The sequence below is a fragment of the Seriola aureovittata genome, chromosome 9, assembly GCF_021018895.1.
Source record: "Seriola aureovittata isolate HTS-2021-v1 ecotype China chromosome 9, ASM2101889v1, whole genome shotgun sequence".
Lineage (NCBI taxonomy): Eukaryota > Metazoa > Chordata > Actinopteri > Carangiformes > Carangidae > Seriola > Seriola aureovittata.
Window position 1 is genome coordinate 4,909,588 of NC_079372.1, and position 142,543 is coordinate 5,052,130.

Below are 142,543 nucleotides of genomic sequence, written 5' to 3' on the forward strand. Positions count from 1 at the left end.
TGTAGGTAGACTTCAGATTCCCTTTGTCCACTTTAAGTAGCGGTCACCATTTTGTGTGGATTATTTCACTTTTGTGGTGCTGTATGAGGATGCAAGTGCATTACAAAACGTCCTGTGAAATGGAGCTGAGTGGCACTGTGGTAACAGGGTCATGAAAGGCAGCCTTTCAAACGTAATGGACTTATGGATTTGTTAAGAGCCCTGTGTTAACACCCCCCTCCCAGGCAGAGGACGGACTATAGCCCCATTATTATGCAGTCCATCTGTACTGTGATGCTCCTCTTTGCGGTTCACCATAAAATAAATAGCTCAGAGGTATGATATTACAGTTGTCACCCCCATAACCTCACAGCCTCCTGTGAACAGGGCTGAGATAGCCATGTTGGGAGATATTGATCTGTTTGTGCTGTTTTCCGTTGGGTTCCCTGAGGTGGAGGAGGGTACGAAAGCCTTTCTGGAGAGTAGGTGGAATTGTATGTAAATGATGCGTGGAGTTGTCTTCAGGCAGTGCACACACTGAATATATGGCAAATTCTCCATCCTCTCTCTCTCCTCCCTTCTTTTAATCACATTACAAAATTTTGTCTCCCCGGATACTCCTCTCCCTCAAGTCACATGGTTTATTTTTCAACTCCCAGCATCTCCCTCCCCCTCTGTCCTTCGCCCATCTCCCTGGATTTTTGTATGATTTTTTTTTTCAAATGTATGTGTCGCTATGTTTTCCATAGAATCGGCTACACATGCGGGCAGAGACAACCTGCTCCTCATTCACTATCCACACCTCCTGGCTACACTGAAATGCTCCAGGATAGCTGTGAGAGGGTGTAGTGAGGTGGAGAAGAGAGAGAGAGAGAGAAGGGCCGAGTCAGAAAGGGAGGGGCGAGGTAAGGAAAAGAGAAGGGGAAGGGAGGTGGTGGAGCACTGCAGTGCAGATAAATTAATGCAGCAGTCGAGGCTGAGTCAGCAGCACACTCCCAGTTTGGCCCAGTGCCTCCATCAGCTTGTGCCTGGCTGCCTAAGAGACCGGCTTCCCCTCCCAGAAAAAAAGATCACACCAATATATGGACGTTTCAACCTAAAATGAGGCTCGTTTTCGGCCTGTGAGCGCGGCGAAGCGCCGCCGGCAGCCGGTGCTGCTGCGCCCGCGCTGATGCAGAGGAGCTGTCCTTGGTGCTGCAGATGGTACCGCGAGGACGAACAACCTCTGCCCGTGTCTGAGGCTTTCTGGGTGGGGCAGCATCCGAGGAGGGCAACGCTGGCTCGCGTGGAGCTAAAAACCCAACCATAAAAATGTGTTCAGAGTGCGGAGGAGCTCGACCTAATTCGTAGACAGCCACACCTACACTCCCATCTCCTCATCCTCTTCCTAAGCTCGCTTTCCTCTCACCCCACCTCCTTTCCTCTGAAGTGTGTTGCCACATGGCATGTGGTTTCTCTGTGGGTAGACCTGAACGTGGCTAAATATAACGATTAAACGTGTCACAGTATTTCCTTTGCCATGATTATTTTTTATAACAAGAAGCTTTGGCTTTAATACACGTGTTGGTTACACTGAATATTATAATAGTCCTTTATTCACTAATGAGAGCTATGCGTCATTTACAAAGGCTCTTCATCAACGGCAGTACAATGCTTGGATTATGTGTCCCACTGTTATTTTCTTCTCTGTCCCAGTTTGCTGCAGTCCTGCTGGTAAGTGTCAGGAAGTGCAAACAGCCAGCAGTAGAAGGGGGTTTTCCTACTATCTGATCCCATTTCAACCCTTGACTGAGATCAGAGGGTTGTGTTTGTGCTCTTGTGGTGTTCCCTCCCTTGCTCCTTTCCACCCCACCCCCCTTCTCCCCTCCTCTCCTGGTCTCCCTTTGTCCCCAGTGACTCAGACTGAGGTGGGAGGACAGAGCCCAAAGAGGGAGCACTCCATTATACATATGGCCAGAAGCCAAGAGCCCCCACCACAGCTGCACCCTCATATAACTCTACATTTCTCAATGAGAGACGAGGCAGACACATAACTAACCCCCACCCCTACCCAGCACACACATGCACACAAAAACCACCACCACCACCACTTCCAGTTATAGCTTTCAGTTTCTCTCCACCTACCTAAAATCAACCAGCCCCTCCTTTTTCACGAAACATTAACTCCATTAGCTACTGTATTTTCAGCTTGCCTTATTGCATAACTTTATTGTGCAACAATGTAAATGTGTGTGCTATATACAAAAAGGAACGGCCAGGAAAAAAAGAAACAAAATAGATGCTTTTACACCCACACACAGCCTTTTTTATTTCTTTTTTTTCAAGATTGCCCGAATCAGCCTGAGCTGCTTGGCTGCCTGATCTTTCTGATTTGCTGAACAACAGCACCCACCTCTGGTCAGCCCCATGTATATATGAAATGTGTTGTTTCTTCTTAAATATATCACTAAATACTGCCTGTGTTACTTTGCATTTGATAGCTTTGACCATATCTATCAATATCTGCAATTTCAATCCACAACGCAGCGACTTTTTAAGATTTTATTTTAAAATCTTAAACAGTTTGAAAATACATTTGTGCGCATCACGACATCAAAGGCATACAGGTGAATATACAATGCATTCATAAAGTTTTTTTCATCTTGCATCTTAGTTTATGCATACTGCAGAAAATCAAAATAAGACGCAAAATATAAATCAATCAATCAATCAAGCCTGCCTTCTCTGTAAGGTGCGGGTATTCAAACATGACTGTGAAGTTTCTTCTGAAATTGAAAAAAATGACGTTTGAAATAATAGTGAGTCTGTAGATGAACTTAAGCTTCAAAGGAAATAATTCTGACATTTCCAAATAACAAAAAAGTTGTGATAAGAAGTTGAACATCCTGATTATTTTTCTTCATTTTCTTACTTATAATGGAAACAGCAAAGTGCAAAAATGTACTTTTTATCTGAGAATACCTCAGAATAAATAAACCGAGCAGTATTTTCTATTTTGTTGTGGAGGGCTCATCTTCTTTTATGCTGCTGGCTGATGTAAAGCACAAGCGTACGCGTTATCTGGAGTGTCTTATACGTCTGCGATGTGGGGCATGTCTTCATGACATCTGTAAAAAATAATAGTACAAAAAAAAAAGGGGTTGAAGTCACACAAAAACCAAAATATATCCAATCTAAAAATACTGACAAAACCTGTGAATCATTTTCACTTTGATCCAAAATCAAACGATTTCCAGCACAGTGATCTTGAACAATTAGAAACTGTTGTCATGTCATTTATATGCCACAGTAACACTCGTGCAGTAACGTCTGCATTGCCACTCTCCTCTCACACCATCACCAAAGAAACGTCTTCGGCTTTTCAGCTCACCCTTCTCGTTTGGTGCTGGCCAGCCACTCCACAAAATCCTTAGCCTTAATCTTATCAAGATAGTGGGTGAAGTCGCTGGTGAACGTCCCGTCTGCGTGTCTTTTCAGGTTTCGGATGATGTTTTGTCCTTTCTCCAGCTGATATGAATGCCATCTAAGAAAAGCAGAACTGATGAGTAAATGTTCATTTTAAGTTTCAGTCATTGCCAAACATCATGTTGCATATTTCATACAGGTATTTCACAATAGAGTTAAAATATTTGTAACATCAGTATATTTATTTTATTTATGTTTTTTTTTTCAGCAAAAATGGCTACACTCAATTTACAGAGAAATACTGGAGCTCACATTGTATCAAATATTGTTTTCACAGAATATCTCTATTTTGCTCAATCTTCTAAATTTTAAAAGTGCTGCTAAATGTCTGAACATGCATGTTTCCAATTAAGCAGAAGGACATTGAAAACATACTTAACTGGTCTGGTTTTATCCACAACCATCTCTTTACTGCTCGAACAGAGGAACAAGACCAACATACACCACACGAGCAGGCTCATCTTTAGGTCACCTATAGTTAACACATAACCAAGAACGCAAACACAATGTTTATCCTGCTAGATTATTTAAGAAAAGAAAACATTGCATTTCTTAGGATAGGGTTAGGTCTGAATGAACAAACTCACCTTGGGAAACTCTGGCTTGTCTCCAGTGAAGTGCTGTAGTTGCTTGTCTGGTGCACATGCAGTGTTATATTGATGAAGCCACAGAGAAGCCCCTCTACACCTTGAAACACTGTGAAGATACACTGGGAGTGGACTAAACCGCAAGTACTGATTATCTCTGTCACTGTCTAAAGACAGCAGGTGTCACAGTGTGACATATGGGTCACCTCCCACAGCTGATGACCCCCCTCCTCATTACAGTGGTCCAGATCATAGCTGATCTGAACTAGACTGGCATGTACTCACCACACGGGTCAAAGGTCACAGCCCACTCTGACTTACTCAGACAGTAGCAGGTGTGAAGAAATATTGTTCTGGTGTGTGACACCAAGAACATGACTCCTTTACTGCATTGTTTACTTCTTTAATATTTGATATCTAGGCTGTTGAGTGTAGTCAGTTGCAGTGTTGCAGTCCCCTATGACTTCATATTAATATTTAGATGGAAATTTGAGAATACTATGGTAGATATTTTGTTTTGTCTTCGCAACGTAGTGAAAACTTTTAATGAAAGCTTAAAAACAGCTAGTGATTGATGTACAGTATATTTCAAGAAGTTTTTAGCCATCGTATTTATAATAAACTAGTGTATTGTTGCTATATTGATGGGATGCAACATATTGCTTCTTAAAAGAGTTTGCTTTTACTTCATCATCTGATAATCTATTTCAAAGGACAACACACAAAGCGTCTCAAAGAGTCGGATGCCGATGATGGAAACCACCACAGCTGGTATACACTCACCTCCATCTTGTCCTCCTCAGTCTCATTTCTCATGTAGGTTCCCTCTCCTCTCCTCCACCCTCACTGCCTCACCTGTACATGTATCCATTGAACATCATTTGTTGTTTTGGTCAGAATGAGACAGTTATTCTGCATCTGTAAAGTCAGGGTTTGAGATCATTTGACCCAACATCGACAACAAAGTGAATTCACTATTTAGACTGAACATGAATATAAGTCAGTTAAAGATAATTAAGCAATTCAGAAATAGTATCCAAAGGCACGTGTTTACACACAGGCAAGAAAATCCATCAGCTCCAGTAGCTTAATCGCACAGAAGTAGTTGGTAGTTGGAGTTAATGTTAAGCTAATTCACAAACGGAGGAGTTTATTAAGCCATTTATGACTCCAGTTTATTTGAGATATGGGGAAAATACAGAGCAACTGTTTTGCGGTAGGTATGCGTGATATATTACCCGTATTTAAACGTAAAACACTGTTACTACTTGAAAAATTATGCTAAAGCTAGTCAGCTAGCACTGCTAACTGACCTTGCTGAACTTGCTATAGACTCGGCTAACAGCTGTTAGAGTGGGCACATAGAGAGGACAACAGTCGATTCACTGACCCTGTAGCTTCAATGTTTCAAGGTAAACCTGTAAAAATGTCTGGCTAGAAAATGTTACAGCTAATTCCAGTCAAAAAACGTATTATAAATTGCTTTATTTTCAACCGAGATCACCTTCGGCTAACAAGGCCAGAATTTACCGAGCAGAAAATCACAACATTATAAAACAGTGATTGACATTCATTCATAGCATAAAATGAAACAATGAACTAATAAAATTAAAACAGAAAAATGTATATGTTTTATCCCACTACAGTTTCTTAATCATAGAATATAACTGGATAAAACTAGGGGTTGTTTCAATTTGTCTTTGGTAAGTAAAGCATCAGCTTTTAAAGCTTGATGATGAAAATTCAATTGCAATTGAATCCAAAAGGGGTTGATTTAGTACATTTACATTTATGTATGAAATACTTCACCAATAGAATTATATTGTTTACAAAAAAAAAAATGTTTCTTTTGTCCACCATAATTATCCAATGTTGGATAATATTCAACATTTATTTCTTTAGACTGAAGCCAAACATGAATATCTGACCACATATTCTCAATGCTCTGCCAGAGTGCTGTGGAGAGGATGGTCGGTATTGTCCAAGATGGCTTCATCTTACATTGCATGCGTCTCTCCACAACAATCCTGAGTGAGTCCAGACTCCTGCCAAGCACAGACCCAGCCTTTTTGACCAGCTTGTCCAGTCTCTTTGTGTTCATGTCTGACATGCTGCTGCCCCAGCAGACTGCAGCATGATTGGCTGAAGGGTGGGCCTAGACCTCCCAAAGTCCATGACCATCTCCTTGGTCTTGGAGATGTTCAGAGGGAGGCAGTTCTTGTTGCCCCATTCACTGAAGGCCATCATCAGATCCCTGTACTCCTCTTCCTGCCCGTTCCTGACACTCGCCACAAAAGCTGTGTCATCCGAGTATTTCTGGATGTGGCAGGACTCAGAGTTGTATTGAAAGACCCGAAGATGTAAAATTGTCCAGCAATGTACTACAAAGATTGAAAAAACTGAAGGAACCTGTAGAAAAAACAACTTTGTGTAGCATTCTCTGCTGTTGATTATCTGCAACCCCTTGTGGGAGGTCTCATCTAGTCCATAGACTGTTCATCATAGCATCGCGTAGCATAGCGCAGCATAGCGCAGCATAGCATTGTATTTCTGAAACATGAATACTAGCCAAACTTTGCTGGTTTAATTCCACTGTTCACTGTTATGAAGATATTTTTGGGCTCCTCAAAAGGTTGTCTGTTAACTGGGAACATTTTTTGTGGGATGCGCAAAAAAGATGTTGAACCTGTTGCTGTTGTATTCTTTGTAGGACAGTTTAGGATGTTGTAATTTTTCTAATATTTTGTTTGTCACAAATTCCTTTAGGCCAAGAACTGGACTCCTTCTCAGGTCTGCAGCCTCTCCAGCCTCCAAGAGCTTCACTCAACCCCTGACCCATGTGCCCACGTAAGTACAAACTGCTCACAGCCAAGTTGTTTGTTTCTGTTTCAGTGCTTTATTTCTTACCTGGCACAAAACCACATCCAAATCAAAAGACAAAATCAGGCACCAAATTTTAGTTGCATTCTCATGTAAATGACGAGCTAGCTCTGGCTTCATCCAGTTAAGGTGGAGAATTTCACTTTCATTTGGGCTACACGATAATTTTTATTGATTCTTTTAATTAATTGTAAGTTAAAACTTCAAAGATTCAGTTTACTAATATGTGATAATGAAAAGCATCTAATCCTCACATATGAGAAGGTGAGACCAGCAAACATTTACCTGAAAAAAATTACTGAAACTATTAATCAGTAGTCACTAATAAATTTTCTTTAGATCGACTAATCAGTCAATCAACTAATCGTTTCAGCTCTCATTCTTACACCCTTTTTCGCTAGTGTCATCACATTGTGGTTTGTTAGCCTGTCTATTACGTATCTTAAGGCTACAAGGATGCTATGAAGTTGGCCTCTTATTGAAAAGAGATGTGTTATTTCTGTCGTTTTGACATTTGTCCCTTTTCAGTAAAGTTATGCTGGTTTTGATGTTTGCAAATTAGCTTTCTGGCTTCTGTATCTAACAATTAAGACATATAACTGTGATTGTAAAATGACCTATTTCATATTTTTTGGTCTTGGACTAAATTGATTATGAAATGATATCAGTAAACAGGAGACTAGCCTGGGAGGGTATTTACTACACCTGACTACTCACCTTGAACACTGACATTTCCCATCTCAAGATAAGATTTGTTTTAGTCCACAAAAGCTTAAACCTTGAGCTTGGTCTTGTTAAAATTAAAAGGTAGTTGTTCAGATCCTGGTATGGCACTCTGATGAACAACTCCAACCAACATTAGAAGAAATAAGCTGCAAGCAATAAATAATGCTAGCTGAAGATAGACTCTTCATTGTCTCTTGATTGTATTAATGGACACGACTTTATGGATATTTTTTAAAATCTTGGCAAACATTAACCAGCTTCTGTATGTAGCGTACTTCTAGGCCTTGGCCACTAGGTGTCGGACTTGACCACATGGCAGCAGCGAGGTTTCCTGCGCTCTCATGTTGAGCTCACTGTAACCTCCACTGTAGTTTCTCAGCCTGTTGGATCAGATTCTTAGGTTTTAACAAATTAACACGTCATTGTCAGTCATGTCAGTTATGTGTCTTTTTTCAAGATCATGGAGCGAGCTTAAAGGTCCACAGACTTGCTTAGTATGGACCTTGATTGTAAATTGGACTTTTTGATGCCTGACATAATGAGAAAAAGCAAATATTTGACCACTTTGGTCAGTTGAAGAAGCTCTGGTGCAGGATGGATAGTGCAGTAATATAGTATTCATAAGGAGTGTGCTGGATCCTTGGAGAAATATCCACACACATACCTTACAACTCATACTCACTTTTTTTTCTCCAGCACTACCCCTGGGGAGGGAGGGTATAAATGTTTGAGTCTATATTCGATATATATTATCACTAAGAGAAGATAGGGAGTCGAGTGCAGGGATCGTATAGCCGGGGGTCATGCTTTCAGGGGCTTCAGTTCTGTTCTCCCTGCTGCTGCTTGATAACTTGGTGCTGATTGATACATTAATATTGCATTGATCTGCTCCTTCTCATACACACAGGGGCAATCCTTTACAAAGCATCACGTAAAGGCTATGTAAGGGGGAGACAGCTTCAAGTTTCTCAGTGAGTTTAGTGATATTTTGTGTTTGATCCTATACACTTATGTTTATTATCTGGACGTTTTTTTTTGCTGTACCCACCTTTCAGATTGTAACCATAGTTATGAGACAGAAACAGACAGAAGATTTAAAAAATGGTGCATTTTCTCATTACTTTTTCAATTCAAGGACATAAGCTACATGTGAATGAAAAGAAAAAGAAGGTAGGGTGGATGTTACATAAGGTGTAAGACTGGTTTACATCGAAGAGAATCCCCCACGCAGTGCTCTAATATGGATCGTGCCTCACTTGGGGTTTGAGGGCAATGTCTGTGAATCACAGTGGACGCTACACATTTGACAATTTATCTGCAACAACAAACACCCTCTCTGGCGAAGCGTAACAGGTCTTTCAAAGGCCACAAGACACAAAACAATAAGGCTATCACCTTTAAACATCACGACTGAGGGCAGTGGTTTAGCCTGGAATTTTTCCTTCAATTTATTTGGGCTGTTAATGATAGGATATCAGATTCCTATCTCCCTTTCCTGCTCTTTCCCCTCTTGTGCTCCCCGCTGTAGCCTGGAGGACTGTTTTGGCAAGCATCTGGAGGAAGGCTGTTGAATAGGCTCCATTCTTACAGGCCCCTGTGCTCCAGCGAGCGCACTCAGGGCATGGATGCTCGGCCATGGTTCACAAAGGAGGCAGAGCCCGTAGTGGGGGCGGGGAGGTGGGAGAAATGAAAGGAAGCCTGCAAAAAAAAAAAAAAAAAACACACAGCAGCTTACGTTAGTTGTGAATTTTCTCTCCACAAAACAAAATGTTCTTTTCTCCTTTTCTCTTCCTCCGCCTCTTTTGCATTTTCCTGCAGATGGAATGGAGGAGAGGCCTGGTGGTCCCGTGCCTTCTCAGACCAGAACAGGAGGAGTTTGATTTCTTTCTGCCTCATAACAGGATCTTAAATAGTGAACAATGCTCTGCAGCACGGGGCTCAGGCCTCGTCTCCACAGGGGGAATAGGTGGAGGGGGGTGGTGTAGCAATCGGCTTGGGTGAATGTGGTTGTAGAGCAGCTGTGGAAGTCTATTTTCAGCAGGTTTTGGAGGATGCTTGAGGGCAACTGTGGTCTGAAAGCTCAACCACCAAGTGATTGCCTCGTACCCTTTCACAGCCTCATGTCATTTCCTTGGGGTAAAGAAAGAGTAAGAGAGATGTATATCAGAACAGTTTTGTGTTTATAGTGTTTACAGTGAATTTAAAAGAGGATTCTTTTATGGATTCTGTCTTTATAATTTGAGGATTTTGAAACATCTGCTGGGGGAGATTTAGTTAGATGGTTGATTCTGTGTCATTAGTCCTCATGCAACAACGCACCAAAAATATTTCAATAATCTTATCTGTCTTTTGAAAGCGGTCAATCATAAGTAAAATCCTCTTGTAATCTGCAATGGCAAAATTTGACTGATATAACTCGTCCAGATTTGCTTTCAACACTTTCACACTTCCTTACCTATTGATTGTGTGGTTGTGAATCTGGGACTGCTTGTCTCTGCCCTTGCTGTTTGCTGGTTCAGATTTTGGATCAATGTGTTTGTGTCTGTGCAGGGAAGCACTGGCTCAGGCCGGAGCTGATCTGTAGAAGGTAATGGGATTGTAAGTGTCTGGCAGAGAGGAGGAGTGGTAATGAAATGAGGGGCCAGGGCTGTCAGAGCGAGAGATTTTAACTGACAGCCACCCGCATCAGAGGATACACAACATCTAGCCTGTCGTTTGTGTGTGTTTCTTCCTACGTGCATATGATTACGCGTGTTTATGCCCATTAAGTCACGGTGCTTTGCTGACAGTCAGGCAGCCAGACAGGATCACATGAGTTAGTGTTTGCTAACTGTCATTAGCTCTGTTGGTTTGCAACTTTGCCACTGTGGTAGACATAAACCTCAGGATGACAACATAACTACAGCATGTTACAGCAGGGAAGGCGTGACCAGGTCTTACATTTCCTACTCTGCTGATAGTTCTTATCTCAGAAGGCAGAGAAATAGGCTAATGCTGTCCCTGCAGCTGTCAAAACACCCATTCTCTGTCTGTTTACTTGATGCATGTTCCTGGGAGATAGAGCTCAGCTAAGCTGCAAGAAAGAGGTTATGGATTGTCATAGTACAATTTGTACTATTTGGACTCTTGTAGGAGGTGGTGACCATTTGGACTATCTAAACCAAACCAAAATAAAGCATTTCATTTTGTTGTTGTTATATCATGTTCCTGCCAAATCCATGCAAATACTCCCCTGGCCATTCTGTGAATCGCCCTCCTTCTGTTCATGCTTTGAAATCATCATATCAGTGCATAAGCCCTATATGTATCCCATTGTGATTTGATTTGGAGAGCAGAAATGGCAGATTAGTCTTAAATCCGCCCAACTAGATTATCCACTCATCTCTAAAGCTCATGCATTGAGGGTTCCTCATAACTGCCGCTTGCGGTTGAAGGGGCAGGAGTGCCCAGCTTACCCACGGTTGAACAGGGCCGATCTGCTTCCTCATTGCCATCAGTGTCTGCTTATTAAAAGTGCAGCTGACCCTGGCTTTTCCCCCGTGTGCTTCTTCCTATTGTGTTTTGTCTGATTGATGTTGACTGGGGTCACCTAAGCCTATGCGGGGGATCATGGAACGGTGCACAGGGGGCTAAATGTTTACATGCATTCATTTGACTTTACCCAGGGGTCTGCTGGCCCAATCCGGGGTCGTCCCGTGGATGGGCAGAATAGGCCATATGTCATGCTTTTCTCCACCACTGGATTGAAGGTCAGACCCACCAGGTTATGGAGGCTAGTTAGGAAGAATAAATATTCTTTGTGGGTGGATCCTCACCTTGTGTTTTGGCTCTGAGCTTTCAGCTGTGACACTAGACATGGCTCTTAACATGAGTGGGTTGAGGAACATGCATGACACTAATGTTGCTTCACTGTTGACATTAACCTGCCAGACATGACAGAGAAATAGGCCTGTTTTGTTCAGCGTTTCAGTCATGCACTGATCTGGAGCCAAGACTGACAGTAATAAATGAGAAATAGCTGAGCCTCAGAAAGACAATGCAAAGAGCTCCAGGGATAAAAAGTTAGACTACAAAACAACAGCACTGACACAAACAGTTCTGTTTTCAGCAGTGAGGGGCAGAGGTGAAAAGTCAGTAGATGATCCTGCTGAAATCAATAACACACAAAAATATGCAACACAATGTAATGTAATATTATAATTAAATAAAGATAATGTATAAAATAATATCAATCAAATAATTTAAGAAAAAGTGATTCTTTTGAAGTACGCTCAGCCTAAAAGTGGGATTTTGACCAGATGTAGTTCTATGTCCTACATGTGTGTGTGTGTGTGTGTGTGTGTGTGTGTGTGTGTGTGTGTGTGTGTGTGTGTGTGTGTGTGTGGAAGGGGGGGGGGGGGGGGGCAACATTGTTTAAAGATGGGATTAATGGCACACAGTCTCTCCTGGTCAGTCTCGTCTTGTGTTTTTAAGAAAACACTCCAAATGTACAAAACATAAGCAAATGAATGTAATGAATGTTTATCAAAGTGGTGTTGTTTTTTTTAATTTATCATTTGTGTGTTTTCCTGTCTAGTCTTGTGACTAAGTTTTTTGTATGGAAACACCCTCATCAAAGATTTCCCTGAGAATGAAAAGTTATTTAAAACGAAAAGAATTGTACAACTGTGATTGATTCTTGCTTTTCGTAAAGTAGTTGTAGTAGGGCGCTGTAGCGCTGAAATGACATTGAGATTGTTGGGCATCTTGGGTCTTGGTGGCCTGGGGGTTTGAGGTACTGACTATGTGCAGAGTGAATGAATGAACAGTTTTATTTTCATGTCTGACTCATCCCATATGGAATGATTCAGGCACGTTAAGCACCTTCAAAGCAAACATTCCCATCTGTATGACCACCTCCATCTTAACAGTTGTATGCATTTGAAGTGTCTCCTGTTCAAATCCATCCTCTGGCATCATCTCCCCTCACAAAGTTGCATTAGTATTGTTCGTAATGACCTGCAAGTGTCTCCCACTAGTGGCATGTAGCTGGCGGTTTTGTGCTGATGCAGTGTTTAGTTTGGGGTCAGGGCAGCAGGGCTTCAGACAGTACAGCAGAGAGTTCTCGGGTGTTACAGCAGCAGCTGAGATACTCAGTTATAATTCACCAAATGATTGAACATCCAGCCATTGATCCACCTGGTAAACATTCATAGCTTTCAAACAGATTTTCCACTCCATTTAGATATCTTTCTTTCCCTCTCGCTCTCTCTTGGTCACTCTCTCATGCTTATGCATAGGAATGTGAGTGTGTGTGGTGTGTGTGTGTTTGAAATGAATGTTAACAGGCAGGCGGGGGTGGGGTAACTGCTGGAGTCTGAGCGAGCGAGTGTTGGCAGAATGTGGTTAAGACTAAGAGAAGAATGGGACAGAGAACAGACAGTGTGGTGGTAAGGCATAGAAATGAAGGATTGTCTGCTATTTCTCTCACCCATTAACCAGACAGGGCTATTGTTGCGCTCATTTCCCACTGGCACACTGTTGCCGTGACTGACAGCCCGACAAGCCGCCTCTGTAGGTCTGCCACATGGTGGGCCGCTGAATGGGGAAGGCAAAATGTCACTGCTTTGTAAAAACAGCTTACCTCAACTCTTTATGTTGCAAAAAGCTTTCACCTGCGCTTCACTTAACACTTTAGTAATTGCTTTTGCCTCATTGCCCTGAGGCTAAAATAAAACGTGAGTGCTGTTTTTTTTTGAAGCCATTCAGATAATTACAAATGCATTTGATCTTATTTTGATTGATTTCTAAGTTGGTGAATGTCAGGTTTCATGTAGTGGTCTCTGTGACTTATGTACTACCAGTGTATTTCTTTTTTCTGCGTACATACAGCTGCCGTGTCTCCAGTAACGAGTATATGTTTATACACTCGCATGCACATGTCTTGGCGAGTGCAGTACCATGAACGAAGGGCCGGTGGGAACAGCAGTGTCTAGTAAGTGTAACTTCTGGCACCCCACTAAGAGCCCCTCTGAGAAGCGTAGCCCCAGCCCCACCTTGAGGGGGTCTCCGTACACACCCACTGTCCCGGCATAGCCAGGGCGGCGGCGGGGGAACGCTCGGCAAGAGACGAGGCGCGTTGAACGACTCTCACAGGCGGAGGCCATCTCATGGAATTCCAGAGCCGGAGCAGGAGGCAGAGAGGAGGCTGCTGGGGAAACAATGGCCAGGGACATCTGTCATGCGTGGCTGCACTCCCCTTCGCTTACAATGGGTCCGGGGGACCAGCCAGTGGTGGCTTTCTTTTCTCTCCCCTCCTTTCCGGGGACACTTCTGGCCCTTACAATGGGCCTTTTGTCCCCTCCCCGCTTTTTGCCAACGTTTAACCCTTCGAGCCTGCTCCTTTTTCTGCCTCTTTTTTCTGTCTCCACTAGAAAACAAAACATAGTTGAAACCGCGACTATTCATTCACCTCCCTCTGCTTCTGTTTTTCATTATGACTTTTGGCTCCGTCTCTGGCTGTGCACTGCACTCTTTGCATAAATGTGTCGAGACCCTTTTTATTTCCTGCATGTGTTTGTGAGAGCGAGTGAGAGATAGGCAGAGGATGGACGCACTCATCACCCTGATTCCCCGCAGGTAGAGGAATAAAATAAAAGCCTTGCAGTCCATCGCTCCCCTAGCACCTCCACAGATCTGATTTCACCAAGTGAGTCCATTGGCTGCAATACAACGTGGCTAGCCTCTGGCACCTGAGACACCCAATCGGCTCAATATGCTCCTTAACCTCAATGGTGTCCTCTTCCAATCAGCCCCATTGTGTTTCAGCCAGGTAGCCATGTTTCCAGGAAGCTAGGCCACTAAGAGGTTGTCATCACACACTCACTGCCCGCTGAAGCGACACAAATCATCTCCCCTGAGTGATACCTGGCAGTGTGCTGAGCAGTCTGTGCACGTGAGTGACAGAAGTTTAGGTACTGTGAGTCCTGCTCAGTGCCATTGATTATCAAACCCATGATGATGTTAGGGCCACAGCTCTGCACTGGCTGGGATGTAATTATACTTGGATCCTCGGAGCTGTCTCTTTCTTAGTGTTTTCAACACTCATCAGCCTGATGTAAATTGCAAATTGATTTTTTCCCCAGCCTCTCATTCTTAAGGACTTAAGGGGTTCAAGCTGGTCTACAATTGATTGGTCAGATTGCTATTTATTATTGCTGTCAGCAACAAGACTTTTCAAGGGGAAACTTGGCAGTCCACGGGGTAAACTGAACTCATCAGCTCTGTTGTGCCAACTTGGCAAAGCAAAAAGCAGCTGAGTATGAAGACTAACATCTCAATAATTGTACACACAGTATCCCCTGTAGCGTAATGTGGGTTTAATAAACATGTGTGTTGCTCTGCTGTGGATATGACCAGCCTTGAGAAGTTGCAGAGTTAGGTCTGCATTGGTTTAGGAGCAGAGATTCCACATCTATCACAGATCTAATTTACAGCCCCTCAGTGCTCGTGATTCCACTCCCATGTTTCACCCGTCCCTGCACAGTAATGGACTGACTGGCAAGCTGGACTGCTGTGTCCTGTCCTGGCAGCTAATTGCTGCCAGCTGCCGGAGGTCGGGGAACAAAGGGCTGTTTGAAAAAGGTGATCTGTTGATTGGAGAAGCTGTCCACCCTCCTTCAGTGGGATGTGCATCACATGAGATGGGGCATCTGTGTACAGCACTGCCTCGTTCTCACACACATGTCCCCGGGGCCCAGCGCACTGTAACAACACCAGCCCATCTGTGTTTTGGAAATGGAGAGCCAAATGTACTCAGAGAGTGAAGAACAGCACAGAACGTTTGGTGAGGTTGGAGAGAGAGGCTTGAACGTGTCTTCTATTAGTGCCACGATTCCTGCCTTGAATTTTTTTTTGCACTCCCTTTATCACATAGGTGGATTCTATTAATATTCACAACACCTGATGAAAGCAACTACATACCTCTGGGGTCATCTTATCTGGGTTTTCAATCTTCGCTGGCGCACATGCCTTTTTAACTAGCTCTAAGAGGAGGTGGAGAGGTTTTAGGGAGCAAATATTTCATGTGAGTCCGAGGACGTGTTGATACGGAAGCACGTTTTGTTGGAGATAACATTCTTGTCTTTTCTCTGTCAGCATAAATATTTAAGTAAACCTGTCAGTGGTGCTCCCTCCCTCCTGGTGCTTCCTCGTGGAGGAAGGCATAAGCAAGAGAGAGAAAGAGGGGTAAAGAGACACAGAGAGAGAAAGATAAAGGCCCCTGAATGATGGCTGTCTGTCAGCGGGGCTGTACTGGCTATAACCAGGACCACTCACATGCAGACAGGTCCTGTGTGTGTGCCTAACACCTCTCAGAGCTGTCCGTCTGATCGAGCGGCCCTCCAGGCGTCCTGTTATGACAGCTCTCTCCCTGCCTTGAGAGACCTCATCTGGGGCGTGTTCTGACAGGGCGGCCGCTTGGAATAGCTCTGATGAGGGGCCTCAGACCTCTATCATTCTGCTGCTGCTCCCTGTCACTCCTGCTGTCTCTCTTTGTTTCTCTATGTATATGCTGTTTGTTAGTGTGTACTGGTCTATTACAGCAATAAAAAAAACTGTACAGTAACATTGTTTACTTGCACAAAAATACGTATGTGTATATATCAATACAGTTGTGATAATGTGGCAATTCAAATATAAATCATTTATACAGCTGAGACAAATCCTGGTGGGTGAACTGCAGTTGAGCCATGTGATTAACTTTTATATTTACTCGTATATTAGAGTGAAGCATAAGGATGATTTGTCAAAACCATAACAATAAAACATTCACCATAACATGTAGGACATGTCTTCTCATGTTTCCCTGCTATTCTGCTCTTATTATTTGCCTGAAATTGGTGTAAATGTGTTAGTGTTGCATCGAACAAGTCACAACATGCATTCAATTTAGTGGTTACAGTTCTGTATATTTTCACCTTTTGTTGTGACTGAATTACTTTCAGCCTTTGGGCATTTTGGACTCTCTCGCTCTCTGTGTGGCAAGTTGCAGCTTTGAAAACTAATAATAAAATGACTGTGGTTTATGGTCAGTAAATCGGAGTATTCAAAATATGAGTAGGATGAAGGGCAAACAGATTACCGTGCACTCTTAAGGATGTTTTTTAAAGTGTGGCTGTTACAATAATTGTTTTTAAAGAAGATGGCATCTGCTTTCACCAGATTTGAATATCAGCCATTTCATAATAGACATTTGTGTTGTGCTGCCGTGACACAATAACTACTCAGCAAAGAAAAATAATACAGAAAATGGAATGGACTACATATAAAGTCATACCTCTGCAGGACTAGTTCTGATTGACATTGTGAGGGCGAGATAAGGAGATCAGAGCAGTAAAAATGTCCTTGACAGAGCTCTGGCCTGGCTGTAGTTAACAGATCAACCAGCACCATCTGTGACAACCCTAGAAGCAATTATCCCCTATCACATCCTCGCTGACCATCTATATTAAAACCTGCTCACAACACCTGAGATTAACCCATGCTCACTCCTCTCCTGCCATAATCTTGCTTGTCCACAGCCCTTGTTGTTCTGCTGTGTGGCTGAGCCAATAGTGTGGGGGCTGGTTCAGGGTCAGCCTTGCACCTTGTCCTACGTTATTCAGCCATTGCTGCTGCTGCCACTGGCCTGGACCACAATCATAGCTATGGCTGTCATAAAATGTCCTATAGCTGAAAATGACTATAAGCCATGCTATTACAGGCAGGGATAGAGGGAGGAAGGGGGGCTTTGGCTGTAAAAGCAGCATCATGGACTTGCCCCTCAAATGGCACCTGAAGGTCAGTGGCCGGCAACAGTGCTCCAGCTGTGCTCCAACACTCTCTCAGAAACACCTGGCAATTGTCTTTGCTTCGCTTTCCCCATTTATGCTCGATGAATCCCCTTGTTTATATGGTATGCGACGCCTTGGCACACCGGCAGGAGTCCCAGGACATGCTGGAGAGACTACATTTCCCAGTTGGCCCAGGAGCACACAAAGACCCTTTTGGAAATACCTGTAGGATGTTGCAAAAGGAGCTGATCATCCAGTACATTGGTTCTCAAAACATTCACTAAGCAAACCAAGTGTAAATCAGTCTTTGATTATATGGTAAGAAAGAAAACGAGCAGAACTGTGGTATTTCTGGCCAAGGATTGAGAGCCACTGGTCTTGAAAACAGTTGGATGGATGGACAGTTGGGCAAAGGCAAAGAGCAATGTATAAATCAGTGAATCAGTATATCATTACTTTATGTGTAGAACATTTCAAAGGCATGTTGTCATGTCGTTCAGCACAAAATCTTACAGAAAGAGAGCTTTTCATTCCTCTCCTCATCCTTGCTGTCAGATGGATCAGTGTGTGCGTGGCGGCTCTCTGTGTGCTGTGCCTTCATCCTAGAAAATGAACAGACCTTCAAAGTGCAGAGGGCCACATAGACGGCATGCACACTTGTGATGATGTCAAAGTGAAAGGTAGTGAAATGGCACTGATAAAGAGCAGAGCTACCATGGCTCAATGTGAATCAGAGGTGAATAGGGAGAGGGAATTGAATCCTGGCTCATGCACATTGTGTGAAATGTTTGTTCCTCACTGCTGGACAATGCTCAAGGCCGGCCCTCACCTCGTGCACTGTCCTTGTGTTCCTAGGTGCAGCCCTGTGAAAGTAACATTTAGCTGATATCATTGAATAACACGGACTCAGGTGGAAAGGGAGTCAACACACTCCTTCAACAGACAGAATGTGCTCTGCCACATTGTTTCATTGCAACAAACAGGCCCACACATGAGTCCTGAAACGTATAATCTGAATGACTGGAATATGAGTGATATGACTTAAAAGCTGCCTGTCTCTCAGTGCATGTTGTCCTTTTTGTGGGGGCCATTAAGCTATCAAAGACGTGGCCTGTGAAGAAATGAAACATTGTCCAGAGCTGGAGAATTCCTCTGAGCTGGGGGAGGATAGGGAGAGAGAGTGGTAGTGGTGTGTGTATGTGTGTGTGTGTATGGTGGGGGGATTAGAGGAGGTCTGGAGGTGGAGGAGAGGGGAGACGATGATGATGGACAGACACGGGGGAGCCCCCCCAGTATCAAAGCAGCAGGAATGTCGAGCGGGCTGGTAGGACCTGGAACGCTCTTCTAACCCTCTGATCTGATGTGATGTGTGAAGTGGAGGGGTGAGCCTTAGCAGTGCACACAGCAGCCGAGATACAGAGCAGGGCCACAGACGTACAGCTGGTTACCAGACATGATCCAGCATTAGGCAAGGAGGAGAAGAAGAAGACGAAGAAGGAGGAGGAGGAGAAAAAGTGGGCATTTGTTTTGCTATGTGGACGTATTTTGTTACATGAGCATTTGTTATGCTTTGATGAATGCCTTCTTTTTTGTGTTTTTGCAACAAAAGCACAATACGCCTCTGAACGTCAATAAATCTTTTAACCTTATGGTACCTCCAGCAAAATCCAAATCCCATATCTATTTAGCCCGAAAAAAACACCCGTTGGTCAATGATATTTTCTATTTAACCTGGTGTGATGATCTATGGGCACTTCCTTCTGTGTCTCACTGGCGTTTGGTGGTTAATATGTATGGAGGAATCAGAGCTCTGCTGCTTAATTGACCGGGGCACCTCTCCATCGCTGCACGGGGTCACGGTCTGGCTGGAGACTCGGTGCCTCCACACCATTTTATTTCCCACTAATAGACAAAGCCCAGCTCTTTCTCCGAGTGTTCAATCACTATGCGAGAGATACACATGGAGTGTCTCTCTTTGACCTGACTCATATCCCTGTGAGCACATGGACAGAGACAGACGGAGAGAGGGAGTACAGTGCTGTCTGTGGTCAGCCATTACAGAGATGCCTAGAGCTTTTACAGTATCAGTCCAATTATGGCTGTGCATCCGCCTCTGCTTAAGTCCATTTGCTTTTACTTAATGCCCCAACTATTCCCTGATGCTTTGTTCTTTACTCTAAATACAAATCTCTTTCTCCATCTCTTTTCTCTCTCTTTCATGTCCAGGCTGAGTGGCTCCTTGCCCTCTCTCTCCACCTCTGCTGAATGTGTAAGCTGCTTCTCTCCACTGGCCACAGGGTCATTAACTCACCGGAAATTTTGGCTTTGTTTCTCTTGGTTTTTTTTTTTAGGTTTTTTTTATTTTTTTATTTTTTTACTTCGCCTGGAACAAAGGGAGAAACATTCAATAGTTATTGATTTGGAGACATACAACTTTTACTGGAGATCCCATTTAATCACAAAAGCTGATTTATTGTAGGTCCTCTGACAATCCCATTAAATTGCTGTCTAGCTAATCAAGTCCATTCTTTCTCCTCGAGGACTAATCTTTTATAGGGCCGGCAGAACAAATCCCAGCAGTAACAGGATTGGCGGGGAAGTGGAAGGTTCAGGGCTGCCTCACCTTACCGTAAATGTACAAAAAAAAAAAAAAATCACAAAAAGATGAAAAATATTCACCCTGAGTTTGGCATTGTTTAACTACTCTGTTCAATGATTTGGCTTCACTAGTAAAACAAACTGAATACTAGTGATTCTCCTCAGGTGGTTCTGTGTAGAGAACGATATTGTTTTGGGTGAAACAAAGTTTATTACATGTCTTAAAAAAACATCTGTTAAGATATTTGTTTTTCAACCTGATAACCTGGGATTCATTATCCCAGAGACTAATGTGAAGAACTGCCAATAGTTTGATGAACCTGACAGTTTGACATGTTTGTGCAAACATTGTTGATCTTGTTCTTCATTTTAGACTTTAGGATAATCCCTGCTGGGGTTCAGTACATTCAGGCTGAGCCCACCACTGTGTATTTGTGCTTTTTAAATCTGAATTAACTGTATTTTGGGAAATTCATATTATGTATTTATGTGCATGTGTTAGCTTACACATACATTTTATGTTTTTTATGCATCATGTGCATCTTCCCAGACACAGCAAGCCTCTCATAATGAAATTGTTCTAGTAAACCTTTATGTTTTTGCCCCATGCATGTTTGTGTGTTTCCATCCCTTTATGAGTCACTCAGTCATTGGGCTCCGGCCCATCCACTAAATGAAGTGGAAACCCAAAAGAAATGATGATGGAAACCTGGAGACACATGACTGCATTTTATGACGCGCTGATAAAATTTCACTGGCTCTTCTCTCATTGGAGAACTCCAGGAAAGATACAGCTGACGATGTTATTGCTTTATTTTCTTTCATTTCATTTTGAGATATTTTTTTTCTTTGTTGATTTTAGATCAATCTCTAAACTTTGCGTATTTCACCTTTGCATAAAATCAACATTACGCTAAGTACGATACTTTTCTTGTTGTGCAGTGCAGCAGTCCATTGTGTCATTTTATCTGTGAAGGAAAATGTCATAACATTTCCATTAGACCAAAATGATGTTATTTCAAATAGCTTGTGATAGAGAGCTGTAATTGCTTGCTGTTGCTGTACCTTTAGGAATTCAATACTGTCAATAGTGCAATTCCATGTCAGTCACTATTACTCTGGTGAACATGTTCTATTTGATTATCATCTGCAGTGGAACGCTAACTGGGCTGCAGGGTATCCAGCGGTTCGCTGTTTTCAGTAATGCTGCTGTGCCTTCAATATGATGAATTCCTGTGTAGCCCCTTCCTTGTGTATGAGGACAAGAAAACAGAGACATCTATGCTTCTCTCAGCCACTCATCGATCCCAATGTTAGAAGGACAATGTGGCTTTCTTACAGTAATAATACGATGGCCACAGTCCTGTTTGAGCCCATGGATATTGTTTCTGTTAGCAGGGTCGGGTGTTTTCATACATGGGGGCATATTGTCACATAAGACCCTTGGCCCCAATAATAAGATATCCTGTGTAGATCCAGGCCTGACACACCCAAGACACACACAGGACAGAGTGCTGCCTCTGCAGGCCACTCCAAACGTCCACCTCAGCACCTCTGGACCTCAGTGGAGCGACCATTGATTTGATCTCCTCACTTATTCCTTCATTGACATAGATACACTGTGTCGGAGCTCCTTGACAGAATAAATCTTAGTCAGTCTAAACAGGCTTATTGTCAGCGGACATTTTAAGGTTTTTCCTTTGGTGTTTATGGAGATTTTCAGCTCCTAATTCAATAGGAGCATTGCTTAGCTTTAGATGGCGATTGCATTTCTCCCCTCTCATTTGCATACTAAGAGTGGGTTCCCACTGAAAAGATCAAGGCAATCTATGTGTGGCCAATGCTGGGCTGCTGCCAGGAAGACTCTGTCGATTCCATTAAAGGTGGGGCCAGATGTTTGTCATTACCTTTATTGATAACCACAGGGTCAATACTGTGATTTATTCTGCTGGGATAGGACTAAGCTTTAGTCACAAGTTTCACCAGGGCCTGATCAATAGTACACAATGGACAAGTACAACATGACTACACATGAACTGAGAGCATCAGCAAAGCTGTAAATCTATCACAAAGTTTAGTGGTCAGGTGCACATACTAACTGCAGAGACACTGTAAACACAGCTGGGTGTCCGCAGCCCTTGACTTACAGCACCGTCACTGCTCATTGTGGAATAATTCAACACAGTGTAAAAAAGACGAGCGTTTACATGAGTTGTGTTATATGGGTCCTCCCCATGTGCCACATCATCACTGGAAAGTCAACACCACAACATCACTTCCTGCTACGAGGCAGATCAGTTGCACAACTTGTGGCTGTTAATTGCTGAGGAGCTGCCGTAAAGGCTCAGATGTGTGTTCCAGCCAGTTTGAAAGATAAGCTGAGGCTCTAGGATTTTCATGAAATAGAAAAATAGTCTTGAATATGGATCTGGATGATTGTAATGTAATTGTTCATTTGTTTGTTGTCAGATGAACCTCAGAGCGTTGTATTTTTTTTCCCAGTAGTTAATTATTTGAAGTAAGCTGTTAAATCTTTGATCTCTATCGTGTAACATTGAAACATTTTGATACAGGGAAGTTTTTTGTTGAAACTTGAGAGTCCACTGCTGTAGCCTGCAAAGTGTAGTGGTGCATTGAATAGAGCAGTTTGTCTACAGCAGTGTATCCAGGGCTGGACATTCCTCTGGTGGTTGTGGTCTATAGGAGGAGGGCACTGATAGCACCCTCTGTATAGACGCTGAGTCGCCGGACTGGACCAAAATGTAATTACCTCTCCCTCACAATGTCACACTGCAGACCTGAGCCTGACAGCAGCCTCAAAGTGGAACGCGCTGGGATTGAATTAACCTCCAGCTGGGAATGGTGTTGTTGTGCGAGTTGGTGTGTGGTGTGAGCCACACCTACGCCTTTTCCATGCCTGCAACTCACAGAAAACTCACATGGTCACACTCTTATGCAGTGCAGAATCAGTTTTCTAAAATTGCTTGGGCAAGCAGTGCTGTTTTGTGGCATTTGATGACTTTTGGCCCAACCAGCCAACCACAGGAATCGGTTCAGACCACTGACTAGTGTAATACAATCTCACACTGACATACTTGGCTTTCTGGTTGTGAAATTTGGTAGCAGTAACACCAAGAATATTCTCCCTGCCTGAGACTTCAGACTCATTGCTATGATAAGCCAATAGCTTCAATATCTCCAGAGCTATTAGAGTCAGTCTATCCCTGTGAGTGACAGTAATTTGCTGCTCCCAGTATAAACCTTTGTCATAGTCTTTATCATCAAACAGATTATGTGCAGTCACTTATTGAGATTGATTAATATTTTCATGATGTGATTTATTTGCTGGGGAGTGTACAGCGTGCACTGGCTGAATGGGCTAATGTAATGTAATGGGGACTTAAATGAGCCATTAATCTGGCAGACCCAAGGGTAAAGGGACAGCACTACAGGGATTCAGAGAGCATGATGTAACCAAGATGTGGGGGGCTGCAGGTGATCACATATTATTTGTGGTTACCTACTTTAAAAAGAATAACTGACTGAATAACTGATGTAAAATATATATAAGTGGGTGTTTATATGCAACTAAATCTTCCTTTGAAGCATTACATCAAAAAGTCTAACAGCACATATACTGTGTGTCTCTACTGGGCAGAGGTTTTCTTTTTTTTTTTTTCCATCAAAAGCAGTTTATTCATAACACAAGGGTAAGGGCAAACTGAGGCTTTTAAAAGGGGACACCAGGTGCTTCAGGATCGGAAATTGAAAATGGAGATAACACTACGGAGGAAAGGGAAGCGAGGTGGTGATACACAATTATCTGTGGGAGGCGTTGGGTATTATAAATGACCCTGTGAGACCAGAGAGGGAGGTGGGAGCCAGTGAGCTGTCGGGGGCTTCCTGGCTGTATAATTGAAAATCATTCAGACAGCTGTACAGTTTAACCTTGCTGGACCATGGTCTTAGTCACTAATTGATGGGTTGGCATGCACTGGCAATTGAAAAGTGAGGTGTATGTGGGTAGACGTCAAACCTGTGTGTGTGTGTGTGTCTTTATGGACATGCTGTGCTTCAAGAAAGCTTTATAAAACACTGTCAGAGATGCTTCATAAATATCTCTCTGATGCCCCTTGACATTTTCCTTGAATCTTTTCCATCACACAACCACACAACACATTGCAACATCGATACGTGGGCAGATATCTGAACATCTCTGTTTGTCTTGAGCAACGTTTTCAGCTCTGCAAACCACCCACCATCACGATACTGTCTGATATAACATAATATTCCCATTTTTAAAGTAGCTTGTGTTTGGGAGTGAGACAAGCCAGAGAGGCCAGTGAGTGATCCCCAGGAAGTAATAGATCTCTCCGGCCAGTCGGAGCAGAATCCTGTCTCCTTCCTCCATGCAGAAGCTGCGGCAGTGTGTTCTCCTCCCTCATGGAACCAGATGCATTATTGATGGATGGCTGATTGGGAACTCAATTACACAGAGATTACTGGGCTGGCAGACACTGGGACACCGCTACACTGTCAGAACGATTGAATTAGAGTGCAGGAGAGGAGGGAAAGTGTCCTTCAGAGACGCCTCTCCTCTCTCTGTAGACCTCCTGGGGATGCCAAATGGCCACAGCCTAGTTCATTCTCTGACAGATGACCTTCCCAACAGCTGTAGCTGTAGCTGGACAGCCTGCTGGCTGGATAGTGCTGCACAGAGCAGCAGGGAGAAGCGTATTACAGGTTAACCAGTGTCCGGACATTGTGGTGCAGTTGTACATTTCATGCCTGCGATTTAGTGTTTGTGTGCGTGCACGCACACGCAGGTGTTTGCATGTTCCTCAGTATAATTTGATGTATCAAATGACAGCTGCTCTTCCTTTAGTACGGCGGTGGATGCTATGATGAGAAAGGCTCAGAATGCGAATGTATGTGCATAAATATTGGCATTTCACCAAATCTCATTCATATAACATGGCCCACCTGAATGAGAATCGTGCCTTGCAGGGTCGCATGCTATTACAAGTTTAATGTGAAATCTGGATCGAAGAAGATGAGAGAAGGGGGCCTCGGCATCTGAAATGGAAGCATTCATCTTCCTTTTCTGTTGGTCAGCAAATGTGCTCAAAGGAAAGGAAAAAGAGTGGCGAGAAAAGCTGATCTGGAAGAAGGGAAATCATTTTATACCAGACCACACAGTGAAGCCTATTTCACCCTTTGGTCTGGCACAACTGGCTATCCGAGGCTGCTGTTATTGCATTCATCAGTGAAGATATGGAAGACTGCTCTCAAGTGTCCGTGGCTTCACATTTCTGCCCCAAGAGCTTTTTCTTAGAGGAAAACTCTATTTATTCGAGACAATCATGTACAGATGCAGTTTTCTTCCTGTATCATTTGTGAAAGAAGCACATGTGTGATCATGGACAAGGTTTTCCATTGCTGTGTCTTCCTCTATTGTTGCTGTGTCAGTGTGTCAGTGAAGAGAACGACTCTTGAAAGAGACCATTGTTCCAGTTCGCGTTGTCAATGGAGACGGGGCCAGAGCTAGGATTAGGTGGACAACAGGCAGCTTTCACCAGGCTCCTGCTTTGTCCAGGTCTTCTCCAACAGGGTGGACTCTTTAGAAAGGACACCCCGGTGAGCCGTGCCCCGCTCTGTTGCCCCTGTTTCTCTGAACACTGGGCACGAGTTAGACCCTGGAGAAAAGGTTTAATAAGGAGAGGAGAATAGCCATTAGCTCCCTACCAACCTCTGTTGATGGAGGAGAAAATAGAGAGCCAATAGACCAACAAGAACTATTGGAGTCTGTGACAATCACAAAAAGGGGAAACTAATTCCCTTTCCTAAGTGTGAGCCTGACTGGTCCACAAATATACTACATCAAAGACTCGACCTCTCTCCATTACAAAATGTATGAAGCCAGAGTTTAAAGAAAACTGGAGTGGTTACACATTACCTCATTTATCCGGTCTAATTCAGCAGATGGATCTCCACTTATTTAGAGATGTGTAAGTGTATGTGTATATGTGTGTGTGAGCTTACTCTACCCTTTGCTCATGTCTCTGCCAGGCTGTGTACATGCACACACACACACACACACACACACACACACACACACGGATGCACACGCTCATACACAAATAACCACCGTCTTATTTATAAAACTCATATTTCCTATATTTCATCCCAGTGAAGCCACTGCACTCATTCACACTCTTCTGATTTGCATGCAGATGGCAAACATTGATTTCCCTCAGGCCTGTCCTGCATATATGAATTGTCTTTTCAAAATCAAATCAATTTTCTATCAATTCTCTGGAAGTATTTTCTACCACAAACACATCTATCAATGGCGACGGGTTTGAGAGGATGGTGATTGAGTCATCATTAGGTGAGATTTTATTCACACATACCTGTAGCACTCTACTTGCCTGATAAAGCTAGTCTGATCAATATCCCATAAATTATTCCATAGAAAACAAGCCAGAGGTTTATCTCAGTTAACTGTGATAATTGACACATATGAAATACATGACTGAAATCTAATGAAAGACAATTTAAAAGAAGTTCTTATTGTGTTTGAAAGCTGTATATATGTACACTACCTCTGTGGTGGGAACTAAGTCAAACTGCATGGTCCTCTTATCATGTACATTGATAATAACATGTCATATTTAAAAACTTTTATACAAGTGGTTTTATAGAGTAACCTTCTGAATTACTTGAAGTGCGCCAGCATTGAGTAACATTGAGTTTAATCACGTTTATGTCACTTTGACACAGTGGATAACATTATGCTGATATTTGATATTTAGCTCCTCGTATACTTTATATTCACTTAATATTTGTACTGCATGAGCAGCTCTGCAAACAGAAACTCTGACAGGAATAAATAAGACTGTACCAAAGTATGATAACAGCAAGTTGACAAAATTGTTATTTTTTGTCATTAAAGCCAGTATGGGCGCCAATTTTCAGTATCAGCTTGCCATTGTAATATATGGCTATTCCTTGCAACACCTCTGTGACTGTGAATAAACCCCAAGGATAAAGTTTCTTTCAACCAGCTCAGTATGCTGAAAGTGCACAGTGTGAGTCATTGCTCCGTCTTATCTTAAAAGAGAAAATCCACTGGAAGATATTTAAAATAATGAATATGTTGATGCAATTTGCAGATGACATATTCATAGTGAATAAATGCATGCCATTATTTAAGGAAATCATCTTCATTAAGTAAGCATTTTGCTAATTAATGTCAGTGACTTGAAGCATCAAGTTACAACTTCTCACGCAGTAAGCAAGGTTCTTATTTGCATCAGTTATTTTTGATTAACGTGCCCTCAGCTGTAGGACACAAGAACAAGTGGGCTTCTAGTACATGTCAAGAGATATATCAATTATCTTTTATTTGATTAGAAGCATGTCTCTGTAGATTCAAGGGGAAATGGTAGAAATACATCACACACACACACACACATACTGAGGGAACTCTGAGGTTAAATCATGTTTAGAGTCGTATTGATAGTAACTCGTGTGAGGCTGCAGCTAGTGGATTAGCTAACTGTCTTTAATTACAGCTTAAAGTTGGCAGTCTAAAGGATGTACAGGCACAGACACACACACACACACACACACACACACTTTAAGTTTAAATCAATGTTAACATTAAGGGCTAATCCCATGAGCAGCACTCACTATCTTCGCTCTATAATTGTTTTTCTTTGCCTGTTATTTCAGCTCTTTTCATTGTAAATCGACATGATAGGCATTAGGAGCTAAATGCCAGCGAATACCATAACTGCTCCACAGAGCCGATGTAATAGTGAAGATCTCCACATCTGGAGTTAATGTTTGACTGCATCAGGTCTGGGTCTTGTCAGCAGCTTCTCTCCTGGTTTGATTGGCTTGTTTTCTCTTAGCCACGGAAAAAAAAAAGCCGAAGATGCCTAAACAACACAAAACACCCGTGCAGATTGTAATTTGAAACAACTATAGAAGCCCATTTAAAATCTAAATTCAATTCTCTGACCTCCATATGTCCAAAGCCCTGTTCCCATGCCCTCAGACTGCGTGTCTACATGGCGTGGAAAGTTCAGGTTTCCCAGTTTGCAGTGTCACATGTCCCTCTTCAGATTAACAACATGCATGGACGTGACCAGAGACCCTCTGACACTACAGGCTCATACCACCAGTGAACGTCCATGTGTAGATAGGATGCATTGAGAGGTAGCTGGTGTTCAAAGACATTGTTTGGCTGGCTTTCTCTGTAGTTCCTCTCTAGTCATAGGTCATGATTAGCAGCATAAAGGTGACAAAGAATCTCTCTTTAAATACGACAAATAGAAGACACACAAGCAAACACACAATATACCCCCCCCCCCCCCCCCCCCCCCCCCCCAACCCTGGCGGAAAATTAATCGTATTACAATTGGCCTTAGATCAATATGGGAAAGAAAATAACAAAAAAAAAAACAGAAACCAAACAAAAAAGATTACATGACAGTTATGTTGAGTTGCAAGGGTAGCTGCATGATATCACCCACATGCCAATGGTCATATAAGGTCTATGAACACAGAAGATCTATCAGTTCATCAGTGAAGGATGCCCAGGCACTTATAGTTGATTGTTTGGCATTTTGCATTCTTGCTAGTGATAACTCCATAAATGCTATATCCAAAAGAGACTGTAGCCAGTGATTGTGGGACAGAATGAGGAGGTTTCCAGATTTTTAGCTAAATTTCTAATTATTAGCAGCCGACTAACATAGTCTTATGATTTTCAAACGCTCACTGACCTTTGAAGTGTGAAGCTATTCATCGACCTGAGAAGCGTGTGAGTGTCTTATCACTTCAGAGCGGTAAATCTGATGTGTCTGTTAAGTTTTGTGAATGACCTCTGTGATGTGTGTGTGTATGTGCTGCGTCAGTATCCGTGAGCACTGTCAGTGCCACAGGGTTTAACCCCTCTGCATTGATCCCCAAGTTACCCAGGGCTGCTGCCTAATTCTCCAATTTTCAGCTGTTAGAGATAGAATTGGAATAATAAACAGCTGAACCTCCCACTAATAATCCTCCAGCACCCCCCTCCACACACTCCTGTCCGTCTCCTTTTCTTACACACACACACACACACACACACACACACACACACACACACTCCCTTCCTCCACTGCTCGGCCGGGGTAGAGTTTCTCTCTCTGCCCTAATCTCAGCCAAAGCCCAAGCGCTCGCTCCTCTGCTCTAATGAAATGATATCGGCCAGCCTGGAACTGATTATCACTATCAACACACACACACACCCCCACACACACACACACACACACACACACACGCATTTGTGGATTTTTTGTGGACACATCAAAGCACAAATAATCCTCGTCCACACTCCTCAGCGTCGGCAAAGTGTGAACTCTCAACTCTCAGCTGTGTCATTGGATAGCCTTTCTACACTGTTTCCTCAAACACTAAATTATGCCTCATTGGGCTTTAAGATGATGTCACAGGAGGGGAACACCGGAAATTACATGTAATATCTGTTTTGAAATACAAAATGTGCAAAATTTGTCTCGCATCTTTCTCTGCTTGCAGGCCTGCATGTTTGAATTTGGGTGTTTAGTTCCCGTTAAGTAGTGCCTTGGTCCAGGGCCGTCTGCACAGTCCTGGAAGCAATTAGTCTCCTGAGGTCAGACCTAAGGTCTGGTCCACTCAGTCCATTTAGCTGCTCAGACTCTGGATTCCCAAGTCTTCACCCTCAGTGGCGATCTACACTGTCAGTTACGGTGCCTGTGGTCTTTAGAGTAACACACCTGCATTAGTTTTTTTCTGTCTACTGGTAAAATATTTGCCATTTTATCTTGATAATCTTGCTCTTTCTAGACATCTACAAACATTTTTTAACATTTTCAACCATTTAGTCTTTTTTGGTGTTTGATAATTGTCAACTAAAAGACCTTTCCTCATTAAAGCAGGCAGCTCGGACGCCTCGGTGGCTCACCTGGTAGAGGGCGTACCACATGGGCTTAGTCCCCACTGCAGCAGCCATGGGTTCGAATGCGACTCATGGCCTTTTGCTGCATGTCATCCCCTCTCTCTCTCCCTGACTTTCTTGTCTGTCTCTCACTATCTAAATAAAGGCAAAAATGCCAACAAAAAAGAAAAAGCAAGCAGCTCTTGAAAATTGTTTCAGAATCATATAAACCAGACTTCATGTTAACTAATACTGTTACTGATTACTGCTACGCACTATTTAACTATTATTTTAGCTACTTGATTTTTCATATTTTTCATATTTATTAACTTATTCTAATGTAAGACGCCACCAACAGAAAGTGTCACTGGTTGAAGTATTTACATACATAACGGCCGTGTATTTCCAGTTCGTACATTTGTACGTTGAATATTTTCCAGATATTTTACTGAATGAGAAAACTTTTTTATTGTATTTTCTTTATGTTTTTGTCATTCTTCCAAAGTTCTGATTATTTTATGATGAGGAAAGACACTGCCCAAATTTCCACAACAATGGACGATGATTTTGATTTTTTTTTTAAATTGACATGTTTGTTCTGTCGTTGTTGTCTTTTGTTGAAGTTTGTTGTCTGAAATATACAAAGCTTAAATAATTCCAGGTCCCAGAAGAATTTGTTGTTTAAAATGTTTAAAATCACTTAAACTGTGGCTTTTCGTTAAACGCTCTCGTCTTCCCGTCTCTGATCCCCTCCATCACCCGTCCTTTCCACTTCTTGAGGTTGTGCACTATTTTCAGACCTGACAAATTTACTGCATCTCAGAGTTGTTACTTTTGGGGTATGTTATGTCGTTATTTGACAGGAGAGTGTACAGGGACAGGAAATTGGGGGACAGAGAGAAGGACATTGTAGCAAAGAGTCGGGCCAGTCGGGAGTCAAACGGGGGACTTGGTTAATCAGAGCATCTGTGCTCACGTGGTATGCGCCCTAACCACGAGTCACCCAATGATTTATCACTTTTTAATTGCCTTTGATAATCAGGTGATGTCTGCACTGTTTCACCTGCCCTTAATGTAAAATGGTGGTCTCACCTCGACTAGATACCTAGAGAGCCTGGGACAAAATCCAGACTGAAACGCAGCATGAAATGGCGCACTGATCAACGGGCTGCTTAGCTCCGTTGTTTACCACTGTACCAGCACAGATGGATGACGCACAGTGATTATTGTTTTATTCTTGTATAGTGTGCTCTTGTGTTGTAGCATACAATTTAGCAGGTGCCATCCTCATACAGTCTCTACTTACATCAAACCTTTTTTGTGTGGGGCATTTTTGCCTTTATTCGGACAGTGAGAGATAGACAGGAAGGTCAGGGAGAGAGAGAGAGAGAGGGAATGACATGAACCCATGGGTCGGATTCAGACCCACGGCCACTGCGGTTAGGACGAAGCCTATGTGGTATGCGCTCTACCAGTTGAGCCACCGTGGCGCCCCTACATACATCACACCTGATGTTGTCCCCAGGTTTATTAAGGTCCATGTTGCACAGTGTGGCTTGCAATAAACTAAAGATTGCTGAAATCGTTTATGCGTGTGAGTGCAGGAGGTCGTCTTTCACTGTAGAAACTGCAGCGCTGACTCCATCTCTCCATGTACATATAGTTGTTAAGCGTGGTATCTTGCTTAGCTAATCACCCTGTGGGCCTTTTCACATGCAGGTTTTCATTTAACCAAATTAAATACACGCCTGATTCATCAGTTTGGCTCGATGAAACCAGCTGACACACTAACACAGTTCATCGTTGGGCGAACAACCTGCTGAATGGAGGTGTTGAGCTGACATGCCCCGGAGTATGAGGTCAAACACTAGCGCATTGACCTGTGGCCTCTGTCCATTCAGGAGTCATTTTCAGCCTGCCATGGCTCTTTTGTCTGCTTCTCATATCTCTCCATTAACCTCCAACTACCGGGCACCTACGCAACCTCCCGCTCCTGACAGTAACCCATGTCCCCCAGTGTCCACTGGACTGAATGTGTCCTCTGAGCGTTTGGGGAGCCTGAGCTGTCACACGTGTGCAGAAATATCTTAATGCGAGTCAGAGAAGGGGGCGGGATCTTCAAGACTGACACCTGTCAAACTCGCTCATGTTGCACAGGATCCATCTGCTCTGTCTCACTCAAACTCTCTTATTTTTCTCAGTTTTTGGCTCATCTCATGTCCTGGGGCCCTGAAGTCTTTGTGCTTCAGTAGTGCTGGGCTCAGCATGCTGCCTGTGTCCACACACTGCTGCCTCAGCACTAATAAGGCAATAGAGTGATAGAGAGAGCGCCGGAGTTGTCTGCTTTCAACATCCCTACTCAACCGTACCCTCACCTAACCCCCCACAGAGACACCATTAGCAAATCTATTGAGGATCCCATATTAGGGAAAACATTAAGGAGTCTAATTGTGGTTCTGAACTGGGACTCACTGCGTGTGTTAAGTTTTGTAACCACTCTAATGAGTTGCAGTGTTTCCTCCAATGGGTTTATTGCCCTACATTCCAATTTGAGCCATGTCACTGACCACTGGGGCATCTCCTAAAATAGCTCAACCCACATGTCTTACAAAAGAGGATTCTCAGAGGCCATGTGTTTAAAGGGTAATTACGCTCTGTTACAACTTGTTTTGTGAAGTTTGGGTCATTACTTATATCTGTTGTAAGAGAAAGGCATCGATACAAGAAAGTCAGACAGGGCAAGAGACATGAGCGGTCAGGTGATCAGATGGGTTAAAAAGGAGCCAGCATCAAACTGTGCGTGTGCACCCACACACCAAGGCACCTCAAAGCTGAACCAGGAAATCAGTCGGTAAATGGATGATGTTTATAATGCCTTAATTTTCTCTTCCATATAAGTCTGGCTGACATGGGGTTTATTTGTCTGTCTGATCATCTGTTTGCTCATATTTCTCAGCTCTCAGCAAAAAACAAAACATAAACCTGTGGGAAAGTGATGTTACTGGACAGTATTATGAACTAGCTACAGTACAGGATGATTTATTTGTATGTCCGTAGGCCTTCGGACCACTCAGAGAGCACTACACTCTCCATAATACTGTCACATGACGAAGAGCATGGGATGCTCTGGACACCAAACATATGATCACAATGTCCTCCCTATTTTCAGCTGGTCCGCTCAGTCTGTGTGCTCACTTGTAACAGACTGTGGTGTGTGTGTGTGTGTGTGTGTGTGTGTGTGTGTGTGTGTGTGTGTGTGTGTGTGTGTGTGTGTCTGTGTGTGTGTGTGTGTCTGTGTGTGGTATCCTGTAGCTTGTGCGGAGGACGCTCGACTGGAGCACCGGCTCTGTGTAACAGGAGGAGATGACTGGAACATGTGGCCCTCAGTGTGGCGCTAAAAACAGCCTGACAGCTGAGTGTGAAGAGCGAGTAAATGAAACTGGGACAGCACCCGACCACGGGATAGATGGAGCTCAGAAACATTTCTGAGTGACACAAATATTGGATCATAAAAATGCCAAATATACTTGACACTATTTATTACAAAGTTTACTAGAACTATTCCATGTTTGGTTTTTGGATGTTTCATGTGAATGACAGAATTAGGAAACGTATAAGGTATTACAACTTGAAGTTAATAACATAAGAGCTACTAATTCCAGTCTTTCCTTCAACCATTTTGGGGGATCAGCTTGTTTGCTGTTTTGCCAGAAGTTGGATGGGAGGTTGATGTGTCTTCTTAACTGACTTGATCGCCACTGGCAAACCCACATTCAGGAAACACTGGCTTTTGTTTTTGGGAAAGTGTTAACCCAGTGTCTTTAAGTAGGAAAAAACAAATGTGAGGCCATGTGAAGTAGAAAAACACAGATTAATCAAGAGGAATCTCATCCATGAAAGGCAATTCAAACCATTTCAAATGATATTACAACAATACCACTGAATAAAAAGGTCTCCCTCCACCAGTGGTAGCACTGAGCACACTGCAGAGATGACTTATGTCATGACTTTTGTTGTGACGTTGCACCAGGCTGCTGCTGCTGCTGCTGCTGCTGCTGTTACTGAATACTTATGAAGATTGCCTATTCTTGTTCAGTTTGTATTTGAGCATCCTTTCTGTGAACGTAATGATCCGCTGTGTGACTTAAATGTCTGGGGCCTGGGAGAAGACCGTCCTGGACTGTTGGTGTGACAGACCTGGATCAGGCCTGTGTGAGGACAGGACTTCTGCAGTGCTGGTGACCGGATTGCAGTTGTCAGGGGCGGAGCCAGCTGTTAATCAGTAAATACCTCCAAACTGTGGGCTGGCTGCTTGCTGAACACATTGTCTTGTTTTCGCTTTCTAAACGTGTTACCTATAGAGGATGTGACGTGTGGGTGTGGCGGCTCCGAAAGCATCTTTGATAGATCTGAGAAACAAAAAGGTTATTTAACAAGTAATGCCACATTGTTTCTGCCTTTGAGTGATTAGTTGAGTGACATGCTTACTTTTAAATGAGTAATTCATTACATTTTTCAAGTCACTTGGTCATCATCTTTTTTAGTCAGTCAGAGGAGAAATAAGAGATTGTTCCTCTGTGTGTTTTCACCACAATCTGACCACTGTTCCTTCAGCTCTTTCTTAATCCTCAGGGGGCAAACCAAACTTACCCTGGTCATTTCCCTCCAACTAAAAACTCTCTCTCTCCCTCTCTCTCTCTCTCTCTCTCTCCCTCTCCCTCCCCCTCCCTCCCTCTCTCTCTCCCCACTGTCCGCTGTGTCCAGGCCTCTCTGTGTGATCACCCTCTCTCTCCTTCAGAGCAGGATTGGTCAGTCCCCCACCCTCCCTGCTGCCCTCCCCTCATTCTCTCTCTCTCTCTCCCCACTTAAATACTTTTAGCATAAAGAGAGAGAAGGAGGGGAGGGAGAGGGGGATGGGAGATCCATGGGGGAGGGGAGCTGAGTGCTCACTCTGTTGTCACTGGCCAGAGAGAGAGAGAGAGAGAGAGAGAGAGGGAGGTAGAGAGAGGGAGGGAGGGAGAGAGAGTGTGTGGAGTTGTGTCCCATATGTTGAAAAAAAGCATAGCAGTGCACACACACGGGTCTACTCCAGGGATTATCCTAGCGCTTTCAGATCTGATGGAGGACATGTAGGCATGAATAGGTAAGGCTGCCTGTCTTTCTCTGCATCTCTGTGTTGATCTGCTGTCATCGCCCGCCGCTCTCCCCGCTGTTTGACTTGGCTCCGCCGAAGTTGGAAGAGCTGAGCGTGTTGTAGCAGCTCTCCTCTTTGGCCGCTGACCATGAGACATTTCCCTGAGCAAACCAAGCCTCCTGCCTCTGCCTTGTCCTTTCAGCCTCTCTCTGAACTGTGCAAGTACAGAGCTGTGTTTGCTTTAAGTGGAAGCTGTGGTTTGCCGCCGTAGTGTAGTTAGTTATTCTGGGCTGAGTGTTAAAAGTTGACTGTCAGTCAGAGCAGAGGGGGTCGTAGTCGGAGGCGGTGTTGTATGTGAAGCCTGTTGGTGTCCAGGGACAGCCGTGTGGTCATTGCGTAATTTCACTTCTCTATGAACGGTACATTGCTAACTGCCTTGCAGTTTGTTTTTACACATGCTAAGACAGATGTCTCTGTGACGACTCCAACAATATGCAAAAACACTAAAGGTCACAATGTTGCATGAGGTAAGATACTGGTGTCAAAAAGCTATTTGAGATTTTGTGATGTTTTGTTACATTGTTTTTTAAAGCCTCCTCTTGACTTATAGATGGATTATATATTTACAGAAGCATTTGTATGTATGTGTGTATTTGTGGATAAAAAGTTTTCAGATTTTAAAAACTGGAAGACAATTTCAGTTATTTGTCTACTGCTTTTACACAAAGCAGCTTAGCAACAGTGCGGATAAAAACTGCTTTGGTGTCCACGGAATTGAGAAATAACACAAATGGCTGCGATGAAACAACAAAATTTTCAGACAGTTGTTTTTAATCTCACGGGTTTGCTCAGAGAGGTGCTTTGTATCAGAATAAAACAATAAAACCTGGAAGATTAAACTGCTTTTAATCTGTGCATGATTAAAATGTGACATTTACAACCTTAACCTAGAATACAGATTATTTATCCTCATTTTTGAAAATGGAGAAACACAGTAAGTTGAATTCATTTATTTCATCCATTTTTTGAAAAGTATGATTTCATATTTTTACAGTCACACAGTATAATTTTTTTAGATAGCTTGAGAAGTGACATTTTTTTTCCTCTGCACTTTGCGTATGCAGCTTCAAAAGTGTTTGGTGTCCTAAGAATGCAGTCTTTATTGCCCCAGTGCACAGAGCAGTGGTATGCATGAGTCTTTTTGTGAGGCAGATTTAGAAAGCCCTCTTTAGAGGCTGAACGCAGCTTCACAATCAGCTTAATGCCTGCCTATAATGAATACCCTTGTGTGCGTCAATTTGGCAGAGTGTGTGTATTTGTGAGACTGTGTGAACTCTGTTTTTGTTACACCGATAGCGTTCTCAGGTTGGTCAGTAATTCTATCATACTCTGAGTGAATTGTGTTCTGTGTGTTTAGGTTTGTGTTGCCGTGTGAGCTTGTGTGATTGGTCGGTTGACCTGTGAGTGTTTGTCCAGACATTGTGCAGCAGCGTGTAACTGCCTCACCTCTCTCTTCCTCTCTCTCTCCCCCCCCCCCCTCTCTCAGGGTTGTTCTGTTGTCAGTGCGAGCTCATGCCAGTGATGGACTACAGCCGGACGGATGCTAACCTTAACTGGCATTCACAAAACAGCATTCGTCCTTACTGAGACCAGCTCCACAGAATGCTGAGTCCTATTGTCCCCTATAGTGAGTACACTGCACCCTTCTTTCTGTCCACACAGCTGCATGTCACACCAAGTCCAAACAGCCTCACTTGACTCAGTTGGACTTTGCCTGAATCAATGAGCCTCTACTCAAAAAATAAGCAGGAGTGGACACTGTGTTCTGTGGTTTGCAAACAGCAAGGTAACGGTGGACATGCCTCAGTGCAGAAACTTTTTCCTTGACGTGCGCTGTGGAAATGCTAAACCCTGCGCACTGGCCCTGTCTGAATGTTTCATCATCAGGCGGAAGACACCGATGGGGGGAGGAAGAGGGACAGAGGGAGGCTGGAGGGCTGATGGTCTAAGCAGCAGAAACCCCTACGTTCTGCCAGTGTCGTTTTACCAGTACAGCTCAGGACCCACCACCATGCTGCCTCCTGCTCTCCCTCCTTTTTGCCCCGCTCTCTGTTTTCTCCCCTCAGTGCTGACCTAATAACTGACGTGTCCAGTTTTGCCCCCCCCCCGCCTTCGCACCCTCCCACCAGGTTTCATTTGAGTCCAGTGCTCTGGCTCTCCAAAACAGCATTGTTTGCTGGTCAGCATGGGGCTGCCTCCGTGGCCTCGGCTTCAAGAGCCCCTTTTCCCAGCTCTTTAACTCGCCTCACAGGAGCATTATTGGCATGACTGTTACAAGAAAAGAGGGAAATCACACAGAAGGGTTAATTTAAAAAGTATTACTTCATAATTGGTGGTAAAAACTTCAAAAATGGGTTGCAGAGGCAGTGTAAGACAAGTGTGTGGGTGTGTGAATTCAAACGGGACAAAAAAGCTTGGAAAAAGCATCTTGAGAAGATGTTTGACAGTAAACACTAAACTTTGTTTGCATTTTGTGAATTTCACCCTGGAAATAGCCGATGTTATAATATGAACACTCATCAGATGAATGGAATTCAGAATTGTTGCCAGCTGAATAAGTAGTTGACCCTGTGTGTTGTTTTGAAACATGTCCTCTCACAAGTGGCTCTTAATGTCAGCTCTCCCAGAACATGTTTTTTTCCCATTAAATTATGTTTATAGCTACAAATCCAATTAGGTTGAGTTGCTCAAATAACACTCATAGACCGTTTGTTCTCAAGGGCATGCATGCATGCTTGTGTTGTTTCTCACAAATGCTTGTTTAACTGCTCGTTCCATCAGCTCCCTGCACCCTGCTAGTCCATACTGACTGAACACGCTCGCTGCTGCTGCAGTGGACAGCACGTTCAAGAATGTCACAAACTGCTGGTGGAATTGTTAGCATGTCTTCAGAGTTGGCAAACTGCTGGTGCTTCATGGGAATCTTCTGTACGTACCAGCCTTTGTGTGTGATCGGGTTTTATGATCAGGACGCACAAAGCTGGTTTTCATCTGCTCTGTCCAACAGCTTGATGGTTTCTCGTGCACAGAGTGGCTCTGTTCTGCAGCGCTTCAGCGTCTCAGAACAGCCTGCCTAGTGTGAGTGTGTGCAGACAGAGGGATTGTATGGGCGCACACAGCAGTGTTAGGTAGTCATGCTGTTTACTCTCAGACCAGTGACACACAAACACACGCCGGTGACACTGCAGCTCACTGTCTTTCAGTAAAAGACTGTAGTCATGATTCTGCTGAGCAAAAATCTGACTGTGAGGGACTTTGCATATGTGCAGGACATGTGAAGACTCTCACCTCCGTGTTGAAATTCCCTTTGTGGGAATGTCGAGCATTCCGACATCCCAACCCTATTTCTGATTCCTGCTGTAGGCATTACTGCCTCTGCACATGGGCCGGTCACAGTGTATGAATGCATGACACAGTTAGGACAGGTACGCCCATCAACACACTTCACTCTTAGGTTATCAGGACTGCTCTAACATATCCAGTCTCAATTATTTAAATCCCACATGCAGCCAGTGTGTGTGTGTGTGTGTTTGTGTGTGTCTCATTCTTCCTTGGTGTGTCCGGCCTTGGTCCTCGTCTCCGGCCAGTCCAGAGGACTTCAAGCTGGGGCGAGCAGCCACGGCTGGACCTGAGAAGAAACCCGAGAGAGATTCCAGGGGCCATGGATACTCCTGGAGGGATTTGGTGCAAAGAATCTGTAATCTGCACTTCAAACACACTCTTAAATCAGTCCCAGGCCGCCAACCCAGGAGTGCCCTAACTCTTGTTGCTGGGGCCCCTGCTGGTGTAGCGATACCTTTTCTTTTAAAACAGCACACATACACACACACACACACACACACACACACACACACACACACACACACACACACAGGGCAACTACACACAGGAGTCCAGATCTGGCAGTTTTTATAGCTCTCCTCTGACTGACCCCTCTCCCTCTCCTTTCTCTTTCTGGTTCTGTTTTTATGTTTTGCACGAGTGTCTTTGTGAATGACTCGGCTAAGTCATGGAATAGTTTGTATAGAAAAAAGAAGGAGTAGATCTCATCCTGGCCCCTGAATGAGCAGGGTGGAGGGCCATGCAAGCATCTACCCCTATTGTAGGCAGAGTGGTATGAGTGGTGCAGTGGAGGGGCCTGTGAGGCCCTTGAGTAAACACACAGCCTGCTAAAGTGTGTGTGAATAAGAGCCGGGATCATTAGTGTAGGGTGTGAATGGGCTCTAATTAGCCCCCAGTATGCGTGTGTGTGTGTGTGTGGTTGTGGGTATGTGTGTGTATGTGTATGTTTGCATGCCTCTGTGTCCACAAGAAAAGAAGGTTAGGGACCCAGGGCCCCGTGAGTCCACTGGCCCCCTGCTCTGTCTCTCTGAGGGTTCATCAGCTCATTAAGGAGACCTCCGCTCCCGTTAAGGGCCCAATTAAGAAGCAGGGTGGTGAGGCTCATTTGGATGGCAACACTTCACTGGATTCCTGAGGCAGCAGAATTCAGAGCTCGACAATGAGACACAGCGTCTTTCACACCAGCACGGCTAATTAGTAAATGACTACACTTGAGAAATAACATACTTAAATCGTTATGCCATTAGGGTGTTTGTAGTGCAGTGATCATAAAACGCGCTGCCATAGCGGGGACCGCGGCTGTTGAATTTATTGAGCTTTCTGTAATTTGTGTGTGTACTAACAGAAAACAACAAATCCCATCGCTGTCCATGTGCTGAGAGTATAAGCTGGGAGCACAGAGGGGACAGGGGATTTGGACAGACAGAAGGGAATGCGACATGGTCGCTGGGAATGGGGGGAATGAGGGAGGTGGAGAAGCAGAGAAACAGGGAAAGAAGGAGATTGCAAGGAATAACGGCAAGGAAGGATAGAGCTGAATAGGGTGAGATAGAGCAGAGATTGGGCGAGTGAGACAGATGGAAGGGGTGATTGGTCATCACAGAGCCTTAGGACAGCTGTTCTTTGATATATTAGTGGACACAATGACCTAAAGCCAGCCCGCAGTCACAGAAAATAGGAACCCTGTTTTTCTTGAAGGGGTGGGGGGGATGAGCGGGTGGAGTGGGGTGGGGTGGGATTGGGTGGGGGGGGGCTTTCTACCATTTGTGGACGTGCGTTAGCAGGCACGGGGGATGGGGGAGTTGTTTCTAAAATTACGAGCATGAAGTGACGCATCCAGCAATTATTCCGGAGGCTTTCTAGTTTTGGAGCGTGCTGAGAGCAGGGCTGTAAAATGAGCACGCACTCAGATGGGAACTTGCTTTTTTGCGTTTCCTTCGGCTCTAAACACGTTTGCAAATGAATCAATGTTTAACAAATGCCATCAAGTAGTTCGGCTGCTGCTCCGCTCCATCCACTCTGCAAAACAGCAACTTTTAATGACAATGTGGATATTTGTTCCCTGCCGATGAATTGGAGATGTACCACACAGAGGCTTGTTTCATTATGTTTATTAATTGGTTTTGAAAAATAATTGTCATTTATGCTAAGTATATTTTATTAGACAAGGGCAGTATGATTTTATTATTCTTCAAAATGCAGTACAGTGTTGTCATATTGTCCTTCTCTTATAATAAAACCATATTAGCTGTACATGCTGACAAAAACTGTTCTGACAGCTGGCCTGAAACATTCCCAAAGGGGCATGAAACAAAAAATAGAGCAAGTCAAACTGTCATTCTGATACATGGAGTACAGATAGCTCCATCCACAGAAAGAGGAAGGTACAGAGATAGGGACAGAGAGAGAAACACACACACACACATAGGACATCCCTCAATGCCACTGCAGGAGATGGGCTCCTTCCTCCTGGGATCGGACTGGTGAGGCGTGTTTGAAAAGAGCTGCGTCTGCTCGTGCTCTGGGCAGCAGGTGTGAAAACTCCCCACCAGAGCTCCTGCACTCTTCTGTTATTACATCTTTTTAGGGCCATGAAAGAGGGAGCAGATGAGCCGGAGGGAGCGACAGGCAGAGTGGGAGTGTGGGATTGTGTTTCTTTTGATTGATAGCAGCCCTGTGACTAACGCATAGATTTATAATAATTTTCCCTAGCAATGCCCAATTATGCATGGCTGATAAATTATGATCCCTGTTGTCTGGTGTGTGCATTATCCCTGTCTTAAGGCAGGTTTGGAAAGGGTCTCAAGGACTGACCTCTCACTTCCTTCAACAGCCTTTTGGCAATACCCCACACGATAGCAGAGGCCATCCGTGGGTTAACATTGTACGTGGTAACTTGACATTGTGTGACATGAGCATAGTACAACAGACATAATCCACAATATATGTGAGGAATTCATCATCAGCTTTCACTATGTTCGTACAAACTGTGCAAGAGCTGATAAAATGTGTATTTCATACCAACGTGAGAGAACGTCCAGAGACAATTTTCCTGTGTCTGTACCTGCCAGCCTGTGAAATGTGGCCGGCCTCTCAGATTGGTGTTTTTATGACAGGCCAGGTAGTGTGCAGCGGGAGGACGGCCACAGCCTAGTGAGAATGTCCTGCTTGATATTAGTGCCATAAATCACAGTGAACTTGAGAACAGAGGACTTAAGGGGGCTTCAAGAGCGAACGACAAATCAAGATAACAAACTCTGATAAATAATCCCTCGGTTGCTTCTTGCTTTGCACATCAAACTCAACTCTTCATCATTCATAACGATTCTCGTGTAAAACAGTTAACTGGATATGTTCGACCAAACTGTGTTTAACTGAAGAAAGAGATAATTTCCTCTGCATATTAATGTCCAGCAGGCAGCAGTTTCATCCAGCTTCTCATTGATCAGCTTGCGCTTGCTGAATACATAACAACTGAAGCAATCATCAAAGCCTCAAGTTTGTGATTTATCAGCACAAATATAGTGTCTGTCACACTCTGCCCTTCTCTCCACTTTCTGCCTGTCATTCCCCTTAGGTACGGCCGTGTGCTTTGTATTGTAAGTGCATTCATTCCAAGCTTTTTTCTTCTTTTTTTTTTTTTTTGAAGTGTCTGTTTCTGAGACGTTGTCTAAATTGAATCCCTGACATACTGCCACAACAGCCGGAGCAGCATTCTCAAAACAGTTCGACTCTGCCCTCTGTGCAGCTTTTTGCTTCGAGTCATTGAAAGAATTTTGTAACTGTTTATGTTGATATCTTTTTCAATACATTTCACCTCCTTGTTGAACAGACAGAATGGCTGTTGCGCTGTGGAAGCCATTGGGGTCAACAGTTTCATTTAGAGCAGAGGGAAAGTTTTAGCTTTAACTTGTTTAACTTGTTATTTTCCAGCTAAAATTCTTGACTTGAATTCTGATACCTATGTATATATATATATATATATGTGTGTGTGTGTGTGTGTGTGTGTGTGTGTGTGTGTGTGTGTGTGTGTGTGTGTGTGTATATTGTAAATTTGAAGTTGACCAGCTGAGCAACCATCTGCAGGCCTGCATCATGCTAGCTCTTGATATTAATGTTTTATGATAAATTATGACCAAAGTATGAGGTAGGTTTTAGAGACACGTTCCTCTACCTAATTTGTGCCTCTGTGTGGAGGTGTGCGATGGAGCGGTGGTGTTTTCTCCGGTCAGTGTTTGGGGGTAGAGCTCAGCCCTGAATAGAGTCCTGATTGGATTGATCCACAGCGCTCTTGTTTACAAGCGGCCCCTTCACAGTCGCCACAGTTTAATAGCACACTGTCCCAGAAGGCTTGTTGCATCCGTGTCCGTTTTGTTCCTCGGGGCAGGGAAAACAAAAGTGCCGGGAAGGGAGAAGGGGAAAGCAACCTCAGGGGAGCTGTGAAACGGCACTGGAGCCTCTGGGCCTCCTGCCAAGATAACGTTTCACCTCACCCACTGATACTTCTTTTATAGGAAACCACAACACAGTCTAGAGTACTACCAGCCTTTATTGGCCAGAAGCTACTTCGGTTTCACCCAGTCAACATGAGATTCAGTGACTTTGTAGAAACTAAATTAGAGCATTCGAGGGCAGAAATCACAGATGAACCTAACACACTCCCCCTGAGCCATAAGTGGTCTAATTTTAATTTTAGGGTCGCCTCAAAGTAAAGCAGGTTTCTGCTGAAGAGGGCCGTGCCACTGTCTTCATCACGCACTCCTACAATAGGATGCAGCTCACACAGGTCCCTCAATAAATCCCAGGCTAACACAAAAGCTGTCAGTGGACTGCTGCTGAATAGATTAATAAGATTTCCATAATTAGACAGGCCCCTGACAATAGGATCCTTCAGTCTTTGTCTCAGGGCCAACTGGATTGTCCGAGCTGTGCACGTCTGCTGGACGGCCGTCCATCACAATGGCCGCACAGACAGTAAGGCGGTCAGCAGAAGAACATCTGTCTCTCCTGGGGCCAAGAACACACACACACACACACCCACACACACACACACACACAAACAGTGGGAAGTTTCATGTGCACAAAACAAGGTTCTTATCAACCTCCTTGCAGCCGAGTGAAACCAACAATAGAAACAACCTAAGCAGCCTCTGCACATATTTAAGTATACTGAACTTGGTCACTGCAACCAATTCCTGTAATTTTGTTTAATATGAATTTAAAAATGCTACTAATGAATGATTAAAGATATTAAATACTTGTTCCCCGACCTTGTGACCGGAGCAGAGCAGCTTTACTTTTGCTAACAGTGGCTTCAAAAGCTTCCAGATCAATCGGATGAGGACACGATTCCCAGTTTCAAACATCACGATGTCCTGGTCCGTGCTTAAACAATGTGTTTTTCATCCGTAATCCTCCTCTAATGTGATTGAGAGAGTGTTGATGGGGGTGAAGCAGGAAAGGGAAATGTCACAATGTTGGAGCTGGAAATGAAAATTCACAAATTATATTAGCAGTGTATTGTCTTGATTCAGTGTTTTATAGGATAATTTACAGTCTAGCATTGCACTGAAACATATACTAGAGTCAATCTAATGATTGCACTGCTACCCACAGTCTGCTCACATTGTCCTGATTTCCTACTTCTAATCTTAGCTTTCTTCCTCGCCCTCCAGTGAATTAATCTACATGATGGCTCTGATTTAAGTAGAAGTGTAGATTAGAGCTTGCTCAGTTTATTGTGGAGCGCTACTGCTCTGAAAACCACAATCCAGCAGAAGGCAAGATCTAATTACATGGAAAGGGCTGAACTGCACTGCAACCCTGCTGTGTTCATCAGGGGTGAGTGGCGGCCGGTCACTCATCAAACTCACCGTGCGCCGACAGAGAGAATTACACAGAATAATGCACTTTTTTAAAAAGACTTGTAGAAATGAAAACAGTGAACTGGTTCCTCAGGTATTGGCAGCTGGTCATTAGATTGGTCAGGGGGTGGGGTAGTGTGAGAGAAGTCCATTCTGTGCTGGTGCTACTCTGATGATGGAGTGGACAGCAGTTAGCCCGCCTCACTGAGTCCTCTAATGTCCGCTCCAGTCCGCTTAGAGAGGACGAAGCGCCTGCTGTCCACTCTTTCCCCTCCCTCTATCCCTCCCTCCTTCCATCCATCCCTCCATCCCTCCCTCCCTCCCCGCTGCAGGTTTTATGAGCTCCCCTGGGCTCTCATCCATCTCTGTCACACACAGGCCCCATTATTGGGGCTGCTCACAAACTGGTTGGGCTGCAGATGGGAAGGGCCTGCAGGACATATATGGTTTCTGCAGGCTGGACAAAGACCTGCAAGTCAGACCACAAAAATATGTGGTTATCTGGGTGTGGACAAGCCGATGTCTTCAGCATGTTTGTAAAAATACAAGAGTGTGAGAATGTTCTTGTACAGCTTGCTGTGGTGGGTGTGTGGCTGTGTGGGTTGGCTGAAGCTTAGGGAAGTACTTGAACTGGTTTGGCCATTGGGAACTTAAGGCAGTGGATTTGAATATGAAGGACATGATAATCCAACGGCCATCTGGTCTGCTGGTCTCATTTGACTGAATAAATAACAGGCATAATCTGAAAATACACATGGGGAGGTTTGGAAAGCGGGGGAAAAGAAAGAGGCCAAAGTTTAGGAGTGAGCTTGAGAGAGGGAGAGCAGCAGCAAAATCACAGGCTGTGGATATTGAGATTTGATTTAAATGGCAATAAGAAGCCTGGCTCCACACACACAGACAGCCATGAATAATGAATCATCAGGCGTCCACTGAAGGGAAGGCAGAGAGGCCAGTAATGACAGCTTTCGCCATATTCCTTTTTACCTCCCTGTTCTAGCTGGAGTAGTCGTCACCTCAGGGTAAATCGTAGCAGTTCAATAATGCCAAGCTATGTGTGGAATGTCAAGCTAATGCCTCAGCAAGAGGTGGTGCTAGTCTCCATGAAATAGATGAATCTATAACTATGATATTGTGATGTATTTGGTTCATACACATGTAAAATGGGCTTGACAGGGCAAAGAGAATAGCACGTGAACACTGAAAATTAGCAGATGCATTTCACATGCGGGCATCACATGTGATGATTTTTTCTTTGTCGTACATGATGGTAAAGAGAATATCTTTGGGTTTTAGACATTAGAGGACCTTACCTTGCTCTGTGGGGAATTACTACGGCCATTTTTCACAGTTTTCTGGCTTTTTATAGACAAAACAATTAATTGATTAATCAAGAAAAAAAGAATCGATAATGAAAATGATTGTTAGTTGCAACCCTAAAGGAGCTTGGTATGTGCATGTTCCACACATTTCAAATGCAATGCCAGATTAATATTTTAGAGGAAGATAAGATGTTTTCATGAGGGGACATGGAGGGAAAAACAATTAATGGATCAAAATACCTTTTTTTTTTTGCCCGGCTGCCTTCTCTCCTGTTAGCCTGCCAATGCGCTCAGTGCGGAGCAGCCATGATCAATCAGACCTCGGCCTGTGCTGAAGTCAGCCAGAGGAACAGACATTCCACTTTCCCAATGTTCCATGGGAGACTGTGCTGATGAATAGCACACTATGCTGCAATTCCAACCCCAACCCCCCTCTTTCTTTTTTCCTCCTTTCTTTCTCACTCTCTCTACACCACTGTCCACACACACACACACACACACACACGCACACACACCCTCCTTCCCCTCTCCTCCCTCCCTCCCTCCCTCCCTCCCTCCCTCCCTCTGTCCAGCCGGCCACTGGGCCTTTGGAGCTCTGGTGTACGGTGGGTGGGTGGATTGGTGGGTGGTAGGTGGGGGTGCAGGGCGGAGAGCAGGCATTCAGAGCAACATGCACAGGGAGATAACAATAGCTCCTCTGGGAGACCTGCAGATGCTAGCAGTATGGGGAATAGTAGTGGGATCTTATCGCTACTCCCACATAAGCTGGGAAAACTGCAAAACAACACATCCAGCTTCTACCGATCTGCTTTCACTCTTTCTGTTTCTGCAGCATTCTCTGTCTCCATCCGCCCCCCCCCTTTACCTTCCTCTCCCTCTCTGGGAAATTTGAGCCCCCCGCCACCAAGCATGAATGAAAAAAGATTCATTTCCAAACAGAAGAAAGGACATTTCTTGTCACTGCAGCTTAGACCATGTGTCACTGTCACATGATAGTGAACAGTCATGGAAGAGAGTCTAAACTTCTGTTTGTTTACTAATCTATATCAAGCTGAATGTAGGCTAATATTTTTGGTTGAAGGTCATGTTCATAATAATCATAAATTCCTGGTCGTGACAAATGCTGTCAGGCCAGATGTGCTGAGGCACATGTCGTGGTAAACAAAGCATTTTGATTGCATACTGCGTCTCCGGTTTGTCAAGTTCAAAATGTAATACATATGTGTGTGTTTCCTTTGTCAGGTCTGTTGAAGATGCACTGGAACCCAGAGCATGCCCAGCCTCTCAGCCAGTGGCCTGAGCAGCACCTGGACGTCTCCTCCACCACCTCCTCTCCGGCCCACAAGTCGGAGTTTTACTCTGGCCGCAGCCGCGGCTCCTACAACTACGCCTGGGCCAATGACGACATCTCCGCCTTGACAGCCTCCAACCTGTTGAAGCGCTATGCTGAGAAGTACGCTGGTGTGCTGGACTCGCCGTATGACCGGCCACCTACCGTCGGCACCTATCCAGAGCCAGGAACCTTTGGGAGCCTCAATGGCCACAAGACTGAGCTGGAGCCCTGGCCACTGACGCACAGCACTGATGCCTCCTATTCCCTGGTGCCCCCGGGAGGACATGACAGCCTCTCAGGCTCCAAGGTTGTAGCCACGTCCGCAGGCCCTCCAGGGGTTAGCAGTGTGTCTGTGGTGAACAGTAACCTCTCAGACTCCGGCTACAGCGGCAGCAGCTCCTGCAGTGGCTCCAGCGAGTACCCCTCCAGCTACAATGGCACCTATCTCTCCTCAGGGTACTGTCCCCAACCCAGCGCAGCACTTCCCCCTGCCTCCCTGCACACTCTCCAGTCCACCCCCACTCTGGTGCCCAGCTATAGCCCCACCACACCTGTCTATAACTATCCCCCCAGCACGTACCCTCCCCAGACCAGCCTTGCCCCCAGCTACAGCCACCCCTCTGCAACCTACCTGCCCTCGGGTCTGTCAGCCCCTACTCCAGTACCCTCCAGGCCCACAGTGGTAGGAGGCAGCTATGGTTACCAGAGCACCAACCTTGGGACATCTGAGTCTGGAGGGACATTAAAAAGAAAAGCATTCGAGATGACAGTAGAAAAGGATGAGGGAGGGGATGGCTCTCGTTACAGGAAATATAGCTACGATCCGTTGAAGGCCGGAGGAAACTCACCCTACAGTGTGAATGACAAAACAGAGTGCCGAGGAAACGGCTTCAGCAGTTCAGGCAGCACAGACCCTCAAACCTTCAAGCCCAGTAAGCCCTCCTCCCAGCCCCTGGTGTCTCCTCAGTATGGGGCAGCAGGAGAGTACAGCCCTCCAGCGGGTATGACGGGGGAGAATGGCGTGGCAGAGCAGGGCTTCACCCAACAGCAGCAGCAGCATCGCTCCCAGGCCCACAAACGACCTCCACTGTGTGGGCCAACCGTTGAGACTATGAAGAGTCCAGATCCCCGACTGCTGGACCTTGTTAATGGGGAGTTATTAGACTGCAGCCCAGCCCTGGGCTGGGGTGAGCTAGCCGGGCTCACCCATGTCAAGACTGCCCTGGAGGAGGACCTGCTGTGGCCTGTGTTAAGGCCCAGTCCAGTGTTGCGGCCACCAAGAACCGTCCTGCTGTTTGGACCCCGGGGAGGGGGCAAGACGACGTTGACTCGGTCTTTGGCTTCACAGCTGGGGGCTTCCTTCTACCGGCTGAGTGGAGCCATGCTGGCCTCTAAAGGGAAGGCTGAGGCAGAGCACATTCTGGGGTCTCTGCTGCAGGTGGCAGGGGCGCGGCAGCCCTCAGTGGTGCTGCTCAGCCAGGTGGAGGCCATGGAAGAGGAGGGGCTGAGGCAGACATTGTTGACCACCCTGGAGAAAGCCCAGGTGGGGACCACAGGTCTGGTGATTCTTGTGTGTGCCACTGGCAGGCCAGATCTGCTGCAAGAAGCAGTTCATCGGAGCTTTGCCAAGCGATATCACGTCGGCCTGCCAGATGTGGGCATGCGTAGGCAAGTGCTGCTGCAGGCGCTGTCGCCCCAGGGCTGCAGCCTGAGCGAGCGGGAGCTGAGCGCTGTGCTTCAGCGCTCTGAGGGCTTCTCAGTGTGGGAGCTGCTGCAGCTCAGCCAGCAGGCGCTCTCTTCTGCGGCCTCCCCCAATGGAGCCATGCATGGTCTCCCCACATCCTCCAAACCCCCAGCCTTCACAGACTTTGAGAATGCCTTCTGCAAGGTGTGCCCACACACCACCGCAAAAGAACTGGACACTTGTACAGAGTGGAGCAAGATGTATAGCCACTGAGAAAGCAGCCAGTCACTGAACTCGGACTGCACTACGAACGTGTCTTTGTTCTGACATGGCAAGCCTTGGGAATGTTTTGTTGTTGTTTTGTAATTACAGATTATGAAGCCAAAAGAGCCAGAGAAGCTCAACGATACAGGAGAGCTGACAGAGTTGTTTTACTGGCAGAAGCATGCCATGGTGTACTGTTTTTGTTTTGCTATGAATATCCGCAATATTTTATTTTTCCCAAAGAAAAGAAAGATGAACAAGCCTTGCTGAGTGGGGTAGTGTATTAGTCATTTGGCCAATGGGAGAATCAGATAGCTATTTGGATACTCTCAGAGATCCTGATTAGCCTTGGTCCAGGACAAAATCAATTATTTGTTGCTAGGTGACGTGGTCCAAGATTATGGATAATCAGGGTTTGGAAAATACCCCCCTTGACTGCTACTCTCAGGATCGTATTTATTGCCAGTCCACTTCCATGTTATCCTAATGTTGATTTAGTCATTGGATTGTCACTAATCATTAAGTACGAAGGGCTCGGGATCAGCAACATTTCAGCAAACCAGTCTTTGACCAAAAACATGTCAAACCAAATGAATAATCAGCAGTACTGTTCTATTTCTCAAAACAGACTGGTCCTCAAAATCACAATATATTAATATTCTCGATAGCTTGTTACCAAATCATGACGCAGCAGTTAGTCCTCACTCTTCTGGGAAAGGAAAGAAAATGTAATCACATTTATTAAATCCGACCACGTGGCTGTCCCTCGCCAGGAGTTCAGTTGTCCGAGTGAAACCTCGCAGTTACGCTCGACATGTTTGGATGTAGAAATACTTTTACGTGTATCTTCGTATAAATATACTCACACTTCGAATGACTTAACTTTTGGATTGTCGTTGTGGACTTCCACGAGTTTGTTCTCGATCTCACATTCCTCATCGAGTGCAGTTTTCCTGAGAATCACACTCACAGAGCAACACTTAACCTGCACACCCAGCTTCTCCTACAGCGTGTCTGTTTTCTATTTCACTTACTCCTTTTGTTTTCTTAGTATGTAGTCTTGTTTGAAATGCTCAGGAAGAATTTCTTTACCTCAGAAATATGAAATAAAGAATGTATGTAATCTTAGGGTCTTAGTAGGGAGTGTCGCGGAGCGAGATAAAGGAGCGAGGAGAAACCTGACAGTCTTGTAACACCCTCTGCAGCTGGGCTTTTACCTCGGGAGAGAAACTTGAATATGCTACAAAGAGTAACATTGAATGTAATTCAGGTATTTCAAAGGATATTTGATGCCATAAATCCATGTATTATTATATATGAATATATAAATACATTTTCTTTTCTGTTCTTTTACCTTTGATTTTTATTGTAGTTTATGGTGGAGTGATGATTGTCTTCAAGAAATGCTAGAATACAGAAAATATTCCTTTTTTTGTTGGACAAACTGCTTGCAGATCGCTGTTATGTAGTGTTTACATATTCTGTATATGCATGTGCGCTGTCTATAGTTTTACAGCTGAAAATGTAAATATAACACACACAATCCTACACGCGCACTCACACGGAACCTCTGAGCACAAAATACCTTCTAAAAAAACGACATACAAAAACACAGATGCAAAAAAAAACCCCAAAAACAAAAAAAAACAAAAAAAAAAGCAGTTGTTGTGTGTAGCTTTCAGCAAATCCCAAAGTCCAGAGCTTCAGTTCATGTGTACATATTGTGGATGAACCCAACATGTAAACAATCCAGACAAGTCGCTCCTTTTGCAGCAGCGCTACAGTTCTGTTTTAACAAGCTGGAAAAAGCTGGTCACTGGACGGCAGGTACAGAGGTCGCTCGTGTTAGACTGTTGCCATGGTCCTGAGGAGGTATACACAGAATGATGTAATATTTCCTCCCGCCCTTTCCTCCTCCTCTGTCCCTCCCTCCCTCCCGTCCTCCCTCCCCTCCTTCCCTCATCATCATTCTTTTTCTCTTTTTCTCTCTCTCCCCAGTGCAGTCTCATTAGATTGGATTGCCCCCTGGCCACGAGCCCCGGTGGCCATGTGGCGTTGTGTCCTCTCCCCCCACCCCCCTCCCCTTACACCGATTCCTCGGGAGTGGAAGTGGTCTGATTGATGTCCAGCAACCCTATATCACACTGCAGCCTTCTCTCCCCAGCTGGTGGCTTCAGTCATGCCATACAGCCAGATCAATCAGAGTGACCCCCGCTGTGCATACTGATCACTGTCTCAGAAACTGAAAACACATTTATAAATTAAAGAGCAACCCCTGCCTCAAGCGGCAGCGTCTCCATAATATGAGCAATTATTCACATGTAATTACAGGAATTGAATAATAACGATAACTGAGAGGTACAAGTAGCTACAATATTTTGATTCATTGTTGTTCCCACCACTCCCCACAGTTTGTCCAACAAAACAAGCTTTTATTTTTTACATGTTTTGATCTGTTATTGCGGTAACTTTGTCCTTGGTTATTGTACATTTTCTGTAACCATTTCTACCTCATTTTTGCGGCATATTGTACATGAAAGTATTTATTTCATGTCTTTTTTGATGTCTGTTTTAAAAATGATAATAATGTTCTTGAACTGTAATGGTCTACCTCAGAAAAGACTGTATTTTAAGAGAAGAGTATCACACAATATTAAACAGAATTTGTCAATACTGCACTGCGGTTATGTCTCTTTGTTTATTTTTTTTTTTTCAAGGTACTGCAATTGACCAGAGTGCAGAAACTACACGATGCTGGTGCTTACCACCGTCTCAGTGTCGGTAGCCTGGCTTGACCCCGGTGTTGAGGTCAGCACGGTTACTTAAACTGATTGCTAAATCGTTTTAACGTATCAACACACTAGAATACATCATGAGGTTTTGGTCTTGTTCTAACATCAGCTTGGATTGACTTCACACTGTAAGCTTGTGTAGCCAGCAGGTAAAGGCAATATGAAAAAATCAACCGGCGACATAATGGTTCAGATGAAGGTGCGCTGCTGTTAGAGTTAAAACAAGTGTGTGTCGTAAGAAGACCAGAAATAATATGTGTGTGTCTGTGTGAAACAGAATCACAAAGATGTACTGTATGTATTTTGTGTGTCCACGTGCACATCAGTTAGTCGGCCTGCATGTTTGCGTGTTTTTGTGTGTGCGGTGTGTTGCAGTGTCCAGAGCGGCAGCAGAAGCAGCGCTAGTACACCCCTGAGGCTTCGGGCCCAGCACCAGAGCACAGAGGTCCTTCATCCCTGTCACTGTCTGTAAACAACAGCCCGTCCCAGCGGCCTGCCCCATGCTATTTCTGGCCTTTCCTGACATCTTTCAAAGACTCAAAACTAACTGAGAGAAGAAGAAGTAAATCTGACCAACTCTGTGCGAAGAAGCCAAAGTTTAGCCGAAGCCTGAAACGGGATTCATCGCAGCCCAGTTATGGATAGTGGTGTCAAAGCAGAGTTCGAAAAACATCTGTGTCTGAATCCCAGTAGAGCAGTGTTGCTGGTGGTGTTGATGACAGAGTAATTAATTGTCTAATAATGATGCATAGCTCTGTTATAAGCGCAACCTTGTGCAGTGGCTGCCCTTCATCCTCTGATGAAGGATAATCGTTTCTGCAGCTGTTTGAAAATTATATCCTATCTTTTCCTGTCACAAACTCAATAACATAATCCACAGAACAACATAACCTTGTGTAAGTAGAATAGACCATGTGGAAATGTCACATTGGAATATGAGGGGAGACTTATTTCACCTACTTTCACACCACAGTAATCAAACCTTTTCACGAGTAAAACACCTAGTACTGATAATGCCCCAGCTGGAGTCTGAAAGGTGTTTTCATACTAGCATCAGGTTGTTACACTGCCATGGTATATGCGATCATTCATTTCTGAAACATCCGAACAGTAGCTGCCTCCTACGTCCATTTACTCCCATAGACTGACTTTGGGTGAGTCACTTCCAGTAAGAGACTGAAAACCCATTTGTCCTTTTTGTCCTGAGCGATGTCTTTCCTCCAGGAAGTCAATCATTTTCTTCTCCCTGCTGATTGGAGGTAATTAGGCGAGCAGAGTTTGTAATTGGATAATAAAAGATGCTAATGAGCTGCTGTCCTATTTACTCATGCTGTGGCAGTGAGTAGGAGGACACAGCTCTGTCACACTTTCCTCACCGCAATACAGCTCTAATAAAAAGTGATACTGAAAGTACATTTCACAATAATTGGAATAATTGAAAGATATACATGTTAATTATCAGAATATTACCTGTATATAGTTGGGTTTATAAACTAGTTAAGGTTATATAGGATTAATTTACCTTATTACACATTTTACATAACATGATAATGTCACGTCTGCAGCTATAATGTAAACCACAGTTTGTAGATGGTGAATTGATGCATTCATGAAGAATTCGTTCAGTCTTTGTATATTTGTTTTGTGCTGATGTCAGCTGTGATTGCAGGCTATTCGTTCAGCATGCACTCAACTTGAATATCAGATTTTCATGGTGGTCTTCAGTGTGTGCTGCAAAAACTTGAAAGTTATTTATAGTAACAACCTTCATATATATATATATATATATAAAAAAAGGGGCCACTCTCTGAATCTCATTTCACAGGGACACAGTCCACCTCTCTACCTTTGCCGTGCTGCTGGCCCTCCGTTGTCCGGGCCTTGATACTGACAAGGTTGACATCAGAGGAGAGCTCTGACACTGGGTGAGTTAGGACTACCAGCTGTTAGCAATCAAGTCTATTTTGAAGTCAGGGACACATGGACCCCCAGGGCCAAAGCAGCAACTAGCCCAACCCCTCGCCTCCCCCCTGAACCCAGCCTACAACCTCCAAGCCCCCTGGTCCCACAGATAGCCAGCACAACTGTATTGGTTCCAGGTGTTGCAAGACTGTGGTGAGGGCCCTTTACCTAAGAGGACCCCAAAAATGATGAGAGCCCTGCACACAGAAAAGGTAATGCAACAAACAACAATAAAAAATGTCATTCACAACCAAACCTGCAACAAACACAAGCACTAAAATATAACAATTACATTTCTTTAATTAAAAGATTTTCTATAATTTTCTCAAACTCTTGTCCTTGACCGAGGAGCAGCTGCACGCTGGGATAGAGAAAGCACCACCACTGCAGACTGCTTTTACAGAATAAGATCAATGCTGTTTAACATTGGATATCGGCTCCCTCTTTCCTGGAAGGTGTAGCTGTCATCACAAATATTGGCTTGAATAGTAAAGAGTGTAATCTCTGTGGTCTGAGTCCATCAGGCTGGCTACATTTCAGAAGAGACCTAAGGAGAGAATCATGGAGAAAATGAACCACATGCCAGACTAATAAGCTGATCTAACATCTCCATCAAGTGAGGAAAAAAGAGGGAACAATGGAAACTCCTCAGGTTCTTTGGAAGGAAATGATCAAATCTTTGCAGCTGCATTGTTTCTGTGTTGGAGAGGTCAATCAAAACTTTCAGGAAATTGGATCTGACTGGTGGAATGTCTTGGCCTGCCCCCTCTCACATGACTGAAAGGTCATCACGAAATAAATAAAAGATAAATAGCTTCATGGGAGAATAAACAGATTTCTGTTTACGAGCAACTGAAACTGAAGTGTCACTGTGAGAGCAGCAGAATCCGATAATGACGGAAGAAGAACATGAAATCCTTCTGCAAAGCCAGACTTACTTCAAGTGGGGTCGGCTGCAGATGATCATGTGTGCTCTTGTTATGCTGGCATGGCACCTAATTTCAAACAGACCCCCAAACAAGCTGAAGACAGGCAGGTTTTATGCAGGTCTATACCTCCCTCATGTGGCCAATCCAAGCAGATGTAAAACCAGACGAATCCACTCTGATTAGACCCTGACAGGCAAAGATACATTCTGCTGAAATTTTGTTGTAAAAACTTCATCAAAACATATGGATTTAGTCAAAGTCCTGTTCATTTTACTGAAGCACTCTCAGAGGAGATGCAGCTTCCACTCCAGTGGGCCATTGGATTCAAAGTGACAATATGACAACGAAACATGGTTAGGAACATTCACACTGTTATAAAACACAGTCATAAAATACGCACAAAAATAAACTTCTACAACTTCACACCCTCAGGCAACAAAGCAGCAGCTGAACTGTCACATTTTAAACACACTAACGCCCCCTAGTGGCTCCGCTTGGGAAACACTGAAGACTTGAAAAGGAAATACACAGTAAGACACAGAGACAGCATAAAACAAGCCACGCTGCTTCACCGTAAGGAATGAACCTGTATTATCATTACGTCAACTTGAGTCCTATATGTAATGAGCATATGATTATTCGTAATACATGTCAACATGTGAATTCATACTAAGTAATAAACATATATACTTCATGTGTCAATGTATATGAAGTAACATTTTGCAACTACATATAAGGTCATATGTGGAAAAAAACCTTTATACATATAAGGTTATTATATTATATATCATATAATTATACGATGCATTTTAATGTGCAAGCAGCATTTTGATATTGAGACACACTGGAGCAAATATAAACAACTTAAAATACTGTTGGATTGTTTCCTCTTTAACATTAAATTGTATTTAATTAATAAGCTCATCATTGTTTTTTTTATTTTATTTAAAACGTCCATTTGTAACCGGCAATTGATCCTCATATATTTACATTTCTATTAAATTCTATCTCTATTTCTTTAAAGTACAATAATTGTCAATGAATAGAAAAGTAAAGTCGAAGAATAAAAAAAACATAAAATGGAAAAACTCAGATACAAGTATCAGATAAATTTATTTAGTTGCAAACTTCGACAGTGAGAGTCATGCAGCGATCACAGGATCACAAGCTACATTCATGAGGTAATAATGTGCACGGGAGGCGTTGAAGGAGAAGCTGGAGATGACGGAGACGACACACAACTGCACGCAGGCCAGTGGAAAAAAATTCAAATGTAATAAGCTCATATGTAGACACAAAAAACAAAAACCAAACAAACATACAAACAATAGAGTCCAAAATAATAATAATAAATAAAAAAACCCGACAATCCACAAAAAGGTAAAACACTGAGCATTATAACCGAGTCTAGGCCTTGATATAAACCGTCAGTACGTGAGTGAACGCCGTTGGGAAGATGTCCGACTTGAAGGCACTGCCATCTGCAGATATGGTATCATGTGTCTTAGTAGACTTACTGGAAGTCACTGCCTCTGGTGAAATGACTCAACATTACTCCGCCTACGTCCTCTGCTCTCTCTGCTGGAAGTTTACCTTACCCACTGTAGACTCGGCTGTACTTTCTCTTTTAAATGCCGTAGATAAATGATAGATGAACACATTTGTGCTCTATTTCAGCTTCTTGTTTCGGCCTGGAGATATACACAGGCTGCAGAGTGCACGTTTCTCGCGCTCTTTAAATTATCTATAAAGTGTATCTGACAAGACAGACCGCTCTATATACAAGTGTGTGAGCTGAAGACCGGGCTAGTTATCAGTTTTCGTTGTGCTTTTGAGGAATACCCCACATGCAAAGTCTCCATGTATGACCACATCGCTGAACATCAGCCCTGGTGTTAACTACATGCAGTATCTCGGTCATGTGTGAACTTGAACGTGAGGGCAGGAAATAAAGCGCGCACCTCAGTCTGGTGGCACATCGTGCGTAACAGGGAAGTGAAATGAGCTTAACCCGCTTTCTAGGCTGTTAAAAGTTGTCCTCGCCCTGTGTGAACTACTCCGCGCTCTAAACTCACTTCTCCTCGGTCGAAACGACGGTAAATCTCCGGCTTTTCTGGGACAACATCAGCGTTAAAGTGAGAGATGGAAGGAGGAATATGTTGAGTAGGATACTCGGACAGGCGGAGTACTTATGAGACAGAAGAGGAGGAAGAGGCGTCGGACCAGAGCATTTTTCAATGTTATGAAATCTCCTCTCAACTGAAGGTAAGAGTTCATATGTTTGTTTTACGGCTCAGGTATTTATTTGTTAAACACTGGGGCCTGCGGTTGTTGAGGCCTTGTTTAGTTCTGCATTATAGATTGTCTGCGTCCCTGTCATGTTTTGGTTACAGAGAGTGAAAAAAAAAAACAGGCTGTTGCAGGCCCGTGTGTCGACCTGAAATGGCCTTATATCCTCCTACCGTTTGGCAAACCATTAAAGGGATCATGTCAATTTTTTCACTATCACCAAAACCCCCTGTTTTTATCAAAGCTCTGGTTTTGCTTTTTAATAACTGTCTTGACTTTTCAGGAAACAATAATGTACATTATGTAACGATCAAAACAGCAGCAATATTGCCTTTATCAACTTGGTTCCTCCCTCCATGTCCTTTGCCCAACTTCACAATACTGTACTGCAATATCTGTCTTGCATGTGCATGTTAATGTGTGTATGTGGCATTAAACCAGCGCTGATTGAGCTAATTTTAAGATAATTTTAATATGATCTGAAATACAACTCATTCCATGTCATAGTATTTGCAGCCCAGATAGCATATAATGCATATTATATCCCAGACAAACACAAACACTTTATACAATGTGTGGCTGCATTCAGGTCCAGCTCTGTGCCCTATAGGCCACATTAGAATTTGGTGACGACAAGAAGACATACCTCCGTATTACTGAGTTTTCTCCTCCTCCTCATCATTTGTCTGTTTTCGTCCTCGTGCACCTGAAGGCTCCGACATTTTCATTACGAAATAATATGAGCTCATGATAATTGAATCATCCCTCTGGCTGATCCAATGTAGCAGCTGCCATCAGTCAGCCAGCGTTACATCCTGGACTTGGGCTGAGTGAGGCACAATACATATGAAACTGTACCCATCATCCCCCACTTTCAGTGTGCAGTGTGCACAGTACAGGTGCACTGCAGGGCAGGTGAAAATTTGAGAGAGGCAGCAGTGTTTGTTATGTTTATTATTGTCATGTAAAAAAGGCTGCCTTTGTCGATAATGTTGTTACTGTAACCATGATTAATAAAATTATGTAAGAGGCATTCTCGCAGCATCTCCCCACCCCTGACTGTAAGTGCCCTAGGCAAATGCCTATTTTTCCTATGAGCTGGCCCCTGACTTCTAGCAGTGCTGTATTTAATGTGGGTATTATGCATCCTGATTGTACAAGTGAGGTGTTGATACTAACAACAAGTTAACAAATAAGGGCAGCTGTGATATTCCCTGACATGCACAACTCCGACTGGCAACGATCCAGTTTTCACAGAGCCAACGCGGAGAAAACATCCGCTACATGTGCGACTTGATGTCCTGGTCACTAGAGGCAGTGGCTGTGAGACAGGTGAACAGAACCTGTATATCAAATGCTTCCTGATCATAAAATTATAGCTCACACTGAGCAGCCACAGCTGGTTCCCAAGCAACCAGTAATCTTAGAGGGATCCATTTTCCTCGCCAACAACTGCACCGTAGCTCCCACACACCATGACACAGCAGTGGGGAAGTCTTTTGCTTTCTCTTTGAATCATATCAAATCAAAAAGTTTGTTCAATTATTTTCAGTTCAATGTTAATCGTCCATATATTCATAAAAAAATGTGCAGTATATATGTTTACACTTAAAGAAAATAAGGAAAGAACCATGTTGTTGATTGTGTTCTCGGAGGTCTTCCCATTTGTTTAGTTTATTTAACTAACATTGTCATTGTCCGTACTACTGTTAATCCTGTCTAAACTCTTTATTCAACATGTTTGTATTGGAAGAGGAATATGTCTGATTTTGGATTTTGGATTATGTAAATAGAGTTGACTTGAGGCACGTACACTGCCAAGGGAGCATGATGTGGTGATCTCACCCAAAATTTAGGAAAGTGTCAGGACATGAAGAGATCAAAGTGAGTGCACAGCCCTTATGTCCAAAGGCTTAGTGTTAGCTATAGATAGAGGCAAATATCAATTAGGTCGGTGTTGTGTAACAGTCCTCTTCGGTCTTCCTTGATTTTCCTTGGTAATGGGAGGTTTTAAAGACGGGCTTCTGAAAGGTGAATATTAGTAATTGCCACGCTGGCAGCTTACTGTACTTTCCTCTGTTCCCCTAAAGCAATTCTACAGAACTCTACATTTACTTCATCTGCTTTCATATTGTGTTGACATAATTAATCATTGTGGCTATAACAGCAAGTAGGGGAAAAGCTGACCAAGCTGACATCGTCAGATATCTTTTGTCTTTTACTGTTAGGTGTGATAAAGAAACGCATCAAATCTTCATATCTGAGAAGCAAGAAAATGCTTGATGGCAGCAGACTCCCTCTCTCTCTCCCTCTCTCTCTCCCTCTCTCTCTCTCTCAGCAATAAAATGACCGCTGCGCTGATCTCTTTGTTGGGGATTCCTCCACCTTCTTTTCTGGGAGTAGCGTTGGAAAATGACCAGCTTTGGTTTGTGCAGTGACTTCAACTGCACAACCTGACATGTGATTTGCCTCACTTGGTCCTATTTATTTAGCAACAGTGATGTGAACATCTGTTTCTTCCCACTTTGCTCTGTTTAGTGAGAGTCTGTTGAGGATGTAACATCACTCTTTTTATCACTCTCTGAAACAAATTTATGATTTTTGAGCTACATAAACAAAACTGCTGTTTGTTAGTGACAGCGTCCCTTGACGTGGTGCCACATCTGGATGCCAACAACTAGATGTAATTGATTTTCCTCTTGAAATTGAATGCACCAGTTGTGTCACAGTTGCATCTGTTGTGCCTGAATGAAATATTAGACATTTGTTTTATACTTCTCTTTTTGTTTCGATTGAACAAGGAAACGTACAAATAACATTGTCATTGTAAGAAAACATAGAAGCCTGACTGCCCATGCTTTTTTACAATGACAGTTATAAAACACATAAAGGTGTAACATACAAGATACAAGTTTTCTATCTTTTCAAAATCGCGTCTTGTTACAGTCTGATCATGGAAAAAGCTATGGGAAGTAAATGATGTCAAGCCAGGAGTTATTTCTTTCCAGTAATGGCTTTGCTGCCTGCAGCACTTCATATCCAAAATAGGTGTTGACGCATATTGTCAAGACAATGCGTGCCAAAAGATGTCCACTGGGTCACGTAGTTTATGCACCTCCAGTTTGAAAGGACCAGAATATATGATAATGATTTCCTTTGTAAAGCTGAGCATGAAGTGACCCAATGTAAAAATACTCAAATACAAATTACTTCTGAAGTGTTTATTTTCCTTCAGTAACTGCTCAGTAAAATGGGGATTTGCTATGATCTAATGTCTTGGCAACAAAATCAAGGCCAAAACTCTCCCAGCCTCATCTTAATCAGTAACATTGCTTTATATTGACAGAAAGATGGATGTGGATATCCAAAACAAAAACAAATTGTAGCTTGACCTGGAAACTCTGGTCTGCCAATAAATTACATAAATATTTCACATGGCATTTTGCATTGGGAGGGGGAGAGGAACGATGTTGCATGATTTGAAATGGAGTTGCTGCAGACGTTTGTGAGGCCCAACATTGGAAAACTTGGAAACTGTTGTCAATGATTTCGTCAGTGGCCAGATAAAAGGTGGTGCTGTGACAAGAGGTAACCCAAAAGACATTCATTATTTGAATAAACATAAGTAAAACACAACATATGATAGAAGCTCATTTTGAATATTATACCATTGGCATTGATTGGCTTGTCCATTGGTTGGGAGGGCAGCCTTTGTGTACCCACCAAGGCCAGGCGAATATATACCAGGAACTGTTGTTGTATTTTGCAGAGGCAGTGGTGCATTTTCTTTTATGATTGCAGGAAACTACCAGATGTTTTTGGAAAGCCTGCAGGACCGATAGGCCAAATACGTGCGACTCACACTGGGTCGTCGGCCAACACACTAAACTCCAACGTAGCGAGCACAGCTATAAAAACCACCGGCTCCAGGGAAGTCTACAGTTATAAATTGTTGGATAAAACACAACTTACTGTGAGAGGGAATGGTGGCAGCAGCAGGAGGATGACAGAGTTCATATTTGGTGTATTCTTATAAATCTGAATGCACATGTTGATACATGTTTTTGGAACCAATCCAAACCACACAATCAATCATTTCAAAAAGACAGATCTACATTTCTGTCCGTGGTAGTTTTGCACCTCCGGTTGTTTAGTGCTGATGCTTCTCTCTGAGCACTTTATTTGAAACACCTGCACAACTGCTTATTCATGCAATTATCCAATCAGCAGAAGGCCAGTCCTGTGTAGCCCAGATTAGAAATCTGCATCGAATTCTGTCAGTGTCGTGTCGCTAGTGGCTACCAACTGACTTGTACAGCGCGGCCATTATGACACTTCACTTTTATAACCTTGTCATTATAACACCACTGATGTGCTATTGTCTATATTGTTGGTATTGTCGACGTAGCTAAACCTTAATGTAGGAGCCAAAATATGTTTTGCTTATGTTTATATTTGCTTGGGCTGCATGTATTGCGTCACTTCCGTAGATTGACACATGGGTGTGGTTTTCCCTTCTTTTACCTGTTCACTTGGGTGGCGGCGGGAGAGTTAGACAAAGGGAGTTGGTAGCGCTCCCTTTGGGAAACCACACTCAATCTATGGAACTGACACAATACATGCAGCCCAAGCAAATATAAAAAAACATATTTTGGCTCCTACACTTAACAAAGTAGAACCACCATCTATTCCATCATCCTCTCTAAACCGAACCAAAGAGTTTTACACTCCTATGGGTTGTATTATTGTTGCCATGACAACGAAGGTCCGGTGTGCCTGCTGCTGGTATGTTCTAATGGGTCATATCCGAGGGTAGGGACAATCAACCTACATGGTCAGTTAGGTTGGAGGACTTGTTGGGCTCGCTGTATTGAATTTATCAAGTTTTCAGGTTGCATTACCTGGGAAAATAAAGGCAGGTCTCCTACAGGAAGGCAACTCCTTTTTTTTACACTTCAGTTTTTGTATAGATTAAACAAGATATAATGTTTTAATCAGTCCGTTTTAAGAGTTTTAGGTGGATTTGTTACAGTTGGACCTGGCTCTAGCTTCATGTTTTTAGCGACATGTGAGTGGTCGATCTTCGTAACTTCCAGCAATGAAGCCAATAAGCGTATCTCCCAAAAATGTCAGACCGCTCCTTTAAGGGGGATTTCTTCTCAGCAGTTTCCTTATTACTGATTGGATCCTTAGACAGTGAAAGACCCAAGCTATAAACTACACATGTGCTGCAAATACTCAAACAATCTTTACTGAGCTTGAGCAGGGTCGTTTATTACTCTGTATTCCTGGCAGACAAACAGGGTTTAGTTTATCCTCAAAGTTTAAATGTTAGCTGGATCCCCACATTCCTTGTTTAGTCTAACAGGTGTGATGCAATACTGAGTTCCTTCAATATGACTCAACAGTTACAAAGAGTTGCTCAATGTTACAGAAAGATATCGTGACTTACTATGAGGATTTTCTTAGCTCAGGGCTTTTTACTTTCTTTTTTCTTTTTCTTTTTTTTGGCACTTTTCAAAAGCACATTGCTTGAACTGAAGGAACAATGTTATCTGTTGTGTAATGAAGTCCAACTCCGATCAGGAAACCACTTTCAAGTTACATAATGACAACCACTCAGACAACACAGAGATATCCAAGCTTTCAGATACAATGAAGGTCAAAAGGATCTTCAACACAAGTGATACCAGTGGAATACTCGACACATTCACAAGTAGAGGGATTAATGGTCTCACCTTCACGTTACCACAACACAGCAGTGAAGTGGTGAAGTTTAAGAAAAAGTTCCTGGACCGAATCTTTGTGGTTCTCTCCACAAATGGGAAGCCAATAAAGCCCACCCAACATACTTGCTTGTTGTGATCTTATGTAAGACATCTTGTCTTTCCACAGCTGTGGCAAACATGTTTTCCAAATTTGTACTTTGATTTCGGTTCTGTTTCATTTCAGTGCATTACATGTTCCTTCACTAGGATGAACATGGGGGCTGTAGTTGATTTTTTATTTTGAAATAATCCCACATTGGCCGTCTGACTGCTGTACTCACATACCAATTGTATCTTAATTGGTGGTTAAAAATAGTCCCAAACAACTGAACTATTTTCTCCTGTTTGGATCCCTGGCTGATTTAGGAAATTGCTGAGGCTTTTTTTCCCCACTCCTCAAAATACAGTTTTGTTTCAGTTCCCCTTTAAGTTGCTTTAAGGTTAGAAAACCCATCTTATTCTACACTCTCACTATCACATACAGTATATTCTATATCAGCTTGTTCCAGCTTGAAGCTTTGAGGTTTACACTGAATGGCACATTTAAACCCAACACTCCATGTTTTTTTTATGGCTACATCATTCATCAAATATAGAATAAATACTCTTAATTATTCTTGTTCATCACTTTATACTCATTTCTTCTAAATTCAAATTGACATATTTGGTATTTTTGGAAGCTATTACAAAGTGATGTTTGTACTGGATGTCCTGCCAGCGTGACAATGGGGTAGCAGTGGTTAAAAATGAAACTATATATTTTGAAGCCATTTTTTAAAGATAGTTTGAAGGAATCTGCTTGGGGCTGAGTAGGAAGCGGGAAAGTGAAAAGGAAGTGGGAAAGTAGGAACATATAGAGAGACAGACTAATGCATTATTGCGTTTGTTCTTTTTATGGGATTTGCCTATAATAAGAAAAATATAACACCGGTTTATTCTTTAATGCCAATGTGTTGTTTGATCAAAAAGATGTCCTGTTTGGTTCCTCAGCACTTGAAAAATGTCGTAAAAATGAATAGTCGTGCATAATGTCATTTCACTCTGACCTTTGCAGCCCTGCTTGATCATGGCCCAGTGGCTACACATGTCCCAGCTGATCCAGTGCCTGTCTGATGAGACTGTCAACAACCTTTATCCCCCGTCCGCCTTCCCCATCGAAGTCAGACATTTTTTAGCTGAATGGATTGAGTCCCAACGATGGTAAACACAAACACATGCACGCACAGTGTACAGTAAGCATTTTGTGTGCTGGCTCATATGTGGCCTTGTGTGTGTGGGTCTGTATGTGATGTGTGTGTACATTTACATGCACATATTGCGTGTGCATGTGTGTGTGTGTGTGTGTGTGTGTGTGTGTGTGTGTATGTGTGTATGTGTGCGCTTACAGGGACGACTTTGTGCTGGAAAAGGTGGAGCAGGAGAGCCAGTCTCGAGCTCTGTTGGACCAGATCATCAACATGCTGCAGTCTATTGCTCAGCAGAATGCCAACGTGGTGGACAGGATGAAGCTGATGCAGATCAGCAGGAACATGGTAGGGGGACTCGGAATAGGGTTTAGGTTCCTCCCTGATAACACAGTGCACTATACCTGCAGTTTGCATTTGCAGTTTAAGACAGGACGATGAACAAGAAAATATTCTCGAGTAATGCGAGGCGTTTGTGGGCTGTAGGAAAGGTGAGAAGTGCCCACAACTTACCTTAAGTCTTAAGTTCATGTTGATAAATACCAAAAAAAACAAAAAAGAATGTCTTTGTCTATTAGAAAGTGACAATAACAGTACAAACTTCCTTAAATATGTTTGTGCCAACCGGCTCCAATATAGATGCAGACAAGTTGCTGCTAGAAATGTATTGTCTATGACATCAACTGAATAAATCACTGCATACTAGTTGCTGCATGGTGGTATCAAAGACTGTTTTCTGATTTAATGATACATGTGCTTTGTTATTACAGACTATGTTTCAACAGCAGCCTCTACAGTTTGGAGTGATGGTCAGGGACATCCTCAGGAAGGAAAGGGTTCTTCTTGGCACGGTACGAACCTTATCAAAAAATACTGCAGATTTCATTACAAACCACAGACACACGGGAGAAAGGTGAAACCAGTCCTATAACGAAGGACTATAACAGTGGTTTGATTACATGCTTGGTGGACAGAAAACTTTACATATATAGACTGATTTCCTAACTCCTCAGTATCCTTTGGTTTTGGTTCATTTCAGTGGTCGGTGAAAATGAGTTGAAATTTGCCAGCTTACACATCACATGTTACATTTTAAATGAAGCTTTTCAGACCCAAAGGTAGGACTCAGACACAGAGACAAGTGAATGGTGTAACAAAGGCTGTTTATTGGAGAATTTAGGAAGAACAGTTTAAGGCCTGGCCTGGGATCAGTGGAGAGCGGGACGGGCTCCAGAGTAGAGGACTGGGCCGGACCGGAGGAAGAACACAGAGCCAGCTGGGTAATGGATCTCAGGCCGGGGCGAAGATGAACCTGAAGCACAGGAAAACAGTAGTTAGGCCGGAGACACAAGCAACACAACGAAACATGCAAAAAGTAGAGCTTTGCCGTAGCGTGGGACGACATGTGTGAACGGACAATCTGGTGAACAATGGTGGTGTGAGGACAACTGTTTAGGTACCGCAGGGGGCTTGTTGAGTAGATGAGCTGATCTGAAGCAGATGAGCAGGATGTTTGTTGGGAGCAGGAGTCCAGAAGTCCACGCTGAACAAACACACACACCCACGCACGCACACACACACACACACCCACGCACGCACACACACACACACACACACACACACACGCACACACACACACACACACTGACAAAGACAAACTGGAGAATGAACAAGAAACATTCCCCTTCTTTGTGGTATATGTGTACAGAGTAGTTAAATGTATTCCTTTATTAACTCTTGTAGTTGGCTTTATTTTTCAACAGTTCAACAGAGAGTCAAACTCTCTCAGTGCTTTTGATTACTGACTCACGGCTTTAATTCCTGCAGTGAGATTGTTTCTTCCTTTCTGATATTGTTTGGTGGAGAAGATTCTTTCATGACAACGCAGTAACATCTGGCTATATACAAAGAAGCACAAATTGATTCACTTATAAATTGAATGAATTAATTGTTTCATTATGGTCGAAAATCAAAACCAGGGGACAGACAAGAAGCAAACAGATGTTATCAAAAGGCAATTTCTCAAATCCAGACTGTCAGAGGATCCTTGAACGTGAGCAAGGACAAAGAACTGTGTACTGTGATAGATTACCTAAATTACATAAAGCAAGTCTGATTTGATTTTCATCCTTCAGTGAAATTACCTCCCTGAAAATGTCTGAGTTTCAGAAATGTTTGGGAATAAGATTTATACAATTTGTAGTAAATCAAAAAAAACATCAATATGGCCATTTTAGTAAAAGAAATACCTTCATTATATGCATTTGTACTCCTTCATATCTGAGTCAGAGCTCTGAGTCATATTTTCTTAGATTCAGTGTGTCTTACGTTTCTTGTCCCTTGAGAGTAAAAGCCCATTAATCCACATAGAAATCATAGAAAAAGAAGACGCTCCTTTGTCCAGAACTTGCCTGGGAACAGTCACGTTTTGAAGCTTTCTTCAGTATCAAAGTAATCCAGTGATAGCTGTCTGGACATCTGTGGGTACCTTAGAAACAGGAACTGCTAATAGTTAATTCAGCATACTTTTATTGGTGCCATTTTGTCAAGTTGTAGCCCACAGCTTCCTGTTTACATCCCCCAAAGCCCCCAAACTATGGGTCAGGGTCAGACAAAGTTGAAGTTGCCTCATTGTTGTCTGGAGGGAAGCCCACTGTATCAGGGCCTTTGGGAATCCCTGATGTAGTTGTCTATTTTGTTTTTGTTATACTTCTTCTTCTGAAAGTATGTAAATAGATTCGGTCTCGGTTCTCGGGGAGAAATAGATCTTACTACCATACTATAGCAGCTGGGACTCCAGCACTAACAATGTAAGTTTGTTAAGTACTGTTTTCATGTTTGCAGCCCACTCAGATCCCCAACCCTCCACAGTACCAACAGTACCCGAGTACAGAGTCCTCGTTCCCCAACATGCAGGATGTAGACCACCTGGTTCTGAAAGTGCTGGAGGTCCAGGACATACGACAAAAGATGCACCAGCTGCAGGAAGAGCTCAACTGGGAGAGACAGAACTATGAGGGTTTACAAGGTGAGACACACACACTATATACTATGAGCTTACATCAGCACCAACCCACAGAAGAACTGGACTACAGTTATTTTTGTTCCTCTTTTTCATACACATAATCTTTCATTCATGATTTCAGTTTTATTTTCTAAGCTTTAGCAGCCTTTTTTTTTTTTTAGAAGTAGGCCTGTATTTTATGACTAACGGGGTGTGGTAGGACCCAATTGCAGCACAACCAAACATGTGAATAGTTGGTAATGACTTTTATTAATGAACCAGCAGAGATATTGCACACAGGTGGGTATTGGGGATAGAGGAAAGGGTCTGGGGCCGGGGCAGAAGGATTGGAACCAGGTAGGAGCAGGCAGGCGGGTAATCAGAGTCAGACGAAGGATCGGGAAACCAGCAGGGAAGCACTCACGTTGCGACGTCGGAGCTGGAGAACGCCAAACAGCCACAGGGACAGGGACAGGGACAGGCAGACGGGGACCAGGAAGCGGCCAGGCAGAACTCGTGGTCGATGACAGAAGGCTGAGGCGTTTACCGGGGCACAGACGGGGCAGGATGGAGAGGGACGAGCAGAGTCGATACAGGGAAGTCAGTCTGGAGATGAGCGCTGGAAAGTCTAGCATGATACTAAGAACACTCTGGCAAAGAGCGAGTGAACCGGGGATGCAGATATACTGGCCTGTTTGGAGATGGAGTGCAGGTGAGGACAGTGAGGCTGATAGGAGGTGTGGCAGAGTGGAGAGTGGGACAGAGGCATAGCAGGCTGTGATAATGACCTCTTCAGTTTCTCTTCAGAAACCTATTTAAGTGAAGATTTAGTTTAGTTTGGGGAACAAAAGTGTACTCATAAACAACACTGGACAGCTCAGTCCTAGAGCTGAAATGATTGATTGATTATTCCATCTGCATATAATATTAGTCATTCACCATTTTTCAGAGGCTGCCTGGGAAACTGCAATGTGAAGTTTCTGCAATATTGAAAATAAGCTTTAGTTGCAGCCTTATTTCTTTTTATTATATTATTGTATTATTATTTTACCATGACTTCTGATTGGCTGCATTCTATTTAGGGGAGGGGCTTCCAGAGTCTTGGTATTGTGCATGCTCACTCACTGACATGGCTTATGTGTCTTCTTCAACTCTTCAACAGGAGGACAGGAAATTCAGAATCACAGAATTTTAATTCTTTGGATAAAAGAGAGTACAAAGTACAAATCTCAGTGTTTTCCCTACCATTGTGTTGGGGACAAAATATTTTATTTAGCCTATGTTTTTCCAAAAAATTATTCCCTCTAAAACCAGTGTTGATTACATGAACTTCACAGTTTCACACTTGCTGAGAGATTTTTGTGTAGCAGAGCCATTGTTATTCTTTTATATTATATGTTTGTTCTTTTCCTGCTCTGACAAGGGTCAGTGGCCTAACGTCCTGTTTTGCATATAGTATTATAAAGTCACATGTATAATCAGAACATGAGGTGCCCACTCAGTACTGTCAAAAGAGAGTAGAGTACTACTACTACTCCCACAGCCATTTTTGCATTCTTCATTCTGCTATGACATTTCCTACATAAAACTTTAAAAGTGACTTACACTGAAAACGGCTCACATGGAAATCCCCTGCTCCGCCTACATACTATTTAAGGATAAACAGTGTCCTCCAATTTGCAAACAAAATAAAAGGATGTGTGTATAAGAAAATCAACAGAGAGAATTTGACTTTGCATTTCAGTCTGTTTCAATCTGACATACATGAACTATTTTCTCTTTTTTTTTAATCTTTAAAAATCTTTTAAATCAATGTACAGTGCAAGTACTGAAATACTATATCAGCTGTAGATATGTTATGTATGTTTTTGGGCTTGTATTGTCTGGGACATCTGGATTGTTCACCTGTTGTTCAGTCAAACCTGTTTTATCCATCATGGTTTAGTAAGAGGTTTGTATTTCCCGTCTTCTGTTTCTTAATTGTCAGTCTCAATAATGACAGGAAGGTGGCATTTACGTCACAATGTCAATGTCCACATGCAGCAGAGAAATTATACTTTATCTTTCTTTTTAAGGTCATACAGTAGTATCCTGTAGCACACAAAGGACTCAACATATATGATTTTATTTGTTGTTTGAACAGGGCCAATCCAGCCGAACGGACTGGATCCCGCAAAGTCAGAAATCCAGAAACTCCAGAGCCACATCCAGCAGCTGGAGTACAATGTTAAAGCCATGGCCACGGTGAGCTCGGCGATGGCTTCTGCTGCCAGAGCCGACATTACTGGCACCTTTAAGGAAACGTGTTTGTTTTTTTAACATACATTTCTGAATTAAAGTTGTGCTGTATTCAAACAGTGTCGAAAAATTTGCTCTAAGGCCAGAGCCTGATGTTTTTACTAGTCTGATGCTAATCGTCACACTTGTAATGGCAAATATCTGTAGATTCTTCCCCCAGTACAAGATTTTTTTTTCTTTATCTGTCTGACATTATAAACTTAATCCCTCTGGATTTTTTAAATGTTGCCCAGGCAAAATGAACAAATGGTAGACAATATCTTAGCTTTTTTTAACTTTCATACGATTCGTTTCATCAAACTAAAAAACTTTATAAACTAAAACAACCCATACATAAATCACACAGTCTAATGTCAATTTGAAACGACTTGAAAATATTTTTGTATTGGTTGTTGTAGAAGCGTTTCCAGCTGCTGCAGGAGTGTGTGGACTGTTTGGACCAGTGTCAGACTCGACTGGTCACCAGGCTGAAGGCGTGGAGGTGGGAGCAGCACAAGGCCACCATCGGGCATCCCTTTGACGAAAACCTCAACCCCCTGCAGACCTGGTGAGGTGCACCCCACGCCACTTGTTCCCTTTTGGACTGACTGCCTCTGTGTCGCATAAAAGCACACACTTAGTTAAATATTATTATTATTATTCTTCCCTAACGTCCAGAGCCTGCTTGGCGATCAAGAGAGAGTTCAGGAGACAGAACCATTCTTCACATCTTGTTCAGGTCTTCCTGCAGCTGGATCAAGGCTGCTTTTAGCCTGGAGGTTGCCTGAATTAGCTCAAGTTATTTTTGGACTGGGCCAGTGAAGTTTGGACTTTGGAGCTTTCTTTTAATCCGTCTGTCTTCTTCTTCTCTGATCCAACTTTGAGTTATTTGATGTTTCAACTTCCCTAGCTCATTGATGAAGGAAAGCTTTTCTTTCTAAGTTGGTAGCCTTTACAGACTTTGTATTGGTTTCTACCACAGGCTTTGCTTCCATTTGCATAGCAGACTGTCCTTTTGTTTTCACTGCAAACTGTTGTGTGATTGTCGCTGTCAATCTGAGTTTACTCGACGACTTGATGATATCATCTGAGGCAGAGTCCTCTGTTTATTGTCTTCTTTCCTCTCTTGTTTGCTCTTTTAATTGGCCTTCTCTGGAATGGATGACCATCTGTTCCATGGATTTTTAGCTAGGACTTTAGGTCAACCACCTCTTTAAGAGCTGTTGTTCTCCAGGGGTTGATGAATTGAGGTCTGTGGTTTGGCTCACATGCTGCTTTTTTTTTTTTTTAAGTATATTTTTTGGGGCTTTTATGCCTTTAATGGACAGCACAGTGGAGAGTGACAGGAAACAGGGAGGCAGAGAGAGGGGGAATGACATGCAGTGAAAGGCCGTCCGATGCGGGATTCGAACCGGGGCCGACTGCAGCGAGGACTGTAGCCTCTACACATGGGGCGCCTGCTTAAACCACTACGCTACACGACGCCCCACATGCTGCTTTTTTAGTACATCAGGGATTTTCCCTCTCTCCTTCTCCCATGGACGGAAGTTGTGGATCAGTCCCCTCTTTCAGTGACGAGCTCTAAAGACTTGTGCTCTGTGTTGAGGACTTCACTGTGCTTTACCAGGAATGCAGGATGAGATTATTTCAGCCTACACCTCCCTGTTACACTGTTGTTGTAACATTTATATTTAAGTGTAGTATCCTGCTACATTGTGTTTGCATATTGTTTTTTTGACATGCATTTCAGTGAACAAAGATACAGTACATCTTGAAATACGGGCTGGTTGTGTTATCGCTGGTGTGAAGTAACTTTTGCATTAACATGGAGAAGTTTACAGTTTGGTAAGGTGTGGAAATGGTTTGAGTAGTCCTTTCCTTGAACCTCTCAGGTCTGCTGGTGTTTAGTGAGTAGCCAGGTGGCAATATGTTATTAGCCAATCGGAGATGAGTAGTGTTGGCAGTGTTGGGCATGAACACGCTAAACAAACGCGTTCATTGAACATGCTCATGTTTTTGGTGAATGGTGAACTGAACCTTTCTGTTTGCAACTAATAAGAAAAGAGAACATGAGCACCGTTAACTCTCACGAACCAGACGGTGGCGGTAATGCACCAAAAAGCTGTTTGCCAACCGCCAAAAAATATCAGAAGAAGAATAAATGTGTTTTACAGCGGCACCCGAAGACTTACGGCACCCGGTGTGTCTGGTGGTATTTTTTTTCCCACTGGAGGTGGGCAAAGACTTAACTCCTACCCTTCTTCTGGTTGGCTGATAGGCCCTGATTTTCTTACCCTAACCTTAATCATCACTCTTCATGCCTAAACCTAACCAACCCAAGGTAATGAGAGGCAGGGTAGGAGCAGATCTTTAATTTAGGTAGGAGCAGAATTACATTTTTAAGCAAGATTTTTAAACACATTCTTTAACATATACTCATAACATATATAATATATATCCACTTGGTTTTCTTGGCTTTTGAAAGTGTCTCTGTCTGTGACTCTGTACACATTAATTAATTTACAGAAATTAAACATATAAATTACACAGTCTACGACGACTTAAGACTAAAATGAAAACTGTTATTAGCTTATCAACATCATGGGAGGAAGCCATATTGGAGGTCAGATTATTACTGTTAATGCAACACAAAATCATATGCTTTACTGGTTCAGGTAATTGACTTTCCATCTCCCTCCCTCATTGTCTTTGTTTATTTTTTCCATTAGGTGTGAGCAGCTGCTTGGGGTGAACGGGAAGCTGAGACAGGAATTGATGCTAATAGTGGAAACAATTCCAGAGCTCCAGGAAAGGCTGGGGCAACTTCTGCAGGTTCTGATTCAAAGGTAGGACAGGCGCACTGATTCTGCCCCATGTGTTTTCATATGGAGAACTGTGAAAGAAAGCCAATTCATTTAATATACAAACAGCAACAAAGACGTTTCATGCATCTTTTCCTCACTTGTGTCACTGATGTCTCCTTCAGCTCTCTTGTGGTGGACAAGCAGCCACCTCAGGTCATTAAAACTCAGTCAAAGTTCTCCACCACCGTGCGATATCTGCTGGGGGAGAAAGTAGCTCCCGGGAAGCCTGTGGTGCTGAAGGCACAAATCATTAATGAATTGCAGGCCAGGAACCTGGCCAGTGTACCCGGGTGAGTCATATATACAGTACAGCATCTTAATTGGTTTTCATGGTATTCAGTACTTTTTTTTACCCGTAGTATCCTTTATACTTAGCATGAGTGTTTGTGGATTTGTTCTGTTAATTACTCCAGTTGTTCCTTAATTGAACTAAATTTTGTCGGTAAAACTCTTAATTAAACCATTAGCTAAGCACAAAGTCAAAGTAAGATTAACTAGTCCAGACCATTAAAGCTCCATTATCCTACTTTATAATTAAAGTCTGCTGTGTATTGCTCGATGTGGAGGGACCTCAGAATCTGCTATTTAAGACTAAGGACACTACAGTAGTTGGTTTTGGTCTTCCAAAGGTACATGTTTTTGTTTTGGCAGGTGTTATAGAAATAAAGTGGCGGCTAAGACTCAGTGCCGTGTATTTCTAATTACACATATACATATATAGATGGAGGAATAAATTATTGCCATTGAAACTCTCTGCTATGTTGCCTGCAGTGATAATGTCGGGGAACTGATCAACAACACCGCCATCCTAGAACACAACACGGCCAGCAAGAGCACGTGTGCCACCTTTAGGAATATGGTATGTACTTGTCTTGATTTACCAGCCTAGATTGAATTATTGTTCCGTTTTATCATCGTATGTAAACTCTTATTTCGGTTCAATAGTCCATCAAGAAGATCAAGCGAGCCGACAGAAAGGGATCAGAGTCTGTGACAGAAGAGAAATTTGCTCTCCTGTTCTCCACAGAGATCACCATCACAGGCTGTGACACTCCGTACAGGATACAGGTTTGGTCCTTCACATGTTTCAACCCTACATCCTGTTACTGTGTTATATTGCGCTGTACATAGTTGCGTCTGATTTTCTCTCATATCATTTGTCGGCACACAAGCTTTGTTAAATGGCTTCAGCAGCGATAGGCTACACTGAGCTTAAAGCTAAAATATATGTTTCACTTTTTGTAACAAAACAAAACGCAAAACATTTTTAAGATTTTATGTTTAGTGTATATCTTCAGTGGGAACATGACTAAGAATAAATTATTATGTCATTGATTACAGACGATCTCACTGCCCGTGGTCGTCATTGTCCACGGAAGTCAAGACAACAACGCTCTGGCCACCATCATATGGGACTGTGCTTTTTCTGAACCAGTAAGTGATTTCTTTTCACTTCACTTCACTTTTTTTTTTTTAACTTCCTATTATGTTCTGCCGCTTTTTATGACCTATTATCAGTGACAACGTTTGTCTCTCTGTGCTGTTGTGAATACAGTAACTCTATTTTAGTCAGACATCTCAAGCTCAGCACAGCAGGGAGGGTGGAGGAATGATAATAGCACCACGCCCGACTCCCCACACGGGAGCATAGGCTACAAAACCCACAGGTGGCTGCTGGGGTTGAGGTGGGCCTTAGGAGATGCAATATATGAAAGTGACTATGCTCGATTCATGATATGAATGCAATACACAGGTTCAGCTTGTGGAGAAGTTGGTCCTCAAGTTGTTTTCGATAATAATTTGAATTGAAATAAGCAAATGTCCTGCACCCAGTTAAGAAGCTGAAACTGAAAAGGGACTTGCACAACAATGAACTACTCCAAGAAACACAAGCTGAAGCCTTGGGCCCTCACAGTCCCCTGACTTGAACTTGCGGCTAGATCTTAAACAATGCTGTGTGTGCAACCCAAACTAAAAATGTCTCAGATGGTGATCTGCAGGAAGAGTGGGTGAAAACTCCTAAATCAACAGCAGAAAGACTCTTAGCTGCTACAAAATGTGTTTGCAAGCTGATATCAGACTTCTTTTTAAACATAACAATATTGAATGCAAAAAGGAAAATACAAGGATGAGAGAATGACAGAAGCAAAAACAGAGATTAGATTCTATCAATGTGAATCATCTTTATGAAGCATAGATAGGAGGTAGGTCCTGGTCCCCCTGAGTCTAGACGCTGGTGTCAGTGGCGTTAAGCCAGCAGACTGTTGATGGAAACTTTCAGCTGAGCCTCCGTGAACATCAAGTGGTAGCAGGGAGGTGATGGGTTGTCTAATGGTCGGTCTGAAAGACAGAATGACTGAATTGCAATGATATTTAAAGAACATGGAGGGACTGACTAACTCTGAATAAAGGCAGAAAATGAGGGAAAAGATTTTCGTTATTGAACTGTAGCCAAAGAAACGTGGTGTGTTTACAGATGGGGATACATTTGATCATTGCAGTGTCTATAGTAGTAGCGTAGTGTTAGTATAATTCAGAAAGCTCTGTTGTGAGAGTGGCTGTAGACTAAACTGTTGAACAGGAGCTCAGAGGTTCCGATGTTAATATGATAGATAGTCAAACAAGCTGACACTTAAATCCAGTGTTTTGAGTTGAAATATTAAGACATTTTGGGAAATATGCAAACAGTCTTTCTGGTGGAGATTTAGGTGACAAGATCCATACTTCTCTCTAACTGTCTCAAATATGAAGCTACAGCAGGGATATCAGTGACGGCTGCGATACATTTAGCTGCTTCAAATTTCAGTAACAATGGCTCTGTTCCATCAAGTTTCCCTGTAATCTGTGACAGTGTGGCAGTGAGTCGACATGCACAATATCAGGACCCTGAAAGCAGCTAAATGGTATGCAGTTGTTTGTAATGTTATCAGTTACACTTGTGCTTTTCCTACCATGACAAATGTCTGTAACTGAGTTTCCATAAAGGCGGAAATACTTCTGCCGGATAATCACAGTCAGAGACGACGGCCATGTTTACATCCCTTTATATAATTTAAACCTCTACTGGAAACCTACTCAGCACTTAACTCTCATAATACTCAAACATGCAAACTCATAAACATCTTATCCATAAAATATGGTTTAGAGCTTGACCAATCTAGATTATTGAGCTGAAAGTGAACCACAGACTCTCATTAATGTCCACACAAGCTCTGTTTGTTTCCTGTTTGTTTCCTGTTTGTTGTTCTCTTTGCTTCATCAAGTCCAAGTGTTGACTGGAAATAGTCTGATGTGAGCTGCAAGACATCAATCGATTTTTTTTAAATGCCTTACCACTCAAAACAAAATGTACAATGTCTGCAGTAAACTTTTCTTCTCTCTTTTCAGTTCCTGCCACTGACATTGTACTTGCAAATCAGTGTTCTCGCTCATGTCAGCCTGTTTGTTGTTGTCATCAGGACAGAGTGCCGTTCGTGGTGCCCGAGCGCGTGCCCTGGAGGATGATGTACAGCACTCTCAACAGTAAATTCACCTCCGAGGTTCAGACGCAGCACAATCTGGACCACTACAACCAGCACTTCTTGGCCCAGAAGATATTTGACAAGCCTGACTTTGCCGATGACTTCAGCAACATGATGGTTTCCTGGGCCCAGTTTAATAAGGTACGCTCGGGTGTGTGTCGTTTTGCGCAGACATACAGAGACTGACATACGCTCGTATCTCACTGTGGCTTTCAACCTTACAGGAGGTTCTCCCGGGTCGACCGTTCACATTCTGGCAGTGGTTCGAGGGAGTGATGGATCTGACCAAGAGGCACCTGAAAACCTACTGGAGCGAAGGGTGGGGAGGCTCTACTGCTATTTCAGTAGTTAATATTAGCAATCTACTACAGGGGACAATGATAACAGGTGTTTACAATGTTTTGCTCCATTAGGCTGATATTTGGTTTCATTGGGAAGCAACATCTACACCTGATTCTCAAAGACAGGCCCAACGGGACATTCTTGCTTCGCTTCAGTGACTCTGAGATTGGAGGCATCACCATCGCTTATGTGTCTGCTTCTGAGAGTAAGTGTTGGTGTGGCGCCAGTTTGGATTTGATTATGTTTAGTTTAGAATTCTTCCCTCAAATTCTTCTGTTTCAAGTTTGTTACACTCAGTAAATGAAGCAACATCAGCACGGCTGTGATTCAGTCGTAGGTACAAGGTCGCAGGCCGCAGCGCCACGAGTTTAATAAGCAACCACAGATTATGATTTGTTTGTCTATTTCATAATTCATTTAGCTACGCCAACAGAAATTGTTCCGCCACATGACTGATACTGGATTGTTGCTAAACAACACATGAACATTGTCCTGACCTGCACAGTGCACACTAGCTTGCTGCTTTGTCTGAACGTTACCTCAGGTGTGCGCTGAAATATCCAGGTTTCCTCCCTTCATCCTCTTCTGACGACCAGACGACATTTAATTCAAATGTTATTTCTGGAAAAATATTCATCTTTGCAAAGTTTGTTACAATCTAAGATACATATTGACCGTTAATGTAACGCTAATTAACGATTAATAGAACACCTGAAAAGCCTAGTTCAAAGTCCCAATACAAAGTTTACAGACTTTGTATTGGTTTCTACCACATTTTCACTGCAGACTGTCGTGTGATTGTCGCTGTCAATCTCAGTTTACTCGACGACTTGAAGATATCATCTGAGGCAGAGTCCTCTGTTTTGTTGTCCTCATCTTCTTTCCTCTTTTGTTTGCTCTTTTAATCTGCCTTTTCTGAAATGGATGACCATCTGTTCCATGTATTTTTAGCTAAGACTTCAGGTCAACCACCTCTTTAAGAGTTGTGGTTCTCCAGGGGTTAATAAGTTGTGGTCTGTGGTTTGGCTCACATGCTGCTTCTTTAGTAGATAAGGGATTTTCCCTCTCTCCTACTCCCATAGATGGAAGTTGTCGATCAGTCCCCTCTCTCACTGACGAGCGGAGTGATACACTCTATATCAAATGACTTGGTCGGAACTAACTGTTGTATGATTCAGTGTTAACATGGTTCATGAGGGAAATCATACAGTATATTTTTTATGTTATTTTTATTTGAGGGAATTTGTAACCTTATTTTCACAGTCCCTGATCTTGCGCCTAAATTAAAACAGTTAGCATTTTTTATTTTTTTCATCTTTAGACCCTTCCAATACATTTGGACATCATTTTTAGTGGTATACATTACATTGTTGGACAGCCAGACATTTTTTAGAAGAAGAGGGAGAATATATTTTTAAGGTTTCTGTAGTGTACGCTGTCATGCATTGTACCTGGATTGGTTTTTACAACAGAGCATTGTTCTTAGAAATGGCCAATCAAGAGATACTTATGTTACATGCTGACATTATTGTAACGGTTTATAGATATAACAGTCTGCTATAGTTCTACATGGTGCTGGTGTCCCACAGGTGGAGCAGTGGAGGGTAGAGGGATAAAGTATGAATAAGTCTATGATTTCTCTCCCTCTCTCCCTCCGTATATCCACTGATACATCAAACATTTTTTTCTCCTAGATGGGGGCCTGAAAATCCAGAATATCCAGCCCTTCACCAAGAGGGATCTTGAGATCCGTAGCCTTGGTGACCGCATCCGTGACATCAATCACATAACACACCTGTATCCTGAATTTCCTAAACATGAAGTTTTCAAAAAATTCTACTCAGGTAATGGTCTTCATGCACAGAGTCAGTTTTATGATCTGAAGTCAATGTGAGAACGGGTGACTAACAGAGTTCTTCTTTTTTCCTCTGCTGCTGTGTGAAACAGAGCCTCAACCATCACCTGCCGGAGGTTACATCCCTGTGTCACTGCGCACTAAAGTGGGCATGTAAGGAAGTATTTATTACTAATAGACATTAGCGCCACATGATGCACTTGAAGTCATTTTGAGTTAAATGGAAAACATGACATGTTCATGTTTGTGTGTGTGTGTGTGTGTGTGTGTGTGTGTGTGTGTGTGCAGGGAAGCTGGATCAGCCACACCCCCACCTCCCATTATGGCCCCTATGGCTGAAAACCCTCACAGTTCTGTTACCTTCCCTGTGTAAGTGACACGTCTACACATTTTTCTCTTTCCCTTTATTTTTATTCCATTATTCCCTGGTGATGTGTTTCCACCAGCTAGGGACCAATCATCTATCACCGGCAACATTTATATTGTGTTTATGTCTGCAGTATCACTGTAAAAATTAAAGACATTTGTTCTTAATCATTTAGAGCCACTGTCTTACACATTCTCCTGAAGCAGTATCATCATCTGTGAAAACTTTGGCCTTAAATGATAATATATACTGCATATAATAATAAAGTTCTGGGTTGTTTCAGAGGTTAAAAGTCTTTAAAGATTACGCTGCAATAGTTGTAGTTGTAGTTTACAGTTTATTGGCTTGGACTTTGGTCCTTTGTGTTATATTGTGTACTTACCTAACATTTTACATGCAATATCCTGTTGTGACATCATCTTCCAAGGTCTCATAAAAAAGAATTTTAGTAAGGTAACTCAAATATCTTCTTACTGTCATAAGAGCAAAATTATGTTTAATAACAGCACGTCAACTGTGTTGAACTACTCTCCACTGCTGTTTACTATTTTTTTTCTCATAGGTTGAGAAAAAGCAAGTGTTATACATATTTATGCTGATATTTCAGACACTTTGAAATTATTTCACAGTGATTTCTTGACATCAAAAAGTCATGAGTAAAAAAAATGAAGCCTTAAATTTTTTACCAATGTCAGTCTTTTTACTCCAGAACATGCCACTTTTGAGTTCTTTGATCACGTGACTGAAGGAAGCTTGTATCTCGCACTGTTACTGGTTATTAATGAATCACCTGAAAGGTTCCTGTTCCTGCCGTTGCTTTCAGGCGTCAGTTCCAGCAGCCCTTCAGCCCACAAGAGTCCATCCCTCAAGACATCATGGAAACTGCAACTAACTCTGATGAGTTCAGCTCACCCTCTCCTGTTGTCTTCACTGAACTGTAGGTGTTTATCTTCATATCAGTGCATAAAAGCCATGCTGTTTGCTTTTTCCAGAAATAGTTTTACATAGTGTGTGTGTGTGTGTGTGTGTGTGTGTGTGTGTGTGTGTGTGTTGTCTAGTCCCGCAGGTAACAATATGGACCTAGATTTGGACAGTATTCTCCAGACTCTGAATAATTAGGAAGACTTTCCATCAAAGCTGTGTCTGGAGTACAAAGCAGGCGTCGAACAGAGACCAGAGTCAAACTCATCTGTCTTACCATCATGTGAGAGACAGTGCCATTGTTTGTGCAGACATTCTTCCTTCGCTTTCATCATCCCCATCCATCTACAGCTTCTGTTGCTTTTGATTAAAAACTTTGTGGAGACAAAATTTGATCTTTCTGGGACTCAGTGTGTTGAGCTGGTGAAAGGAGGAAATTCTTTTAAGGGCAAAGTAAGACTGTGAACAAACCAGACCGAAAAGTGCTATCATCGCTGTCCGCTGAGGATTTCTTTGTTTGGATTGCTTTCATTCGGGAACACAAGTGGATTACTGTACAGGTTACAGTGCTTTTCCAACCACAGCCAAACATGTGGAACATCTGCCAGCGTGCCGCTCATGGAAAGGTAAAGGTAACGGGACATCGCCGCTCAGTGGACAGTGAGCTAATGGAGATTCTTTTTTTAGGCTGTGAAGCATATCGCATGTTATACTTTGTGCTTGTTACATATTTTTTTAGTCATGATGAGGCAAGCGACATACACTCAGCCTCACAGTATTGAACAGTATGCATGGTTAATGTCAGTCAGTGTTTGTGGCCCTAACCTGTTCTGTGCTATAGTGAGGATTAGGAACATGAAAGGAACAAAAAGCTTTTACATCACTGTTGAGTGGGAAACTATTCCACATTGATTGACATTTACAAAGGAAGTGGTGATTATAATGGTGGTGGGAAATGCTCATATTATATATTACATTAGATGTATGTATGTATCCCAGTAATGGAGTGCAAATGTTACATATTACATGCTTCAGATATTTTATTTCTCATTTTCGATGCCCTAATGCACAAACAATAATTTTTTTGTGATGGAATCTGTCTTCAGTCTTCAGTGATAAAACTGGTAATGACCAAAAGATTATCCCCAAACCATCTGTCCTTTATTCTATTCAAGGTTCAGACTAGATGTTGCTTTATGTAACTAAATGAAGGTAATGCTGTTCGGAGTCTCATGTCAATGCGCCATTTCGATGTGTTGTAATGTTAGAGCTGTGTAATCTTAAGTATTGAAGTAGCTGTTCGGAATTAAATGAAAAGCAAAGAAGTCATTAGAACTGCAGTTGATAGGAAACATTGTGACTGAGGATACATTAACTTTGCTCTGTGTTTGATTTTCCTCTGATTTTAGCAGCTTTTATTTGCACCTGAATTTATATCAAAACCGGTCTTTCCCATAAACTAAGTTTTTGGTTTTATAAGAAGCTTTGCACTACCTACCATCACTGTCAATGTCGTGCATGTGATAATATAATAGCGTGTTAGAAGTAACATGCAGTATGTATAATAATCTTTTATATCATGTGGATCGCATTTGGGTAAATCACTCTGAGGCTACTACTACAATCCAAATAATCTGACAACTATGGTGGCAAGTAAAATCGCAATTTTTCTCAAAATATCAAAAAATATTTTTGTGAATTTATTTGCAAGAAATGAGAAATTATGTTATCTCCCTTAAGTCAACCTTGACGTCACACAGAGGGGTATGTCCTGCACAAACACCTGCAGACAGATGAACCGGAATAACCTCATCTGATTGGCAAATGTTTATGTAAATGGTTACTGGGTTTTTTTCTCAGAAGTGAAGATGTCATATATAATAATTGTTGCATATAGCTACGGTTAGCTTCTTTGGTGTTTGCAAGTGTAGGTCTCTCCTGTATGGAACCATCTATTTACATTTTTCTACAGTGAGTCTAAAAGAAAAACACACAAAAAAGGATTGAAAACATAAGAATTTTTGGATTTTTTTGACATATAAAAATAATAAATCAGTGGCATCGAGATTGGGAAGGTATGCCTGGTATCATAAAGGCTGTCCATTGAATGAAAGCATATTGGTGTAAAACATAATTGGCATCACTTCCATAACCCATCAGCCAAAGAGGAGACATTGCATAACTAGGATATTATATTTCCTATCCATCCAGTTTCAACAATCATGAAATGTTTTTTTAAAAAAAGAAAACTTTACACTGTACATCACAAAGCTTTTCCATTAGAACACAAATTCTAATTTCAACATGCCACTAAAATGTAAATTCTACTCAACCACTGCCAGGGAAATCACACTGAAAAAAAAAAGGTTATGTAGAGGAAGCAGAAAGAATCAGCTTACATGTCTGGTTCAATAACTGCTCTGGTGAAATTTGTCAAAATGCTAACTTATCTCAGTGCCCCGTCCCCTTCCCTCCATCCCAGCAGCTTTAGATGTCCCCTCATTAGAGCAGAACAAGATGGCTGCCTCATAAACAAAGGGAGGAGGTAGGGTGAATGAAGGAGGGATGGAAGAGAGAGGGGACACCAGGCCAATGCAGAGCTTCAACTTCAAAGTTCCCGTAGACTGTATGAAAATAGAGGTGTACATTTATCACCCTGTACAAACACACTAAAGATTTCAGTCGCCTCGCGGTGACCTTCTCTCTTCTCCCAAACATCAGAGAAAAGGGGGCTTGACCAATGAAACTACTTCACTCCTAAAGAGCCACCCAGCTCAGCGTAGAAAAGAGAAGGCACCAGGTGTTTGCCAACACCAGCAAGAAGCCACCACACCTCATGCACTCTTTCATTTCTAACCTCGCGTTGATGTCACAAAGACCCTTCAGTCGTGTCAAACAACACAATTCAACTAAAAAAACACTTGTTCCTTATGACAGCTTGTCAGGTTTGCTCTCTTTGTTTTTCCATGGCAGACACGCAAAAGTAAAAGCAAACCAACTATCACACACCTGTACATGAATCAGTGAAAAGCGCTGCTCTAAAGCTTCAAGGACAAAATCATGTCAGAAAGTCATTTAAAATGTAACCCAACACAAATACTGTATAAGTTCTAAATGTGGTAGAAACCTGTAGATTTCCCACGTATAAAGCAATGGGTAACAGATTCAGAGGCAGTTGTACCATTAAAATATTTCTAATTGTGACGTCGTTGAAGACGGAGCTCAGAAAAGACCAGATGGTTTAATGTTTTGCGTTTATTTTAATATAAATGTGAATGGGTGTGTGCTCCACTAGATGAGACACAAATGCTAAACTGAATGAATTTGGCTTCAGGATTTGACTCAAAGGCATTTATGATTTGCATCTGATATAAAAAAGGGGAATCACTCTAAACATGGAATCTGTTGAACTTGTGAATCAAACTTTTGCAGTATCAGTGAGGGTGTGGAAAAGGCAGCAGCTTTCCCTAAAATAAGTTTGCATGATAAATCAAACTAATAAAGATAATGATAATAATAATAATAATAATAATAATAATAATAATAATAATGATAATTTGATACAGACAAAGGATTGTGGCAATGAAAAATGAAAAATAAATGATCAAATAAAACAAGCACACAAGCATACACATGCACACGGACATGCATGCACACTCACTCTGTCTCTCTCACACACACACACACACGCACACACACACACACACACACACACACACACACACACACACACACACACACACACACACACACACACACACACACACACACACACACACACACACACATACAACTAAAAAAAAAAAAAGAATGTGAGGCAAATAAATATTGGTAAAGTACAATACGTACATGTAATTTACCCAAAGTTCGTGGAACAAAACAAAACGAAGGGTGAGATCACACTGGATCAAAATGGAAAAGCATGCAGAAGTCCACTGCTCTACTGTAGCTTCACTCCTAGCAGACTACAAAATAGGGAGAAAAACAGAAAAAGAGAGAAAGGGGAGGAAAGATAGAGAGAGAGAGAGGCCCCTGTCCTGAGCAGTTATAGCCACCTGGTCAGCCAGGAGTGACTGACTCCCCACACCACGGGGCACAGGGAGCTTCCTTCAGTGGCAAGTCTTCTTCTAACCCTCCATCTTTGTCCTGCAGTCCAAGGGGAAGGAGGAGGAGGAGGAGGAGGAGAAGGAGGAGGAAGGATGGGTAGATGTGAAATCAGGAGAGATGGTCAGGGCTGTGGGTGCCCCTTCACTGTGATTCAGTAGGTCCAGTTCTGGATGCACAACAACAAGGAGTTCGGGAACATTTGTGGAGGCGGGGAGGAGGTATGTGTGCAGAAACGCTGAGTGGGCTGAGGATGGACCGGGAACTGAGGGTGCAGAGTGAGGCGTGACGGGTGAGGGATGGGGGTCAAAAAGCCAATCTTCTACTCCAGGCTTATAGGGCCTGTGTCTTGAGCTCGATGGGCTCTCCCCTGGTCTCCTGCTGGCCCTCAGCCTCTGGGGGCCGGGTGCCCTTCAGTGTGGCGAGCCTCTCGGACAGGCCGCGCATACGGGGGAACAGCATAAAGTCATACAGCAGAGCACCCATAGCGCCACCGATCATGGGACCCACCCAGTACACCTGTCATTGACAAAAAAAAAAAAAAAAAGACAAAGTGCAGGATGCGTGAGTCTGAAGATGTCACATTACTGTTTGGAAGAGTTTGTCAAAAGATTTACAGATGTGATCATCTTACCCAGTGGTTGACAAAATTCCTGACCAGGACAGCGGGGGCAAAGGACCTTGCGGGGTTCATTCCTGCTCCAGTGTAGTACATCTAAGTCAAAGACGGAGAGAATACACATGAGCGAATGTATATGTGATATGATACAATGCTCTGGTCCTTGTGTGAACCTAGCAAGCTGTTCCAAACCTCTAGGCCCTGGGTTGGTTCTTACCCCAAGAAGATGCCCCATGAGCACAGAAAAGCCGATGGCAAGGGCAGCAGAGCCCAGGCGTCCGTTGCGCCTCTCATCAGTCACAGCAAAGATGCAGACAACAAGCTGCAGGGTGAGGAAGACCTCCATGGTGGTGGCCATGCCCAGACTGACGCCTGGCTGAAGCTGAAAGATGGAAGGAAGATGGAGTCAATGAAACAACATGATGTAAACTGTTGTATATAATGCAATGCAGTTTTCTTATATGTACACACACATTGAGATTTTTTCTTCTGAATGACCTTATGCCAGACTTATCTTGTATGTGAAAAATGTCATGAAATATTTGTAATACAGGGGTCGGAACCACCCTGCTTACTTTTAGTTATGGACATAGAGAATTCCATCAGCTGGCAGGTAATCTTACCGTGTTGAGTGCCAGGTTTCCCCTCATGTTGCCAGGTGTTACCCCATAGAGCACGGCAGCACCAGCCAGTGCTCCCAGACACTGGGCTATGATGTAGAAGAAAGCACGGAACAGGGACATCTGGGAGCCAATCAGGTAGGCAAAAGTAACGGCTGGGTTAATGTGACCTCCACTGATGTGGCCGATGGACTGGATGAGGGTGGCAGCCGCCAGCCCAAAGCAAAAGGCAACATGGAGGACATTATGGGGCCCAGTGGTCCAGCGGAGGGCTGCCCCCAGCCCAAAGAATACAAAGAACATGGTGCCATAGAACTCGGCAAACACCGCCCGCCAGAAGGACATAGATCTGAATTCCCACATGGTGTCAAAAGGTCAAAAAACAACCTCTAAGCAATGGAGGGATGAAAAGTCAAAAGAAAAAACAAACTAATCAACTAAAGGGAGATTCTGCTTCTCCACAATAATGACTGTTTGAGACCAAAAAACACAAAGCAGATGACAAAAATTTGCCCTCAAACAGAAATTGCCTCTCTAAAGCTAAATGCAACAACACGTAAACATGTAACTGTGAATAATCTGCTGCTCTGCCTACTGAATTCTGATTTCTGTCATAGAGAGCTCCTGAGTGGAGCAACACGCCAGTCTCTGTGCATCTATGTGCCAACCCTGCTGGTTGTTAGTAGAAGAACATGGATAGACAAACGTTAAGCATGTCCTGCAGACATTCAGCCTCTTTACCAGAGCAGGGGGAGCTCAGAGGCCTTTTTATAACACCCCAGGGCCACAGTAGCCCCGCTGATCCCAGGGGAGGGGCCAGTGCACAATACTACGAATCAAAACAAAATCATTTAACCCTTCTCCTGCCCCGACCTCCCTCTGTCTGTTCAATGTGTAAATCACTCTGAATCTGGCCTAAAAGGCTGCAATCTCAAAAGGCTCAGAGAATAATCCGAGTGGAGCTGGACAGACCTCACTCACGTAAGAAAGCTCTCAGAAGGCAGCTAGTTAGTTAGTAAAGGGTGCTTTTGAAAGGGGGACTTGTGGTTGGCCCTTGGTGGTAAGAGCCAGCAGGGAGGTAAACAAAAATGTGGTTGGTGTAGCAATACTGTTCTGTCGAAAAAAAACTAACAAAAACAAAATGGTTTGCAGCATCTTACATTTACACAGGGGGGTTTTCCAGCCTTTCAGGGGTTCAGCTGGACCCCTGGTGTTACTGGAGGAGGTGGAGATCTAGCCCCTGAACGCCACCCACAGCCTGGTTGAAGCACTACTACCAAGAAAGTGGAAGAAAACTCCATTCATAACATGACTGACTCAAAACCTCCCTTGAGAAGCTACGCTGACTGTCAAACCTGAAAACAGAACAGCAGTGGGCATGTGGTGGGCTGCACCTGTGGTGCAGCGAGAGGTGGAGTGCAGTGGTAGTTTTGCTTCTTTTCTAATATATTTTTAAAAATATTTTTGCATGCGCAGTATAAATGTAATTACAATCTCAAGCATTCACTCGATTTCCATCTTGCTCTCACTGTCTCTGCTGAAATGTGCAATCAACAGTTCACATTCACTACAGTCAAAGCTGCGATCGCCAAAGCACGAGCAATTTCTCAATTTCTCCACTTGTGCTGTGGATTGATACAAATTAGGTTTGTGGCAGCAGAACTGATTAGGCTAGAGTTTTACATTGTGTGTGCTCTTTGGGTTTGGAGGCTCAGGTCAGATAAAGCGGTGGAAAATCCACGGTTGGAGAGGAAGAGGGGAGAGCAGGGCCTGGCATTGAGCTTCTGCACTGGAGCATCATGCTGACCAGGGCAGCCAGAGGGACGGCCGCAGCCCTCTGAAAGGATTATGCTGAACTCACAGCTTTTCTCCTTTATGCATGGAAACAAAATGCTGGCAGTAACAGTTTCTGCTGGTTTCTATGATCTGTTTGTCTAGCTACCACTGTTGAACCTGTGAGTTCCCTTTTGGGCAGTCAGTCTATACATATATAAATAGATATATATTTTGCCTCTACGCCATAGACACTCCAGAGATGCGTTGGAACAGCATCAGGGGAATTCACAAATCAAATCAGCATACATTTTCATGCCTCAAAGGATGTAGTTTGCTTTGGAAGTTGTCGACAAATATTCAGTGTGATTTCTTGTATTAATCTCACAGCAGCCCGATGTTTTATTTTGTACTTCGCGTTGAGGGGAAACATGGTGAACCGACTCTACCACCACCAAACGAAGGACAGTGGACAGTCGATGTCGCTGGAGAGAATATCACTTTTTCCTCGAAAGACAGTGTTTATCTCGTTGTTCTGATGGTGAAAGTTTATTAGTTTGCCAGTTTGTGCATCTCTATTGTCATGAGTATTATGTCCTTCTCATGACTCCCTCCATCAGTGGTAAGCCACCTTTTGTGGGTTTAAGCCCACAGTTTAGTTTTACAGGGGAGGGTGTTGAAAAGGTGCTTGCATTGTATTTTTCTGTTCCCTGGGTCCAGACTGCTGACACATACACAACATGATGCAGCCCCTAAACATCTCACAGCGGAGTAGAAACTCTGGCCTGCACCCACCACACTGTGGTGAGAACATGTATTACAGAACACAGGGGATGTGTGACTACAACATACAGATCAAGCACATTTGTTATCTTATATGACTGACGATAATCAATGGTTCTTATGGCCATGAATGATCAGATTGGCATCAGAGAATCATATCATATCTTTGCTACAACTTCTGTGATTGTACTAAGTACAGTATCTACAGAAGTCGTCATGTTTTGAAAAATTACACACAGCAACATCTTGAATAATTTACACTGGAAATTTACAGCAGAGAGGAATTTCAGGTCTCCAGTTCCCTTTTTAGTCTCAGTGTAAAAGTACAGAGGAGATGGGAAGCCCCTAAAATACCCTGCATAGTAATAGAGAAGTGAGAATACAGTGCAGTGAAGCATTAGCACTACACAGTGGTTACAGAGTGACATTTCATTCTTCCAAGACTTAATCTATGGTCTTAATGCAATAGTCACATGCCCATTTGTAAATTGAAAGTGATATTAGTCATTGTAATTGTTCCTCCTTTCCATACTGGCCCTGAGCACATCATGTCCTAACACAATTCCAAGGTAAGAGACAAAGTACACAGTCCTCACTCTAAAGTTCACCTGAACAATTGACAAATCAAGAGATCTCCCAGTCTTCCAGTCTGTTGATACAAAATTTCCTTTGTGTTACAATCACTCTACTGCAGGTCAGTGAGGAAACAGTGTGCAGGGAAAAACAGAAGGGATCTTAGTTTAAAATGGCTTATGTAATTCAGAGTGAAGCACCTTATTAGCTTGGTTTAAGAAAACCTTTTCTGACAGGTGGTTGGTGATTGTCTCTCATCTCTTATGTTGGAAATGTTAGAAAAGAGTCTCTTTGCGGCCAGTATTGACGAGGAGCAATTAAAATGACCAATATTTTTATTGAATGTACACATAGGCATGTTAATGGTGTATAAAGACAGAGTAGTCTTTTAAACATTGTTTGATACTGAGAGCACATTCCCACAATAGTGAATATTCATCCCTTCCAGAGTTAATCTTATCTCTAAACTTCATTAATGAGTTAAACTTTATTGAAAGCGATGTTTCAATAGTAAGGCCTTGTATTGAACAGTCTTAAACAGTTTATTAGAAATTTATACCCAAACTCCCACAGCATAAGACAAACGCAAATGTGTTCAACACATACTGAATCAAACACACAAGCCTCCAAAGCATAGTTCTATTGTATGTGATTAACAAACCATGTACCGTTTTACACTAGTCGGGAAACTCTTGGTAGACTACATAGGATTTCTGCTTTCACCGCAGTATGCATATGGAAGAAAATTAACTTGTGTACCCTGCTACAATGTGCAATGTTTTGTACTGGCATAGAGACACAAACTCACCTTTGCAAGGTGTAACTATATGCAAAGATTAGTACCACTCTACTACCATAATCTCAACACAAGCTGTAAGTTGCACAAGCATATCCGTTTATTTTAAATGCTGAAATGTTTAAAAATTGAAATTATTGTTAAATATTTGCAGATGTTGGCATAGATTGGAAAACCCATTTCAAGCGGAACTCCTGCTTTTTAAATTAACAAACATAAGTGCAATTTACAATACAAACATTAAAGGGGAAAAATCTGCCATTAAAAAAATCTACTTTTTTGGAAAATAGGCATTTCTGAGTTTGTTTTTTCATTAGAAATCACAATGTTGAATACACAACCTGACATCGCAAAAAAAAAAGAAAAAAGAAAAAAAAAAAAACAGAGAGAGAAGGTGTAAGACATCAGCACATCCCATTAGTCAATGAACAGTAACATTTTCATTTGAACAGAATTGTCCATGCAGAACAGAACAGCAAAGCACAGCACTGTATGTCGCTATGGATCTCTGTGCATGTCTGTATCCAACAGTCACTCCCTGTCACTCCCTTGAGGGGTTTCGCTTTGGAAACTGCGTAGAGAGATGAGGTTTCTTCTCCAACATGGCTGCCAACTCATGCCCAGTCTCTCTCTTCAACCGACTTATAACTCGCTTTGTTTACTACTGGGGTGGCTTCTGGATTCATCTATTCAAGGTCGGGCATTTCTGGAACAGAGACAAAATTGAAAATATGATGTATGTGAGCCGCATTAGATTTGAATCTAATCATTCACCTCTTATAATTAAATGAAAACTAACACACAAAAAACAAACAAAAAATGAATTTAAAGGTAATTAAAAATAATTTGATAAAACTGATTTTCCTACTACAAAGTTAGGTCTCAGAAGCTTTTTGGATGGTTTGCAGCCATATCCAATCTAATACCCAACAAACCCATTTATGCTTTTATGTCAAAAGTTAACAATCTCTTATGTAGCTCTTAATCGTAGCCATTTTTGATTTAACAAACTCAATTCACCTTCAAGGACAGAAATAAACAATCAAGCCCTTTCTAACATTACATCAACATTACCATACTACAATGGATGATATCATCTTTTCCACAGGCATTTTATCGGTTAGTAACAGATCCTGATTCATCTGCTTGTACGCACTTGGCACCGCCTACCATTATGGCTGTTGTCTTCTCACACCATGGGATGTAGTGACTGCTGATTATACTAATTATAAAGACAGCTCTTTCGAAATGGTACTTACTTTCATCGTCACTGTCTGCAGAATCATGCTGCAAAACAAAGTAAAAACAACAATTACAATTCTTCCTACACCTTTTAAATTTCACTTGATTAAAATTTCTTCAAACTAAATATATGGCATAATATATGGACCACATAAAAAAGTACTATATATATATGTAAAAAAATACCTCATCGTCTGCACCATCTAAATCAGGTAGATCATCCCCTCCCATGCTGTTCATCATCTGGAGAAATGCACGAGACAATTGACTTGTCAGCACTACAGTACATCTGGTTAGCTCACATTTCAGGCACTGTGCATGTTCAATATACTTACCTCTGAGAATTTGTCAAAACTTGACAAGTCCTCATCTGAGTCATCTTCCCAGTCTTTCCAATTGTTGAAATCCACACTCAGCCAGTTGCACTAAGAGATGATAGATTCAAGTGTTTAAGTCTATATTTGACATGTAATCACTTTATTCCAGCTGTTTTTTTTCAATGCTAATGTTTACTTAACTGCTCAGCTAAGTGGCATACTATTCTTGGAACAAAGAATTTTTAATGCTTTTAATCATACTGCCAGGACATGGCAGTCAGATGCTAATTATACCCATATGTAAAGTAATGACGTTAAATAAATGGTCTGACAGTTCCCCAAGATTTATTTTCAGATTGATCGCAATTAAAGTGGCAGAATCTGGTTTGCAACAAACGATAAGTATCTGTTGTTTTTTATAACAAAAGAAAATGACCTTTGTCTTGTCTTTGGTGAGTCGTGGCCATGACTTTCCAGTTTCTGCTTTTCGTAAACAACACAACACAGACCTGTCAGTGCGTCTGTGTTTGGATTCCTGCATGGAAAAGAAATAATGATGAAGGCTTTACATGAATAAAACATATGGTAGAACTACAACTTTGACTATAGGTGACAAACATACTTTGGGGTCGATCTCCCCAAAAAGTTCCACTGTATTCTGCTGCTTGATATTATCTGTTCCACTGATACAGCTGTAAGAGGAAATGAAAAGAGGTTATGATTTTTTGGTTACAGATGACAATAATAACTGAAAATTATGACATTATTTGTGTTTTCATCATTCCTCTAATACACTATACCACAGATCAGGGCCCTGTTTCCAAAATGCATCTTAAGGCTCATGTTAAATGGGTTTTGATTATTGTTCCTTAACTTGGTTGTTTGAGCTTTACGGTGCAGGATGATCTATGTGCAGAGTTTGACACCTGAGGGACTGTATTCACATTCATCTGCTAAAGGGGAAAAGGTTCTCTGTACACATCTTAAATCTCTGCTTAAGAAATGTTTGAATTAGATGATTTTGTGACATAACTACTTTGGGACCCAATCATGGTCCAATATGTAATTCACATTAGTGTGAGGTGGAAACTTGAAACCTCCAGTGCACACACACGGAGAACAGACTTTCAGTGAAGGAGGAGACATCTTGTGTCCAGCAGTTAAATCTTTAAAAACATTAAATATTTTCATATTTATATAGTCTGGATTTATTAACTCAGGGAGGAGGAGTGAATATAACTTTAAGAATATTTGGAATTAATTGCTTTTTTGTGGAAAAAAACAGATGAGAACCAAATTATTGAAAGCAGAATTTATTTCTACATGTCTAAAAACATGTCTGGGGGGGGATCTTTAAGATGCTTCTGAGAAACTGGGCCTTCATCAGTTTCCTCTGAGAATAGAAAAATTCTCAAGAATATTGCAATATAATGTGCTATTAATGCATCTTACCTGAAATCCATTTTGGACCGGTCGAAATTTACGTGCACATCTTTACTGTCCTCCACGCAGAACTCTACAAAAACAGAGTCCCTCCTGTCATACCACTTAGCTGTTGCAGGCTGCCTAATGACAGAAGATAAAGTGATATTAAGGCAATACAACATAATCCATGCTTCAGTCTAATATGTCATGGTAATTGCTCAAACACTAAGAGTGACACGTTTGTTAATATTAGTTGGGTATATCATTTCACAGCCAGGGGTGCTCATTCTGCTCTGGTGGTACACGTGAGCAGGGTGCAGTACATCTCAAATCACGTTTGAATCACGTTGACGAAAGCTTCACTCATTCATTCCAGATTAGCACGAGAGCCTCTGAATTATCCTTCACCCTTTTATCTAAAAACAATAGCTGATGTTTCGAAACACTTGATGATAATAAACATTAATGAACATCTGCTAACATTACATTACAGACATCACACATAAAACATAGCAACAATTACATTGTCATACTGAGAGGGAGTCGGGAAAAGCTACATTAACAGTAAAATGAGTCGTCATTGGGATGTGAACCACACTTAGGAGAAAAATATTTATCTGGGATAATGACAGCTTGTGGTATGAGAAACGTTGTCACTGTCGAGCGTGTCTAAGTTGGCGTTAGCCTACGTTAGCTAAAGTGAAATCTTCCGAGCTAATCATGACACCATGCTTTTTCAGTGCTAACATTATCTTCGTCCTGTTGGTTGACATTAGCCTGCTAGCTGACTATAACTGAGCTGATATAAGGCACGTAAAGAAATCTAGCGAGGTGCTTGTCAGTTTGTGGGACATGCTGGTGCCGAATTTTGTTAGGCTGAAGCAAAGTTAGCTGTGGGTGGATTTAACGACGTGCTGTGCCTTTTACTCTTGACAACCCTACAACCGCTGAGGCTAACTCGTGTGCTAGCTTATTTAGCTAATGCTGGCTGTCTGAGCCACAGTATACCACACTACCGCTAAGACTTGTAGCTAGTTAGCTACCACCATTACCGATTGCATAGTAACTCCAAGACTTACATCTTCACTGTTTTAGCAAATAAAATCCCACGTTGGACCAGGATATAGGTAACAATGTTATCTAGCTGTAGCGCCCAGCAAAAGAAGACCACTGAAAACTAAACAGTTTGCTAACTCTAACGTTTACAACAGATGCATTGGTGTCTTTCCAAACATCGCGTGTTTTCGCCGCTCTCTCGTGACGTACCGTTTCAACCGCCTGCATGGAGCGTGGGCACGAGCCAAAACCGTTGGAGACAATTCTAGAATGCGTGTGCTCGGCGTTCCAGAGCAGCGCAAGAGCTCCACCAGCAGTGTCATTCCATAACTGACAGTATGAAAAATATTATGTCTGATAATGAGGGAAGAGACTACCTCATTGCAAGGCTGGATTACCAACTAGTAGGCTAATATATGAATTAACAAGTCCAGGGAACCCACAACCCCAGGTGTACCTGCTCCACATCATTTGAGTTACGTGATTTAAATAATCACAAATTTGTACAAATGTGTACCACTGTAGTACAAGTAGGCAACAAAATAAACTAGGTCCCCATCTTGTGGCCTTTGTCTTGTGTGAAAATCTAGTTTTAAGACTTTAACTAGTTGTAGAATATAATATAATATAGTAATAAAGTGCATTTATATAGCAGTATTGTTTATTCTATAGTTGTTTATTTTTCTGCTGTGGTAAATGAATTTCCCAGTTGTTGGATAAATAAAGTTAATCTAATCTAATCTAATTTATTCTGAAGTTACAAAGTACAGAAAGAACTGCAGATATAACAAGAGCAAATAAAAACAAACTAAATAGATCATAGATCATAAAATACCAAGGGATAAAATTATGTTAAAACTATAAGATTTTGGTGATGCAACCCAGAGACATATTAAATAGCCTATTAAATATTAAGACTTGTAAGGAAAACATGAATAAGACAACAGAATCATTTGGTTAGTTACAGGAGGTCACCAATTAAAAAAAAAATCTGCTGCTGATTTAGAAAATGTACTTTGACAGAATCATTGACATTTCTGCATGTGGAGATGATGAAAAAGACACAGGACTCTGGCTTGTGGTTATTTTCTCAACAGAGATGAGCACAGATGTAGTGGTGGAAGCCAAAGCATCGTCACAGCTTGCTTCTCAGTCGGGTTATTAACAGATGCCTCTTAAGCATTGCTATCAGTCATTGCAGCAGATTGAAGCTCTGCTTATCGGTTTAGGTCCTTATAGGGCTGGTAGCTGTCAGATGCACTTGCTAGTGCAGGTGTGGTGGTTTTCTAAGTGGACCAAAGCATTCAAGCAACAGAAAATGATATAGATAAAAAAAAACAGATCACTTTAAAGGCAAACAGTGAGGCTCTAGGTGATTTCACTTTGGGAGAAGTTTCAAGTTGTTTGACCTAGACAGGAGATTGGCGATATAGGCTGAGAGGCAGTGTCACCACTATGAGGTTTGGCAGCTGCTGATAGAGCAAGTGGAACAATAACAAAAGGAGGGATGAGAGAGCAGAAGCATAAGATAAGTTGGAAATGTTCACTGTGGACTGAGCCACAGATGACACAGAGGATAGCTTTGATAGAATAACAATGTTGAGCTGCTTCTGCATGTGTGGGGCACGAGTTGTGAAGTTAGAGAGGACATTAGAAATGCCTGGTGCAGAGGAGAGTTCAGTAGGTTGATGAAGACTGGTGGCAAATTATCCTTCTTTGTCTCTAACTTCAATCACCTTCTGCTGGACATTTGCCTTTCTAAGACCAAGAGGGGGACCAAAAGCATGACAGGCCTTATGGGAGATAGTGGGAACAAGGAGAGACGGGCGACACACCGCAGATTTGGGGCTTGAAGAAGTTGATAAAGGGGAATTCCTCTTAGCCACATGAAGGGCTGTATTTAAAGTGCACTGTATAAATGCTCAGTCTCAATATTTGGTCCGTTTTTTGAGGAGGGGACAATAGCAAGAGCAAAATACAAGTTTATAAGTTGAGAGGCCTGAGCCGTATTTGAAGGATAACATTATAAGGGTCATTTGGCAGCGAGGTCTGTGCATTTATTCAATTCCCTTATAGTTAGAGTCAGCTGTGGCTATTACCTGCTGGAGATCAAAGCAAACTAGCAGCTTAAGTCTCTAAAGTTGAGTAAATCAACCTACATTTACATTACACATATCTCCAAATATAATTGTGTTAGTGTCCTTGAAAGATTCCACCTGCACCTTAAAGCCAATGAAGACAGAAGCTTTACAATGAACTAGTCTCATGAATTAGTCATCATTAGAGAGAAGAAAGACATCAGTGAAATCTGAATTACCTTCAGGAGCTTTCTGCAGCTGAGTGTGATTTGAATTGGCAATTAACAATAGCTTGCTGTGCTGCTGGGACTTTTTTCTGCCAGTCTCATTGGCAGATAATAAGCCATAATTTGGATGCATTATTGTGATATTAGAACCTAATTTCCTTCTTCAGTGTGGTCCAGTTGACAAAAGTTTCCCCACTTGCCTGATTGTAATGATGCCATTTATAGAGTTGGTCAAGCATACTGCTGAAGCTCTGGCTGTGGTATATGATCGGTTTGACAAAGCTTACAAAATAAATGATTGGATTACATTAATTCCAAAAACATTGTAGTACTGTAGGGCAATACACCTCTAGGTGTATTTATCAAAGAGTTTCATCATTTTTATTGCTTACAATGTTGTAAATTTTGCAACATCTCCTCCAACGTAAACAACCATATAGGTCGTTTTTTCAACAACCACAAAGGTCTTTTTTCAGTGTCTCCTGAAATAGCGCCCCTACAGCGGCATGCGTACAGAACCGCGGTTGTCATGGCTACCATAATAAACACCTGACTGTACCGAGAGCGGCGTACTAACCGTTGCCATGGTTACCATAATAACGGCCATGGGTTGGTCAGGTTTACGCACAAACTTGGTTAGGTTTAGGCATTAAATCCTACTTGTTAGGTTTAGGAAAAGATCATGATTTGGGTTGAAATAAGTAATTCCTCAACATCAGATCTTGTTATCATGGCTGGAATGACAACGAATGGTCATGAATAATAGAAATGGTAAAAACTATTGGTTTCACATGGAAATCGAACACCATTCTTCTGTGTCATATTCCTGTGTTTTTTTGACCCATCCATCCACCCCAACCTCCATCCTGACACGGACGTTGTTGCTCTTTATACTACATCACCACACTTTTCTTTTTGCTCTTGTGATAATTACTACGACCACTAGATATCGCCTAACAACAAAGCATAACTTTGGGTCATAATAAGCTGCTGCACAAACGACCTGTGGGCTCGTTTTTCACAGGAGGACAGTTGTAATCTGAAATGTATATCACAAACCTTAGTAGAAAAGTTACTAATTTACTCATTACAACAAATGACAAGTTGTTTAGAAGTTGTTTAGAAATAATTTAGAAGGAAAACTGCTTTGGTTTTGCTACACCCTCCATGTTTCAAAAAGACAATCCACCCCAACAAAGAATTTACATTATTTCTATAATACTTTGAAACTCTTTACTTGTCAAAATTTGTGACATCTTTCCTTTAGGGAAACAAGGCTGCGATGATGTCAGCCAGACACAGATCCAGGAGCAGCTCCATGTGCAATAGATAGTGGAACCCCTATGGCTGCAGCCACGGGAGCTTCACTTAAATATAACTTAATTTTCTGATTCATTGCTGGATGTCCTACATTCATGTAAAACCAGTTTGATGCAATATCTGGAAAAAAAAAAATCAAGCAGTGAGCCCACAGCTTCAGTCTCAATAAGTTTCAAATGATGACATACTCTGATCTCCAGTTTAGGGAGGAGTTCTCTGTGTATGAAGATTTTGGCTTTATTGTCCTACATCCGTAGAATAGCAATGTAGAATTTGTCTTAGGTTGGATTTTCCCTTTGTGTATGGCTACAATGAAATAAATGAGTGTTAGAAGTTTGATTTTGTAGTGCTGTCAGAAAAAATATGATCAAAGATATAATAATCTCAAATTAATTTATAATTGTTACCTTGTATGGAATAAAAACCCACTCCCACTGAAGGCCAGCGATTCAGTGAAGGGTTCAATTAACTAATCAACATAAACAGAAATAATTTTGTTTTGCAACTATAAAAGCAACTGAAAATGACAGAACACCTCAGCAGTCTTACAGTAATCCAAATATAATGCTGTGATGAGTAAGACCACCAGATATTAGATATCAACAGATGTTAGCTGAGGAGGTTTAGACAAAGAAGGAAGCAGCTGAAATATCAATTACTACATGACAGGTGTAAAGAAATAAAGAAACTCTTTGTGAAATGTATTGCATGATGTTGCTGGCCTAAGCTCTTCAAGCAGGGTGATCCAAAGTCTATGGGCTCTGACAGCCAGGGCCAACTGTCACATCAGCAAATCCTAACTCTAACCAAAAACCAAAATAGAAAGGGAAAGAGATTATACCATGGTTTCAGTGAAAGCCTTGCTGGTGCGTTTCTGCAGATTACAGAGTGACTTCTAACTTTTCTGATGTCCTTGAGTCAGCAATGTTTTTAGAGGAAAGAGGAAAAAGTGATCAACCCTCTCCACTTCTTTTTCTATTGAAACTTCAAAACACAATCACAAGGAATGAATGATTTTTACAGGCTTAATAATGGCTCACCTCTTACGGAGTGAAAACTCTTGTTCGTATTAATTCATAGGTGTTGAAGGTATAAATATAGCTAGTTATTTGAAGGTATAGTATATTGCACCAAAGAATCTGTGAATCAGTTTTAGACCAAGAAAATGTGTCCTGTCATATGAAATCACTTTGATACAGAAACTATCTCATGTTTAAGTGAAATTCAGGTTTACAGCAGTGCACTAAGTGAAAAGCAGATGGGTGGAGACTGTGTTAATAGAAGGAAAATCCCTGCGTTTCCAATATTTTATTTGGTGAGCCCAAACAAATGGATTTGCTCCAACCCTAATATATGTTAGTATTGTCGATATTATTTGCTCCTTTCTAAAGTCTGTGTGAAAATGGAATAGACATACTGGTTGATTGAAAGACCTAAAAGCTGCATTACTGTCATGTTGGAGAAGCTTTCCAAATCAGAAGCTGTACTTGTAAAAGCAGTTCTGTTATGTGGTCAGCTCTCAATCATCAGATTTTGGAGCTGAGAGATCCACAACAATAACATGGATTGCAAAAAATTGCGTGAAAAAAAAAGTGAAAATTCAGCATATTTGTTGGTTACAGCAGCTTAAATACACTAATGTCCTGTTTGTCTGAGAATTCATTCATAAACTAAACGTTTTTCGGGTATCCTTTTTTTGGGGCCTGGGGATTGACATTTTATAGCCTGGATGATCAGTTAATTGATTCATCAGTAATGAAAATATCATCAGCCAGCTGAGGTTTAGTAAAATAACTATAGTCAGACACACAAATGCACAAATGATGATCAACTAGAATAAAATACCTTTTTAGAACAGAAACTGAACTAAAAACCAGGACCAACCAGTGTTGTAGGACTCAAGTCAGGACTCCAGTCCTGATTTTCAGCTCTAGTGGCTCAACATGGACTCGAGCATTGACTATATTAGAACTTGGAAGAGCTAGACGAGGATTCGGACTTTTTTTCATTAGTTGTTTGTAATGGGCCATAATAGGCATAGGAAAATGAAAGCTGTATAAATGCTGTAACATCTTGGACTCAGACTCTGGTAATGGGGACTTGACTAGGACTCGACTTAGACTCTTCTTTGGTGATTTAGTCTTGGACTCAACCACTGGGGACTCAAGATTTGTCTCGGATGCGAGGTTTAGTGAAAATTAAGTGTTTAGTGTAAATTGTTGTATAAACTGTAAAAACTGAAAATGGTTGTGTTTGTAATTATAATAATAATAATAATAATGTTATTATTATTATTGTAGCATTTCACCAATAGCTTCATCTCTCTAGGCAATATTTTTTAAAACTGTGCTACTGAATTAAAAAAGGAAACTGTATAACAACTGTTACCCAATTCCTGTCGATAAGTCAGTGTTCCCTGACAGACAGCTTCATTTGCATCATAACTGAATGAGTGGGTATTCCCTCGCTGGTGTGTAGGATGGACTCATATGTGCACTTATGTGTGTTGAGCACTGCGTGATCATTAAAGCTGTTAATCACGACAAAAAAGTGTGATTCACTCACAGCATAATACACACACACACACACACACACACACACACACACACACACACACACACACACACACACACACACACACACACACACACACACACACACACAAACCACCATTTGTCAGCCAATCATGTCAGCTCAGTGACGAACTTCCTGGTCACATTTTCTCTTAGGTCCCAGTCCCCTTATTGATGATGGGTATGTTTGTTCCTGCACAGCAGCAGTCAACAGGGAGGACACGGTTCGAAAGAAAAGACATAGACTCTAAGTGAGAGGAGAGAGCAAATGATCTGCCCGGAGAAAGCTGCCACATAGCTGGCGTGGTCGGAGCTAGATAAGAAGAGGAACTACAAATGCTTTTGACTCTGTGTTACGCTGCTTAGCCCAAGGACGTACGAGGAAAGCAAACACAGGCGAGACTGGGGACGAGGTGCAGGATTTGGATGGCATTCACCCGGGCCAGGGAAGGGCTGCTGAAAACCTAAAGCGATATGAGCTTGGAATATGTTTGGACATCATGTCTTGACTACAGAAGAGTAATTATCCGCGGGTAAACTGCAGCAACACGTCAGAAATAAAGGCCTCCTCCGATGGAGCACGGTGCTCTTTAATCCAGCCAGATACCTCCCTGACAGGCAGCGACGAGCTACGGCAAAGGGTGAGGTATCCAAGTGATCCAGAGGGGTGGAGGGAGAGGAAAGGAGGGAGGGGGCTACTTAGCTTAATGTTGACATCAAATGTATCAAAGACAAAGCTAATATGGCGAAATCGCAGAATTTCTCTTCGCTGCTGCGGAGCATGGCTCAGTCTAATTATCGCCGAGCAGCTGTGATAACGTTTTTTCCAGTCCTTCAGCTTTTCTTCCTCTTCCTCTCTTTTTCTGTTCAACAGGACGCTTCATTCGCAATTGAAGGGATTTATGGGATCGCAAGGTAACCTTTCCACCTCAAGAAGTGTCACTCTTGTGTTTGCATGTGCCTGTCAGTGGGCTTTCATGTTTTCCGCGTGTGACGGGGCTTAGTTTCCTTTGTTTACAGTCTGAATCTCTGAACAGCTGATACGTCCTCAGCAATGCCGCGTTACTGCCTGTTGTGTGTGTTTCTTTGACGCGCCGCAGCCACTGCAAATAGTTGGACGTGTAAAGATAGATAGATTAGATTTCCACAGATGCACTGCAAACTGTTATTTTTTATTTGCACTGTCTGAGAAAAGAAAGTCGAGCCATCATAGGCACTCTTGTGGCCATGTCTGGGCAAAAGATAGCATCATTTCCCATAATGCATTTGAAAGTAGCAATACTGGCTAGGGCATCTGCCTTGGGGGGCAACTTCTGTAACTGTATTTATGTTCACACAAGTGTAAATTGTGCTGTTTTGAGTGCCTATGTGAAAGCCTTAACATGCTGATGACTTTTGTGCGTCTCTCTGTGCAGTTTCCTCTGATGAGATGAGTGTGCGTGCTGGCCAGGGCAGTGATGAGGTGCTGGTTTCACAGGCAGTGTGGGATTACCTGGCTGCAGCTGGGCGGCCCTGGCTCATTGACTTCCAGCGCAAGCAGGGGATGAGTGCTGGTATCATTAGGCGAGGAGAGAGGGGGGGCTGCTGTGCTGTGAGGCTGCAGCCGGTGGAAGGCTTCAGGACCGCTGGAGCTGGGGTGATGGATGGACCCATCTCCAGTGAGACACGAAAAGCCTTCATTGACTTATGCCGCTGTGCCCGCAAAGAAATGAGCAAACAGGAGGGGGGAAACAAGAGGAAGAGGGTTCTGCTGCCCTGTGTGGGAGTCTTGGAGCCGAACGGTGAGGGGAGCCTGCTTCCGCCTCCACCTCCTCAGCCCCGGCGCTCCCAGAGACAGCAGCAGAGGTTCAGGAAGCCTGCCGATGAGGAGGCCTGCGCCATGCTCCACGAGGAGGCACAGAGGAAGGACATGGACCCCAGCTTGGCTTCCCACAGTGAGGCGGAGGACAACAATACATGTTCAATCTGCATGGGGGACATAGTGGCGAAGACCACCCTGGAGAGGTGCGGCCATTCATTCTGTCACTCTTGCCTGGATCAAGCCTTTAAGGTGAAGAAAGCGTGCCCCGTGTGTCGGCTAGTGTATGGACAGCTGATTGGAAACCAGCCTGCCAATGGTACAATGATCGTAGAGAGAGATCCTGATCTGGAGATTCCTGGTCACGAAGGCTATGGGTGTATCTGCATCATCTACAGCTTCCCTCCTGGCCTACAGGCGGTGAGTTGACCAAGAGCATGTGAAATATGGCATAAAATCTAAGTGATTGGACTTCTTTAGTGCAATTGTGCTTGTAGGTAATACTACATACATGATCAGATCTTTTGTAAATAATCACAGTTCTCTGACCATGCAAGTCTTCTTTTCTGTCCCTGACTGATATCTAGTTGTTTCACACTTTAATAATCTTTACCTGCCCCTGTGTTACATCTAACCCCTAATATCCAGTTTAAGAAGGAAATACATGAAATTAAAGGGACACGCTCAGATTCAAAACAGGATAAGAACCTGCTGTTACTCACAAATTAATTGACAGACCCTCCAATGCATGGCAGAACAAAAACAGCAACAAAATGATTTGCTCTTTTCTGATCATGGCAAAGGTTTATATCAGGAATCCTTTGTAAAACAGTCATAAAACAGGCGTCTGTTTGCAATTATGAGCTGGCAAAAACAAAATCCATCCCCTATGTCATTTGTATGAAAATCTCCTCAACTATTTGGTGAATTTAGCTCAGATTTATATGGTAGAAAATTAAAGATTGGGCCTTTAAGGAAGCAAGGCGATATCCCAGTGCTGTTTCATTGGGTCTTTAAAGGGTACTACAGTGAGTTAATACTTCACTTTCCCGTAATGAAACCCATCGTATATTTTCTTTAGATGCTGCCTGGTAAATGCAAACATCCTTCAAACTCATTGTGTGTGGTTTGCCTGCAAGCTTTCTGTTGTAAATGTGTAGTTTCCAAACTTGGGGGTTTAAGTTTCTAAGACTTGTGAAATTTCTGTGTTACATGCTGAGTAGTACTTCCTCTGACAAGAAAACCGATCAACATGTGTAAAATCAGTGGAATTCCCCCTAATAGTTTGCGAGTGCATTCACCTCATAGACGTCAGAAGTAGCTCATATCTGTTCTTAACTTCAAGGTTCAAAGTTTTTTCTTCTTGTTTCCCAAAAGAGAAACATGTCTTTGATTGAAGAGCCTGTCAGATAAAAACACTTGATGAATTAATATAAAACACACTACTCACAAAATCAAGTAGCAAACACAGTTAAAACTACATACTTTAAAATGACCCTGTTCTGATCCTGATCCTGCTCTTTATTGCCCACAGCCAGAACACCCAAACCCGGGTGTTCGGTACCCAGGAACAGACCGCGTGGCCTACCTCCCTGACAGCCCTGAGGGGAACCGTGTGCTGGGCCTGCTGCGCCGGGCCTTCGAACAGCGCCTTATCTTCACCATCGGTACCTCCATGACTACGGGCATGCAAAATGTCATCACCTGGAATGACATTCACCACAAGACCTCAATATGGGGCGGGCCCCGCTGGTATGTATGGGCTTTTAGTTGGAGGCGATTGCCCATGGAGATTTGATTTGCCAATGGTCTCAACAACTTTTCTAAGAGGTGCGGTAGCTGAAAAAATGGTTCAGTAATGACTGACAGATGTAATTGAAGTTCCTGACAAGGGAATGCTATCAGTTGATGTCCTTGGCTAGATGGCACTATTGCTGCCTGAGCTCATACAGATGCAGTGATGGCTGTTTTATTTCTCCTGACAGTTTTGGCTACCCAGACCCCACCTACCTGGTACGAGTGACAGAGGAGCTCAGAGAGAAAGGCATCACAGCGGACTGACAGCACGAAAGTGACAGACTCTTCCAGGACTTTGTGAGACTTTCCGAGTGTCTTTGTCCTTGCGGTGGACATGACTCGGCTCCAGGTTGTGCTCTGAGACTGCCCGTCCCTAGCTGAAGAGGATAGCTGAAGACAAGGCCCTCAGCAGACGAGCGTCTAATGCTGCAGCAGAGCCCACATCAATCCACTAGCTGTTCCTCTGTTTGTTCATGTTCCTCCGGAGTCAAGCTTAACCCAGTGCTACATGTGGAAAAAAAATACTTTGAGTGCAGTGCATTCTTGTATTACACAATCCTCTACCTGTCACATTTGGCAATAGGACCAATATCTGATGCACTTATTTAAGAGCATTGTGGGGTGTTGGAATTCATGGTACTTATATATTATTTAGGAGATCTAAGTTTAATGTTATAAAGACAGATTATGTTATATTAATGTTTATTTCTACTCTGGGGATTTCTTTATTTCTTACAAGCACACATTCTTGGTTTTATTTCCCCAGAAATGTTTGTTGAGTAAGTCTCTAATTTGATTGTTACTAATTACTTGTCGTGGGGATTTTATGGCAGAATAGCACTGTTTGAGTAGAGAGAATTCATTTTCTGAAGTAACTGCAATCTAAAGCACTCACAGGCACTTTGGTAAGGCAGTCTGTTTTTCAGTGAAGAAGGAGTCATGGTTTTTGCTTCCTCTGTGTGGAAGAGTGCTCGGAGCGAGAAGGTTCATGCAGCCATCGGCTCTTAGCTTGGTGACTACAAGTTGATGTCAGTTGCTTGGAACTCTTCGTTTGCGTGTGATTCTTCATTTTTCCCCCCCTGCGTTTTTACTTAAATGGGAAGAATGTTAAACGATGCCTCATTGCAGCAGCTTTTATTACATGCGTCAGGACTTCCGCCTGGGTTTTTTTTGTTTTTGTTTTTGCCATTGGTCACTCCTGTTATATCAAGATGTCTCCCAGGTGTTGAGCCCATTACCTCGGTTGTTAGTAATGTGCTCATCTAATTACCAGATTTAAGACGATGTCAAATGTAAAGGGCATATAGACCACTTAAACCAAATCAAAGGCACAAAAGCTCTTTAAATATCTATGCCTCTGTCCCTGTCAAACTGGGAGATTGCCTGCTAATGTTCTCGTTCAAAATGAGGTAACTGTTGTAAATTTGTTTATCTGAATAGATAATCTACAATACACAGTGAAACTATAACAAAAAGAAAATGTGGGAACAATTGATCTGATTTAGGGTGGGTGGGATACTGATTTTGTTGTGCCTTTCTTATATTCACTTTTGATAAAAAAAAAAAAATCAAAAAAAAAAATCAAGCATGATGTTGCTAATGAACGGTAAGCAGTTTGGGCGTATTTTGTTTGTAGCTATACTATCTGGCTTTAAGTACAAATACTACACAGTTCATGAAAATATGTATACTAATGTGTATTAAATTAGCGTCTCCTTCATAAACATTCTTGTAGTCCAAATGCTGAAAAAACCCTCAGACAGATAAAGCTGTATGTGTGAAAGTGCTTTATTAAGTACAGTAACCTGCTTGGCTAATGGCTAAATTTGTCATAAAATTTACTGGTCAGATCCATAAATCAAATACCCTTTTATTATGTTTTCATCCCCTTTGTATTTAAGTTAAGGGACCAACTGAAATATTTCTGGGACACAGGATTGTAGTTTACTAAAGCTACTGTGCAAACATTTCTATGCATAACATGATTGAGGAGGAGCCAGGAGAATGGACAGTAGAGAGATTACACATATTACAAATTGATTGTTGAAGAAAAGTTGGAGTTTTGATTTTCTAATTGTGTTGATTCGTACTTTGTTGATATTCAGAATAATGTGCTTTACATTTTAATACTTGAATAAAAAGTTATGTTTGGGTTTGTGTTGGATATTCAGTGTAGGCCCCAAATAAACTAGGTGCATTGTAAGCAACTATCAAAGTTGTGTCCATCTGGAAAGTGTCCATTTGGAATGGGTGCAAGGTTGTTGCCTTGCATCAAGATTTGATCTACACTGTTACACTGTAGCAACAAAGATTCTTGTCACACCAAGACACTGAAGTCTGCTAATACACTCTGTGCCATCTAGTGGACGTCATAATGACTGAGGAGTGAACAGACCTTCAAAATACTGCACCTGATATACCCAATTTTACCACTACTACCTTTACAAATTGGTCATAATGTGGCCTATGTTGTAAGGGACCTTTGTTGCATTTAATCCCCCTCTTACACTCCCAACCTTTCCTGTCCCTCCTAATATCAGTTAAAGGAAAAAATGTCTGAAAATAATGTATCGTACGCAGCCATAAATCTCTGTTTGGAGGTGCACACTACTGAAGATGCACTATAACTTATAAAGGAACGAATTACTCAGAGACACACTGATACATCACCACTGGTACCTGTGCATTTCAGCTTTAAGAAGTAGTATCAGTTGTGGGCCAATACTTTCACTGTTGGCACTTGGCTGATTCTAGAATTAGAGTATACCACTTACTTTTTCGGGTGTATTTTGTAATTAGTCATTCCTTCATTTTTTTTGGCAAAGAATTACTTTTGTAAATAAATTAATTACACAGTGGCCTTCAGTTATGAAACATCAATAGGCTTCTGATTACAGTTTGCTATGAGCCTCTTTTCTTCATAAAGCAATCTCTCAGAAAGATTTCTTGGATAGAAGAGATGTTGCTCAAAGGAGCATCACATAGTTGGTATAGACACCTTGTTTGTCCTTTCAAACATCATAACTGTAAGTACTTGTCTTGAAAAACCTACTTCAGAACATTTGCATGAGCAGTTTTATAAAGGCTGCAGATGGTAGCAGATACTGCCAGTCTTCCTGATTTTCTTTCTCTTGCTCATTGCTTCAAAAAATACCTTAATGGCTAATGATCACAGATCGTCAAAACAGACACTAAAATTCTGCTGAGTAATGGCAGAATAATTATTCTACCGTTTACAAAATTTCCAATGTATGCAAAACATTAGCAGTAGTAGTAAATATGAGATGAGATTAACTGTCTGGTATAAGTCAGTGTATTAAAAGAACTGTGAGCCAACAGGTGGTAGATTGTCATATCACATGGGTTTGAGTTTAAAAATGGGTCAACAAGTGGCGGGAGAAGTTTGCAGTTTAACAGCGTATGTGCATAATAGTATTGTGATGGAAATCTGAAAGTGAACAGTTGACAAAATGATCAAGTTGTCTTTATATATTTTAATAAGAGCTTTGTAAAGGATCAGTGTACAGTCACATAGTGCAATTGCAGACTGATATCAAATGGAGTGTACATTAACTTTATAGAAAAAAGAAAGAAAGAAGGAGGCAGGGTCAGGATGTGTGTGTGTGTGTGTGTGTGTGTGTGTGTGTGTGTGTGTGTGTGTGTGTGTGTGTGAACAATTCTGGGTGCCATCCTGACTGTCTAACTGTCAAAAAGAAGCAGGTGTGTGTTCAAGGACAAACTACTCCCTAGTTTGTACCGGACAGTACCAGATAAGGAGCATACATGTGGGAACAGATTCACATTCAAGAATATACAAAGCCAGGTCACACAAAGTTCAAACCAGGTTAAACAAAGTGCAGAATATAATTTTTCTATTACAGTATGCATGTATGTGCAATTTCTTAGTACCAGTATGTGTAAGTGAAGTATTCAGTTTTGGCCTCGGCGGCTTCTCATAGTTAATGTACTTCAGATATTCACCACTCTTTTGTTCAACCCTTTTGTTTCTTTTGGTTCATGAACTGTGACCTCAATGTCGGTGACAGGGAAACTTTTCAGTATCAAAATCAAACCAATCACCGGTGAGTGCTCTTCGCACCACTTCCTCGCACATTGACGTGTGGTGACACCCACAGGAAATGAACAGACCTCTCGTGACGAATAAAGTCACTTCTTCCTTTAGACAGACTCCCTCCCGTCTCCCGGTAGTGCCACCCCCCCTCCCCCTGGTTGGGGTTAGGGTTTAGGGTAAGTTATGATAGAGCGCGGCAGAGATAATTAGCTAGGTTAGGAATAATGTTGGGGGTTAGTTAAGGAGGGTAAAGGAAACGCATGTCGACGGGGAAACAGACTTCGACACAACACCGGTACTCCTCTTTCCTTCCTTATCTTTTTATTTACGTCACAACTCGTTTGCGTCCATTCACGCAGCCAGGCAGCATACCGGAAAAATGGAAAACACGAGAAACAGCCACTCTAATGTGGTCCTTAAAAGTACAGAGGACTGCGCCATTTGCTTGGACAAAATCCAACAGAGGAAGATGTTAAAGTGCCTTCACTCTTTTTGCTCTCAGTGTATCGACTCGGTTTTCAGGTTTAAACCCGCTTGTCCGATATGCAACACCTACCACGGAGTGTACACGGGGACCCAGCCGGAGGGGACGATGACGGTGACGCGCAGCTGGCAGCGCCTGCCCGGCTTCGAGCACTGCGGATGTATTGTCATACAGTACAGCTTCCCAGCAGGGATACAAGGGGTGAGGCTGACTGTGTACATGGAAGCTGTAGAGGCCACATGTAGGCTGCATATTCACAGAGCAACATCTTTCAGCTGCGTTTAAAACCACATCTGTCCACCAGAGAGCGCTGTCTGCTTCTAAATACAGTTCGACAGCCCTGCACGGACACATAAAAACATCTGGATTAGGTATCATAACAGTTCAGCGCCACTTAACCATCATGCACCTTATTTCTCCTGTAGCTTCAGCCTGATGAAGTAAAGCAGCCTCTGTTGTTAAACGGTATAGCCTATGTTTAATATAGTTATGTTGAAGTGGGAATCCTATGGAGAGGTGATTTAAGAGGTGCATCCCTCTGTTGTCATAGAAGCACATGTAGTGGTGGAGGAGGACAGCTGTGCTTTATTTCTAGATTATTTGCCCACAACCCAGTATAAACTTCCCCCTCAAAGTGATAGCAATATGCTTTGAAAAAGTTATGTCAAAGCTATGTATGTTCTTCTTTATTATTAACACTCACAATTAGGCTCAACAACTTCTAATGCTTGTGGGCACCTTTTGAAAGTGAAAAGAAATAAATATAACCCCTGCTGACAGACATCAAAATGAGCCTCTCTTCCTGTCTCTTTGCCAACAAGCATGGGGCAAGAAATGTGCTGCAGTCAGTAGTTAACAAACTGAAACTGAAAGAGGCGAGCTTCCTGGACAATGATCCAAAGCAGACCTCAAAATTCAACATGGACTACTTCACTACAAACAAATTCAAGTTTAAGCTTCTGGATCGGCCCTCGCAGTCCCCTGACTTGAACATCATTGAAAAGTCTGTGGGTAGATCTTAAACATGCTGTGTGTGCAACACAACCTAAAAATATCACAGAAGGTGATCTGCAGGAAGAGTGGGTGAAAATACATTAAAGAAACTCTTAGCTGCTACAAAAAGCATTTGCAAGCTGTGCTATCTTCCAAAGTGCAGGTGACTAAGTTCTGAAGCTGGGAGAGTACCCAAACCTTTGCACATGCTCCAATATACTCACCCCCCCCCCCCCCCCCCCCCCCCAGTTTTTTAAGTCCCTGAAATTAAAAGAAACTGTACATTAACATTTTAAGAGAGAATTATTGTAAAGTTTGTTTGCTGCAAAGGAGATATTTACTTCTTTTCATATAAAAATTCAACAAATTCAACAAAATATGTAATTTGCAGAGGGCTGCTCAAACTATTGCATAGAACTGTAGCTTCCAAATACTGACAAAAAGATCAACAGCTGGACACTTTGCTAAGAGATGGGCTCTTCATTAGAGCAGCAATTATAATGACTATTGTGTGTGTGTGTGTGTGTGTGTGTGCAAGTGTGAAAGAGCACAAACAAGTGAGGTAATTCCCAATGTAACTGCAAATGTCTGCAGAAGTAACAATGGGAGTGGGAGAGTTATCTGTATATAGTTCAGAAAATGGCAAAGAGAAACAATGTGTGTGTAGGAGAGGGGCAGTGTGAGAGAGGACATATTTTTGGATGTTGTGCAACAGTGAAAGCATCTTTAAGAGTTGGTTTTGTGAGCATGATACCTAAAAGGAGGATTGTCATTAACTGAGTATATTACAAACAGTATATTTTGTTGTTTACCATATTACAGCCTGAGCACCCAAACCCTGGAGTGAGGTACAGCAGCACCTCTCGTACTGCCTACCTGCCAGCCTGCGAGGAGGGGGAGAAAGTCCTGAAGCTGCTCAGGAAAGCCTTCGACAGGAGACTTGTCTTCACTATCGGACAATCCGCAACCACAGGCCTCAACAACGTCATCACCTGGAACGACATTCACCACAAGACCAACGTTGGAGGTGGTCCACAATGGTATGCACATTATCGCTGTAGGAGAATCACTGATCTCACCCATGAGTGTACAGGAAATTGCCTTGAAGGCTTTAACGCAGGATTGAGGAACTCATCGGGTGAAAAAGATCAAATTCAGTTTCATGTTGTGCTCCTCCGATGAAATGTTGTTCGTGTGTGTCTGAGCCAAAAGTTGTGCTAACCCATCTGTTGATGTTGAGATATCTCACCGGACAGGAGCAAACTTTGGCCTGCTGGTGGCGCTAGAGGAAAAGTCAAGGGGTCACCAAATTAAATGGGAGTCATTCCTCGGTCACTATGGATACCTGCAAAAAATGTTGTGACAATTGATCTAGTAGTTGTTGAGATACTAGCACTTGATGGCCGCTTGAGTAGAATACTGTTGCTGTACAGCAAAAAAAGTTTTTAAGATCCAGTTTTATACAGTTAGTTGTCCTCTTTGGGATTAAGAAATTCTATAACCTTCCATGTAGCGACACTCTTTTCAAAACTAATTTAGCTGGATACATTTCAAATAGCAGTTGCTACATTTTCTGATTGCTTGTGTTTCTTCATTCCAGCTTTGGATATCCAGATCCAGCATATTTGTTCAGGGTTCAAGAGGAGCTTCGTCTTAAAGGAGTGACAGAGGAAGACTAATGGGTGAAGTCATCCTTCAAGTAGATTTAATACTGTGTATTGTGACAAATTTCCGTATTTCAAGTCTGCACTTTTTTTAGACCTCAAACAGGGATCTTCACGGCTGACACTTTAAGATGTTTTTTTTTTGTGTTGAAATTGATTTATTAGATATAAGACATGGAGGTTTGTGGCTTTTCCCAAAGATTTCCAATTGTTCATTTCAACTGACTATGCAAAGAATTACTTTAATCACAGGCCATACAGTAAGCAGTACAGTAGGCTATACTACTGATCATCAGATATTTCAATCTTGTAAATATGCCATTTTCTTCTGTTTTTAACATGGCGTCACATGGGATCATAAATCTGGTGCCTAGTGGTGGTAAAAGCAGTCTTCTCTTGATCAGGCTCACAGTCGGCATCAAGAATGTAGCCAAAACAGGTAAAATAATCCTGAGGGCTACGGCAGGCAGAGCAGAAGAAAGACAAAGAGTGACTGCTAGCTGTGTCATATATAGACTGTGGTGAAATAGACTGATGACGATTTGACCACAACTGTGCAGTTTTGCATCCTGTAGCACATTTCTAAATGTAACTGCATGTACCAACATATCATTACCGTATACTTCTAACTAACACTGTTATGGACTGTCTAATTTACTATTGCTGATGTCTGGTGGCTGCTTTGACATAAACTGAGGCTCTGTCCACTCATTCAACCAGTGAAGTCCATGTAGGAAACCACTGCGTACATGTGATAGAGATGACATTTGTTAAATTTATAGGTAAAGTGTGAGATGTATGTGTCATTATGTTTAAAGTCTGGTGATAATCTACATTTCTCTTACTGTCAACAAATCCCATGAAAAGACCAAAACCAACAATCAGTCAGTCCTACTAGCAAGTATAGCTTACGTAACCAAAGCCTTTACATTACACTGTACTGTATACATTCAGATGAACAAGGGCATTGCGTTTTATTTTGAGTTGATCCCACATGTTCCATATTTCCCAACAAATGCACTTTACTCCCATTTGAGTAACCTTTGTTAAAAGCTGGTTTAGGAAATTATTTAGCATTTAAAAAAAAAGAAAATATATATTTGTTACACTTTTTTTTTTTTTTTTTTTAAATTGACACCTTCAATTAAGATAAACAGTTTTGGGGCTGCGACACGAACAAGCCGGAGAGTGCTAAGCGTTATTCTTTTCCATGGTAAAACATCAGGTGTACAAAAAGCACATTCATTAGGTAACATACTGTGTTCACGCAAGTGTCAAATAAAATGAGCGTCAAACAAAGTGTCAGCAGTGCTCTGAATTCATCAGCTCTTCCTACTTTTGTATCTTGCCTTTTACCCCTCTGGTCCACTAGAGGGTGATGCTCCCCTCAAAGAAAACTGTGTGATGGCGTCTGCTTGGTATGCAGCTGTAACATCATCACAAACCCACAGTCCCGCAGCACCTCCCAAACCTCATTGCCCAAAGTCAGTGAGAGGAGCAGAGCATCTGCTGTAGATGATGAGTCATGTGTTTCTATGGTGCCCGGGGCAGCTTTAGCAGCAGCAGCATTTACTGTATCTGTATGATGGAGAAAAAGGACGTCGCCCTGTGTTTGAGCACATTGAACTGATCATCTGTGGATTTCTGATGGCAAATACTGTAAGCAGAGGAGATGACATGCGCATACAGACACAGATTCGATTTAAAAGATTAATAAAGGCGAAAGAATTAGTGGCTCATCTGCTATTCTTTTTAATTGAGGTCATTTGCATGTCTACTCATGTTAAATGTGTAACAAGTGTCTTACAGTAGCCATCACTAAATACAAAATGTTGCAAACAGAGTTGCTAAGAGTAATTAAAAGCATTGTATTGTCTTGTGTATTTAGATGCAGCAGAGCCTGACACACATGCTCTGTTTTTGGTTTTCTGGGCTCTGAGGTATCACATCCAGCTGATCGCTTTCTCAGCCACAGCACAGAGCTATGGGATGAAAAAATACCTTTAACCTATATTTTCTATCAGGGAACGTGCACATGTGACTGGGTGGAGTTATTGGGCTCGTTCTCTTCAGTGCTCTGGTGTTAAGCAGCTCGGGGCATTTCTATGGCCTAGGATCTCAGGGCATCTGCTGCTCTCACAAAGCAGACCAGGACCCATCTGGTCAAATGTACCACTGCCCCCACCTCCCCCATCTTGCCTTTTCTCCCGTAATTCATCAGTCTAGTCCAACCATTTCCCATCATCATCATCCATTTTCTTCTCTTGAGCCTTAATCATTCAGTATTAGCGCTGTTTTTATCTGCCACTTCTTCTCCTTTCTGCTGTGTTGTGTAAATGGAAAGCATCCCCTGTTGTAACTTCATGAACATATTACACGTTTGCACACTTTTTTTTTGTCATTTCATCACTATCTATTTGTTATTTTAACATAAGTGGAAAATTGGCAGTTGAGCAGATTGTGAGACAGGCAAAGAAACACGGAGCATGCATAATATACAGATAATTACTGAGGAAACACGACAAATAAATCCGCTTTTCAAAATTCACTTTCAGTTCAGTGGATGTAACCTACATTTGAACATCAAATATTCCATGTGAAAGGCTGAGGAATGTCTCTATAAGAAGACATCCTCCCAACTGACAATCTCTTCAGGCTTTATTGTTTAAACCCAAATTATATTCCTAGTTAAATTGAAATGAAATGACAAACACTATTAAAATTCGATGACTTTTTGTCCCTCTCTGCAGGTATTTCCCTTCTCTGTCAGTGTCCATCTGGACATCTGGGAAAAAGGGCAAAGAATTACAGAAATTTAAAAGAGCTATAAATATGTATTAATGATTATGCACATTAATATCGTGACAAACCTCCTTCTAAAATGGATTGATGACAGAGTGAAAATAAGCTCTCAGTGTATGGATTAAAATGGATACATTTGCAGCTGCTTACATTCATTTCCATCAAACGCGGCTCTACAGTGTTGTGGCAGGACGGCGTGAATACTCCCCTGCCAGCCACTGAAAATAGCAACAAGACTTGGTTGATTTCATGTTTCTGGGTGTGACTAGACGGCCGCTCAGGAGGGGCTCCCGAGAAACACACAGACACACGTACCCATCGGGCGGGAGATGTGCGTTTGTTTCCTGTACTAGAGATGATAAGAAAATCATTATGTGACAATGCAGAGCTGTTGTTCTCGCCCCCTCTCCCCACTGTGCTCCTTAATTAGAGTGTCTCTGGCTGTGGGGAAAACCCTGGCACATCGCCTGCCTGCCTCCTCATCCTCTCATCCTCTCCCAATCACAGATATACCTGCCTATCTGGGTGCAGGGCACGCTACTCTTCTCCTTCCACTGTAATGGAAATCAACTCCTCCAGACGTAGCCTACTTTTGCATACCCTTTGAAGGTATGTTTTTTTTATTTCTTTTTTTTATATCTTCACCCAGTTTCCTCTTTTAACGCCAAAGTTGACAGAAATAAAGATTCTCTGCCTTCCCTGAATTAAAAATCTCTATATTTAAATCATAAAGGCCAAACAAGGACATATGAGGCCGTGTTTGTGTGTTAGGTAAATGGACAGGAGGAGGCCGAGGAGGCATCTGTCTCCATACACACTCTTTGTGTGACAGAATGTCAACCCACACCGTTGACATGCTCATTCACTGCGCCTGAGGCTGTTTGCTTAAGAACAGCAAAATAGAAGGTGGGTGTGTGGGTGCTTGTGCTTCTGTGGCTTTTGTCTGTGTGCCCTTGACTGCATCTGTGTGTACAGTATGTACGAATACGCACTAGTGAATACATGAACGTGTGTGTTTGTGTTTGTGTGTGTGTGTGTGTGTGTGTGTGTGTGTGTGTGTGTGTGTGTGAGAGTGAGTGTGTTTGTTGAGGCAGTTTCTCACATTCTGTTCTCTGTTTCATAGCTGGGGCTACATGGCTTTTTGTCTGCCTGATTTAGCAGAACAGACCCTCTGCTTTTCTTAGTAATGCTGACAGATTTACTGACTTACTTCGCCGACAGGACACAACAGCAATGCTGGCAACTATTGGGGTCTTTGGCTGGGTTGTCAGCGTCACAGATTGAAGGCTCTGCTCAAGCTGTTCTTCATTAGCGAGCGCCTACTTTCTCCACGATATGAGGATAGTAGTTCCATCATCTGCCCTCTGTGGACGGAGATTAAAACAATGTCCAGTAATTACCTCTCCAAACTTAAATTAGGAACAGTGTTGTTTATCATGCTCATATGATAAGTATTTTTGGTCATATCGAACATAATACCCAGCCATCTCATTCATCCGACAGTGTAAATGGATGTGCAGCAACATGAAAATATTCAAAAGGACCCGAACAAAAACCCCTGCAAATACAGTCTGGATGGAAAATATTTTCTGGGTGCTCTGAGGGATACCAAACTCCTTTGTTATCCTTCCTGTCTGCATCCTCAGCCTTGGCCATCCACTCTCAGACTGTCTCATAGAAGAGCAATTAGCTGTGGCTGTCATGGCAACTAGCATGACCTTTCTATCATTTTACAAACAAGAATCTCAACCAAGGCCCGTCTTTCTTTTGAACGACTGGAACAGCTGGAGCTTTTTTTTTTCACATTAGCGGTAAAAATGTTTCTTTTCATTATAAAAATCTGACGGAGGCCGGCAGAAATATGTGGTGGTGAAGATTCTGGACACGTCGCACAGAGCCATTTGTTTAGTGAGTTTTAATGCAGCCTGTTCTATTTTACACAGGAAGGTCGTAACCTGTGGCGCCTCGACTGTATGTGAGCAACACTCAGACACCAGTTGTCGTACTGCTCGAATAGCAATGAGCCCTTTTATCTCTTCAGTCATATAGATCAGTTTGGAATACCACAAGTTTAGGTGAATGGAAAATATTGTTGTTGGGACATATTGTTATCGAGGACAAATTATACATCTAATAGAAATGTAGTGGATCTCCTCATTTCACCCCCATTTATTTACACTGATAGACTGAAGTAGAAAGATGAAAGTAATTAGTGTTAACCAGTTGTTTTCCGTTAAATTACCAAATTGCTGCTGTCACAGAGGAAGCATCGTGATTAGAAAAAGAATCGAGCTCAGGCACAATCCTGTGCAAAAGCTTTTATGGCTTCATAAACTGAATATACAGTGTAAATATAAATATGGATCTGCTCAGAGAAAAACGTTGTGCTTGCACAACTGTATATTTTATATTGCTGTGCCAAAGTGTAGGCTGCTGCAGCTGAGTGCACTTGCTGGCAGAGACTGTGAGCCACACAAAGATTTTATTTAACAATATGTGATGTAACTACTTCGTGTACTATAAGGCAGGGTGAGCATCCATGCAGAGACATGGTTCAGATTCAAAGAAGATCAGGCTAAATCTGTCGAATTATCACTAGATGCTAACCAGTGTTTTTTTTTTTTTTTAATACATCAAGATGAAGTGTGTGAAGGTGGGGAAATCCTTGCACTTATGAAGTGGGCCCCTTGCTTCACCCGTGGTTTGTTGATGTGGAGATGTCACACTTGCAGATTGCTCAGCAGGAGTTCTTACAATTAGCAAATGGAACAGCTGCACCTTATGGCAACAAACAGCTCACTAAGCAGTTTAGACGCTGAATCATAAAAGCAAACAGAAAGCTTAATCATATCAGATATAGGATGTTGTGTGAGTAACTATTCCTGCTTCAGTTTGTCCTTGTACAACACAAATCAGTGTGAGTCATGAGTTACATCTTCATATTCATAGCTCCACTGGTGTCCCTTTTTTTCAGCCAGGAGAAGAGGGCAACGTTAAGAATCAGATTATACCAACAATCCAGTGAAGTAACAGATGTGCCCCTCACAATCCAACAGAATAAGGAAATTCCAGCAGAAGCATAGAGTTCATCCTTGAGGAAAATACGTTTCACATTCAAACCTGAGTTAGTTTCCTGGCACACACACTGTACATGTCTAAATCAACAGCAAACGCAATCTAAGGCCAAGTCCTTCATTTCATGACTGAAAATATTTGTTTTGTATTTAAACCGAATATTACAAATCATTTGAAAACGAGGATATCATGTAATACGATGTAACACATTAGTTAAACACAGTGTGGATCTATGAATATTTTGTCTCTACTCAAGAGCCCCTTTGAATATCAAAAGCCATCTCAGCAATTAGAGCTGGAGAGGAGGGAGAGAGTGAGCATTTAAATATCGCCACAGTCATTCCTGTCGCAGAGGAGCCTCTACGGTCAGTGTGCAGGCAGAAAGGATAGCAGCTCGCAGAAAATGCATATTTACTTATCAAAGACTCCCTCCAACCAGCTGTGGATCAAACAGCCCCAGGAATATGCAAGTCAAAGAAGAGAGGAAGAGGAAACAGAGAGAGAGAAAAAAAGAAAGAAGAAGAAACAGTTTTGGAAGGGAGGACACAGACAGAGGGCGACGAAAATCCTCCACAGGAATGTCTTTGGAGCTGATGTGTTGCATAGTAACAGACTGCATTCCCGTATGCATTAAAAACTTATTTTATCTTTCTCTTCCGCCTTTTTTTAAAGACATTAATAGTGCGATGGCCACAGCCACACAGGGGAATCTCATTTCAATCCTACTTCACCTCATTAGTTATCAACACACTAGCAGTCAACCACACCCAAATAATATCACTTGTAGTCAATTACACTTAAACATTTAATATCACATTTTTAGTTTGCTTTACTTAATATTTAGCTATAGCTGGCGTCCATTTTGTTTACCCCTTTGTGTGTTAAGCCACTATATGTTTTCCCTCATGTCTCATTGTGTTGGGTCAGTTTGTTCAGTTAACATGTTTTTTAGTTGTTATCTTGAGTATAGTTATATTTGTTGACCTCTTTTATAAGCCTCATTATTATACTCTTGTGTTATAATATTTTTCTAAATAAACCCCAGTTTTTTTCAACAGTTCCTGTGTTCGTGTTGCCTCACTGCTCGGTCCCTAACAGGTACCCAAACAACCAGCGGGTTTATATTTATTATACTGAGATATTCTCCTACCAGATCAAACAGGATCACTGACCTGCACCTTTCTTCTTTAATCTCTGAAATATTTCCATCGATCCCCCCGCCACCCCCCCACCAGAAATTTTTAATCTCACTTTGTCCCAAACAGAATGTTAGGTAGGATATGAGTTAAATATAGAATAGATTTAAAATATGAAACCATCCACCGGACTTTCCAGTCTGCTAGTCTGCTATGAACTTCCCACCTGTTAATCTGCAGGAGGTCAGAGGTCAAAGTATTATGTCTTCAGTAATATGTTTTGGAGAAACAAATGAGAGGTGAATGGAATATTTGCAGATGCTGGTGCAAGTGTGATTGTTGGACAGACAAATAGAAATGTCACAACCTTAAACTCCGGCCAAAAGATGAGCAAGTGCATGGACTAATTGTGTTGGCAGAGGCTGCAAGGATGCTCAGGTTGGCAGCAGGCTAAAGGCCACATCCACCCAGAGTCTGGCATGCAGGACTCATGTTCACTGTATCATCAGGTTGCTTCAGTATTTGTACTGCATGTGCCGGGGGAAGATACTGCTGCGAGTCAGTAAGTGAGGCTCATACAGTCTATCTACACCAGGCTCTTGACACTGCCGTTATACTGTAAGACAACAAACCTACACTGCAGTTGGATGTAAAACAGGACTGATACACTTTCTTTGGAAAGGCATCTCTGCAGCTCCACCGCCTCCTTTCAAAATCCATGCATTGTACGTCATCCCCTTCCTTTCGTCTAAAAAAAAAAAGAAAAAGAAAAAAGGAAGGAAACATGCTTTTATTACAGATGTGCTACCTGTTGTTGTCATGACAACATTTCCATGCACTGAAAGTGTTGCAGATTGCCGCATCAAATGCAAGTTAAATTCCAACATTGATAACAAAGTCGTGTCAGCTTGTGTTCTCTGTAAGAAAGAGTGACCACAGAAGCCTCTCTCATCAGGTTGTCTGTTTCATCTTCACATCTTTGCTCCAGCTTGGCTTGTTTTAGTTTCCTGTGGATGCTTTCCAGCCAGCAAAGACCTCTTCCCAATGCAGTGCTTATGTAATCTGCATTGGCTCTATGCTTCAGTTCCCCCTTTGAGTATGTACATGCAAGAACATCCCTCTAGTGTGTGTATTCTCGGTGCTTTAACAGCTCCCTTGTCACTAAGGATCAATGTCATTGCTTGGCTCAGTGTTTTCTCTTAGATCCACCCCTCCTCTTTTAACACTTCAGCGTCCGTAGCTGCTGCAGCAGGACAAGCATGTAGCATCACTCCACTTCATTTTGAGGTAAAATAGACATGAAGTTTAGTCTAAAAGATATTGAGTGAGTGAGTGAGTGAGTGAGTGAGTGAGAGAGGATGTCCTCCCATCTCCTCTCTCACCCTCCCCCCCAGGCTCTACTCTCTCTCCATCTTCGTATTTCACTTTGCCCAACCCCCCCAGCACGAGAGCAAGAGAGTTATTGCTCAGCAGGAGGGCCCTGTGTGCATCAAGGGCTAAGCTGAACACACACCTCACACTCCCTCAAACCACTAAAGGCACATGCTCCCGCCTGTAGCCATGGTTCCCTAAAGAGGAGTGGCTGAGACAAAAATGAGCAGAGTGCTGCCTGCAGTACCCTCGGCCTCCCTTTTGTCTGTCTCCCATCCTTCCCCCCACTGCTAATACTTCTCTCATAGCTGCAGGGACCTTAAGGATAACAGTTGCACACATGCATGCACACGCATGCAAGCTGATCACTGATGGAGACACACTCTCTTTAGAGGAATGCACTGCTCCTTTTAATGGTTGCTGATGATACAGAGCAGGTTCATCCAGCAATTTAAGCTGCCAGATTTAGATTCAGTGTCTTGATGTGTACAATTAAAGCGGTGCTCATGCACATGACAGCGGAGTAAAGAGTAAAATGATGGTGGTGAAACACAGCAGAGACACAATATGGTGTAATTATGGAGTAATTATCACTGCTGTACACTCAGTCTGCCACAGCTGACCTAATCTAGTATTTTAATCAGCATGAAGGACAAAGCATCGGACCCCGCTATTTCTCCACTGGCGCATCCGAGGGGACGGGGCTAATGGCCGCTGTACCGCTTCTCTCCATGTTATTTTGGCTTGTGCAAACACACGCGGGTCGTTGCCCATAGCCAAATCCACTGTGTGTGTGTGTGTGTGTGTGTGCGTGTGTGTGTGCGCTCCTCCTTCCTTACCCTCTTGTACTCAGACAGTGTCACATTGTGCACAGCAGAGCACGCCTCGGCCTTTGTGTGCGGTTGCCCAGTGATCACAAAGAAAGGCAGAGAGCATGTGCATGTTTGTGTGTGTGTGGTTGTGTGTGTGTGTATGTGTGTGTCTGTGTGTGTCTATGTTTTGCATGTAAGGTTCAGATTGGTGCACTCATTGGGGAACATCTTCTGTGCAACACAGCCCCCAACACGACCTAATAAACAAAGACACTCTAAAAATACATGGGTGACATTTTTTATATCGGCTATCATTTATTTGCAAGGAACTATTTACTAAATAAAACATAAACACTGATGTATTTCACCAGACCTTTCATCTGGCACTAAAAACTTGCTTCAGAGCACTTTATGCTAAGTCACACAAGTAGTGTATTAGGATTAGAACAAACAGGTGATTACTCATCCAGCCTGCACGTCTGGTGCCAGAGACACGTTTCTGCCCCGTCCCGGTTAATGCATAAGGATGTGTCCTAAACACAACACAACACAACAATTTCTCCATTCCTTTGAAAAACAACAGTCAGTGTCAGAGGAACAACTTGTGCTTTCCCACCGTGGCCACAGGGAACATTAAACAATTGCTCACATTTGACTGAGCTCATTGGTGGTGCTGCCAGGGAAACACAAGGTCAAGAGAGAGCGCTAGGGGAGCCGTAGGTTTAGCCACAGGAGGGAGTTTAGGGTCAGGGGTCACACACAGAGAGGTGGGGGTGTTGGAGGAGCTGTAACACAGTGTTTAGTCCTCACTGAGCCTGAAGATGCAGAGTAAAGATTTGTTCAGGTAGACAGTTACTGTTGTTGTGTGTGTGTGTGTGTGTGTGTGTGTGTGTGTGTGTGTGTGTGTGTGTGAAACAATGATCCAGAGGATGTGACATTCATTTTTTATCAAAGTCAGCAACAAGTGAAGTAATGATATATTGTTGAGAGATATTTTGTCTTCCATCCACAGACACTCATCTCTAAAACCTCAATCCAATATTTTACTCTGCATCCGAAAAAGAGCATCATTTAAAAAAAAAAAAAAAAAATCTAGATTTTAGTTCCAGCCTTTTGCAGGAGCTTGAATAGAAACGGTGAGGATAAAAGGCATAATAGGAATGTGGTGATCATGTCCTGGTAAATCCTGTTATACTGCCCCTTTTGTGAGTGAAACTGGTTGAATAGGAAACTGATGGGTTTGGATATTCTGGCCCTGCCCTGCACTGCGGCAGAGGCAGAGAATCTGGTGTCTGTTTGTCTGTAAAAGAGAGAGAGAGAGAGAGAGAGAGAGAGAGAGAGAGAGAGAGAGAGAGAGCACACACTGCAGGACTCAACACCACATCACACCTCATCAGTAATCAAAGCTCAGCATACAGTATATATCTGCACAGGTGCAGGTAGACGGATGCACACGATTCATTCATGAGCAGCGTTTTCTTTTTCTTTTTTTTCTTCTGTTTTTGAGCGAATAGGCAGATTTGAATCTGCCTGCACACAACAAGTGACAGGTTACTTCTGGAGTGTGCCGTTGTGTTGCTGTGTCCCTGCAGAGAGTTATCTGAGGACCCAGGACGTGATGTTAATATTACACAACAGCACTGAGGGCTGTCTGCTCAACGCTACATAACTCCCCCCAGATCACCCTTTGTACAACACCGTCCAAACATGCAAGAAGCAGTCCAGTCCAGTCCGGCCTGAACTCTGACTCATTGTACTCAGCAGTCGGATCGCTACTTCTTTTTTTTTGGTCACACATATATTTGAAGTAGAATATAATCATGGAAACTACAAAGAATAGGAAAATGCCTGATGATGCATCTTCCAGCATCAATTTAGATTTTAATGAATCCATTTAAATATCACCGGGAAGATGATGATGTTACCACTCTTATGAATTAAATTTTGTGATGTGAATTGATATTCTGATTAGCTGAAAATGTGTGTGAATCAGAATTAATCCACTGTGTTTTTACAGCCCATTAAATTGGCTTTGTGTGGGTATAATGCCCTCCCTCTCCAGCTTTTGTCCAGGGCGACACAGTAATCCTTGGTCAAAGTGACACACTGTTTGTGTAGCAGACAAAGAACTTTTCTGAGTTGGCTGTGTATGGCAAAGTTTTAACAAAATGGCAGGGTTGATCCTGAAAGCTCACTGGACTGTGCCATGATGCCAGTTCTCCTTAACCGAGCCCTCGAGGTACAAGCCACAGCTGAGTGGGCAATTGAACTCTCTGTGCCTGTCCAGATGTTGGCCTAATTTACTATGACTAGCAGCGTATGTGGCCCATTTACATGTCCTCACACCCAGTGTGTGCGCCTGCATGTGTACAATGTCAGCCTCTACCTCAGGTGTCCCAGCATTCAGCTCACCCATGACTAATTTTGTTTTTAGCAGCCGAGTGTTTTTAGCAAAAAGCAGCAAGAGATTTTCTGAACGAGTTCTGCTCTCAGCTCAGGTTCAACGTCCTCGCATCAGCTTCTGAATGTACGGTTTCATTTCAACAGAGACAGTGTTGTAGCAAAGGTGGAAAACACGTTGAGATCTGTTTTTACCTGTAACAGTTCAGGTGTTCAACACCAGCACAACCACGTTGTTTATCCTGAGACAGAAGTTTGCCTCGTCACATAATTTGATGTCACACCAATGGACAGCTTCTCTCAGAGTCATCTGACAAGAAACCATATGAATACCAAGCGAAGTGTGGTTGGAAGGTTGGTTCCCTGTCTGATCCAGGACCATTCACATTTCCATGAAACAAAACTCTTAGAGTTACTCTTCGTGATGAACTCAGAAAATTGTCACCCAGCTCCGCACTTCCTCTCAGGTCCAGTCTGAGTTGGTGGAGGGTGAAACGAAGACTCAACATTGGCCTTACGTTCACAGGACGACCAGAGACACGACTCCAAATGAATGATAATGTTGCTTCGTAACAGCTGGATGAGTAAGTAAGCAACTGTTTGCTAACATGTTTGTCATGAATTGGTCACTGTTACATGCACAGTGTCATTAGAGCCAAGAGGCACTAGTTAGAGTTGAGTTACAGCAGCAGCAGCAGCAGCAGGAAGGAGAGGCAATGTGAGGGCACATAGCCTCATTGGGCTGTTGGCACCTCTGCCACACTCTGTGGCATCAGGCCAGTTTCCGACGCCTCTGCAGCTGGCAGAGACCAGATGTGGTGTGTTTGAAGACAGATGAGAGCAGCAGTCGCAGGCGTCTTCAGAAGTGTCAGTGAAAGATTTCCAAACAACCTGTAAGATTGAATGTGTGCCAAGGGCTATCTATCTATCTATCTATCTATCTATCTATCTATGGTTTTGTAAGTAGTGAATATCAAAACCTTCCTATCTATATATCATATTATCACTTTAATCATTTGTCGGTTACACATCTGACTCTGATATGTTTTTCTTTCCTCCGTCCGTGACTAGCAGCTGATCATCAGGGACTATGATCTTACTGGTTGAAGTAATAGAAAATGACAGTAATCCCCCATCCATCCTGATTTAAATTTGCTCCATTCTTAATGAGACAAGCTCTGCATGCATGCAGTGACACAAAGCTTGTTAAAGGAATTATTAGCACTGATAGAGTGAAAAAGATAAGCACCTCGCTTCCTACAGAGATTATTGAAGTGATACACTGCTGGAGACATCTGTTCACTTTCATTACTACACTTTGAGGAGAATGTGAGCAGGAAACTGACAGGAGGGTCTGAACTAAATGAGCATCAGGGTGTTTTAACTGTTTTTTATATTTTTGAAACATACTTTTTGACTGATCCAGTGCAACTGTTTGATGAGAGTATAAATCATAATCAATATGTCATAATTATGTGTAAAGGCTGGAGGTAAGAGAACAACAGATGTGAGACAGTCAGTGTTATGTTGCTGTAAGAGGCATCACAAAAGCTAAATGCAATATGGAGTCAAACTGTGAGAACAACATGAAATAATAGAGACACACTCCATTTGTGATTTAAGGCTTAAATGACAGGAGAACAACAAGTTGAGGGTGCCAGACAGGGCAAGCTTTATTTAACACAGCAGAAAAACAAAATAACAAAACAAACAAAAAAGAAAAAAAAAAAAAAGTAAAATTTCCAAAATTGATCTTAAACAAATGTACATGTAGATCAAAAAAAAAAAAAAAAAAAGGGCAAAAATAGCTACCAAATAAATACTCACATCAACAATATTTTCATGTGACATCTTTGAAGATATCTTACAATGATTATAAAACAAGAGACGGTATGTACAATCATACAACTTTAATAGGACATGCTTAGGAGTTTGACTGCACCATTGTACCACACACTGACTACAACACAAAGGCTGCATATTAACTGACATGGTCCGTGAGCCGCCTGTCAGTCCCATCGTCACAAGGCCCGGCATCACATCCCAAAACCCAAAGAAACATATCAAGAAATGTTTTTTTTTTTTTGTTTTGTTTTTTTCCTTTTCGAACCGAGCCTGGTAATAAACGTAGAACTGATGCTGTAATAATGAATGTGGGGATGTCTGCTTGTGAGCCAACCGTCTCTGTCTACACAACCAACCCAAGAGCCAGTCTCTGTGTTTCCTACGCTGAATTGTTGCTAGGCAATGCTGAGGAATTTGGTGTGTGAACATGAACTGGAAGCCTTTGTGCAAATCACCACTTTAAGTTCCTCCGACTACCAGGGGCAGTCCACAGCTCCATAAAGACGCTACAACCATTTTCAGGAAGATATTTCCAAAACAACACTGGGACTCACATCATGCTAAAAAAAAAAAAAAAAAAAAAAGAAGAAGAAGAAGAATGGAAAAATAGCTTTCTTTGGACAGGGCCAGCCTGTGCATTTTGATTACTTGTTCTCCTTTAGTCCCACATCATTTCCTTCCCCCCCCCCCACACACACTAGCCCTTTTTACAAGATGATTGCGAGACTTTCGAAGTACATTTCCAATTTTAACTCACACAAGCAATTCAAGCAAGTCCTGCTGCCTCAATGCTATTTTTTTATTTTTTATTATTATGATTATGTAAAGTTGACAGCAAAGTCTAGCATTTCCAACTCAAAGACCATTGCTTCCTATTATTCACAAACTCTGATCTTTTTTCCTAGCACAACGTCACCATTGGTTATTTTATACACCAGTGGCTACTTACACGGAGGAGGAGGGGCAAACACACATCAGCAGCCTCTTTGTACAGCAGAGGTGGTTTCAGTCTATAACGTGGATGTCCATGGAGCACTTATAGCATGACAGTAATCACAAAGCTGCGTTTTTATTGCCACACTGGTTACCTTGCATCACAAGCACTTAAATCGTTATTGCTTTATGGTTAGAAGCACAGAGATCAAGGCTGCACACACACATAACCATGAAGCCAAAGATTTAAGCTCAGAAAAGGGTCCAATTTTTGCTCCCTAGTCATAGTAACCTACAGTAAGTGCTGCTTATTGGAGGTCAATAGATTAACAAGAGGGTATGACACAAAAACTAGAGTCATCTTGGAAGAATAGTCAGGTTGGGAGTGCTACATTGGATTAATGCAAATGAGAGAAATCCACAGGCATATTACAGTAGTCAAAAAATCTCAGTGACTTCTGGGAAAATGATATGAAAGGCATTTTTCAAAACTGCATACCATTTGAGAATTGTTGAAAAACTGTCAACAATGCAATGCTACAAATCTTCCCAGGAATTTTTGAAACTACAAACCAGATTCTCCCATTAGCAGTGAGCCTGAATTAGGTAGGCGTTATCTTATGCTTTTTAAATATGCCTCATAACACTTTGACTGGCATGGATAACCAGCCACATAAATAACACTCCGCAGACCAGCGTTGAGCCGTTTGAGTTTATGCTCCTGGTCACAACAACAACAACAAGGGTCTCATCTGTTAAAATGTGTCTGTCCCATCACTGAGATAGTTTTTCAAAATAGACTCCAACTCTGAGGGCTGAGACACCGGAAGCACAGCTAATCTTCCCTTTATTTTTTTTTTGTGTGTCCTCATTTCTGAGGTCATTTTGTACACACACAGAGCCTCTTCAGCCTCCTCCATTTAGTCCACTGAAAGCCAGTGGAGCAGCGCTGTCCGGAGCTACACAACCATGCATCAACAATCCATGCAGGTTGATATAGTCTAGACTGTCGTCTGCACAGCAGCCTGCGCTCACAGCTCTTATCCCTGCTCTCATCATCACCGAGACAACAAGAGCAGCTCTCTATGTAATAGCTCTCACTGTGGTTTGTCCCACTGCTCCCTCTGCGTCTCGGTGCTTTGACAAGCCTAAATGGGGACAACAGCGACAAGCTATTTCACACCTCACACACCTTACTAAGAGGGATGTACAGGATTTTGCTAATTCCTGACGGTTTCATGCTAGATTTATTTTTGTACTTAGAAAAATATCCATTGAATTGTCTGAGAGGCATTTACATCACAAGATTAAACGTCACACGTTGCACATTTCCAATTTGGACAAAATCAACATGTGCCTAGAGATAGTAAAATCAGACAGATGTAACACCATTGTAGTTGCATACTGTTTACAGGTGAAAAAATGATAGCTCGATGATCAAACCTTGACTGATATTGTTTGTTTGAAAGCAAGATAAACAGTAGTGGGAAAAGATGGATGTGCGCTAAAAGGTTCAGGAGCAAGTGGACAGCGTGGTGTCCACCTCCTCTGAGCGGTGTTTGGTTTCCGGGGGGGTGAGGGAAGGATTCAGCAGGAAGCCCTGATAAAACCATCATGCCCACCCCCCCTTCCCCGAGACCAAAGAGGCAGGGGCTGGGAGTCGCGTGTGAGGACTGTAACCCAAGAGGTCTCCACTCACATGACTGAGCAGCTCTTGGCCTTCTCCTTCTTGAAGGTGGAGGAGAGCAAATCCGACTTGCTAGGCAGGTGGAGAAGTCTTTTGGAGAGGCGGCGGGTGGGGCTGGGCTTCGGGAGAGGCTGCAGCTTGTTGATGCACGCCATCGCTGCCGTGCGGAACACACTGTGGATGCTCTTCTCCGAGGTGAACGCCGAGCACTCCAGGTAAGTCTCTGCACCCAGCTGCTTGGCCATAGCAGAGCCCTGCAATAAGCGGAGTGATGAAGGGTTGCGTTCATAACATCCTGTCACATATTCTCATTGTTTTTTTTTTATTTGCACCGGCGCCACCACGAGGTGTGAAGGTCAGGAGGAAACGACCCTAACAGGCTCATAAAATGGTTGTAAAAATTAAAAATGAGGGGAGCGTGCCATCATTAACAGGTTACTCCCTATATTCTTTGATCATCATATGTCATCGTATATAGTATTATCCAGCATTGAAATCATAATGCAACCTGTTGAACCTCATTTAAAGAGTCAGATTCCTAAAATCATTTTGGAAATACTTGAGCGTGTCAGAGGACAAAGACAACTCCTGCTGAAGTGTAATGACGTGCGAGGGATGTGATGCTCGAAGCCTAAACAGATCAATGTCACAAGGTCTTCTGCTTATTGTGAACATAAAATAAAACCAAAAATATAGAACTCTGGAAAGAAAATGTTTAAAAACTGTACTATCTAAGTGTGTTTTAATTCTTTCAACTGACTGACATTTCTGAAAAGCTGTTGATGTGTTACTTATCGTCTCTCACCTGCTCATAGGTGATGGGAGTCTGCTTCTGATTGGACAGCTCCATCAGCGTGCAGACATCTGTGCGCAGGTCAATCTTACAGCCAATGAGCAGGATACGTGTGCTGGGACAGAAGTCCAGGATCTCAGTTTTCCACTGCGGAAACAAACGGACAATCGTGTGAGAGGATCAGTAAATAATAGGCTGTAAATATACCGCGTAATGTCCAACGCTAAGGAAATAGAAATCACAATGGGCAGTGGAGTGTAGAAGCCATTACCTTCTTCAGACTGCTGTCCACAGTGTCTGGGCGGCTGATGTCAAAACACAGCAAAACTGCATCTGAGTCACTGTAGCACAGGGGCCTCACATTATCGTAGTATGGAGAACCTTAGAAGTCAGAGAGGAGACAATCGTCAATGTGGATAAAAGACAAACTCTAAAAAAAAAAAAAAAATACACTGATCTCTGATTATAAATAGTTCCATGTACCATCAGTGACATTAATGTAGCCCCCTGTCGACCACAGGAACTTTTCCAGGACAACAAAGATGTACAATTCAAACGGATAGGGTTGTGGAGAATGAGTTATCAAAGCTGAATCTTGTTGATTTGTGAGATAAACGTTTCAGACAAATCTTGCGGCCACCATTTTGAAATACTGGCAAAGGTCCTCAACGTTTTCCTCATCTTCACCATGAAACTATGAAACACTAATTTCTGTAGTTTGCAGGTCAAAAAGTTCTCTATATGTTTTTTTTACTCCTAAATGTTTATACATGTTTATAATATAAATGTTTTCATATTGCAGGGAACTGAACATACTTCTCTTTCGCCACATTATATCAAAAGTGCAACGGTCCAGGTTAAATTAGCATAGTAAAATTTGTAAGGCTTCATGAGTCAAGCTAATAATCAATTCATTTTAAGTGGAGATTGTTTTCGGGTATTGATCGCCGTGACAACAGGCAGTTGGTCAGAGCAAAAAAAAAAAGTGTGATGGAGGCAGAGCAGGAGAATACAGCTGCAGGGATTATGTGGAATCGGCATCACTTCTCCCGCTGAGCCTCACTTTGCTGTCCCTGAAACTGCTCTTTTCCCTGCTCCTATATCCTCCACTGGCATTTCAGAGGGAGAGAAGATGACAATCGAGCACTAAATCCTCATTGATCTCCTCTTGCAGTAGATTACGCAAGTGGAACGGTGGGGCTCGGGGCAGGCAGACGCTCCCACTCATGCTCAGAATCCTTAAGTAAGCCACCCACCCCCCCAAAAATCCTCTGCTCTGCGCTGATACCTCCAGTCCCTCTGTTACCACAGCAACAGCCTTGGAATCCACCGTCTACATCAGGCATTCCTCCCACCTCTCCATAAAGGCTCGCCTTAACTGCCAATCAATCATTTTACACAGCAAACTGCCCACCCACCTACTGTTGGGGACATTCCTCAGTGTTGGGGACCACAGACATACATCCGTCACACAAACACACATGCCGGCACCACACCTAATGACACACACGCTCACTATTTTAATTTGGCAGCAGCCAGAGGTGATCCCAATCTGTGATGAAATGAAACAGAAGAGGAGCAGCTCAATGGGATTAACATGTTTACTTTAGGCTCCGTGTGAATCCCAAAAGGCATTCAGTGTTCCCCTTATAGCTACTGATAACAAAAGCAGTCTGTGTAATCACTCATTAGATATTACACAACCACCCTAATTGATTTACAGGCGTAGAAAACAATGCATCAGAAGAAAAACATATGAAAAAAAAAAGCACATGAACACAACATCCATGTTCGCATTTAAATCAGTTTCATGAATACTTAATGATTTTCTGCATTATCAAAGGGTAAAACTGAATTTGCCAGCTGCCGGGCGCTGTGAGTGGAATAATGACAAGCTGTGATGAAATTCCTCAGGGCTCAGTGTCCTGAAGAAAGTAAACATCACTGCAGAGGAACAAAGGGAGATGCTTTTTGTATTATAACTCTATTTCTATGCTTCTGGAATGGAAAAAAAAAACAACCTCCGTTCTCCTTTTTAATAGTAAATCAACTGAAACATTCTGATTAAAAGTAAATGATTTACTACGCCCGTGTTTTCAACAGACGTCGCCACCTACACTTAGGGCGAGAGCAGGAAAGCTACACTCTCATCTGTGAGACAACTTCACGTTTGCTGACTGTGAAAATTGACACACATTCACATCAGAACAATTAGCACCACTGAGATGATGAGTCTGTGTGTGTGTGTGTGTGTGTGTGTGTGTGTGTGTGTGTGTGTGTGTGTGTGTGTGTGGTGTCTTTGAGGTATCTTATAGCAGAGTCAGACGCGGGGCGCTCTATAAATCTTCTCAATCTCCTGCTAAGGGGTTATCACACAGCCGGGAACCTGGGTGTGATTCTGCATTAAATGGCCACTGATCTAAATGCAGCAATCAATGGGAAGCTGAACAGAAGCTGTACAGGGGGTCCAAGAGCCTTTGCAATTAAAGCTGACAAATTAGTTACCCTGCCAAGAAGGAGGGAGGTGATGGGGACAGCTAGGGTGTTTCTTTTTTTTTTCTTTTTTTTTACTCAACCCTCCCCTGAAATTGATTTTATCTCTTGTTTTGGACAAAGGATGCTTGAATCACTCGGCGTATTTATCCCATCTTAAAGGAAATAAACAAGAAATCATATGAACGTGAAATATTAGTATTTAGAGCTCCTCGACATGCTGTTTGGATACAGTAACCGCCTTGGCAGCACTTTCCACACACTCCAGGCCCCAGTTTCTAATCCTGGAAGAAATAACAGTTTCTATTGTGGCAAGAAAAAGCCAGGAGGAAGAGAGGAGGGAAAGCAGGAGTGTATCCTACTGAGGACGGATCACAAAGAGCCCTCCTATGCCATTAATCCTTCACCCCCTGCAGTCTGATATCACAGGTTACCAGTCTCTGTCTCTTTCCCTCCTTCTTTTCATTGCAACAACCCAGAGAATGCCTTGGATGGACAGATCAATGCACATGCAGCGCTAAAGCATGGCCCAAATGTTTCCTTTCTTCTTTTTTTTTCCGCAACAGCATGTCTCTACAACAGATGGAGAGTTTCTGAGGCATGAAACACGGAGAGTGAGGCTCACTAACTGGCGAATGGAGGGAAAAGAAAAGAGCATAACCATGCGGCTGAGCTCGACTCCATCCGTCTTGATGGTGCGCTGCCCAGAGCAAAGAGTTGAGGTGGAAATTGGGCCAGAGTAGAAGTAGGCTTCACAGGCCGAGACGATGGGGCCTCGTGTCGGAGCTCACAGGTGGGGGAGGGGAGGATCCACTTTTTCTGTGTGTGCATGAGTGAGTGTGAGAGTGTATTTCTGTGCATGTGCGCTAAATCAAGTGAGTGACATAGCCTGTCTTCATCATTAGCACACGCCTCCCCGACAGTGAGAATACAGGGGTCAGACAGATTAATGATCCAGTGATGGGATGACTCACAGATTTAGGGATGAGAGCAGCCCTGCCCCTCCACCCACACTCAGCCGGCTGGGAGCTGTGCTGCTGCTGCTGCTGCTGCTGCTGCTGATAACTATGGACTTTACAGACCGGCCAAAAAACAAACCACATTGCGTCAGACAGTTGTTCCCTGGTTTCACATGCCACAGCCAGTCAGAATCAGTGCTGAAGCCCCCTGCAGGGAGGGAGAGGATGGCTCTTTGTTCCTGAGCATCACCACGTCTGAACTGCTAACGAGCTTTACTCTGTAACTTGACACTGTCAAAGCTGATCACTCTGTGGATTCCGAAGCTGATCAAACCACAGACTGTTTCAAAAAAAATTGAACCTAAAGCCTTGATGTGTATTAAATTAAAAGTAAAAATCAACAAGAGTTAAAGTTAAAAGGAGAACATTTTAACTGTCTCACTTCACTTTAATAATCTATACACTTTGATGCCTTATACTTTATCCTTATTAAAATCTAAGCAAGCGCTGAGACTATCAGTCAACTGAAGCATTAGTCAATCAACAGAAACTAAATCGACAACCGTTTTGACAGTCTGTTAATCATTTAAGTCATTGATAATGTAAAAATGCCAAACGTATGGTGTGAGGATCTGCTGCTCATTACTGAAGAACTATGTTGTGACAAAACAAGCAATTTGAAAATGTCATCTTTTTACTGTTTCCTCACATTTCATAGAGCAAACAATCGATTAAACATAAAAATGATGGCCTGATAAATCTAAAATGGAAATAATCATTAGTTGTAGCCTCAACCTTAAACATCACTAAAATGACTCTGAGCTGAGCGGCCATTAGAAATGACTGATATATGGCCATTAACAATGCCTCTCTTTAACAATTATACAGATTGTTTCATCAGCTTAGAGGGATTTTGGGTTGATTCCAAATCAATCTCATTTATGTATCATATAAGAAATGATTTCATATACAGTATCCTCTACAACTCCACGGCTTTATCAGCAAGCGCATTCAACCTGAAATAAATTACTCACTAACACCATAACGAGATTCATTATTCACTATTCATGAGTTACAGACACTGGCCGGTGTTCGCCTTCCCCCTCTTCCCCTCTTCCCCCGGCATGTCCGATCAGACCAGGCTGATTAAAACTGGTGGATTGATTTTGGTCTGTAAATCCAATGGCGGAGCTGGGAGAAGGAGCTGCCTGCCATGTGGAGCCGGCGATGAGGTCAGTCCAATCAATGAAGGGGAGTCGGGATAATGAGGAGACCCTCTCGGTGTGGTGGGGCCGCAGCGGCGCAACTCCACGCAATTAGAGCAAATTACAGGAAGAAGAGGAAACTGTACAGTGTTACCAACAAATTGCCCCTGTGCCTGTCGTCCATCACCAGGAGGCTGACAGGAGATACATGGGATTAAAAAAAAATGAGGGGAGGGGGATGTGAGTTCTCCTCTCAGTGGAACAAGAGAGTGAAAAGTCTTTAAAGCCAGTGGTGAATAAAAATAAATCACTCTCACTGTAGCCAGTTTTATCTGTTCATTTGCAGCTGTCTGTGATGCATGTGTACTGTACAGTATATGTTGCACTCTGTTGTGTTTTCTACCGCTTCGTGCAGTATGTGTTTGTTATTGGGTCTGTTCATTGTTCCTCGTGTCAATGGGTGACATGTGCAAATTAGCTGGAAACTAAGCGGCACAATTTTGGATTTTGCATAGATAACAAGGATGCGACAAAGAAAGGGTTCAACAGAGGGAAGAAGAGAGTTCAAACAATGATCGAGAAAGGCTGAAAAAAGAGAAAGGAAATACAAGTGAAAGAAAGAAAGAAAGAAAGAAAGAAAGAAAGAAAAAAGAAAGAAAGAAAGAAAGAAAGAACAAAAGAAAGAAAGAAAGAAAGAAAGAAAGAAAGAAAGAATCTCAAACTCATTGGGTCAGTCAGAAGGGCAGCCCTGTGGTCCTATTCAGTCTTAATCCCCTGCATCATGCTGTTTGAGTGGGTGACCTAGGGCAGCATATGGAGGCGAATGCAGGTCACCAGAGTTTCTGAGCGGCCTCCTGCCTGTCTGCTCCAGAAAACCTTCAACAGGATGGCTCTCTGTGTGCCCATCATCCCCAGGCACCAGGCCCACTCCTGCTGGCCAGACCAAAGGTCCACAGTCTGGGATTAAAAAGTGGGATTTGGTCTGGGGAGAGAATTACACTCACTACTTTCCTATTACCGCGTTTTGGATAATGGGGAATAGGGGGGTATGAAAACACACAGTAAATACTGCATCGCCTCATACAAGTGGGTCTGTTACATAAAGGATTTTTCTGTACACAGTCACACATGCATAAACACATACACACGCACTAACCCACGGGCCAGGTTGCCCAGCAGCCACGGTGACCTAGTGAAGCTGCAGAGGCATCCAGCACGAGTGTGGACGCACAAGGACGTGGGCCGGAGAGAAACACCGTCTTGCAGTGAGCATGAGGGGGGAATCAAACAGGTGCCGCAGACCCGTGTTCACGGTATTCAGGTCATCACACTAAACAGCAGATCCCCGCAGAGATCCACACTGACACATTGACCCTCTTTTTCACGCTTTGTGTAAATTAACATATGATGCACAGAGTCAGCAATAACAACGAGTGAAGCGGAATAATCACTGTCTTCCTGCCTAGTTTCCAGTGAAACATGTGAGACACAGAAACGTACACATGGATTTGTCAACCCTTTATCCTGGAACACAAAAACGCATCAGGTGATAAAGATTCAGAGATCTGAAATATGACTCAACAAGTGCAGGTTCTGTGTGGCCCTGCATCAACAATGTTTGACAACAATGCCAATAAGGCTTTCATGTTATCTCCTTGGTACATTTTAAATTTCTTGTCCTCCCCTCCAAAGGAAAAAAAAAAAGAAAGAGAGAATCGTAAGAAAGACATCCACAGGCGCAGCTCTCCTTTCAGCCGAGACAGACGGTCATTACATTCACAGCGCATAGCCTCATATCCCAGCCTCCTTCAGTGCTGCAGACAGAGTGGCAGGCCATGATAGGCCAGACAGACAGAGCGAAGGTGATCATTTACCTGAAGTGTCCCACAGACTGAGCTCCACTCGCTGCTCCTCCAGCTCCAGACAGGCTGTGTAGTTTTCAAATACCGTGGGCACGTAGGTCTGTGGAGCAATTAGCAACATGGTGCCATTAGTGGGGAGGCGTCAGTCAGTCAGTCAGTCAGTCAGCTACAGGTAATGGAATTTATCCAGCTAATCAGTGCAACAGCAAATCACGCACTGAGCGTTCAATCAAATCACAGGAAAAATCAAATTTCCCCTCGATTTGATGGAATTTCGGATCGATCAATCATTTGAATCACTGCAGCTGCAGGAAGAAATTCAGCACGCGCCAATAGCCTATAACATGAAGCATTCATAAATGCATATGAAATACACGTTCACTGATCATGCGATGAAAAAAAGCTAGTGCAGTTAAAAGTATTACCGGCCGATGAAAGGAAAATAAACCAGAAGGACGGAATCTTAGGGAAATGCGCATGCAAACTGTCACTGTCTGCATGAGACGCACCGATTTTCTTCCTGCCATATTGAATCATCTTATAAGAACTTAACACTCCGATTATAAACATAATACAGAACAACTTTTCGTGCATTAATTTCAATTTCATTTTCCATAAACATGAGCCACATCAGATCATACCTCTGGATAACAATCCTTCGCCAGGACTTGCAACATCGCCGTTTTTCCGCATTGAACGTCTCCCACAAGAACCAGTTTACATCTCACGACCAGCGGTTGTGTATTTCTCCTTTCCTTCATGATGTGAAGAGTTGTCCAGTTTTTTTGTTGTTGTTGTTGTTGTTGCAAAAAATGTCAAAAACAAGCAGCAGAACAGCCCAGAAATGGTCCCAGTGAGGTGGAGCGTCCCGGTGTCTGGTTCTCGCAGGATGCCCGCAGTTGATCTGATTGAATTTGCCACTGCGGCTCTTTATAGAGGAGAGCAGCAGCCAATAGGAGCTCACCATTCCACAGGCTTTCTAACATCCCTTTACTGCTCTCAGTGATCAAGATCAGTGTCAAGGATGATAGGACATCACTGGCATATACTGGGATTTCTTTTGTTTCGATTTTCCTCAGAATGTTGTGCACGGATAAATAAGAAGAATTGTATTTATTTTTCACAGCAAACTAAGCAAACACCATAAATTATTATAAGTGTTTTGGGGCTTATGAAATACAGAGATCAGCAGTCAGTCACTGCAGACCTCTGCTTTGTCACCTGTGGCTCCTGTCACTTGGCCTGTTGCAAATTGATTGATTGCATTGACTGGATCAATAGCACACCACTGGCTGAGTACAATGGGACCGAAAAACCAATCCACAGAGGACTAATTAGTTTACTTTAATCTGCACTACAGTGTCAAGTCAGTTTAATCCAAACAACTCAGCTTCCTTTGTTTCCATATGATCTCCTGCCTTCAGCCGCTCTGATATTCGCTGACTCAGGATCAGAGCAAAGCATGTGGAAGGTAATAATAATAGCTCTCGACTGAGACGAGTTAGCACTGAACCTCTTCAGTGTGTGATTGTGTATTTAACAGTGATGTTTGACTCCGTCAGCCCTCCACAGCCACAGACACGTAAGATTTAAAGAAGGCTTCAGTGAATCTCTGCTGATCAAAGGCCAGTCTGACCTGTGTCAGTGTGGTTCAGTGAAATGCCTCCATGCTGACATGTGGTGGGACGGTGTGAGGCCCCCTGATAGGTGACAAGCTATCAGCTGCCCACAGGGTCAAGTCAGAGGTCTCCTCTCTCACTTGTGCTGCTGGTCAAACCCCTGGAGACACACACACACACACACACACACACACACACACACACACACACACACACACACACACACCCACCCACACAGTGACTTTCACACCCTGAAGGTTATTTCTGTATGGAAATGGCATCTCGTTGTTAGGAAAAGGAGAATTAAAAGATAAAAGTCAATTAACTGCTGTCCCCTGTGTCTGGCAGCCCACTGCCTAATTTGCTTACTGTTGCCCTGCAGTTTTTGCCCCAATGGGTCAAAGCAATTTGCCTTTGTCCACAAACAGCCCACATCACTCATCCCCCATGCTGGGACCTGTCTGTGCTTTACAGCCCAATATGCCTTGTTGTCATCATACACAGCTCTGATTTGAGGGGCTGTATTTGAGGGGCTGTAGTGTGTCTGCAGGTCGAGGACAACATGTTCTGTGTTGCTGTCAGCATTCTAAGTTCACTTTCTCTCTTTATTCATAGTATTTCTTTGTAATAAGAGCATTTTGTGATTTTACGTCTTCCAAGTTAATGCTGTAAAATGATACTGCTCACTTTTTTTTTAATGTGTCCGGCAGTAGGATCGACAAAAATAGTCCATCTCTAAACAGTTTGCTCTGATGCTGAACTACAGGTGATGTCATTTAAAAAAGTGATCAGGCTGTTAAAAGAGAAAAGCAGAGAGATTTAATTGGTATGTAATATGGCTGGTTAACTGATATGATAATAGTTAGCACCCTGATTAATGACTTCAGTTTCATAAACATTTTTGCGCTTTATAGTAGGCTTCGCATTAATATGAACCAATTAGGAAAGACGTGGTAGTTCATGAATGTTTAATGATAGTTCCTGAACAATTCTGAATGTCTTAAACTTAATAAAGTTGTATAATGCTGTTTCTATGTTGCCCCAAACTGGGCTTCACTTCATCAAACATGACACATGATGAATGTATCAATCCCTCCTCAGCGGAGTGGCCAGAGTTAGATGGCGTCCTACTTTTGCCTAAAGGGTATAAAGAGGAGCTGAACCAGTGTTACTGAAACAATGTTCTATACTGTTCTGAAACATCACAGTGAAAACACACACAGTAATTAAAGTGTATATAGAAAAGAAGGAATGTTCACTCCGGCTTCACACATATAAAGCCCAGACCTTTGCGCTACACTACTGATTGGTAGTGAATAAAACTTGAGTGCAGCAGTGCGTGCAGGAAGACAGGAACAGTTAACAAGAAAAGTTGCAGACTATGAACTCTTTGTAACCCTTCTAAACTAACCGCAGTGAACACATTAATGTCCGTGCAATCATCACAGAGCTCCTCTGATGGGACAGGGAGAGACAGGTGGCTGTGAATAATCAACAGGCATAAAGTGACACCTTCCAATATGGCTGATAGAAGAAGAAGATGATGATGATGAGGAGGAGGAGGAGGCAGGGGACAGCAGTCTACACAAGGCCTCGGGAAAATATACAAAAGCTGAGTCACTATCACTCAGATTGTTAGAAACGAGAGCTGGGAGACTTTCTTATTTTCCTGGCACAAAGTCATCAGCAGGTGTCGTAACCCAGAATGAATGTCAGGAGATAGTCTAGATTTACATGTGAAGCAGCAATTTACACATTTGTCATGAGTGTGCCTGGGTGGACGTGACATCATCTTGTGTGAAAACACATGTGGATGATTTGAACAGCTTGATGTACTGTCGCTCATATGTGGACTGATTAAAGAGATCCTGAATATGTCGCAGGTCCTCACAGTTGTTGGGTTATGACATCTCTAGAGAGATATTATAGCCCTGGATGTATGAGGGCATTGTAATGTTGAAACTTGAAAGAGTCTTCCATAAACTGTTTACACAAAGTTAGAATTACACTGCGGTCAATAATATGACCGCAGTGTAATATGATACAGCATTATGATTGACCTTGATTGGAACTATAGGGGCTGGAACCACAAAGTACAGCAAAGTTGAAAGTAGGGGAGACTGGGGATGGTCGTAACATGGGTCAACCTGATTCACTCTATACCTGCTCCACTTAGTCCTTATTCTACATGAGAGAAAGTAGCACCCTGTGACAGACACAGACTGTTTCAGAGGGGAAAAAATTATTTTGATTTTTTCTCACTTCATTTATTTTTGTAATAGCACTGTGTGCTTTGTAGTTAAACTCTTCAAACTTATGTCATGTTTATTGTGAGTCTATGTAAATATTTTTCATGCTAGTTTTCAGTGCTAATGTTTTAGCTGTTAGCTGTAAGTTAAGCTAGTTCATGGCAACAAGAGTCTGAGTTAGCTGTAACAACAACACACACACACACACACACACACACACACACACACACACACCAGTTATGTTAAAAAATATATAGGATATAGGATAGAATATATATATATTATGATGTTACATTTCATATGTTAGAACTAAAGCGGACTATGGGGTGAATTGGAGATTAAACCAAACATTTTCTGTTTGTGTTGCAGAGATAACACCAACACCATTTAACAGCAGACACATGTAACTAGTTTGTATTACATTTTGAACGCGCTGGCTTAAATTAGGTCCAAGATACAGACAGAAATGTGAAAAATGTTACAACCATCCCCAGTCACCCCCCTACATAAAAGTACACGTTTGTTCATACTGTTTATGTTATCACTTACGAGGACACAAATCCCCTACCCTAAAAAGACATATACTTTTGCATGTATGTCTCATGGTATCCAACCATGCAGCTAGTTTTCGTTTCATTTCTCCAGCTTTAACATGTATGTGCAATTTACGCTACCAACCAAAATCATGGCAAACAAAGTTTTATAGTTTGTATGTATATATGTATAAAACTAAAAATGTGTTTGGTTTGTTTTTAAATAGCAGTTTAAAAAAATGACTGTCCGGTATTTGTGGTTTACATGAGGATTGGTGTACAGCATCAGTACAACCTGAAGGCACAGACGTCCCACTTCTGCCCTCTGTTGGTTACATCATGAATAATTGAGGAGAAGTAAAAACAACAAACACAGAAATGTTACTTAAATGTTGTTTTTTTTATTTTTATTCACCCCCTCTTTCAAATGTGCTATTGACAAAAGATGCACCCTGTACACATCATCATCAGACACTGTTGGATATCATTTATCTTGTCCTCTTGTCAGAAACCACAGGAAACGTTGATGTCATCATTACACCAGACAGCTTATTCAGTATTGGAGGTGGGTACAGCATAACATTTAGTGCATTTATTGCATCATAAAGCAGACATATAAATGATAGTAGTGCAATTATACCCCATCGTAACTGAGGAGATACCTTGATAGTCTCAGCTAGTGTCTCGTCAATGCTAGACTTTGTATTGCATACAGAATTTAGGCAAGTGAAACGTAATAGGAAATGATAATTGTAAAAAATTGTGCTTTGGACGTCCAAAGGATAATTCACCTTTTGTAGAAATTTCTTGCATTAAAAATTAAGCAAACAGGAGGAGCTGATATATATATATATTTTTTTTTTAATTGAAAGAAGGTACTGTGCTCTCTGTGTTTCATCAAATAGAAGTTATGTATCTCAAACCTGGTCCTTCAAGAATGAATGGGTGTCAGTGGAAGCAATCTTTATGGTGGTCCTAAATAACTGCAGTGCATCATTCTAAAAAGAGAGGAAAATACATATAAACACATGCTTTCTGAGGCCTTGTATATATTTGTGTCCTGTGACTAAAACCCTTCTACTTCCTGTCAGCATTTGTTGTTACTGTGCAATTTGATAATAATAATAATTATAATAATAATAATAATAATAATAATAACAATAATAATAATAATATCTGCATATTGAATATACAGTATGTACAGTTAAGCCTTGATAATGCATACATGTGACTGGTTATGTTGATTTACTCTGAAGGCTCATGTGAGGATGGTCCTAAAAAGCCCTTCTGATGAAACAGGAATACAATATGTCATGCACGTACATTAGATTATTTACATATGTGGTACGTTGTTAGCTGAGTTCTATAGTTTTACATGATAAAAGCAGATGCATCAGTGTAAGAATTTCTGTGCATTTTGAGATGCGTTGATTTTTGCAAGTACTGTAAGACATGAAATGGAGGGCAAACAGATGTTTAAATAAACATGAAAGAAAAGTTTGGATGAATATTTTGGTAACTGCAGCCAAAACATTGAACTGGTCTTATGACTGGAAATTATACATGTTCTTAATTTATGTGGATGCATATTTAATGTATATCCTGCACGGGCAGAGAGTAAGCAGTGGATACTAGACCTCTACTAACATAAATACACCACCAGAGGTCGCCCTACATGTACATATACGCCTGCAGTACTCATGCTGACTTTAGCTGAATATGCCAAAAGACAATGAAATCATTTAGTGGGGCTTATTAGGTAGAAACAATTCGCAATCTGTCTGTGTGCTCAGAGACCCGAATGTCCTGGAGATGAAGCTGCAGCACAGTGGTGTAGTGGAGGGTGGGTGTAAACGTACACAGCAACACATCTTTGTCACAGAGCAGCTTACATCCCAGGCTCTCAACCAAGCATCAGTCTACAGTCCACCCACTTCTTAGATACCACTACACCACCGGGCAGCAGTGAGACTGGAGCAATGCGTCTGTCCTCTATTGGAGTAACTTACATATATTAAATATCAGTGAATCTTCTGGTTATGCTACAAATGATACTTCTGGGCGGATCAAAATGTGCCAGAAAGAAGAAATGCAGTAACTGACACACAGTATGAAAAGTTCAAATGATTAAATGTGAGTGATGAGAATCACATTTGAAGCCAAATGTGACTCAGTGATTTGCAAAGTAACCACAGTTATTGTAAATAATCCTTCCTAAGTCGGTGGGCCAGCATTCATACATTCACAGCTGTGACAACAGATGCAAATGGACTGTTGATGTGCAACTCTCTGCTTGTCATGCATGTGTTTTGCATTACTGTTGCATACAGAGATGTGATAAGATATACTGAGAGCCAAGATATGAATTATAGATAGTAGAATAGTTACTGTAAAAAAAATAAACAAATAAAGAGAATAATTCAAAAAGGTGACTGGAAAAACAAGGAGAGAAAGTAAATGATAAAGGAAGAGGAAAGTTTTCATTTTCCTTGGGCGTCCCATTATTGGCTGACTCTGATAGAAACAACTGTGCCTGTGAGGAAACGTTTGGTTGAACTGGAGTGACAGCTCATAGAGAACTGTAGGGATGGAAGACATACAGAATGGGTTTCTCTTACTCTCTGCACTCTTTGGCCAGAGAGGGAAGCCAGGCTCATCAAAACCCTGCGACTATTCATGTTTGTGTTTTGTGTTATACCCACAGCTTTGCTATATGCTACAGTACTGTATGCTAACATACTCTGACGTCACAGGTGTGCAGTTTGTCTACAATGTGAGCTGAATCAGCCCATCTGTGTCTACCATGGCCACCTCTGGGTGTCTGAACACACATGGGCTAGCTCAGCTCTGCCAGGTGGGGGATGTGACTTCCAGTGTGAAAGCAGGGAGAAGTGAACAAGGTCAAGGTCAGGGTGGGAGGAGCGGTGAGCGGAAAGGGAAGGTAGTGTGCAGTGACTGCACCGCTGTACTGGTTTTTTGCTCCCAGTATGCATGCAGCTGTAGAAAGCGGCCCTGAGTTGTCGCGTGGCGGTGGGAGCAGGGAGCTCTTGCCGAGGGGGCAGCAGTGCGGTGGAGGCTCCTCTGTCTGTTATGTCGCTGGTCAGATCTTCCTCCTCCACCTGCTCTCTCCCTGTTTGTGTTTCTCCTCTTCCTCCAGATCAACAGCCTTCTGCTATATCCCTCTCTGGGGACTCTGCTCTTGCTCTCTTCTTCACCCCAGGTGTGGACAGAGAAGGTGATGGCTGGCCTTGAAGAGATGAGGGCTGCTGCTGCCCCCTGGTGGCGCCCTGGTCCCTGTGCTCTATGACTTCTAGTCTGACCCCAGCCGACAGCACAGGCTGCTCCTGCAGGGGAACATAAAGCACATTTAATAATAACAATAATCATAATAATAATAAGAATTATTTATATAGCACATTTCAAGGCACAGGTACAAAGTGTTAGATAAACAATAAAAAATGAATGATAAAAACATTTAAAAACAGTTTAAAACAAGATTGGGGGGGAGAGAAAAGTGGCCCTGAGGTTCAGTAAAAATGAGATGAAACAGTCTAAATTAATTAAATGAATCGACAAGAAACAGGATGATGACTTAATATAATAATAGATTTAAAACATTACTAGATTCAGACCCCAAGTCCTGAGATAGCACATCCATAAAAATATGTCTTTAAAAGGGATTTAAAAGAGGCTAAAGAGCTCACCAATCTAATCGCCTCAGGGAGGTTGTTCGGGGGGGGGGGGGGGGGGGCGAACAGAGAAGGCTCAGTCACCCTTATTCCTCAGCCGAGATTGTGAAATAGCTAATAGAGCTTTGGCTGAGGACCTCAGGTTGCGACTGAGCACATATGGTGTCAGTAAGTCTGAGATGTACTCAGGTGCAAGTCCAGAGCAATCCTCAAAAGTCATAAATAAAATCTTAAAATCAATTCTAAAATTTACTGGAAGCCAATGAAGAGACTCTAAGATGGGAGTGATATGCTCTTTTTTTTAGTTTTAGTAAGAAGTCTGGCTGCTGCATTTTGGACATTTAAGGACATAGCACAGTACCAGACCCAGAAGTAAAAGAGACAAAGACTAAGTAAAAAATAGAAACAAATTTCTTCTCACCTATGGCCGGGGTAGTGATCATTCTATCAACTCTTGAGTCTCAGAAAACTAGTGAATGGACACAGGAGGCAGAAAAGATGTGATTAATAATGCAACCAGAACGTTAAGAAATGAAGGATTAGTTGAATACGTGTCTCACTTGTTGGCTGGAGTTAGCTGAGGGTGGGGTGATCACGCTTTGGTCCAGTAAGGGGTTAACAGGGGCAGAACAGGGGAGGTGCGTAGCCCGCCAGTAAATTTCCAGGTACTCCGCAAGGTGTTCACAGGCATCGTCCAGCTGATTCTCATCCAGGATGACATCAAACATCTCCTAATGAGTCAAAGATAGGAACACGAGTGATGAGACAGAGAGGTTATACCGCTGTAGGTATTATCCCTGTATGAGTGTCTGAGCAGAGAGACGTACAGGTGGGCACTGAGCTAGCTTGTCCCCCGCCATCATCTGAACGTTGAGGTGTTTGCTTTGTGACTTCCCTCGAGATTTGATCAGCCTTTGAAGAACCTGTGGGATGAGCCAGAGACAAAGACAGTCGAGCAAAACTCAAGGTTATTGAATTCATGGTTCTGAGTTGATTTCCTTCATCCCTCCATTCCTTAATCATCACTGTAAAGGATTAAAAATGCTCATCACATGCTCTGAGAGTCCAAGATGACATCCTCAGATATCTCGTTTTAACTCCAAAACCCAGAGACATTCAGTTTGCAGAGGTCAAATCACTATGAAAATAGCTGCTGATTCATTTTCTGTTGATTAACTAATTGATGATTCCAATTTTTCACCTCTAATTTTAAGAAAGTAAATAAGTAAAGTTTATTTATATAGCACCATTCACAGAACTTGGCTTGAAAAACACAGTCACCTCTGGTTTTATAGCAAGTTCGAGGGACAGCCAGTCATTTTTGTTCAGCAGGCCATAAGAGCCCAATCGGCCGTATAAAGGAGGAGGTCAGCAATATATCGGGGTGTTGACCATGCAAAGCTCTAAAGGGGAGCACCAGTGTCTTAAAATGGATTTAGAGTTTGATTGGGAGCCAGTGCAAGGAGGATAAAATTGGTGTGATTTGTGATCTATTGTTATTTCTGATCTGCTTTTTGGACGGTTTGGAGACGGTCCAAAGAAGTTTGATCCAGGCAGGTAAAAAGAGTGTTATAATAATCTAAACAAGAAGCATGAATAATCATCTCCAGCTCAACCTTGGTCACCACAGATGTTAATTTGGCAACATTCCTCAAATGGAAAGAAGATGAGTTG

At 42.5% G+C, this 142,543-nt stretch overlaps 9 protein-coding genes across 20 annotated transcripts in view; 4 read left to right on the forward strand and 5 right to left on the reverse strand.

Annotated features, from left to right (window-relative positions):
• Nucleotides 1–2,528: 2,528 nt before the first annotated feature.
• On the reverse strand, nt 2,529–5,667 carry LOC130175132 (glucagon-1-like). Of its 3 annotated transcripts, none has more exons than XR_008828705.1 (6): nt 5,422–5,667; nt 4,815–4,949; nt 4,032–4,140; nt 3,825–3,916; nt 3,350–3,502; nt 2,529–3,086 (listed from the first exon to the last, which is right to left on the reverse strand). XR_008828705.1 is itself a non-coding variant. In XM_056385431.1 (6 exons), exons 3-6 carry the CDS (start codon nt 4,087–4,089, stop codon nt 3,050–3,052), a joined length of 345 nt encoding a protein of 114 aa, XP_056241406.1. In that variant the 5' UTR covers nt 4,090–4,140; nt 4,815–4,886; nt 5,422–5,658; the 3' UTR covers nt 2,531–3,049. The 3 variants fall into 3 exon arrangements, 2 of the variants coding, with proteins under 2 accessions (XP_056241406.1, XP_056241405.1); XM_056385431.1 differs by having other exon boundaries at nt 2,531–3,086; nt 3,820–3,916; nt 4,815–4,886; nt 5,422–5,658; XM_056385430.1 differs by lacking the exon at nt 5,422–5,667 and having other exon boundaries at nt 2,531–3,086; nt 3,820–3,916; nt 4,815–4,943.
• Nucleotides 5,668–35,029: 29,362 nt separating this feature from the next.
• fignl2 (fidgetin like 2) lies at nt 35,030–51,693 on the forward strand. 2 transcript variants are annotated; one of them, XM_056386095.1, is made up of 3 exons: nt 35,030–35,157; nt 36,695–36,835; nt 46,979–51,693. In XM_056386095.1, the coding sequence occupies exons 2-3, from the start codon at nt 36,811–36,813 to the stop codon at nt 49,024–49,026; spliced, it is 2,073 nt and encodes a 690-aa protein (XP_056242070.1). In that variant the 5' UTR covers nt 35,030–35,157; nt 36,695–36,810; the 3' UTR covers nt 49,027–51,693. The 2 variants fall into 2 exon arrangements, with proteins under 2 accessions (XP_056242070.1, XP_056242069.1); XM_056386094.1 differs by lacking the exon at nt 35,030–35,157 and adding an exon at nt 35,514–35,675.
• A 4,580-nt stretch (nt 51,694–56,273) lies between these two features.
• On the forward strand, nt 56,274–80,234 carry stat6 (signal transducer and activator of transcription 6, interleukin-4 induced). Its single transcript, XM_056384190.1, has 20 exons — nt 56,274–56,965; nt 63,812–63,957; nt 64,145–64,289; nt 64,712–64,792; nt 66,786–66,969; nt 69,089–69,189; nt 69,642–69,790; nt 71,952–72,068; nt 72,209–72,376; nt 72,858–72,945; nt 73,032–73,154; nt 73,428–73,520; nt 75,545–75,748; nt 75,832–75,926; nt 76,021–76,154; nt 77,644–77,793; nt 77,897–77,957; nt 78,093–78,173; nt 78,995–79,108; nt 79,230–80,234. The coding sequence occupies exons 2-20, from the start codon at nt 63,824–63,826 to the stop codon at nt 79,288–79,290; spliced, it is 2,283 nt and encodes a 760-aa protein (XP_056240165.1). The 5' UTR covers nt 56,274–56,965; nt 63,812–63,823; the 3' UTR covers nt 79,291–80,234.
• A 140-nt stretch (nt 80,235–80,374) lies between these two features.
• On the reverse strand, nt 80,375–85,735 carry mipa (major intrinsic protein of lens fiber a). Its single transcript, XM_056384192.1, has 4 exons — nt 84,439–85,735; nt 84,033–84,197; nt 83,831–83,911; nt 80,375–83,715 (listed from the first exon to the last, which is right to left on the reverse strand). The coding sequence occupies exons 1-4, from the start codon at nt 84,796–84,798 to the stop codon at nt 83,530–83,532; spliced, it is 792 nt and encodes a 263-aa protein (XP_056240167.1). The 5' UTR covers nt 84,799–85,735; the 3' UTR covers nt 80,375–83,529.
• A 2,146-nt stretch (nt 85,736–87,881) lies between these two features.
• Nucleotides 87,882–92,610, reverse strand: ptges3a (prostaglandin E synthase 3a (cytosolic)). Its single transcript, XM_056384191.1, has 8 exons — nt 92,424–92,610; nt 91,372–91,485; nt 90,542–90,611; nt 90,356–90,454; nt 89,938–90,027; nt 89,789–89,845; nt 89,620–89,647; nt 87,882–89,066 (listed from the first exon to the last, which is right to left on the reverse strand). Coding segments are annotated over exons 1-8 (480 nt in total). The 5' UTR covers nt 92,426–92,610; the 3' UTR covers nt 87,882–89,046.
• A 6,131-nt stretch (nt 92,611–98,741) lies between these two features.
• dtx3 (deltex E3 ubiquitin ligase 3) lies at nt 98,742–104,344 on the forward strand. Of its 3 annotated transcripts, XM_056385943.1 has the most exons (5): nt 98,742–99,239; nt 99,473–99,513; nt 100,014–100,816; nt 101,931–102,148; nt 102,382–104,344. In XM_056385943.1, the coding sequence occupies exons 2-5, from the start codon at nt 99,501–99,503 to the stop codon at nt 102,455–102,457; spliced, it is 1,110 nt and encodes a 369-aa protein (XP_056241918.1). In that variant the 5' UTR covers nt 98,742–99,239; nt 99,473–99,500; the 3' UTR covers nt 102,458–104,344. The 3 variants fall into 3 exon arrangements, with proteins under 3 accessions (XP_056241918.1, XP_056241920.1, XP_056241919.1); XM_056385945.1 differs by lacking the exon at nt 99,473–99,513; XM_056385944.1 differs by lacking the exon at nt 98,742–99,239 and having other exon boundaries at nt 99,269–99,513.
• A 1,969-nt stretch (nt 104,345–106,313) lies between these two features.
• Nucleotides 106,314–116,347, forward strand: LOC130175471 (probable E3 ubiquitin-protein ligase DTX3). Of its 5 annotated transcripts, none has more exons than XR_008828741.1 (5): nt 106,321–106,950; nt 108,565–108,782; nt 109,343–109,424; nt 112,716–112,817; nt 115,183–116,347. XR_008828741.1 is itself a non-coding variant. In XM_056385988.1 (4 exons), exons 1-4 carry the CDS (start codon nt 106,526–106,528, stop codon nt 109,419–109,421), a joined length of 495 nt encoding a protein of 164 aa, XP_056241963.1. In that variant the 5' UTR covers nt 106,314–106,525; the 3' UTR covers nt 109,422–110,705. The 5 variants fall into 5 exon arrangements, 3 of the variants coding, with proteins under 3 accessions (XP_056241963.1, XP_056241962.1, XP_056241961.1); XR_008828742.1 differs by lacking the exon at nt 115,183–116,347 and adding an exon at nt 112,980–113,257; XM_056385988.1 differs by lacking the exons at nt 112,716–112,817; nt 115,183–116,347 and having other exon boundaries at nt 106,314–106,560; nt 106,788–106,950; nt 109,343–110,705.
• Nucleotides 116,348–122,650: 6,303 nt separating this feature from the next.
• rnd1b (Rho family GTPase 1b) lies at nt 122,651–133,669 on the reverse strand. Its single transcript, XM_056383796.1, has 5 exons — nt 133,421–133,669; nt 132,792–132,879; nt 126,532–126,641; nt 126,273–126,407; nt 122,651–125,721 (listed from the first exon to the last, which is right to left on the reverse strand). Exons 1-5 carry the CDS (start codon nt 133,538–133,540, stop codon nt 125,476–125,478), a joined length of 699 nt encoding a protein of 232 aa, XP_056239771.1. The 5' UTR covers nt 133,541–133,669; the 3' UTR covers nt 122,651–125,475.
• Nucleotides 133,670–137,559: 3,890 nt separating this feature from the next.
• cacnb3b (calcium channel, voltage-dependent, beta 3b) overlaps nt 137,560–142,543 on the reverse strand; it is a 23,651-nt gene continuing 18,667 nt past the window's right edge. For 2 of the 3 annotated variants that reach the window (XM_056386015.1, XM_056386014.1), the window contains exons 11-13: nt 141,697–141,792; nt 141,430–141,600; nt 137,560–140,524 (exon numbers count right to left, since the gene is read on the reverse strand). In XM_056386015.1, coding sequence (XP_056241990.1) covers nt 140,339–140,524; nt 141,430–141,600; nt 141,697–141,792 — 453 coding nt within the window. In that variant the 3' untranslated portion in view covers nt 137,560–140,338. Of the gene's footprint in view, nt 140,525–141,290; nt 141,339–141,429; nt 141,601–141,696; nt 141,793–142,543 lie in introns of all 3 variants that reach the window. The other variant, XM_056386016.1, reaches the window with a different exon arrangement.

Coding starts and splice junctions, on each gene's coding strand:
- LOC130175132 (XM_056385431.1), bottom strand. CDS start 4,089: ATGTGCACCAGACAAGCAACTACAGCACTTCACTGGAGACAAGCCAGA. Junction 3,503..3,819: donor GATAAAACCAGACCAGTTAA/GTATGTTTTCAA, acceptor TGCTTTTCTTAG/ATGGCATTCATATCAGCTGG. Junction 3,087..3,349: donor GCCAGCACCAAACGAGAAGG/GTGAGCTGAAAA, acceptor TATTTTTTACAG/ATGTCATGAAGACATGCCCC.
- fignl2 (XM_056386095.1), top strand. CDS start 36,811: ATGCTGAGTCCTATTGTCCCCTATA. Junction 36,836..46,978: donor GAGTCCTATTGTCCCCTATA/GTGAGTACACTG, acceptor TTCCTTTGTCAG/GTCTGTTGAAGATGCACTGG.
- stat6 (XM_056384190.1), top strand. CDS start 63,824: ATGGCCCAGTGGCTACACATGTCCCAGCTGATCCAGTGCCTGTCTGAT. Junction 64,793..66,785: donor AAAGGGTTCTTCTTGGCACG/GTACGAACCTTA, acceptor TCATGTTTGCAG/CCCACTCAGATCCCCAACCC. Junction 79,109..79,229: donor CCTGTTGTCTTCACTGAACT/GTAGGTGTTTAT, acceptor TGTGTTGTCTAG/TCCCGCAGGTAACAATATGG.
- mipa (XM_056384192.1), bottom strand. CDS start 84,798: ATGTGGGAATTCAGATCTATGTCCTTCTGGCGGGCGGTGTTTGCCGAG. Junction 83,912..84,032: donor TCATGGGGCATCTTCTTGGG/GTAAGAACCAAC, acceptor TCTTTGACTTAG/ATGTACTACACTGGAGCAGG. Junction 83,716..83,830: donor GGAATTTTGTCAACCACTGG/GTAAGATGATCA, acceptor TGTCAATGACAG/GTGTACTGGGTGGGTCCCAT.
- ptges3a (XM_056384191.1), bottom strand. Junction 90,612..91,371: donor CGGTCCAAAATGGATTTCAG/GTAAGATGCATT, acceptor TTCCTCTTACAG/CTGTATCAGTGGAACAGATA. Junction 89,846..89,937: donor GTTTTGACAAATTCTCAGAG/GTAAGTATATTG, acceptor GCATTTCTCCAG/ATGATGAACAGCATGGGAGG.
- dtx3 (XM_056385943.1), top strand. Junction 100,817..101,930: donor TCCCTCCTGGCCTACAGGCG/GTGAGTTGACCA, acceptor TATTGCCCACAG/CCAGAACACCCAAACCCGGG. Junction 102,149..102,381: donor ATATGGGGCGGGCCCCGCTG/GTATGTATGGGC, acceptor TTCTCCTGACAG/TTTTGGCTACCCAGACCCCA.
- LOC130175471 (XM_056385987.1), top strand. CDS start 106,645: ATGGAAAACACGAGAAACAGCCACTCTAATGTGGTCCTTAAAAGTACA. Junction 106,951..108,564: donor TCCCAGCAGGGATACAAGGG/GTGAGGCTGACT, acceptor ACCATATTACAG/CCTGAGCACCCAAACCCTGG. Junction 108,783..109,342: donor GTTGGAGGTGGTCCACAATG/GTATGCACATTA, acceptor TCTTCATTCCAG/CTTTGGATATCCAGATCCAG.
- rnd1b (XM_056383796.1), bottom strand. CDS start 133,540: ATGAAGGAAAGGAGAAATACACAACCGCTGGTCGTGAGATGTAAACTG. Junction 126,642..132,791: donor CAGTCTGTGGGACACTTCAG/GTAAATGATCAC, acceptor CTGACTTCTAAG/GTTCTCCATACTACGATAAT. Junction 125,722..126,272: donor CTCCCATCACCTATGAGCAG/GTGAGAGACGAT, acceptor CGCTTATTGCAG/GGCTCTGCTATGGCCAAGCA.